The 121,896-nt window shown below is 54.0% G+C and overlaps 6 protein-coding genes across 11 annotated transcripts; 4 read left to right on the top strand and 2 right to left on the bottom strand.

The window, feature by feature from the left end:
* The first annotated feature begins 12,036 nt into the window (after window positions 1–12,036).
* Window positions 12,037–19,401, top strand: HOMER3 (homer scaffold protein 3). Of its 4 annotated transcripts, XM_082455485.1 has the most exons (12): window positions 12,038–12,232; window positions 12,787–12,916; window positions 13,314–13,352; window positions 13,823–13,904; window positions 13,992–14,148; window positions 14,401–14,532; window positions 15,543–15,650; window positions 16,647–16,768; window positions 17,284–17,440; window positions 17,768–17,881; window positions 17,991–18,077; window positions 18,932–19,401. In XM_082455485.1, the coding sequence occupies exons 4-12, from the start codon at window positions 13,891–13,893 to the stop codon at window positions 19,121–19,123; spliced, it is 1,083 nt and encodes a 360-aa protein (XP_082311611.1). In that variant the 5' UTR covers window positions 12,038–12,232; window positions 12,787–12,916; window positions 13,314–13,352; window positions 13,823–13,890; the 3' UTR covers window positions 19,124–19,401. The 4 variants fall into 4 exon arrangements, with proteins under 4 accessions (XP_082311612.1, XP_082311611.1, XP_082311610.1 ...); XM_082455484.1 differs by lacking the exon at window positions 13,314–13,352; XM_082455483.1 differs by lacking the exons at window positions 12,787–12,916; window positions 13,314–13,352.
* Window positions 19,402–20,008: 607 nt separating this feature from the next.
* On the bottom strand, window positions 20,009–27,067 carry DDX49 (DEAD-box helicase 49). Of its 2 annotated transcripts, none has more exons than XM_082455479.1 (13): window positions 26,901–27,067; window positions 25,905–26,028; window positions 25,203–25,288; window positions 24,993–25,114; window positions 24,464–24,651; window positions 24,180–24,374; window positions 23,362–23,437; window positions 22,982–23,058; window positions 22,708–22,805; window positions 21,543–21,617; window positions 20,806–20,894; window positions 20,644–20,715; window positions 20,009–20,552 (listed from the first exon to the last, which is right to left on the bottom strand). In XM_082455479.1, exons 1-13 carry the CDS (start codon window positions 27,013–27,015, stop codon window positions 20,364–20,366), a joined length of 1,506 nt encoding a protein of 501 aa, XP_082311605.1. In that variant the 5' UTR covers window positions 27,016–27,067; the 3' UTR covers window positions 20,009–20,363. The 2 variants fall into 2 exon arrangements, with proteins under 2 accessions (XP_082311605.1, XP_082311606.1); XM_082455480.1 differs by having other exon boundaries at window positions 24,180–24,320; window positions 26,901–27,063.
* Window positions 27,068–27,273: 206 nt separating this feature from the next.
* On the top strand, window positions 27,274–44,867 carry COPE (COPI coat complex subunit epsilon). Its single transcript, XM_082455490.1, has 10 exons — window positions 27,274–27,520; window positions 33,535–33,597; window positions 35,510–35,610; window positions 38,705–38,857; window positions 40,074–40,127; window positions 40,634–40,715; window positions 41,851–42,006; window positions 43,293–43,361; window positions 44,446–44,520; window positions 44,671–44,867. The coding sequence occupies exons 1-10, from the start codon at window positions 27,395–27,397 to the stop codon at window positions 44,716–44,718; spliced, it is 927 nt and encodes a 308-aa protein (XP_082311616.1). The 5' UTR covers window positions 27,274–27,394; the 3' UTR covers window positions 44,719–44,867.
* Window positions 44,868–48,452: 3,585 nt separating this feature from the next.
* On the top strand, window positions 48,453–66,799 carry CERS1 (ceramide synthase 1). Its single transcript, XM_082455487.1, has 7 exons — window positions 48,453–48,812; window positions 51,167–51,326; window positions 55,506–55,686; window positions 58,297–58,458; window positions 58,932–59,079; window positions 59,314–59,423; window positions 66,659–66,799. Exons 1-7 carry the CDS (start codon window positions 48,564–48,566, stop codon window positions 66,699–66,701), a joined length of 1,053 nt encoding a protein of 350 aa, XP_082311613.1. The 5' UTR covers window positions 48,453–48,563; the 3' UTR covers window positions 66,702–66,799.
* Window positions 66,800–67,042: 243 nt separating this feature from the next.
* GDF1 (growth differentiation factor 1) lies at window positions 67,043–68,864 on the top strand (the record flags this gene model as incomplete). The annotated part of the gene is made up of 2 exons (XM_082455481.1): window positions 67,043–67,367; window positions 68,029–68,864. 2 exons carry the CDS (start codon window positions 67,043–67,045, stop codon window positions 68,814–68,816), a joined length of 1,113 nt encoding a protein of 370 aa, XP_082311607.1. The 3' UTR covers window positions 68,817–68,864.
* Window positions 68,865–69,207: 343 nt separating this feature from the next.
* Window positions 69,208–104,401, bottom strand: UPF1 (UPF1 RNA helicase and ATPase). 2 transcript variants are annotated; one of them, XM_082455447.1, is made up of 24 exons: window positions 103,870–104,401; window positions 91,097–91,239; window positions 89,407–89,496; window positions 86,918–87,085; window positions 86,314–86,494; window positions 85,020–85,181; window positions 84,275–84,392; window positions 84,024–84,122; window positions 83,423–83,531; window positions 83,089–83,248; window positions 82,867–82,985; window positions 82,241–82,405; window positions 82,031–82,145; window positions 81,275–81,418; window positions 80,666–80,879; window positions 77,140–77,257; window positions 76,581–76,737; window positions 76,223–76,365; window positions 74,909–75,083; window positions 74,267–74,348; window positions 72,566–72,727; window positions 72,214–72,431; window positions 71,747–71,869; window positions 69,208–71,049 (listed from the first exon to the last, which is right to left on the bottom strand). In XM_082455447.1, the coding sequence occupies exons 1-23, from the start codon at window positions 104,089–104,091 to the stop codon at window positions 71,750–71,752; spliced, it is 3,384 nt and encodes a 1,127-aa protein (XP_082311573.1). In that variant the 5' UTR covers window positions 104,092–104,401; the 3' UTR covers window positions 69,208–71,049; window positions 71,747–71,749. The 2 variants fall into 2 exon arrangements, with proteins under 2 accessions (XP_082311573.1, XP_082311574.1); XM_082455448.1 differs by having other exon boundaries at window positions 84,308–84,392; window positions 103,870–104,399.
* Window positions 104,402–121,896: the final 17,495 nt, after the last annotated feature.

Raw genomic sequence — 121,896 nt, 5'->3', positions numbered from 1 at the left:
AGGACGAGGCCAGAGAAGAGGCTGCGGGTTCCTGTTCCACTTGCCCACCTCATCCTAGGGCTGCTTGGCCACAGAGGGACAGCTCCATGGCCTGGAACCCTGGCCTGGCCCCCCTCTCTTAGTTCTGGTTGGCCCACTGAGGCAGGAACAAAGGGCTTTCCTCTCTCTCATTTCACAGGCAAGGGAATGGAGGCGTCACAGCACACTAGGATTTGAACCCTAAATTCAGGGTCCTCAGCTGTCTTAACCACTCTGTAAGCCCATCGCGATAATTCACAAGTGTTGAGTGGCCTCAAAGCAAGGGACATCCTGCCTGTTTCAGGAGCAAGCGCTGAGTGTCCTCAAAGGCTGAGCACGGTTTTGCAAGGGGGGAAGGAGGAAAGGCATTCCAAGTGGAGGGCACTGCATGGGCAAAGGTGTGGTGATGGGAAGTAGCCGGAGGGGTTCTGAGGCCAGTAATTGGCCTGATTTCACTGCACTGTAGGGAATGGCAGGAGAGAGAGCTGAGGTGGATTACGGAGGACTTCTGATACCTACAGGAACCATAACCGCTACCAGAATCCATTGAGCACCTGCTGCACGCAGGCCGCCTGGCACTCAGTGTCGTGCGTATGTGATGATTCCTCATGCTGCCCTTGGAAGCCTGCGCTCATCCCCACTTTTCACACAGGCAAACTGAGGCTGGGAACACACCGTCCTGCAGCTGGCAAGGGCGGGATGGAGATGGGGCCCCACCCCTCAGCCTGCTTCCTTCCTGGTTTTTTTTTTGCTGGTGGGGGTGGGGATGTTAATTCAGAGCATCCAGCCGGGAAGCATGTCTGGCTGTCCCCTGGCTGGTAGGGAGACACACAATGGAGAGACACCTCTGCTACCTCCATGCAAGTCCCACCAGGGGCTTATGTTGGGTTTTTTTTAAAAAAACTCTGTCCAGAGAATGTAAATGCTGACCAGGGACCAGGAAAAATAACCAAGGGGCCCCAGGGCTTGGGTTTTGTGTTTGGGGACCACGTGGGTATCATCTCAAGCCATGGGAGAGGGTGACCCTTTTCTCTCTGGCCACTGTCCCCTGCTGAGCCCTGCTGCCCAGCCACTCAAGACCCAGAGGTCCCTCCCTTGGGCTGGGGCCCCCAACTTGTCACCAAGGACACCTTCTTTCCCTCCCCTTTAACCTTGGGGAGCGACTCCTGGAAAAATTTCTGCCCATCTCCCATACTCTGTGTGATTAAATGCCCACAATTCATTTGGCCTTTGGCTTTTCATAAAGATAGAAATGAGGAAAATACAGACAATCAGGAAGGGCTGAGAATTGTGTGCTCCATCCCCACTCCCTTGGAGTCCTTACCCCCACCCCTTAGCCGGAATGACTCTTTCTGGGTGGATTTTTCTTTTTCTTGCCTGGCTGGGATTTCTCTGTTGTATATTGTGCCTGACCTTTATGCTGGACAGTATAGCAATAATTGGGTTGTGACTTGTTTCATAAACACTGATTAACAAATCAGTGTTTTTTTGCTGAGGACCTACTGTGTGACCAGCACAGCTAGTGAGTGAATGAATGAATGAATGAATGCCAGGGAGTGATGAGAGCTGTGAAGACAAATAACAGGACTGATGGAAAGTGCTGGAAGGGGCACAGGGGCTTGGGTGTGGTAGTGAGGAGAGGCTTACTGGAGGACATTTGAGCAGAGTTTTGGGGACTTCCTGGAAGCCAGAAACCCCAGGTTGGGGCCTTTATTTTGTTGGTTGGTTGGTTGGTTTTGATGTAAAATTCACGTAACGTCAAATTAACCATTGTAAAATGTACAATCCTGTGGCATTTAGTACAGTCACAATGTTGTGCAACCATCACCTCTATCTAGTTCCAGAACATTGATGAAAGCATCCCCCAAAAGGAAACCCCATACCTATTAAGCAGTCACTCCCCATGCCCCCTTGGGCCCCATTGGGGGCCTCTGATTTTAATCCACATTTTGCGAAGTAAATGTCTCTAATATTTATTTGCAAATATCAGATGTTCAAAGAAATGGACACACTCACCCACTGCTGCTGGGAGCAGAGTGAGATATGGGTATCCCATATGGAAATATAGAAGCTGGTGTGGCCCTAAGTGTACATAAGAAACCCTGAAAACGTGTGATTCCACTTGTAAGGCTATCTCCAAAAAGCATCCCTCAGGGAAGCAACCTAGGTGCCCAACCATAGGGGATCAGTTGAATAAATCACGGAAGAGCCCCCAGCTGGACAATGATGAAGTCTTTCAACACAAGAGGATAGAATGGTACTGATCAGTGTGGAAAGTGGGCCTTGAGTGACAAATCATGTGTACCGTGTGATTCCATTGTGGCTGAGATAAATAAAGGAAAAAAAAAACTAGAGTGAAATAGACGATCACGTTAGTAACAGTGGTTTCTGGGCATTGATTTTATTTTTAAAATTTCAGGGACTTCCCTGGTGGCGCAGTGGTTAAGAATCCGCCTGCCAGTGCAGGGGACACGGGTTTGAGCCCTGGTCCGGGAAGGTCCCACATGCCACGGAGCAACTAAGCCCATGTGCCACAACTACTGAGCCAGCTCTCTAGAGCCCACAAGCCACAACTACTGAGCCCATGTGCCACAAATCCTGCACACCTAGAACCCATGCTCTACAACAAGAGAAGCCCGCGCACTGCAACGAAGGGTAGGCCCCCTTCGCCACAACTGGAGAAAGCCTGCACGCAGCAACGAAGACCCAACGCAGCCAAAAATAAATAAATAATTTAATTAATTAAAATTTTTTTTTCATTCACTCTAGATATTTACTGAGCACTTGGTGTGTGCCAGCCCTCCTTTGCCAGTGTTTTTTAACTTGAACAGTGAGCACCTGGCACATCATAGGTGCATCATAAAAATTCAACCAGGAAATTAAATGCTATAACAAAGGACCTATTTAAATTATTTATGTCGTGCTTGTTTGTGTTTTCTGAAACTGTTTTTACACTGAGCATATTACTTTGGCAATCAGAAGAGAAAACACATAAAGCTAAGTCCATTAGAAAACACATACTTGTATGTTTCACACCCTCCCCCGCCCGTCATCATGGCTGTTTAAATTCCCAGGTGCCTCTCCTTTCCTCCAGTGTGGCTCCTCCTGACCTTTCATTGAGAGTGGAGTTGATACATCCCAGTTCCTAGGGTCTGGGGCTGGGCTGGGCTCCTAGAAAATGTGCAATTAAGATGAGATGGAGAGGGAATTCCCTGGTGGTCCAGTGGTTAGGACTTGGCACTTTCGCTGCCGTGGCCTGGGTTCAATCCCTGGTTGGGGAACTAAGATCCTGCAAGCCGCAGGATGAGATGGAGAGATTTCCAGATGGGGGAACTGAGACTCAGAGAGGTAAGTTGACCTGCTCAATGTCACATAACACGTAAGTGTCAATGGAAGCTGTCTGCCTCCAGAGCTCTTTCTGCTACCTGGAATGGACTCAGGCCAAGCCCGGATTCCTTCCTACCCTGCAGCCATTTTATTAGGCTTATATGATGGTGGCTTTATTATTGATGGGGAGAGTTGCACCCCACATGGAGTTTGATTTCTCAATGGGCCACTGGCAGAAATAGCTGGTCTTTTCCTTCGTATACACCTCACACTGGTGCTCCTGGTTCCCCAAGAAGCCTCAGCCCCAGGCCTAGGGACACCAAATCAGATACATTTGCTCTCTGCTCCCTGGCATCAGGCCTGAGCCAGGTGCTCTTCCTGGAAAATCTGGAGGGCTGCATGGAGGAGGGGGCACAGAGTTGGGGCTTGGATGAGTAGAAGTGTGCTAGGCTGACAAGTGGAGGAGGGACTTCCCTGGTGGCGCAGTGGGTAAGAATCCACCTGCCAATGCAGGCAACAGGGGTTCGATCCCTATTCTGGGAAGATCCCACATGCTACGGAGCAACTAAGCCCGTGTACCACAACTACTGAGCCTGTGCTCTAGAGCCCGCGAGCCACAACTACTGAGCCTGTGCTCTAGAGCCCGCGAGCCACAACTACTGAAGCCCGCGCACCTAGAGCCCGTGCTCCACAACAAGAGAAGCCACCGCAATGAGAAGCCCGAGCACCACAATGAAGAGTAGCCCCCACTCCCCACAACTAGAGAAAGCCCGCGCGCAGCAACGAAGACCCAACGCAGCCAAAAATAGATAAATAAAATTATTTTTAAAAAAAACAAAAGAAGTGGAAGACTAGCTGGGTGGATGTATGGATGGAGGAGCTGGGGGTGGATCATGGATGATGCCTGCATCTCTAGGAGGGTAGGTAGATGGATGGGTAAGTGGGTGAATGGTGGGTGGGTGGATTGATGGATGGGTGGCTGGGTGGGAGGATGAATGGATGGGTGGATGGATGGACAATGGGTGGGTGGGTGGATGAGTGGATGGGTGAATAAGACAGGGCAGGCCACTCGGAACCACTGACCACCTGGCCGACCCTGTGGGGGCCCCTCAGCCTCCCTCCCTCTTGCCTCTGCTCTTCTTCTCCCTAGAAGGTGCCCCCAGAACAGCAGAGACACCTCAGCCCAGCCCCTAGACACATCCTGCCTGGGCCCCAAGGTGTGACGAGACACCCCAAGATGTGATGAGACTGACAGCCCTTCCCCAGACTCTGAGTTCCCCCGGTCTGTGCTCACTTTGGGATTTGTTATAACAAAGAATTAAAGGATTTTGAGAAGTGGGGACCCAGAGTTCCACAATCCCCCTGCTGGGGTCCCCAAGATGTGACGAGGAGGCTGAGTCCTAGTTGTCCCCACGACACTTATCACACTTGCCAACATTTTGGGAGGTGGGAGGGTCCCCGTGTGTCCCTCTGCTCTTGGGCATGCCCCTTCCCTCTCTCAGACTCAGTTTCTCCAGCTGTAAAAGGTGTCCACGAAAGCTCCCAACTGGGACCAGCTTCTAAGTTTACTGCTCTGATGTCACAGTCTTAAAGATCTGAATAATTTTTTGACAAGGGGCCCTGCATTTTCCTTTCACGCTGGGTCCTGTAAATCACGCAGACTACGCTGCTCCCACTGCGTCAATCAAGAAGCATTTATGCTGCGCCAGGTGAATGCAAGCCAAGCCAAGCCATGATTCCCCTCTCTGGAAGTGTGTGGCCGCTACTCTCAGGCCTCCTGGCTAGAATAACACAGAGCAGGATCCGAACCCAGGCCTCTGATTGCAGCCTGGAGGTAGTCTCCCCTGTGTATGCGGTTGGTGTCCAATGTGTGACCCTTTCTCTGTCCCTTAGTGGGCCCTCCTCCAATCCAGCCCAGGGCAAAGCAGGCTCCTCTGTGACCTCCCTTGGGGCTACAGGATCCACATGTTCCGGAAACCAGATGTTTCCGTCCTGTTGGAGGCCTGGGATTTCAGTGATAAGACCAGGGGCCAGCATCAAGAGTTTTTGAGAGAGAGAAAGAGGAAGGCCAGACAAAGCAGAAAGAGGGTTACTGAGATAAGCTTTCTCCCGGAAGCCCTGGGAGGGATACGCGCTTAGAGCCTGTGACCGTCCCCAAAGATATAATGATAGCGCTAATAGCAATGTCATTTGTATATCAAGCACAGAGTAGGATACCCTCTGTTTCATGATAAACGAAGAGGAAAGTATTAGAATCACCCTCCTCAGTCCATTTGCCATGTGCTGTGCTGGTGAATCTTATCTCAACGTGTAAAAGCAAATCCTGTCCCTCTCCTGCTCAAAAGCCTCCCATGGCTCCCCAGTTCACATTCTTCACTGGGGCCCAGAAGGCCCCTTCTGACCCAGTCTATGAAGCTCTCTGCCCACACGGCCCCCAACTGTGCCCCCCACTCACCCTGCTCCAGCCACACCTGCCTCCTCGATGCTGCTCCAAGGGGCTGAGTGTGTTCCCACCTCAGGGCCTTTGCACATGCTGTTCCCCTGAATCACCACCTCCTCAGAGCAGCCTTTGCCAACCACCTGTCTTTGCCTGTTGCTCTGCTTGGTTTTCTTTCCTTCGTATAATGCTGTCAGAAGCCAGCCTACTCTGTCCTCTGTCATCCATTCTGTCCACCAGATAGCTGTGAGCGCCCTGAGGGCAGAGCCTCCCACAATGCTGGCATGTAGTAGGTACTCAATAAACATGAGTTAACAAATGAAGAGCCCCATCTTAAAGAGGAGGAAACAGGGGATTCCCTGGCAGTCCAGTGGTTAGGACTCCGTGCTCTCACTGTTGAGGGCCTGGGTTCAATCCCTGGTTGCAGAACGAAGATCCCACAAGCCGCGCGGTGTGACAAAAAAAAAAAAAAGAGGAGGAAACAGAGGCCCCCCCCGTGCATCCATGGAGATGGGTCGTTGGAACATTTGAGTCTGAGCCCAGATTGTATCAAATCTACCTGCAGGGAAGTGAATGCCCCCCCACCCCCTCCAATGGGTAAATAAGGCTCCAAAGGCTGCACGGAGCAGGGCCTGGCCTGTCAGATCCAGGTTCGAGGCCAAGCTTTTCCACTCGGCCATTTTTTAATTTGGGGAAGTGGCCTAATTCCCCTGAGCCTCAGTTTCCTCTTCTATAAAAATGAAGTCAGAGGTCAGATCAAGGAGGCAGCCTGTGGGGTCCTGCCATGGGCTGCCATAGCAGGCATCTCCCTCCTTCTTTGTGCCCTCCCACGCTGCACGACGTTGGCGCCCCTGAGAGGCCTTTGCCCAAGTCAGGACTCTGAGGGACTCCCAGTCTGGGGTGGTGGCAGAGCCAGACAGAGATACCCCCTCATCATGTAGGGTCAGAGTTGGGGTAGTAGGGGGAGTCTGGGAAGGCTTCCTGGAAGAGGAAGTGTTGGAGCTGGCATTCCAGGCCATAGGTGGGGTTAAGTGCAAAGGCTCAGAAATGAGGCCGAATGCATAGGTTCAGAAATGGGGTTCAGCAGCTTGGCTGATGGAAATGAGGCTCTTGATTCTCCCTCTGAAACCTAACAAGAGAGCCATAGAAGGTGCTGGAGTAGGAAAGTGAGCAATGCCACCAGTTAAGGGGTCCCGGGGGTGGGGATGCTGGTTTAGGGGCTGGCCAGAGGAGTGAATCCGGACTCTAGCCTGTGCCTGGGGACCAGCAACAACCTCCCCTGGCAGACTGAGGGAGGAGGGTGCAGCATCTGAGTCACCCGGTTCCTGCAAGAACATTCGGCACCCAGCGGCCCCACGTGGGCTGTCACAAAGCAGGAACACTGCCCCCGGAGCCCCTCCATGCAGACTTCCCCGAGGCCTCCTGCTCTCTGTTCCCACAGCTGTTCCTTCAAGGCCACAGAAGGAGAGTAGGAGGAGAGGGCAGGGGAAGGGGAGGCCATGTAGGCTGCTTGGCCAGAATTTGGGAGTTTGGGGGAAGGGGAGATTCCCTGGCTGAGGGTCCTGAGTGTCCTGGGGCTGCCAAAGCCTCTGGACTCTGTCTGGGATTGGGAAACTGAGGCTCAGAGAAAGTCAGGGTCTGCCCCTATTCTGCGCAGTGTATAGATACCTCGTTCTCTCCTAAGAGCTGAAACCCTGGAGAATTCCATGGCGGTCCAGTGGTTAGGACGCCCCGCTCTCAATGTTGAGGGCCTGGGTTCAATCCCTGCTTAGGAAACTAAGATCCCGCAAACCGCACAGCACCGCTGCCTCCCCGCCAAAAAAAAAGAGTTGAAACCTTGTCTGAAGCCTGCAGTGTAAATCTGATCACATCCCTCCCTCTCTGGCTCCAAACTCTCCCATGGCTCCCCAGTACCCTCAATACCTCACTGCCATCCACGAGCTCCCACCTGGCTCCCTTAGCCCTCAGCATCCCCTTAGTCTCCTCCCACTCACTCTGTTCTGACCACCCTGGCCTCCCTGCTGTTCCTCCAACACACCTAGCCCATCCCCACCTTGGGGCCTTTGCACATGCTGTGCCTCTGCCCAGAGCACTCTTTGTGACTTATTATCCCCATCTGATCCCTCAGCAAAGGTGCAGAGAGAGGGGATCATGTGTCCAGGGACACACATCAAGTTGGTGTGAGTCAGGACTTACACCCAGGCCTGACTTACTACCCCCCAATCCACGCCCTCTCCCACAGATGGTGTCACGTTCAAAACAGGCCTCCAGACCAGTCCACCATGGAGATGAATGATTCTCAGCCTCTCCAGGTTTTGCCACCCGAGGTGAGTGCCAGAGACTCTCAGTCCTTAGGCCCAAACCCACTGCTCAGGGAGCTCCTGGGCCAACTTGACTCTCAAGTCTCCCACTGTCCCTCCTGATGTGGCCGTGATTTTTCTGCCCCACTTTCTGCCCTTCACATGAGTAGATGGTGGAGCCTTCAAGGACAACACAGCCAAAAATAATCAGGCCCTGACCTACCTCCCAAAAGTGGGGCAGCCCCGCCCAGCCACCTGGTACCGCGCAGAGGTAATTAGTACATGTGGCAAATGAGTGTAATTAGGTCTGTGGGAACTGAACCACGGATCCAGGTTTGGAGTTTGGAGGGGGCTCAAGGGCCGCTTCCCTCAACCCCCAACCTGCCCTGGTCCTGAGAGGTTGAGTCCATAGCCCAGTGCCAGACCCCCTGCACCAGCCCCTTCATGTCTGGGCCTGAAGGGGTCTGGTTCCATTACTTCCTGAGGGCTGTTTGTTTACTTAATTAACCTTGGCCTTGGGCAGAAATTGAATTGGATCTGAATTTTAGGTGGAGTCACTTTCTAGTGAAGAAAAATCACCAGTATTGAATCATCAAACTCTCCTCTGCCATGACCCCTATGCGTCCACCCCATGCTGGGAGATGCCAAGCCCAAGAGAGGCCTCAGCCCAGCCCTTGAGATACCCTCAGGCTGGGGGAATCAGCGCTGGACACAGACACCCCCTGGGGACAGGGTTGGGCTACAAGGAGGGAGGATGTTGGGAAAGGTTCAGCAGAAGAGGAAAGAGGGCTTCTTAGAGAAGAGGGCATGGGCGGTGGGGGTTTGAGGAATGAATAGGAGTTTGCCAGGAGGATAAGGTCTAGTGGCTGGCCCAACTAGCCAGCCTGGGGCAATAGGGAGTAGGAGAAGGAGAATGGTTAGAGAGGCACATACAGGGCCCAGAGCTAAAGATTTAGAGGATATCATGCCAGGTTGGACCCATTTCTGTTCTCAAGAGCTCACGCCTGGTTGGGACCCTTCAAACCCTAAGAGAGAAAATCTTAAGAACTTGGCTCAGGGTCGAAACCACATGCCAAGAATAACTATAATGTTTATAACAGCAAGCATTTATTAAATTCCTAGGGTCATGCCCTCTTCGCGCCAGGACATGTTGGAACCTTACAGGAAACCTCAGAAGTGAGCACCATTCTTATGCACATTTTATAGATGGGGAAACTAAAGTGCAGGGAAGGAAAGTGACTTCTTTAAGGTCACCCTGCTGGTAGGAGGCGGGGCCGGGATTCACTCCCTGGCTCATGTGACTCTGGAGGCCACCAAGGACCAAGGCGGGGCCTTGGGACCCCTTCCTTCTGGAAACATTTACAGAGTTCCTGCTGCAAGTCAGGCCTTGCTCTAGAGACAGAGCCATGGAAGAAGTAGACAGTAACCAAATCATGACATAAACAGATCTAAGTGGCCACTGTGACTCATGCCATGAGGTTGGGCATGTGGCTTTGGGGAAGTGTGACAGACCTCCCCTGCTCTGGTGGGACAGGAACCCTCCAGGGAGGAGAAACGATATAACTTCAGCCCAAAGGTTGGGTCAGATTTAACTAGGCAGAGGCCAGATCCTGACCTCTAAGAGCCACTCTGTAAATGCGGCTGCCCTAGAGCCGAACAAGCTGTTCTATTTCCTGCTTGGTTCCTCCTGTGACAGGAAGCTCATTCCCTCATGTCCTTCCTCAGCCCCAAGAGAAAGCTGTTGTTACTAGTCAGCCACCTTGGGTTGGTGGCCTCTGTTCGCCCCTCAAGGACATTCCCAGTAAGAGAGGCCCAAGAACCAGGCAGAAGAGGGCTCAGGCTGGGATGGTAGTGGCAGCTCAGGGCAGCCCCCTACCCATCTATATCCAGGGGACAGTGAGAAGCTGCTGGTGTTGCCTGGATCCTTCCTGCCTCCTCCCCCCACCCACAGCCCTGTAAGCATCAGCCCATTCTCCAGGCAAGAAAACTGAGGTCTACACTGACAAAATCACTCCCTCAGTTTGAACTTGATTAAGACAACGTCAGGTCAGGGCTGCTCAAGGCCAGCCGCATCCTTGTCCTTCCTGGAGACCTGAGAGGGGACCCCATTCTCCCTCATGCTGTTGCCTCCTGCCCTCATAAGGGGTAAAGTCTGCCCAGGCTCCTCGCCCAGCCGCCCCCACAGAACAACCACAAGGCCCCAGCTCTACAGCCAGCCAGCACTCAGCACACACCGAGCAGCTTCCAGAAGCCTTGGCTCTGCCGGCACCTTTCCAGTTACTTTTTTTTTTTTTTTAATTTTTAAATTTTCTTTTTTTTTTTTCGGTAATAAGGAAAAGTCATTCTTTGCACAGAACAGACGGTATTTTCTTTGTTCCCTACAGTGTTCAAGCGTTTTGTGGCTTCAGGCCTGAGAGTGAAGCCAAATCCTTTGCTTATGCAGATGCCGTGTGAAGTTAAAGGCAACTGGGGAAACTGAGTCTGCAGCTCTGTTTTCCTAGCTGGAGTGATAGTACCTCTCATGCTGAGTGAGGCTGGGGCTCCAGGATGGGCCAGCTCTGGCCACAATCGAACAAATAAATAGATCAGGGATCCCACAGAAAGGGATGGGGTGGTGGAACAGGGGCAGGTGATATCCCTTCCAAACCCAGGATAGTTAGGGAAACTTCCAGGAGGCAAGGAGGCAGTGGAGCTGAGCCTGGAAGGACGAAACAGAATATATGCCTTTGGGAAGGGCATTCTAGGTAGAAGAAACAGCTTGGGCAAAGGCCTGGAGGGAGGAAAACTCAGATCTTGGCCTGGGAGTAAGTCTCCGGAAATGACATGATCTGGGATTCACCTAAAGGTAATTTGAAGGAAGCTACCAGCTCAGATGTGCGATTCTTGTTGGCGGAAACAGACAGACAAGAACAGGGAAAGGACGTAGAGGAGAGGAAAAGCAAAAACCTGGCATGTGAGTCAGAGCTTCAGGGAAGTGCAGGGCTTGGTTCTGAGGAGCCCCGGTGCCTCTGTCCATGAACCCGATGGCACTCTGAGACTGTGTGTCTCCAGAGAAAGGGCAGATACAGGACTGAAAAGTGGGCTCCACAGGCAGGCTCAGACCAGGAGATCCTGGCTCGGCTCTAAAAGGACCCTCTCCCAGCAAGTGTAGGAAGGGGTGGACTCCCTCTGACCAGAGGTGGCAAACCTGGGCCTGTGGACCTCCAGGCAATTCACCCATTTGGTGGCAAGTGGACACTGACATTCCCTCCACCTGGATTTGGGGACCCTATAACACAGCAACGATAATCCTAATCCAGCCTCATCGGCATTGTTACAGTTGTTTTAGGGGACACAGAAGCCCCGAGGTTGACAGAAGACCCAACCTGGGGATCAGGGTGAGGTGGGAGAGCAGGCAGGAAGGATTCTGAGCAGGGGACCTGGGATCAAGCCCCATAAAGTGCCTACTGTTTGCCTCTCTCTCATCTTCCAGCCCCCTCTCTGCTGAGGTCTCTTTCATTTTCTGGATACAGCCACTGAGAGCTACTGTGTGCAGGCGCCTGGGCCCACCAAGGCAGCAGATGTGCCCTGCCCCTGGACTCCCATCGGGTGAAGAGGAACCTGATTCCCCATCACGGGCAAAAGCAGCAGAGGCCCCGAGGGTCAGGGCCCCCGTTGAAGAGAGGATGAGGCCACATTCTCCTCTGTCCACCTAGGTCTGTCTGTCTGTCTGTCTGTCTCCTGTGTCTCTGCCTCTCTCCTCCATCTCTCTGTCTCTAGGTCTGGGTCTCTGTCTCCACCCCATTCCCTGTCCCCTTCCGCACCCTTCTTAACCTCTCGTCCCCAATCCTCCCCCCTTCCTCCCTGCTCGCGCCCCTCCTTCTCCCTCTCCCTCCACCTTCGGCCGGCAGAAGGCGCTGCGGGGCGGCCTCGGCGGCCCGGGGAGGCGGGGCGGGCGGCGGCCGCGTCGGGACTCGCCGCGATGGGACCGGAGACGGCGCGGGCGGCGGCGGCGGCGGCGCAGACAAAGGCGCGGGCGGTGCGGAGGGCGGCGCGGAGGGCGCGGGCCCCGGAGCCAGCGAGCGAGCGGGGCGCCCGTCTGCGGGGAGTCGGCGCCGCGGGGCCGCACCCGCTTAGCGCCCGGACACTTGCGGGGCGCCGAGCCGGCAGGGTGAGCCCGGCCAGCTGAGCCAGCGCTGGGGGCGCGGGGGGCCCCGAAGTTCCAGGGCCGGGGAGAGGGCGCTGGGGGTCCCGAAGTTCCGGATACGGAGGCTGGGGGCAGCTGGGGGAGCCCCGAAGTTCCAGGGCTTGAGAGGGCGCGGGGACCCCGAAGTTCCGGAGTCGGGGTCGGGGAGGGGACAGTGCGAGCGGTTCCCGAAGTTCCGGACCCGTCATTGGAGGAGGCTGTGAAGATGTCTCCGACGTTTCGGACCTGGGGTGGAGGGGCGACGCGAGGGAACCCCGAAACTCAGGACCCGGGGATGGAAGGGTGGCAGGGGGTTCCCCGAAGTTCAGGAGTCAGGGACAGCGCGCAGGATACCCTAAGCTCTGGACCTGCGGTTGCAGGAGGTAGATAACGTGTCCCCGAAGTTCTGGACCCGGAGTGGGGGGGGCGTCGCAGGGATCCTGGAAGTTCCAGGGTCGGGGGCGGCACTTCCCGAAGTTGGGGCGCGCATAGGGCACCCTGGTCCTGACCCTGGGAACTCGATCCTGACTGAATATCAGATCCCCTGGACTGGGGCTCCTGGGGTGGGGCTTCGCCCCCGCACGCGATTGTGGATCCCGGACACCGGGCGGAGTCGGGCTCCCCTTTGGAGCCCCGCGGTCGGCAGCGTCCGAGGCGCATGACTAGTTGGTGAGTAACTTTTCCCAATGCCGCAAGTCGTTGCAGGAACGTCCGCTGCAGGAACGTCCGGCCAGGAGGGGCCTGAGTTTCTAGGACCCCTGCGCCCCGGAACCCTGGCTCGACCCAGGACCCACCCCCAACCCCGGTCAAAGTCTCTGCCCCTCCCCCACCCAGGGGCTCCGGTTTCAGACCGGGACAGCAGCTGCCCAGGACAGAGTGGGGCGCCATTCCCCCCTCTGACCACGGAGGCTACCGAGTCCGGGCCTCCCTTCCCTTAGTTTGCCTCCCCCCTCCCCCAGGTCCCTCGTGGACCTGGATCCCGCCCAGTCCCATGGTACTGGGATTGAGTGGTGATGGGTGGGCACCACGGTAGACCTGTTCAGCCACATCTTGTCTTTTTAACTAGGCTGGAGGCTCCCTGGGGGATTTGGACTTTGACTCCAAGGTGTGCCTCTGCCCTACAGTGGAAGCTGAGGGGTCTCTTTGTGGGTCCAGTGGGGGACTGGTCTCCCAGTAGGCACCTGTCAATGCCCCACTTTTTGATGGAGGCCCTGCTTTGAGGAGTGATGGACGAAAGTGTCAGGAAGTACTGAACAGGAGTTGGCCACCTTGGCCTCCTCCACCCAGCCCAGAGATTGAGAAGACTTCACTGGGGGTCCAGTAACCAGGAAGATGTGAGGTTTATGCTGGGCTGTTAGATGCCACCTGGCTCCTATCAGAGGCCGTCTCCTGCCCAGGGTGTTGCAAGAGCTTCCTCCCAATGGAGAGAGTTGGGGTCTTTTTGCTGAGTGGTTCCCTCACTTTTGGATTGAAGTTCTATGAATGGTGTACTTGGAAGTGGGTCCTGGGGCTGGACATGCTTGGCCTCCCTCAACCTTGTCTGCGGAGACACTCACAAACCTCCTGTCCCCCCAGAGGCCAAGCCAGCAGTTCCTACCATCCCCCTGGCTGTCCCTTGGAGCCCACCCAGACAAGCCTGACCAATGTCCACAGCCAGGTGAGCCCCTGCTTCTACCAAAGCTTGGCCTTGAGTCCCCTGGGGGGCCGGTGCCTGGCCCCTGCTGAACACCCTCTCCCCATGCAGGGAGCAGCCCATCTTCAGCACACGGGCGCATGTGTTCCAGATCGACCCGGCCACCAAGCGGAACTGGATCCCCGCGGGCAAACACGCACTCACTGTCTCCTACTTTTACGATGCCACCCGCAATGTCTACCGAATCATCAGCCTTGGGGGTGCCAAGGTCCTGGTGGGGCTTGGGTGGGGTGGCAGGTGCCAAGGATCCCAGGGACAAGCCTGGTTCAGTCACTTCCTTGCTGTGTGCCTTGGGGGCCGGGGGAGTACCCTGAGTCTTTCTGGGTCTCAATCTTCCTCCTGAAATGGCTCAGACCAAGGACCTCTGAGGTGTTGATACAAAGCTATACCCCTGGGGGTTTCACATTCATTATTACCAGTCCCATCACCCGGGAACTTTTCTCCCCACCACCTTCCCCAGGCCATCATCAACAGCACTGTCACCCCCAACATGACATTTACCAAAACCTCCCAGAAGTTCGGGCAGTGGGCAGACAGTCGCGCCAACACCGTCTATGGCCTTGGCTTTGCTTCTGAGCAGCATCTGACTCAGGTGGGCCTGCAGGGATACATGGTGGGAGGAATGAGGCTGGGGCTGGGTCTTCTCTTGGGGGTGCACTGTGGGACCCTGCACAGATGCTGGGCCTCCATCTTCCCAGCTGCAGAATGGGCCTACAGAATTGGACAAGCCAGTAGCTCCTTCCCACTTCCCTGGTTCACATCCCAGCTCTGTTGGCCACCTGCTCTGATTTCGGACACACCCTGCCCCTCTCTGGGTGCCTAGGATGGGCTGGGTGCTTCCCCGCACCCGTGGCATTACCTTCTTTATTGCCTCCCTCCACCCTCTGCTGTTTCTAGAGTTCAGTATTGTCTTATCCATTGTTTCCCTGTATGGTTCGTGCTCTCTGAATCCTGTTGAGTTCATGATGCTTTTCTTCGCTTTTCTTCTAGAAGCATTAGTTTTCCTTTCAAATTTAGATCTTTGAATTAATTTCTACCGGAGGTTTAAAGGAGGAGTATTTTTTTCCCACATGAGTATTCAGTTGCTCTTGGGCCATTTTTTGAAAAAACCATCTACCCCCCCACCAACTCCCAATGAATTGCACTGTCTCCTTTGCACAAATCAAGTGGCTGTATGTCTGTAAATATGTTTCTTTAAAAAATTACTTTCAAGCTAAGGAAATTTATTTTAAAATGAAAAAAAAAAAAAGTGTATGCTACCCTAGCTGGAAATGAAAGACAGATTAGCACCCACCTGAGGCTCTCCTTGCTGAAATAAGCCTGATTGAGAGGGAAAGGGGGTCCCTTTCTCAAGGTGGCTCAATGTGATACACCTCCATGAACATCCCACCACCCCCCATCCTGATACCCACTCTGCTCACTGGGCATCGTTTTCCAAGCCTTCTTCCCACTCTTCCAGTTCATGAGAGGAGGGGATGCACTCAGTTCTAAAGTTCCTTCCAAAGCGACAGAGCTGACACTGGGTGGAGCTAATGTGGTGGGAACCCAGGGGGAGGGGGCTGGGAGTTTGTTGACTGTCTGTTCCTGCCCCCCATTCCTCAGTTTGCTGAGAAGTTCCAGGAAGTGAAGGAAGCAGCGAGGCTGGCACGGGAGAAATCTCAGGATGGGGGAGAGCTCACCAGTCCAGCCCTGGGGCTCACTGCCCACCAGGTCAGCACTCCCTGTCGCATGCATGCCAGGAGATCAACTGATATTGGGGAGTCTAGGTGCTGTGCCGGTTCCCAGGACCAAACGCTCACAGATGATGTAAAACTAGATCCATGGCAAGGACCATGGAAGAGGGCTGTGGGTGCCATGGGAGCGTGTCATAGGCTGTCCAAATGTTAGATCAAGGAAGGCCAGAAAACCAGCTCACAGGGCAGAGTTGAAATGTGGAAGTTGAAATGGCTAAGTAGAGGGGCAGAGTAAAAAACTGTCCCTGGGTGTTTTCCCCCACTAACTTATTCAGTATCATTTTTTAAAAAATATTATTTATTTTATTTATTTATTTTGGCTGCACCGAGTCTTAGCTGCGGCTCGTGGGATCTTCGTTGCGGCATGTGGGCTTCTTAGTTGCGGCACGCAGACTCTTAGTTGTGGCATGCATGCAGGATCTATTCCCTGACCAGGGATCAAACCCGGGCCCGCTGCATTGGGAGCATGGAGTCCCACCCGCTGGACCACCAGGGAAGTCCCTCAGCATCATTTATTGACCACATACTGTGTGCCAGGCCCAGGGCTGGGCACAGGGATTAAGGAGATGTAAAAGTAGGTTGATGCAGGCAGCAGGTGGATTCATAATGAATTTAGCCTGATGGAGTGGGTTTCCTGTAGGAATTTTAAATGGATGTTGAAATTTGGCCCCAGGGAAGGTCATTGCTATGAGGGAACAGCATGGAAGTTTTGGATTGCTCCCCACTTTGCAGATTATGAGTATCTCCCGGGGTTTAGGCTAGCCTGCATCAGGTTTGCTCCTGGGGGTTGTTGAGAGCCCAGCAGGCAAGATGGGGGGCAGGGCCCAGAAAGGGGCCATCGGGAGCCATGGGTGGTGGGTGAGGAGGGGAAAGGAGCAATCAGATCCCAGAGCTGGGAAGGACCTCCTGCCCTCAGTCACGACCCAAGTAGCATCAGCCCTTACTGTGCCCTCACTTCTGCCCATGCTCTTAGGTGCCCCCGAGCCCCCTCGTCAGCTCCAACGGCCCCGGCGACGAGAAGCTATTCCGCAGCCAGAGCGCGGACGCTCCCGGCCCCGCTGAGCGCGAGCGGCTCAGAAAGATGCTGTCCGAGGGGTGAGGGGGGTAGGGCGGGGCACAGGGGCGTGGCAGGACGAAGGGCGGGGGAAGAGGGGAGAGGAAGTTCTCAGAAACTGTAGGGACTTGTTCAAGCGGCGGGATCTGACACTGGACGCAAGGCCTGTGGTAGGAGAGGAGACACCCAGATTATGACCCTTCCAGAGCCGACCCCGCTCCTGCCTCATCCATTCCTCGGGGCTAACCCCGGCCTGTCCACATCTCCCGCGGCTAATTCTAAACCCACGGGTGCCTCCCCACCCACTTTGTTCTGTCCACATCCCCTGGGCTGATCCTGCTTGGCCTTCCGACTGTGTCTCACTGAACTGACACCAAAGTGCCTACTTTGACCCCACCCCCGGCAAGACTCCGCCTCCCCGGGAAGTCCCCACCCTCTAGTCCCGGGGTATCTTGACCCCGCCCATAACCCCGCCCCCAGCCCAGCACCTCCCTCACCCTGCCTCAGGCCCAGTGAGGCCCCGCCCTGCCCTTTGCCGACTCCAGCGTCCCCGCAGCTCGGTGGGCGAGGTGCAGTGGGAGGCCGAGTTCTTCGCGCTGCAGGACAGTAACAACAAGTTGGCGAGCGCCCTGCGAGAGGCCAACGCGGCCGCCGCCCAGTGGAGGCAGCAGCTGGAGGCCCAGCGCGCGGAGGCCGAGAGGCTGCGACAGCGGGTGAGGAAGCCCCTCCCTCCCAGAGACCCCAAGTGGCCCGGACCACTGTGAAGCCCCTGCCTCCTATCTGTCCTGGGTTCCCCGGCTGGCTGTGTGATCTCGGCAAATCACTTCCCTGAGCCTTAGTTTCTTGTTCTGTAGTATGGGTCTGAAATAATAGCCTCAGAGGGTTGTCAGACCCAAAAGACCTACCTGCCGGAGGCGGGGTGGCAGCCCCAACCAGAAGGGGTTAGTGCCCAGTCATGGGCTTGGCTGGTCAGGCATATTCCCCAGGGACCAGGAGAGTACAGGCTGGGGTATCAGGGGCTGACCTTCCTGTCTGCACAGGTGGCTGAGCTGGAGGCCCAGGCTGCCACCGCCGAGCCACCCGCAGTCAGTGAGAAGGAGGGACCGGGCCAGTCGCTGGAGCAGCTGGAGGCACTAGTGCAAACTAAGGACCAGGTGTGTGAGCGTGTCTGTATGCATTTGTGTTTTCTCGGGCCCTGCCTTCCCTGATCTCCCATGGGGGAGCCAGGACTCTCAGAACAGATTCTGGGAACTTCTCCATTAGGAGATCCAGACGCTGAAGAGCCAGACTGGTGGTCCCCGTGAGGCCCCAGAGACCGCCGAGCGTGAGGAGACGCAGCAGAAGGTGCAGGTGTGTGTGGTTGCTGTGAGGCGGGGTGGGGTGACCAGCCATGGCAGCCAGCCTCTGACACAGGACAGACCTGGCATCTTCCCTACCTAGTGGGTTCTGGGCAGCTATGTGCCTCCCTGGCCTTCAGTTTCTTCACCTATAAATGGAGTCAGGAAGACATCTAAGGTTGTGAAGGATTTGGATGACCAGGTGCATGGAAGGACTGAATCACAGTGGGTGGTTTATAAAAGATGGTTATTAGTACAATATTTCATCTCCTTCCATTCATTCAACAAGCAGTTTTTGAGTCTCTGTTGAATCTTCATTCTTGACCCCATCAAATCCTCACACATTCCCAGCCTGAGGTCAGGAGCTTGCATTTGTACCCAGGTGTGGGCTGGCCTGGCCCTCACTGAAGACTTTATCTGAGAAAGCTTCAAGCATGTCCTGTGAGTCCAGCAGAAGGGAGAAGTTAAAGGAGCTGGTGCCCCCAAAGAGAGAGAAGTTGGGGGAATGCTCCCTGTTGTTTCCTGGGCAGAGTGCACAGCACATGTAAAGGCCCTGAGGTGGGGAGAAAGTATGTTCAAGGAACCACAAGGAAGCCAGCAAGCCTGGGTTGGAATGAGCGAGGAGGGGTATGGATTTCATTCCCAGCATGATGGGTGACGAGGGTCTTGAGCAGAAGAGGAATGTGGTCATTTCAATGATGTTCCAATCAGCCAGGGGACCAGGGAGTGTCTTGGGTAGAGGTGGCAGGGAGGAGGCCAGGAGACAGAGAGGGCTTGGCCCAGAGTGGAGGCTGTGGGGATAGCATTCAGATGCTGGACCCTTGAGACTTACTGGGGCCCCCAACCCTGCTTGCCCTCTCCCTGCAGGAACTGGAGACCCGAAACGCGGAGTTGGAGCACCAGCTGCGGGCAACGGAGCGCAGCCTGGAGGAGGCACGGGTGGAGCGGGAGCGGGCACGGGCCGAGGTGGGCCGGGCCGCGCAGCTGCTGGACGTCAGGCTGTTTGAGCTGAGCGAGCTGCGGGAGGGCCTGGCTCGCCTGGCCGAGGGCACGCCCTGAGTCCGGCCTCTGGGTCTACGTGGGAGCAGGGGCCTGCGGGAGCTAGTTTTACATGAACGATTCCCGCCTGGGGCACGGGCCAGGCCGCAGGCGGCACAGTGGGCCATTCCCCCTGGCAGGGAGTGGGGCCCCAACTCAGCCTGGGGAGGGCCTGTCCACAGTACTCCAGCCGGCCCTGGCTGTTCACAGCTCATGGGCTGTTTTTGAGCTCTTCATCATGTAGAATTTCTAGACTCCCCAGGGCACGTGCTGGTGCCCAAATTACATTTCTAAGCGTGGCTGTGTGTGTGGTGTGTGAGCACCTAGGTACCTAGTCGCCGTCACTGGACCCTCTGCCCTCAGTCTGTGTAGGGTTTGGTAAGCCACTCAGAGATGAGGGAGGCTCAGAAAGCCTCAGGGTCAGGCAGGCCTAACCAGGCCACCTACTTGGGGCCCAGGCCACATGGCTCTGCTGCCCCATCTTCCTGGGCTCTGCCCATGTTGTCTGGACCAGTTTGGACTAAGGTGAACCCTGGTTAAGGACTCCCCCCACCACTTTGCTCTGGCCACAAACCCCAAATGCAAGCAGGTGGGCAGGAGGGGAAGGTCCTAGCACATGGCTGTGTTCACTGGGCATGGGAGGGATCTCACCAAAACGGCTGCATTTGCAGAGTAGAGCAGTTGCTATGCCCATTTTCCAGATGAAGAAACCAAGGCCCATATAAGGGGCTTCACCAACCCAAGGTCACTCGGCTGGAATGGTCAGCACTGCACTTCAAAGCTTTGGGCCTGGCCTGACAGGAAAGGAGACCTGGGGGGTGGGGGGTGGTAAGTGGTGTTCTGGGAGACTTGAGAAGTACAGGCAGTCATACCCTCCTCCCTCTGCCCCTGCTCCCCGAGTCAGACTGAGGAAGTCAAAAGACTCATTTATTGAGCATCTCCTGCAAGCGACACACCTTCGCTCTGGGGCCCCACAGCACCCCCAGGGTGACCCTGGGCTGGGGTCACTGTACGTGGACTTGGGCCCAACCTCATAGCGTTCTTTCCTCCTCTGCAGCCTACCTCTTGGCCAAGGTTCTGAGGAGGGGCCACCAGGGGCTGCAGGGTGGGGTGGAGGGCTGTGCACTGCACGTGGGTGTCCGTGGGCTCCGCTGAGGGGGACTGGGCAGACTGGGAGGAGGGATTATCCTGAGGGGAGGACCCTCCAACCTTCAGCTGGATGGAGGCATCCCAGGCTGGGCAGACGGGGGCCGTGTGGAACTCAGGCTGGGCCCTGAGCGGGTGCTGGGGACAAGCAGGCCTCAGGCTGGGCCCTGGATGGACACCCCCTGCGGCCAGCCCCGCTGGCCTTCTGCCGCTGCAGTGCCTGCTCCACTTTCTCCTTGAAGCGCCGGTTCTTCTGCTTGATTTTGGCCAGCTCGGCCTTGCGCTTGGCCTCCAGGTCGGGATCCTGGCATGGGGAGGACCGGAAGGTGGCTAAGCTGATCATCCACAGGGAAGCTTGTGCCCCACGCCCACTCCACCACCGGCTCAGCCCTCACCTTCCCCTCCAGGATCATCTGCTTCCGCTTATTAATCTCTTTCTTTTCATCAAAGTTGGTTGCCTCCAGTTTCTGGGGGGGGAGGGAGAGGCCGTTTTGGGGGTCACCATCTTGCAAGAAGCACCCTGGGCCCCGAGGACCAGCCCCTTCCCCAACACTCACAATCTCACACTCCCTCCGCACCACGTTGACCTGTGTGAGGATCTGTAGCACCTCAGATTCCTCCACCGAGAACTCCTCCAGCTTCTTCTCTGTGGGGACAGCAGGGTCACAGGGGGGCAGGCACGACACGGAGAGGGATTTCAACCATGTAGCGAGTTCCCTTTGTAGTAGGGCATGCAAGGCCATCCAGGGCCATAGCAGATAAGGATCAGGTGGGCAAGATCTAAGATTTCAGACCCAAGGAAGGTATAGACTGCTCTTTTTTTTGTTGTTAGCAATACTATGAATTTGACTAGGGATTTTTTTTTTTCCCCCTGGAAACAGTGTTCTTTAAAGTCAAGACATTTCTGAATCTTAGGACAGTCTTTGCAGTGACTGGAGGTGCCCCAGAGGTTCTCGGTCTTGGCTACACATTAAACTACCCAAGGGGGTTTTTCAAACATGCCCAGGCCCCAGCCCTGGGGCTTCTGACTCATCCGCAGGGACCACCCACACACTCTGGTCTGAGAAACCAAAGTCCCTTCCCACTAGATGTGGCTTTCAGCTGCCGAAGGCCATTGCAGAGCTTCTGTTTCAACAACTGGGCAAAGAAACTTCTTTGAGGGTTGCATAAGAAGGAAAGCGCAGTTTAAGCCTGCCCATGTGAGCAGGCTAGCGGGTGTCTGATAGGGCTGAGCGGCATCTCACCCAGAAGCACCTGCCTCCCCTCCCCTCCCCTCCTCTGCCCCTCCACTCACTGATCTGCTCCTCGATGGCGTGTACCAGGTGAATGTCATACTGCGTCACCAGCGTGATGGCCTGTCCCTGCCGCCCTGTGGGGACACACCCAGGCTGTGAGCTGGAGGCCAGGACAAAGGGCCAGTAGAAGCAGGTCCTGACCAGCAGGCGGCTCAGGGCTCCTCTCAATCAAGGGGAACAGTACAGGAGCTCGGTGGGTGAGTGAGTGAGTGGAAATGAACGAAGCTCAGGGCGTCACGGCTCAACCCCCTGCCTGACCTCTGCGTAGTAGGCAGGTCTGTCCCAGGGGAGCTGCAGGACTCCAGGGAGAGGCGGCTGTCCTGCCAGCTTGGCCTTATACAGGTGATGTGGCTGATTTCCCATTTCAGTGTGGCCGCCAGGGAGCCCAGGCCAAGTTCTGTCAGCAATAAGCCCAGACAGGCTTCAGCTCAGATCTCTGCACACCACTTTCTCCATTCGCCGTTTCTGTGACAGTGACTAGTGCTGGAACAGCACTGGCAGCTGACCAGGCCCATGACCCTCGGAGCAGCCCCAAACAGGTGTCACCTTCTTACTACCCATTGTTGCATGAGGCAGTGGGGGCCCAGAGAGCTGATGTGACCTTCCTGAGGCCACAGGGCAGGAGAGAAGGGCCAGGCCCAGTCTGGCCCCAGAAACCATATCTCTGCCCACTCCAGGTGTGAGAAAATCTCCTGGACTCCGTGCCCCTCCGGGGTGGGGCCGGGGAGCAGACACAAGGATGCCTCCTTGGCTCCTAGCCAGAGTCACAGCGAGGGGTTGAACTTGGACGCCAAATCCCACAGGGCAGCGTCATACCCACCAGGACTCGTACACCTATTTGCTGCTGGGCATGGATTGGCAGCCCTGACGGGTAAAGGGGCCTGGGGTGAGGCAACAGGGAGTGGCGGGGATGGGGCCAGTGTGTGCCGTGTCCCCAGGGAACAGCACGTGTCGCTGTTAGTGCTGCCGGGGGTGAGAAGACAGAGCATCCCCACCTATGGTTTTGAAAGGGCGAGTCCCCCAACTTGCGAGTGCTGCCTCTAGTATCTTTCACCTGTGGCCTGTAGCCCTCCCGTGTCCCACCAGCTTGTGACTCTGACTCCTCATGGTGTGGGCAGGCAGGAGGGGCGGGTGCCCAAAGGCTGCCCTGCCCTGTCTGCTCACCTGCACGGGCTGTCCGGCCGACTCGGTGGATGTAGATCTTCGGGAGCCCGGGGGTGTTGTGGTTGATGACCACCTGCACCGTGGGAATGTCCAGGCCCCTGGAGAGAGAGGTCAGTCAGCACCTCTGTCCATGTGGGGAAACTGAGGTTGGGACTCACCCACGGTCGCTCAGCAGTGAAGCTGAGGCTGCCTGACCCATGCCTGAAGCCAGTCTCTCCCTCTGGCCCTTTTGTGGGGGGCGTCATGGGGAAGGGAGTACCCTGGAGCTGCTCACCGGGAGGCCACATCTGTCGCGATCAGGATCCGGTAGATGCTGGACTTGAACTTGGCCAGGGCGGCAAAGCGTTCTTTCTGTGCCGGATTGGGGAGAGAATTGGGGGTGGGGGGGGGGTGTGAGGTAGCATCTCAACAAACGTTTGCGCGCTTACTGTGTGAGGCCTGGGGACAGGGCAGAGGCCAGGACAGTCTCCGCCCTCAAGTGGCTCACAGTCCAGTGAGGGAGATGAGCTTGAGGAGGCCAGACTGGGGCAGACAGGTGGCAGGAAGAGTGTTCCAGGCAGAGGAAAGGGCCTGGGCAAAAGCCCTGAGGCTGGGAGAAGTCCCCAGAGCAAGGCTGGCGGGTGAGGGGATCTGTGGGGCCACTCAGCGCCTCACCTGTTTCATCATGGAATGCAGAGCCACGGTGGGGAAGTTGAATTTGCGCAGCATCATGCACAGAATCTGGCAGGTCCTGGCAGGAAGGATGTGCTCTCAGCCCGTCTAGCGCTAGGGTCCTGGAAAGGCGCTCCTGGCCCTCCCACCCGCCGAGACCCCAAGTAGGTGGCCCTGCACAGCTGGGGAAGGAGAAGCCGGGGTGCAGTGTCCTGCCCACTGACCCCTCCCCTGGCCTAAGCCAACAAGAGTGGGCCCTACATCCAGACTTTTCTCTTCTGGTGGCCAAGAAATTCTTGGCGGGCAGCAGTCAGGAGGTCTCCTCCACATGCTGTGGACTGCCCTTCTATGCTGGCTCAGGCTAGGCTACCCTACAGCTCCTTGATGCTCTCCCTAAACGCCTCAAAGGATTTTGAAATCCCTGGGTCTGCAGAGAGGACAGCCCCAGGTGTTGGTGCTGATGTGCTGGGCCTCATTGACATCCAGAGACCACAGCGAATAGGCTGCTCCAGGGCCTTCTCAGCTGCTGCAGGGGTCTCCTGGGGAGAGCCTGAGGCCCTCAGCCCTTCCGGTTAAAGGCAGGTCTGAGGAACCCCAAATCCTGGCTCTGCCTTCAGGAGGGGTGACGTTGGCAAACTGCTTGACCTCTCTGAGCCCCCTTGAGTGCATCCTCCGAAACTGCCAGCCTGAGCAGAGGCCCCAGAGTGCCGGGACCGGCTGTGTGCCCCATACCTCCAAACTTGGGCCACCTCTCGGGCCTCCGTGAAGGGTTGTGGGAGGGGCACCTGGGGGATGGGAGAGGCAGGCCTGCCCACGCTCACTTGCATGTGTTGGTGAAGATGATGATGGACCAGTCCTCGTGCTCGTCCTGGAAGTTCTGGATCAGGTGGACCAGGTAGGCATCCTTGACCTTCTCAGGCACTAGCAGGTAGCGCTGGTCCAGCTGTTCTACTGTGCGCACACTGGGGACAGGCGGGCCTGTTTCCCCTTCTGTTGAATGAGGCCAATAGCCCACCCTGCCCATGGGCAATAACCTCTGTTGGGTGTGACCCCCACTTGGCCCCCCGCCTGCCCTGCTCCCCCAGGAACGTGGCTATGGACTCACGGGGCCTGAGCCTCCCAGAAGAAGGGTTGGTTGGTGGCCAGGCCCTGCAGCTCCCTCAGCGTGTCGGTCAGCGTGGCACTGAAGAGCAGCGTCTGCCTGCGGGCCGGCACAGCCGCCAGGATGGTCTCCAGGTCTACAGTGAAGTCAGTGCAGCCCTGCTCCAACAGCCGGTCCGCCTCATCCATCACCTGTAGTGCCAGCAGCAGGGGGTAGGGATCCGGGGTGAGGGCTCTGTCCGAGTCCTGACTACATGCCTGGGCTCGACCCACCTTCCCCATGTGCCTCCTTCCTGGTCTTAGACCTGGGCCCTATAGCACTCTCCCTCTAGGTCTTGGAGGCCTGCTCCCTCACCCATCTCAGCTCCAATGTCACCTCCTCAGAGAGGCCCAGCCCCCAACTATCTTTACTAATACAGGCCCCCTTTTGTTGGTTCCCGAGCTGTTCTTGTCACCATTCCCAACGTGGTACTGGATGGCCTGTGGGACACAAATTTCCCACATGGATGTATCAGGGCCCCAGGCTGAGTTACCAGGAAGCGAATCTTCTTTATGCTGAAGGTATTGGAGCTGCGGAGGTGGTCAGCCAGGCGCCCTGGTGTGGCGATGACCACATGTGGTTTCCGGGAGAGCTCCAAGGCCTGGGCCACCATGTCTGTGGGTGGAGGGTGAGAGGTGGGGCTGGGTGGATGGTCTGAGGCTGCAGAGGGTCCATGCCCAGAGCCTCCCTGGGCCCCCCATACCCATGCCGCCGACAATGATGCAGTCTTTCAAGCCCAGAGGCTTCCCCAGGACCCGGAACTGCTCTGCGATCTGGTAGGCCAGCTCCCTGTGGGCATGAAGGGGACAGCCTGGGTCAGATAGCGGTTTTGTGCTTGCCTCTCATTCCCATCTCCACCCTACGGCCTCCTGCCTGGACCTCTCCTGTTCACACACCCTCCGAGGCTCCCAGTCCCCTTTGGACAAAGGTTCTGATACTGAGTGTTGGAGGCCCCTTGTGGCCCCTGCCCTCTCACTAGGCTGGGTCCCTAAACATCCCATGGCTTGTCCCCTGCCAGTCCCACCCACACTGGCCTTTCTTCTTCCCACGTCCTCAGCAATGGCCTCAACACCACAGTCATCAAAGCCTGAGACCCAAGTGTCAGTCCCCCCTCCCCCAGGGCTGGTCAGTGTCCAAGTCCTCTCCTCTCTGCCCCCAGCCCCAGCTCCGCCCAGGCCTTTTCTCTGCCTGTGTCCCTACTTCCTGGCCTTCCTGCTTGCCCTGAGTCAAGCCCTGTGTTCAGAACTTTTCACTCACTGTCTTGTTAATTCTTCAGCACTTCTAAGAGGTGGGCATAATTTCTGTCCCCATCTTGCACACATGGAAAGTGCGCTCAGAGAGGTAAAGGTGCTTGCCCAAGAGAACACAGCTGGTTAACTCACCACGAGGCCTTTGGGGGGCTCACCTGGTGGGTGTCAGGACGAGGCAGAAGATGCCATAGGGATCCTCAGACAGCTTCTGCAAGATGGGCAGGACAAATGCTGCCGTCTTGCCACTGCCTGTCTTGGCACAGCCCAGGCAGTCCCGACCTGGGCAGAGGGCAAAGCAGTGTCACAGGTGTAGACAGGTGTTGTATCGGGCACAGTTTACAGCAGCTAACATTTAATGAGCAATTACTGTGTGCTCAGTACTGGCCTGTGCCCTTTCCGTTCCAGGAATTCTGACAACTTTCCATTTAGAGCAACTGACACATTTTAGAAGGGCGAGGCCATTATCATCCCCATTTAACAGAAGGGGAAACAGAGTCTCAAAGATTTGCCCAGGATACACAGACAGTATCAGGCTGGAATGGAACCCACATCCATCTGACCTGAGATGCCTGCCACTAACCACGACCTCGTTTTGACTCCTTCCGGGGTATCAGGGCTTGGGAAACCCAGAATGCCCTCCCCACAATCTGCATCCTATGCTCCCTACTGACTCCTTCATCCTTGTTTATTTAATGCCTCAATTTGTCACATCCTAGGCTTCCTGAAGGCGTCTCTTTAATGGCAAAACTGGGTTGGACCAGAGGAGTGGGGAGAAGAGCAGTCTAGGGACCAGAGCCGTGGATTTACCAGTAATCTTGACAACCTCAGTTTCCATTTCTAAAATAGAGATAGTAATCCAAGCTCTACCGAATTCTCCCAGTACTATCTATTAGTTATTCATCAAACCCTCCCAGTGCTCTGAGGCTATAAAAGTTTCAGAGATTACATCACTTGGGTGCGGACACACGGCGAGTCAGCCGTACACCCTAAACGCCAACACTGCCTAGTCTGCCTCCGGAACCCAGGATCGCCCGTAAGGCCCAAGACTGCCCTTCGCCTCACGGGGCCGGCGTGGGCAAAAGCTGTGAGAAGGCAAAGTGAGGCGACAGGAGCGGGGACGCCTCCTGGAGAAGAGGCCTAGCCACACTCACCTTCCAGGATGGCGGGAATGCAGCCGAGCTGCACGGGCGTGGGCTGCTTCAAACCCAGCTGTCGACATTGTTCCACGAGCCAGGATGACAGCCCAAGCTCCGCGAAACCAGCCATCCTCGCAGCCAGCCCCGTGTAAGCACCCGTGTGAGCTGTGCTTCCGGCGCGTGTTGATGACGTCAGGAAAGCCTTCCAGTTTATTGGATCTGCCTCCTGCCTGGTCCCACCCTCTGCAAGCTCATTGCCATTCCTAGCCTCTACCACATCCTTACCACTCTTCCCCGAATCCTGTTGGCTCTCAGGATCGAATCGAATTACAGATGCCCTGAGAGACGCACTTGCGTCTTCCGCCCCTTAGACTCCCGTTTAAGAGTCTCCCATTGGCTCATCTCTAGGGAGGAACGAGTAAACTACATTTCCCGGCGTGCCCCGCGGTGGCTCTCTCTTTCCGGCCGACGTGTCTCTTAGTGGGAGTAGCGGGTGAGAGGGCAGCGACATGGCGCCTCCGGCTCCTTGCTCAGCCTCTGGAGGCTCCGGGGAGGTGGACGAGCTGTTCGACGTGAAGAATGCCTTCTACATTGGCAGCTACCAGCAGTGCATCAACGAGGCGCAGCGGGTGAAGGTGCGGCGGCTGCGGGGCTGGGGGACCCTGGGGGCGGAGGCGGAAGACGCTTCCTGGTGGCTGCGGGTCGCGCTCTGATTTTAAAAACCCTCCCTTTTCACCTCGCGCCGTTTCATCCCCCCCTCACCCCCCACCCCCGCCACATCTCTTCAGAGCGCGGTGAAGAATTATCCTTGTTCTGTGACCAAACTCAAAGCAGTAACACTTTAGCGATACTTCTTACTCTGAGCGCTCACTCAGACTGAGCCTTGGGAGGCATTTGAGTAAGAGAGGGGTTCATACCGCTATAGTAATAATAACAATGGTAATGATATTACGCTACAGTAGTAATACTAAAGACAGCAACAACAATAATAGTTTCCATCTGTTGAGCACCCACACTGTGCCGCCATGCCCTCAATACCCGTGAAGTAGGGACTGTTGTTTATCCTCCTTTTACAGGTGAGAAAAGGGAGGCTCAAGAGAGAAATGGCTTCTCGCTCGTTACCCTGCCCCACTAACCAGGTTATTTCTCCCCAGACTTGCTCATTCATTCATTCACCCATTCCTCATTGAACATCTGTATGGGCCAGGCAGGATATTCGTGCTGGGCTCAAAGCAGTGACAAAATAGACAAAACTCCCAGCTCTCTTGGAAGCCTCAGCTCCCAAGGGAGACAGACAGTAAACAAGTAAATAAACAAGATGTCAGGAGGTGGTGCGACGGAGAGTGTTGGGAGTGAGCCTGGCTGTTTGAGAGCTAGAAAATATAGCCCTTCAAGGCAGGGCCCAGGCAGCCAGGCAGTGAGTGGGTGACAGGAGAGGGGGCAGCAGGGGCCACTAGCAGCACCATTTGGGGAGGCACATGGATGGTGCTGTCACTTTGAGAGTGAGCCATTGGAGAATTTTTAAGAGCAGTGAACATGACAGGGTCTTTGCCTGCCCTCACAGTCTAGTGTCCTGAAGAGAGTAAACAAGTAACGAATCAAGTGAATAAGTTTCAGCTTGAGTCGGCTAGGGGAGAAGGGAGATAAAAAAGTGCTGATCAGAAATGGGGGCGGGGGCTGCTTCACGTGGGAGTGGTCAGATCAGGCCTTTCTGACTGCCATTTTAACCTGTGACCAAGCCTTGAGAAGGCTCTAACCCCATAAGTTGCTGCAAAGGTGCTGAGGCAGCGGTGAGCTCCATGTAGTCAAGGCATACGAGGGTGGTGTGGCAGGAGTGGGGCGAGCACAGTGGGGGAGATGAAGAATGAGGTGGGCAGAGTGAGGGGCAGGGCCTGAAAGGCCTCAGCAGGGGTTTGGATTTTATTCCGAAGGTGTGGGAGGCCATCAGAGCACCACACAACACAAGGGAGTGGCAGACATCTTCCCAGAGGCAGCCAGAAGGTTGGGAGGAATTTGGATTCTGAAGTAGAGAAGGCTTGCTTTCCCTTCTGGCCTTTGGCAGTGAACCCCACGTCCCTGAACGTCATCTGCGTAATGGGGGGTAAAACCTCAAACAGACTTCAGTAAGAGGTTAGGAATCGTTGAAATAACATTTGCATGACTGTATTCGTTTTCCATCGCCACTGTGACAAATTACCAAACAACAGCTTAAAGCAGCACACGTTTATTATCTCGCAGCTTCTGTAGGTAGAAGTCCAACACCGCTCTCACCAGGCTAAAATCAAGGTGTTGGCCCAGCTATGTCCTTTTTTGGAGGTTCTGGGGAAGAAACACCTTCCTAACTTGTTCAAGTTGCTGCTTCTTGGCCAGGGGCCACCCTTAGCTCCTGGAGGCTTCTGGATGCTTCTCTCCAGTCCTCAACCTCGCATATCACCCTTCCATCTCAGAACCAGCCACAGGGTTCTCACTTGGAGTCTCTTGAATTTCCCCTTCTCCTTCATTTCTTTTGTCTAAAAGTCCTCTGCTTTTAAGGGTTTCCGTGATTAGACTGGATCCTCCTAGATAGCCCAGCATAGTGTCTCCATTTTTAGGGTCCATAATCTTAATCACACCTGTGAAGTCCCTTTTGTGATGTAACGTAAGCTGTTCACAGGTCCCAGGGACTGGTATGGACATCTCTGGGGGACCTTATCCGTTCAGCGCCATGGTTGTTACATGCCTCCTTGCTGGGGTAGTGTAGACCACGAGAAGATTGAGGCAGACCTGGGCTCAGATTCTGTCTCTTCTGTGTTCTCTCTGCAGCCAGGGCTGAGTCACTGCACCTCTCTGAGCCTCACTTTCCCCTCCTGTCAAATGGGAACGATGACATTCATCTCAGTAGGGTCGCTGTGAGGTTCAGCGTTATACTCATGATCCGCCGTCTCTCTTCTGTTGTGTGTCTGTTCTGCTTACATTACAGCAATGTGTTCTTTCAGTCTTATTGTGTCATAATATGCAAATTTTACCTCCCTCCTGAAAGAATCAGCGTGACCTGCTGTATGTAGAGAATGATGGAAAACAAAGGAAACCAGATCAGCAGTCACTCTTTTTTTTTTTTTTATTAATTAATTAATTTATTTTTTGGCTGTGTTGGGTCTTCGTTGCGGTGCGCAGGCTTCTCATTGCGGTGGCTTCTCTTGTTGCCGAGCACGGGCTCTAGGCACGCAGGCTTCAGTAGTTGTGGCACACGGACTTAGCTGCTCCATGGCATGTGGGATCTTCCCGGACCAGGGAGCGAACCCCGTGTCCTCTGCATTGGCAGGCGGATTTTTAACCACCAGGGAAGTCCCAACAGTCACTCCTTTTTTCTTTTTTTTAAATTTATTTATTTTTATTTATATTTATCTTTGGCTGCGTGGGGTCTTCGTTGCTGCACGTAGGCTTTCTCTACTTGCGGTGAGAGGGGGCTACTCTTCGTTGTGGTGCGCGGGCTTCTCATTGTGGTGGCTTCTCTTGTTGAGGAGCATGGGCTCTAGGCACGCGGGCTTCAGTAGTTGTAGCTTGTGGGCTCAGTAGTTGTGACTCGCGGGGTCTAGAGCGCAGGCTCAGTAGTTGTGATGCACGGGCTTAGTTGCTCCACGGCATGTGGTGTCTTCCCGGACCAGGGCTCGAACCCGTGTCCCCTGCATTGGCAGGCAGATTCTTGACCACTGCGCCACCAGGGAAACCCGCAGCAGTCACTCTCGCTGGAGGCACACTGCGGCCCAACCTCTAAGCTGGGGGATATACACCCTCTTTAGCAACGTGGTAAAGATGCACCGGCACCAAACCAAGAGATTCTACCTGACGCATCCAGAAGAGTGGGAGTCCTATCCCTGCTGAACCATTTGACGTGGTTTAATTCTGGTCCACAGGCCACCTAAACCTTCTTAGGCAGCCTGTACTGGGTTGAATGGTGTCCCTGAAAAGATATGTCCACCCGGGACCTGTGAATGTGACTTATTTGGAAAAGAGTCTTTGCAGCTGTAATTCAGTGAAGGATCTCTAGAAAAGATCAGCTGGGATAAGCCCTAAATCCAATGACTGGTGTCTTTCTAAGAGAGAGGCTTGAGGCAGACAGAAAAGATGGAGGCAGAGATGGGGGTGAGGCAGCCACAAGCCAAGGACTACCTGGAGGCACCAGAAGCCGGGTGAGGCAAAGAAGGATCCTCCCAGAGAGCCTATGGAAGGCGCACGGCTCTGCCAACACCCTGATCTTGGACTTCTGGCCTCCAGAACCATGAGAGAATAAGTTTCTGTTTCTTTAAGCACATCCCCCAGCCCAGCTGGTGGTTAGTTATAGCAGCCCCAGCAACCTCAGGCACCACCAGAGGTGGCCCCAGGTAGAACACCTGGTGTGTCTCAGTGCTGGCACCGTGATGATGTTTGTTTCCCCACTTGTCAGACATTTCGCAAGTGCCCACAAGATGGCAGGCACCGCACAGGTGTTAGGGATGAAGCAGCCAAGAAAGCCTCCAGGAGCTCACCGTCTAGTGTGGTCAGGGGACACTGATGGCCAGTAAGGGGAGGGGACGTGATCCTCCTTCCCAAACCCCATCACCGACTTCCCTGGTCAGTGCCCCTTGCTCTCAGGTCTGGCTGCACCTCTGAGCTGTTTGAAGGCAGTTTGAGGCCACCCCGGGGTTGGACATCGTTGGTGGACGTAAGCCTCCTGGCTTTTCTGGTTTCTGAGCTCCCAGGTGATTCTGATGAGCCGTCAGGACTGGGGACCAGACCGCTCACCTGGTGGCATGCATCACAGTCCCCGGCGTTCCCGGGTCTGTACACCTGTCCTTGTTCTTACACCTCCCAGAAGCTCTTCTCTCTTTGGCTGATTGAGAGGGTCCTGAGCGTCTGTGTGTGGGGTCTCGGTGACCCCCCTTGGCAGTCCTGCAGGGTCAGTGGTGGTGCCTGTTTTACAAAGGGGGCAGCTGAGGCTCCAGTCCTGCAGGGTCAGTGGTGGTGCCTGTTTTACAAAGGGGGCAGCTGAGGCTCAGAGTTGCCTCTGGGACCCTGGTCCCCCACAAGGCATCCCACTGTGTCCCTGCTTCAAAGATACCAACAGCCAACGTTTGTCTCTTTTTTTACTGAGGGTGGTGTGGGAACCCCAGGTGGGTTGTCCTCACCAATGTCCACCTCTGAGGGTCATTTCAGAGTCACTTATCTGGAGGACACCGTGTTCCAAATTATGGCCAGATCCCCAGCCTGGCCACCAAGGCCAGAGCAAGCTGCTGGGACCCCGAGGCAAAGTTGGCCTGAGTCTGGCTGGGGCCAGGAGCCAGGCTTCTTGTTCGCAGTCTCCCTTGGCCTGGGAGGAGGACACGTTCAGCGCCCTCACCCCCTCAGGCTGGGAAGAAGGCCTGGGGACTAGGAGTCTGGTTCTCAGCCTCGGGGGAGAGCAGTCCTGGCGTGCTCCCACTGGCGGGGCTCCAGAACATTTGTCCCTGTGCTCTGGCAGCTGGACAGGCTGTTCATTCTCTCTGTGCTTTTCCCCAGGCCCTGTGGTTGAGAGGTTGTTGGAGTAGTGACTCCAAGGTGGCCGGGCCCCCTTCCCCCATGTCACTTTCCTCTCCCAGCCCCCAGGTGGCCTGTCCCAGCACCTGCATGCCCTCTGGGCTGAGTTGCTCTGTGCCACCCCAGGTGCCACAGGGCCTACAGGAAGTCAGCCAGCACCCTGGGGCGTGGTCCAAAGCTGTTCTCCCGAGGAAGGGTCCCTCGCCTGCCCGTAGCCTCGTGGGGGCCTCCCTCGCAGTCCCACAGTGAACCCTGTATGAGGTCACCTCGCGCCTGCTTCTGGGTTCTGTGTGGTGGCTGGGCTGAGGGAGTGTGGCCCGTGGGCCTCGTCCCCGAGTACAGGGCGGTGCCCAAGGTCTCACCCAGCCTGGCTAGACCCAGACATCGCTATGCTGGGACAGCCAAGCTGAGCTCTCCCAGAAAGGTCCTCCGAGTGAGGCAGACCTTCATCTCTCCTGTTGTCACGTTTAAAGAATGTTTTGAAACAAAAGCAAGACAGGAACAAGAGGCATGGAAGTATTCATTACAGAAAGTAAGTCCCTTTCGCACATCTCCCGCTGGGTCCCATCCCTTCTCCAGTATCCACCATTCATGTCCGGATAGGAATCCTCCCAGGCCTGTTTGCTCGGCTTGTACAAACTTGGGCGGCTCCGCCCGAACTCCCATACCCACCCCCACCCCCACCCCCACCCCTTGCTGTCCTCGGACCACCCATACTGTTGAGCAGCTTCTGTTTTGATCCACTGCACCCTGGGGTCCTTCCGCATTGACACAAGCAGCCACGTGTCCAGTGGTCAGAAGCGTGGGCTCTGCCCTGGCCCCTGCTGTGTGGCTGGAGCAGTTTCAGCACTTTTGGTGCCCCCATCCCTCACCTGGATGGGTGGGGGTGACAGTCGAGCCTCCTTTCCCAGGCAGATGTCAGGGTGGCACAGAATGAGGTGCCCGGCACACTGCGTGCCCTCAGCGGAGGCTGCTCTCCTGCTGCCTAAGGTCATAGGCAGCTGAGAGCCGGGGCCGGGACTAGGACCCAGACTCCACTGGGAAAGCTGCCCACTTCTGGCCTCGGAGGGCCTGTTGGGCACGGAGCCTCCAAGAGTTCTGACCCGCTTTTCCACAGCCGTCAAGCCTGGAGAGAGATGTGGAAAGGGATGTCTTCCTGTACAGAGCGTACCTGGCACAGGTGAGTGTGGGCCCTTGACCATGACTGCCAACACCCTGGGGAAGGAGAGTAAGGAACAGAGTGTCGGTAGGGGCGGGGACCACGAGCAGCTGGTGTGGCCCCCACAAGGTGGCCACATCACTGAGGCCCTGGAGCACCAGGCCAGAGGGCCAATGTTGGGGTTTCTTGCTTTTCTTTTTATACTTAATCGATAGATTTCACTTGTTCAGTACAGTTCTGGGTTTACAGAATAACTGAGCAGATGGCAAAGAGAGTTCCACATGCCCACCCCCCACACAGGCATTTTCTCTTATTAACATTTTGGGTTGGCAGGGTGCTTTTGTTACAATTGATGCAGTGATATTGATACTGTTATTAACCGAAGCCCACAGTTTAGACACTAGTTTTTTTTTGTTTTTTTTATTTGGGGTATAATTGATTTACAATGTTGTGTTAGTTTCAGGTATACAGCAAAATGAATATGTTATACAAATACATATATCCACTTTTTTTTTGGATTCTTTTCCCATATAGGCCATTAAAGAGTAATGAGTAGAGTTCCCTGTGCTGTACAGTAGGTCCTTATTAGTTATCTATTTTGTATATAGTAACGTGTATGCGTCAATCCCAATCTTCCAATTTATCCCTCCCCCCGGACCCCTTACCCCACCCTGGTAACCATAAGTTTATTTTCTACATTTGTAATTCTACTTCAGTTTTGTAGGTAAGTTCATTTGTAGTCTTTTTTTAGATTCCACATATAAGTGCTGTCTTACGATATTTGTCTTTTTCTTTCTGACTTACTTCACTCAGTTTGAGAATCTCTAGGTCTATTCATGTTGCTGCAGATGGCATTATTTTGTTCTTTTTTATGGCTGAGTAATATTCCGTTGTATATATGTACCACGTCTTCTTTATCCATTCCTTTGTTGATGGACATTTAGGTTGCTTCCACAGACACTAGGGTTTTTAAAAAGCAACATTACCCTGATAATACAGTAAGACTGCATTCTTCTGTTCTAAAAACAATCTGGACTCTGCAGACAGGATTGAATTGTGCCCCGCCCTGTTCCCACCCCATGCCCACCAGCCTCCCACCAACCTCGTCCCACAGCCACAGCCGTAGACTGCTCTGTTGTGGGTACATGGCTCCACAGATGCCCCCACCTCACATCAGGCCTCGGGTGGCTTCCCAGGTCTGTTTTCATCTTTCCCTCTATGGAGCGTTCTGGAGCCTGATGGAACTTCCCCCTTGTGGACCAAGCCCCCCTCACCACCCTCCCCCCACCAACCTCCAGGGTGAAGCTGGGGCCCAGACAGTGTGTGTGGTCCCCAGCAGAGTAGGGTGCCCCGGCGCGCCCCAGAATCTCCTTGGATGTGTTCATATATTCGTGTGTGTATATATATCTTTAAAAGATGAATACATGTCGATGGCACCGAAAATACTGAAACTACCTAGAAAGAAAGACAGTGAAAAATGGGTCCCTGATTCCAGTTCCCCTCCCTGCAGTGACCTCCCTGCTGGGTGTCTGTCGGTGGGGTGCATGTTCTGCTCAATAGGAGCCAATGCCCAGACCCCCTGCCCCTGGTGACACCACCGCACCCCACCCCCAGAGCTGGCGGGGCCCTCACCCCGTCACTTCACCACCGGGGGCTGGACGGTGACTTGCCAGGGTCTCCAGCTAGAGCAGTGGGCAGCGTGGCACCACAGCTAACGGGTGATGCTGTGCTGGCTTCCACAGCACACTCCAGTGGGGATGGCACCCGTGGGCTGAGGGGGTCCCTGGGAGCGGTGGGCACCAGCCCCTGGTATTGGGGCTCCACCAGGGCAGTGCTGGAGCCAAGAAGCCCTTGTATGTTCCTGGGGTCTGAGAACATATAAACCCCACGGGGAGTTGGGGCAGGGCTGACAGCCTGCTTGTCTTGCCCACAGAGGAAGTACGGCGTGGTCCTGGATGAGATCAAGCCCTCCTCGGCCCCAGAGCTCCAGGCCGTGCGCATGTTTGCTGAGTACCTGGCTAGCGACAGCCGGCGGTGAGGTTGGGTGGGGAGTGGGCCTGGGGCACAGTGGATGGGCCCGGGTGGGCAGAGGATGTCTAGTTGGCATCCCTCCTCTGCCCTCTCACCTCTCTGAGCTTCAGTTTCCCTCACTTGCACAGTGGGAGGCAGTGATGGACCCTGCTTCAAAGGGGGCGGGGGGCTGGGGATCAGAGATGAGGCCTTGTGTACAGATACCTAGGGACTGTGAGGGCCTCATTCTTGCCAGGAGGGCCTCCCCTGGTACATAAGGGTGGGGACCCTGCAGCCAGTCTTCCAGCCATTGCTGCTCACCCACTGTGCGGGGGAGGGAATGGCAGCCACACCACTCGTGGTTCATCTCTGCCCAGATGGAGGGTGGGAGGGGACAGCAAGTCTTCGCCCTGAGCTGGGTGTGTCCACCTGTGCCACAGACCAGCAGTCATCAGACTCCCTCAGGCGATGGCCAGGAGAGGCGGGGTGGTCCGGGCTGTGGGGACCTGGAAGTGCTGAGCATCCCAGGACCAGGCCCGCCTGTTACCTGCTGCTCCGTCGGGGTCTGAGACAGCTCATGGTCCAGCCCTGCCGGCCTCAGGTGGTTCCTGCACAGGCAGGCACGTGGGCTGTTCCTTGCTGGCTGGGATGCTCGCCCAGGTGCACGTGAATTCGGCCTCTGCAGGTGGGGGCCGTGTGGCCCTGCCTCACCTGTGCGTGGAGCACCAGCCTGACACAGCAGGCCCCGTGGCCCCTCTGCACCTCGGTTTCCCCCGGCCCTCGGAATGGGCTGGTCGTGAGGCCCCCTGGGATTTTGGAGGTAAAACGCTCCCCAGAGGGCGGCTGGGATGGAAGGCTGGGGCAGCACAGCCCACGACAGGGAGCCACTCTGTTCTGTGAGCCGATTCCCGCCTACCTGTCCCAGCCCCAGGGCCCTTCCACCACCCAGGCCGCCCCTCACAGCACTGTGACGCCTCACAGAGGGGCCCTCCCCCGGTCTCTGCCCTGTGGAACTTCTTAGACCAGGATGTGGTCGTGACCTTGTTGACACTACGCTTTCCTCGGAGGCTGCTGCAGCCATCTGTGAGTCCCAAGTGTGGTTACGACTATCTGCTGTGACCCCCGCCTCTGCTCCTTCCTCATGGAGGGCAGCGCCCTGTGCTCCACCTTCTGTGATCAGGCTCCTTCGTCCACAGACACTTGAAGGATTTACTCAAAGAGGCTAAAGCAGTGGCAGCTGAGTGGGGACTCCCAAAAGACATGTCCGTGTCCTGACCCCCAGAACCTGTGAACCTGGCCTCATTGGAAATGGGGGTCTTTGCAGATGTAAGTGGTTAAGGATCTTGAGATCATCTTGGATATAAGGTGGGCCCTAAATCCGGTGACTGGTATCTTCATAAGAGATGGAAGAGGAGACACAGACGCGGAGGCCACATGAAGATGGAGGCAGAGATTGGGGTGAAAGAGACACAAGCCAAGGACTGCCGCAGCTCCAGGAGAAAGGACCAGGACAGGTCTTCCCTTGGAGGAAGAAACCAATCCTGCCAGCACTTTGATTTCAGACTACTGGCCTCCAGAACTGGGAGAGAATAAACCCCTGTTGTTTTGATCCTCTCCCTGGTTCGTGGGCTTTTCTGACAGCAACCCCGGGACACTAAAACAGGCAGCCTCCTGAGGCCATCACTTCACCCTCTCTGTGCACTTCTCTAGCTGGGGTGACAAACCCCATTCTCCTTTCGGAAGGGGAAGGAGCTCCAGGGCTGCTGTGAGCACTACAGAAAAGAACCCGCAGGAAGCCCACGGCGTGGAGCAGGTGCTCGGGAAAGCAGAGCGGCTCTCGGTGCATCCATCCTGGCAGTACAAACCACCGCCCCATGCAAACTGCCCAGCGAGCAGGTGGTGGAGAAAGTGCTGGAGCCCGTAAGGATAACCACAACGTGTTCCAGTAACAACGTACAACACTAACGTTACAAGGACAAGAGCAGGCGCCGTGTTCACAGCCTGTGTGCCAGGAACCAGGCAGGAAGCTTTGTGAGGTGGCCTTGGGGCTCCTCACGCCAACCCTGTGTGACACCTGTACACAGTCCTTCTGTGCAGAGCGGGGAAGAGACTCAGATTTGAAATCAGTTGTCCGTCAGGCACCTCTTTGGTGGGCGCAGAGAGAGTAATAGGCACATCCCTGCCCTCCAGGGGCCCTCAGGTACACAGGCACTTGGCCACCAGCCCCCAGCAACCCGCATGAAACGTATGCGCTTGTTGAGACTGTGTGTCCCAAGCCACAGCATTTGTCCAGCGGTGACACAGGGCCGGGCCCTTGCCTCCCTTCTGTCATTAACCGCTCAGCAGCCCTTTGAAACAAGGAGTTGCAGCTCCTCGTTTCGGTTAAGCAGACCAAGGCTCTGGTGTCCTGTGGCGGGTGAGGGCGTCCGGCTGGTCCTCGGGCAAGCCTGACCTCCAGCCTGCTGCCGGCTCCCAGCCCCCAGTCCCGCACGACATCCACCTGCCGGGAGCAGCCTGCACACCAAGCTCGGGAACCGGGGGCAGCCACCCCGTCAGTGGGGTGTCGTCCTGCACAGCCGCCCTCGGGACCCAGGCCCGACGCTGACCGAGGTAGATCAGGACCCTCTGCTGAGACCACTGGCCTCCTTGGGAAGTTGGTGACGTCGCCAGTGTGAGGTTCACCTGTGTGGCCTCGTGTCCCTATGGAGGGGTCCCCGTTGAGCTAGCCTGTCCCTGTGCATGCGGGGCGGCGTGGACACCTCAGCCCCCGAGCACTGAGGGCCAGGGGAGCTCGAGACCTGGATGGTCATTTGTGCTGCTTCGTGGGCAGAGCCAGGCGTGGCCCTTCCTGCCCCACACTCCCCACACGGCCTGGAGCACCCAACCCTGCTTCTCCTGGCCTTGGTTTCCCTGTTAATGTGAGGGGTGAGGAGTAGCTGGTGGGGAGGTGGCGAGACTGGCACCTAGTGGGGCTCGGCAGAGACAGCTGGGCCTATTCTGCCCGCCACTGCTTTGTGCCCTGGGGGGCCTGACTCGCCCTCTCTGGGCCTGTCTGTTCCCACGGGGGAGAGGCCGCCTCCCGCCCCTGCCTCGGGCTCTGAGCAGCTGCGTCTCACAGGGATGGGATTGTGGCCGAGCTGGACCGGGAGATGAGCCGGAGTGTGGACGTGACCAATACCACCTTCCTGCTCATGGCTGCCTCCATCTACTTCCACAACCAGAATCCGGACGCAGCCCTGCGCACCCTGCACCAAGGGGACAGCCTGGAGTGGTGAGTGGCTGTCCTGCACTGGGGGAACGGCCAGCGTGAGTGGCTCCTCTGGTGTCCGGGCAGCTCAGGGCCTCGTCAGCCATCGTCATAGGAACAGCAAGGGGGGCTTCTCTGAAAGAGAGGGACTGGGGTGGGGCATGGGCCTCCCATTTAGGCTGCAGCTCTTGTTCTCCGTCCAGGAGACACAGTTTTCCGCATGGCTGGGCCGTTGCTCTGAGGACACAGCACCCGGGGCTGAAAACCCTCTGTTCCCAGCAGCAGAGCAGAAAGCACCTTTGTCTCTGCCTGAGAATTTCTGTACCCTCCCTTCTCCCATGAAGCCTTGTGTTTTTCTGCCCTGGGCCCTGGACTTTCCATGTCCTCCCTGGGCCCCACGGACCCTCCCCTGAGGCTGGCCTTCAGGGCACTCCAGGCCTGGGCACTGGAGCCCCGTGCAGCCTGCTGTCGGCTCCACCCCCACCCCAGGAGGTGGCTCTGGGCTGTGCTGTGTCCAGCTCCCTTCGGCCAGGGCTCCAGCCCTGCAGGGTGCAGCCATTCTCCCCCATGAGCGCTCTGGTTTCTGCCTTCCCTTGGTTAGTTGGTCACCACGTATTCCTTCATATCCATTTATGTCCCATTGTGATCCAGAGGGGGCTTTGCAATAGGCATATTACACGGCTGGTGAGGCAGTGCACCCCACGAATGTTTCTCATGCTTCTCCTTGGGCTGGTCTGGGTGCTAGGTCACGTTCTGGTGGGAAAACTCGGGAACAAGTGGCCACATCAGTGATCGGTGGTCACAGCTGTCTGGGCCCGAGGCAGGGGTGCAGTGGGTGTGGGCCCTGAAGGCAGGGAGCAGGTGCTCCCCTGCAGCACTTCATCTGGGACTCTGGAAAGGAGAGGGGGGTACAGATGGGATGGCCAGCCACGGGGCGGGCAGGGAGCGGGCCACAGGCCTGGGGACCCCATGGGAGCTCCCGGCCCAAGCACACTCAGCAGAGACAGGCGGGAGTGCAGGGCCTGGGAAGCGATGGGGTGCTCAGCCCCGCGAGCAGCACCCAGGTCTGAGTTCGGCCCTGCTGGGCTGACGTTCAGCCTCAGCGTTCCCCTCTGTAAGGCGGGGCTGGTGGCCTGAGCACTCAAGGGGAGGTTTCTGGAAGGTGGTGCTTACACAGAGTGAGTTCCTGGTGGAAGATAAAGTGGGGTGGGAGTTCACTGACTGCCCGCCCTTCCCACAGCATGGCCATGACGGTGCAGATCCTGCTGAAGCTAGACCGCCTGGACCTCGCCCGGTAAGCCCCTCCCCCCCCAGGTCTGCCGGGCTGTGGCCTGTGCATCAGGGGGTATCTTAGCAACAGCCAGGCCATGTTGGGACCCTGTGTTCTCCAGCATCCAGACCTCTGTCTTCAAGGGCGCATGCGGCATGGGGACCACCCAGAGCCCTCCCCCTGGCTCTGATTATCAGTGACACGAGTGTTTCTCCATTTATTTCATTCTAGTCTATTGGGGTGACTGCACCATTGTTTACCTGCCCTTCTCTGCAGGGTGTTGCCTGGGACAAGGGACGTCACTGTCTGTGCCTCAGTTTCCTTCTGTGAGGCAGGCAGCGGGGCCCATCTTGCAGGGTTGGGGTGGGCTTTGCAAGCACGCAGAGGCATGTGCAGCCGTGGATGGGGGGTGGCCGGGCCGGGGCCTGAGGTCCTGGGGCCTCGTGAGCAAGGAACTCGGGGTGGGGTGGGGCACAGTGACTGGCCACTCAGCCACCGGGCACCTTCCCGCCTCTCTCCTCTGCCCCCAGGAAGGAGCTGAAGAAAATGCAGGACCAGGACGAGGACGCCACCCTCACCCAGCTGGCCACCGCCTGGGTCAGCCTGGCTGTGGTGAGCACCCGGCTTGTGTGCGGGCATGAGAGCCAGGAGGTGGCGGCGACCCCCCGTGCGCAGCGCTGGCTGCTCCTGTGGGGAGGGTGCAGGTGGGGTTCCACAGACGCACTGGACCTCCTGCTTTCTTGGGGGCTAGTCCCCTGGAGGAGCCCCAGCACGTTTTCCCCCTCTCTCGGGCTTGACCCCTTCTGGCTCCTTGCAGCCGAGTGGCTTGGCCAGAGCCAGAGTGAACAAACTGGGGGTTTATGGAACCAGACTCGGCGTACCTCTGCCTGCACACACCCACCCCCCCGCCCCCCAGCCCGGGTGCACGGAGCCAGCCAGCTGGCAGCGCACCCTCCTCTGGGGTCTGGCCCTGGTCTTGGCTGCTGCTCAGCTTGCTCTCCGGGCTCCCGGCACAGGGTTGGTGCCTGTATCCCCCTTGCACTTTCCCCCCTTGGGCCCAGCCCCCCGTCCCCACGTGCCTGGGTGCCCCTCTCCTGGCAGCAGCCCCATTTCTGGATTTGGACATTTGGCTTCCTTTCTCTGAGTCACTCTTTCGTACGGGCCTTTTAAATTGTGCTCCTCGTCTGTGTGCATCTGCACATCCTTTTGCAGGGCTGAGGCCTCACCCCACAGTATCCATTCAGTTTAGTGGGACAAACCCGAACAGCTCTCTCCCATAGCCTAGCAGTCTTTCACAAACACATCTTGGTCTCAGGTTCCCCTGCAAGTGTGGCACTGTGTCTTTACCAGGCGGACAGAACCTTCTATTCAGAATTCGGGTGGTCGGGGTCACGGCTGCTGGAGCAGAGGCCGCCCCGATGGGCCATGTGTCCCAGTGCTCCCAGCTCAGACCTTGACCCAGCTGCCCCTGCACTGATTCTCCCTCTCAAAGCCGAGGCTTTCGAGTCTATAAACATAGGGCTTGGGGAGCCGGGTTTGAGGGGGTCTGCATGCCGCTTCTGCCCCTTCACAGCACTAGCTGCACAGGGGTCTCTTAGGGGAAGGGGGCGGTGTCCAAAGAGTGCCTGCCATGGGCCGGCTGCACTGGGATTGTCTCCACAAAGTGCTGGGATCCCTCCAGGAGGGAGCAGGCAGGGTAGGGCTGGGCAGCAGGGTGACAAAGCGGTGACGTCAACTGTCCCCACAGGGTGGTGAGAAGCTGCAGGACGCCTACTACATCTTCCAGGAGATGGCCGACAAGTGTTCGTCCACCCTGCTGCTGCTCAACGGGCAGGCAGCCTGCCACATGGCCCAGGGCCGGTGGGAGGCCGCGGAGGGCGTGCTGCAGGAGGCTCTGGACAAGGTATGGGCAGGCGCAGCCCCACCCCAGAAACAGGTGTGCGAGACCCCGTGGCCTGCCTGTGGCCATGTGGGGATTTTAATGCCATATCAGTTAAAACTCGGGATTGCAAGCGACAATCCTGATTCTAGCTTCTCTTGGAAAGGCGAGGATCCCGTCAGCCTGGGCACCCCCGTCGGCCTGAGCTGAGCAGACCCACGCCCTGTCTCTTCACTGACGCCTTGGCTTCCTGGCCCGGGGCCTTTCGCGGTGATCCCTCACCTGGGTGTGTGCTTGGGAGAGACAGCTCCCTTTTGCTGCCAAGGGGAGAGCAGGCTGCCGAGAGCGACACGGGAGGTGTCGCCTCTGCCCATCCTTGTTGAGCAGAGGGCCTGGAGCGCTGCCCTCAGGGCTGCCGCAGTTGTCTTCTCACGGCTGCCATCTGAAACGTTGTTTGATATAATGAGAAACTGACACCAATGGGAAGCTTTCTCCGTGCTCGTCTCTGCGAGGGGCCAAGCTGTCGTCAGAAGGTTGTTGGCCGAGTGGGGACAGGCTGAGGGGGGGCAGTTGGGTGCTCCTGCTGGCTGACGTCGTCAGGCTGCCCGTGTGGAGCTGCCTCGCCTACCAGAGCGCCCCGTGCTTGTGGGGAGAATGCGGGTCTCTGCAGAGAAGGGCAGCACGGGGTGGAGCCAGATCTGTGTAGGAGGCCCGGGTTCCTGCAGCCCCTCGAGCCTGTGGCGCCCTGCATCCTGAGCGGCATGTCCCTGCCTCGCCCCAACCACGGGCTCTGGCTGGGATTCCTGGCCAAGGCAGCAGCCGAGCGGATTCCCAGAGCTCCCTGTGCCTCAGAGCCCAATATGGGCGGGTGGGGTGAGGTCACCCACCCCCTTGGAGTTTCTGGTAATTTCCCGCAGCTTTCTGCCAATGCCCCTGGGGAGCAGGCAGGGCGGGAGGGGTCTGTCCCACGGTCTCAGGCCTCATCGTTGCAGCAGGAGGAGCAGCTAGCTGGGCTGTGATAGGTTGAGGCCGCCTTGGTCTGGACTCCATTACTTTGAGATTTGTGATAAAAACGCCCCTCCCAAATTGCGACAGGCAAGGGGGCTCTGTGTCCGCCTGGTCTGCACATGAAGCAACGCGCTCACTGGGAAAGCAGCCGGTGTGGGGAGGCAGAAGGGAGGGCCCTGAGATCACTGCCTTGCGGAGCGGCCAGTGGTGGGGGCATGCTGGGTCTTGCAATCCCAGCCCTGCTTGAGATGGGGGCCTGGAGGAGCTGACCCTGCCTGTCTGGTGTCCCCTTGTGTTGCCAGGACAGCGGCCACCCTGAGACGCTGATCAACCTCATCGTCCTGTCCCAGCACCTGGGCAAGCCTCCTGAGGTAGGACCCTCCCCACCCTCAGCCAGGTGCAGGAGGGTTTTCCAGCCCTCACGGTGCCAGCCTGGGGTGGGCAGGGGTCTCTGGTGTGGCCCCGGCTCTAGAGGGAGCTTGGGGCTTCAGGGTCTGAACTTCAAGGTTGGCCTGGCCTTGGGGCAAAAACCTGTTCCCCACGAGTGGGTGCATCTGAGATCGGCCCTGGGAAGCTGGCATTGCAGGTACTCCCCCAGGGTCCCCACCCTGGTCAGGGCTGCAGGTCAGCTGCTATGTGGGTCCTACGGACAAGTAGGCTGAGGCTCAGGGCTCCCAGGCTGGGACTCGGCCTGTGCCACCTCAGGATTGGGGGCGGACACCAGGACAGAGAAACAGGGCTCAGGGGAGCAATCCTGCTGAGCCTACCTTGTCTGAGGGCGGGGAGGAGGACACTGGGGCACCGCCCCATTTAGGTGCCTTGCCCAGCTGGCCAGGGACCCACCTGAGGGCTTCATGACGGTCTGTCACCAGTTCCTCGAAGAAGAGCCCCCCAGACAGCCTCAGGGCTGGGGTGGTGCAGGACAGATAGGACGACTCTCCCACTCACCGCAGAGACATCCCCAGACTATCAGTTTTGGAGAAACAGAGCCAGACAGATGCCCCTAGCCCCACATGGTCAGGGCTGAGCCTGGCGGGTAGGGCAAGGCTGGGAGCGAGGGCTCCAATCCCCAAGCCTCTGAGGTGTCTCCATACGACGTGCCCAGAACAAATCCATCTCCTTTCCCAACCCCGTCCCCCCCTGACCTGCCTTCCACTCCTGGCCCCCTGCCTCTCCCAGGGCCTGGGTCCCTGCCCAGCCCACATCCCTGAACCTGGTGCATACTTCACCCATGTGCCAAGTGCAGGCTCTGTGCCAGGTGGTGCTCCCCACCCGCCAGGGTCCTCTCTAATTCAGCATGGTTCTGGGGCAGCAGGGTGTGATGGAGAAAATGTGGGGAAACCAGGGCTCTTGCCTGGGTCTGGCCAGGTGGCCCTTGTTTCACCCCACTCCCTACCCTACAGGTCAGAGCCACCATGGGGTCCCCATATTTAGCTAACCTTGCCTCCCCCACAGGTGACAAACCGCTACCTATCCCAGCTGAAGGACGCCCACAGGTCCCACCCCTTCATCAAGGAGTACCAGGCCAAGGTGAGCCCATGCAGGCGGCCCGTCTCTGAGGCCTAGACCCCCCAGGCTCTGCCAGGCAAAGCGCGGAGCTCGGGGCCTGGCTCACAAGTTCTCCCCTTTCTCTCTCTGCCCACCCCCATCCCCCTTCCCCGCCCCCAATTCACGTTGAAGGAAAACGACTTTGACCGGCTGGTGCTGCACTACGCCCCCAGCGCCTGAGACCGGCCCCAGACGCGTTTCCGGAGCTGTGGGGATACAAGGCCAGGGCTGTGCTGCCCTCTCGACCGGGCACTTGCTGTTTGGCCAGAAGCAGAGGCTGGAAGCCCAGCCCAGCCCCCTTTTGTCAATAAATGTCTCTACTCCAGGTATCCCCACTGGATCCATGTTTGCTCTAGCCATTTTGAGGGGAGCACGTGGGAACCAAGGCTCAGACGGGAGGGGCCTGGGCACCATCACCCAGGGCTGTTGCTGGGAGGGGGCCCTGGTGACCAGGGTCCATGAGCAGCAGCTGTACAGACTCCCCTGCCCTCAAACAGCCACCTCATGTTACTGAGCTGCAGGTGGCACAGCCATGTTCCCCAAGTCCAGTTGGCATCCAGGGAAACTGCGGCACAGAGAAGTCACAGCCATCACAAGGGGCACCAGGATTTAAACGCAGGACCCCTGGGTAGTCTGCAGGTGGTGAGGGTGCCAGAAGCACTCAGGCTCAGCCAAGTGGGGAGGGTGTGTACCGGGTCCTCACAGGAGTAAACATCAGCCCCCCAGACCCCTGCTCCTTGCTGCCCTGTAGTGAGTCATGAGCCAAGACAGACCCACTGTGGTCGGGGCTGTGGGTGCTGGAACGCTGCTGTGGCCAAAGCACCGAGCTCCCTGCCCAGAGAGAGAAATGCATAGTGAGCGCCTCTCAATAAGAAGCTAAGGGCTTCCCTGGTGGCGCAGTGATTAAGAATCCACCTGCCAATGCAGGGGACATGGGTTCGAGCCCTGGTCTGGGAAGATCCCATACGCAGCGGAGCAACTAAGCCCATGCGCCACGACTGAGCCTGAGCTCTAGAGCCCGCGAGCCACAACTATTGAGCCCATGTGCTGCAACTCCTTGAACCCTGCGTGCCTAGAGCCCGTGCTCTGCAACAACAGAAGACACCGCAATGAGAGGCCAGTGCACCGCAAAGAAGAGTAGCCCCCGCTCACCACAACTAGAGAAAGCCCGCGTGCAGCAACGAAGACCCATGCAGCCAATCAATCAATTTATTTATTAAAAAAAAAAAAGCTAAACAACGGAGGGAGGGGAGTGGCTGGGGCCTCTTGGATGAGGTCACCATTGAGCTGTGTCCACCAAAACAAGAAGAAGGATCTGCCAGGACAGGTTCTGGGGCGACGAGCATCCTGGGCAGTAGGAACAGCCTGTGCAAAGACCTTGAGGCCACACTGGACTCAGTGAGCTGGACAGGGCTCTGTCTCTGGGCCAGTGTCTGGGTAGGGAAAGAAAGATACTTGGGCTCCGAGAGCCTGGCCTCATTTGCCTCAGAGGTGGCCTTGGGAAGCCCTGTCCTTGATTGCCAAGACAAGACATAGAGCAAGGGACCCCCAGCATCAGGACCTGCCCCCAGCCCCTCCCTGCCTGGTGCGGATGCCCCAGGGCAGGGGCATCAGTCAGGGGCGGTGGTGTGTAGGGGGAGTGAGGGCTGAGCTGAGCTCCCTGGGGAAGAGGAGGGCTGCCCTTTCAGATGGGGCAGGGTATGGGTGCCATCCTTGGGACCTCGGCAGCCCCTCACTGAGCCCCTGGTGCCTGGGAGCTCTGTTTCCCAGCTGCCAGCACCGGGAGCCACTTTCTGTTTCCGCTCTGCACCCACACATTGGCAGCCTCCTATCTGGGCCCTGCCAAAATGAAACTCGAGGCTGGGCTGGGGCTGGTGGGTGGGGGCACCTCTCCCATTACTGATGGGTGCCATAGTGACCAGATAGTGCCTGGGTGGGAGGGCAGAGGTGGGTGTTTGGGACGGTACAGGGCTGCCCCACAGGCCCGACTGGACCTATGAGGGCATGTCCAGCAGCCCGGGACCCCTTAGCCCCCATCTGCTTGCCACGCTGGCTGTGGCATTACTTATCTTAACGGGACAGATGAACCCCTGCCCACATGGAGTGCACATTCAAAAATAATGAGTAGGGCTTCCCTGGTGGCGCAGTGGTTGAGAATCTGCCTGCCAATGCAGGGGACACGGGTTTGAGCCCTGGTCTGGGAAGATCCCACATGCCGCGGAGTAACTAGGCCCATGAGCCACAATTGCTGAGCCTGAGCGTCTGGAGCCTGTGCTCCGCAACAAGAGAGGCTGCGATAGTGAGAGGCCCGCGCACCGCAATGAAGAGGGGCCCCCACTTGCCGCAACTAGAGAAAGCCCTCGCACAGAAACGAAGACCCAACACAGCCATAAATAAATAAATTAATTAAATAAATAAGGCCAAAAGTTTAAAATAATAATAATAATAATGAGTAGGAGGTACAGCAGGACAGATGGTGACAAGTGCCAAGGAGAAGACTGATGGGGGATCAGGGAGGTGCAACAAGCAGGTGACATTTGTAGGTAAAGCCTGAAGTTGGTGAAGGAGGAGCCCTGCCAATACCTGGGGGAACAGCATTCTAGGCAGAGGGAACAGCCAGTGAAAGACCCTGAGGCAGGACTGCTTGGGGTGTTGGAGAACCACCTCCAGCTATGAGGCCAATGTGGCTGGAACGGAAGGAGAAAGATGGAGAGAGAAGGGCGTGAGGATAGGTTGTGAGTCACAGTGAGGAGATGGGCTTTCACTCTGCGTGATGGGAGCCATGGAGGGCTGTGAGCGGAGGAGGGACAGGTAGGTTTCCTCTGGCCTCTGAGCGGGGTAGGGAGGAGGCCGAGACACTAGGAAGGAGGCACAAGGGTGGCCGAGGGTCGCATAAGTCTGTACAGGTGCAGAGAAGTGGCTGGATTCTGGGAACATTTGAAGGTGGGGAGAACTGGATTGCTGCAGGACAGGGGATGAGGGCCCCTTTGACCCCCCCCCCTCCCTGTTTTCACCTGTGCACCTGAAGGTCAGGTCAGGCTGGTGGCCATATGGGACGCAGCCTGGCCCCTGCAGGGCCCACACTGATTCCTGCATGCTGCGCCTCGGAAGGCTGTGGGAGGACTCCTAGATGGGGAGAAGGGAGGAGCACAGGCGTGCGGGAGTCCCAGGGGCTGGGATGAGGGCTACCAGTGGCAGGCGAGACGATGTCCCCAAGAGATGACCGGTGCCTTCAGTGATGGCCATTGGGGGCTTTGGACACGGCCTGGTCGGTGTATAGTGGAAGATCATGGGGGGTGGTCCCAATGAAGTGGTGGTCTTGATCCAGCCTGAGCTCCCCCACGTGGGCACCCACTCCCTTGGCCTCCCTGAAGGCCTGTGTTAACCCGCTTCAGGGAAGCCTGCCAGGTCCTCAGGGTCACAGAGAGCAGCAGGTGGCCCTCAGGCGGGGGCGATGGTGGGGCCTGAGTGTGGGACAGGGCAAGAGAAGCATGCTGGAGGACCTGGGAAAGAGAGAATCGCTGGTCCTGGGCACGGCCTGCTGGTGCTCACCTTGCCCCATGTTGCGGACACAGCCTGGTGGGGTGAAGGAGCCCAGGATGGGCAAGGGCATCCAAGCGGGGACGAGGGATGGGGACACGGGGCCGTTCCGGCCCTACTCGGGTTCAGGTCAGGCGGGCTCCAGGCAGATACCCCTCCACCCCCCGGTCGCCCCCTTCCCCCTCCCCCGCGCCTGGGTTTCCTCCACTGGAAAATGAGCCAGATCGCTGGCCCGCCTCCAGGACGCGGCGCGACAACACCAGGACTTGTACGCCCGAGGTCGCCGCTGCTGCCTCCGGGGTACCCAGCTGCGCGCCCCGGCCCCGCGTCCCTGCGGGGCGGAGCTAGCGCTGGCCCCGCCCCTCCGTTCCACGGGCTACGGCCAGCGCGCCCCCGGCCCAACTGCGGCGCGTGACGCGGGGCGCGCGGCTCCGGCGGCCACCGTGGGCGGGCGCAGACTGCCGGGACGGCCGGGAGCGGGCGGCATGGCGGCGGCGGGGACCGCGGCGGGGCCGGCGGGGCCTGAGCCCATGCCTAGCTACGCGCAGCTGGTGCAGCGCGGCTGGGGCAGTGCGCTGGCGGCGGCGCGGGGCTGCGCGGACTGCGGCTGGGGGTTGGCGCGCCGCGGCCTGGCCGAGCACGCGCACCTGGCGCCTCCCGAGCTGCTGCTGCTGGCGCTCTGCGCACTCGGCTGGACCGCGCTGCGCTCGGCGGCCACTTCGCGCCTCTTTCGGGTCAGTGCTGCTGGGGGTTGGGACGTGGGGGTCCCGGGCTGGGGGGCCGGGATGTTAGGGAGTCCGGGGCGGGGACCCAGGACCGCCGCGCGCCCCTTTCTGTCTCCGCGGACCAGGGTGACTGGAACGTGGCGGGCCTCAGGCTGGAGGAGCTCGGCACGCGGAATCTTGGGCCGCCTCGTGCCCCTCTGGGTCAGGGCGGGGTGGGGTTGCGAGTGGATGTGGGGGTGTGGCCGGGCTGGGGGAAGCCTGGGACATGGGGACCCTGACAAGGGTAGGATGCTCAAGATGTGGGGGAACCGGTCCGGTCAGTGCGGGACAAGGGGGCCCCGGGCGGTGTGAGGGCCTTGGCTGCTGCGCACTCTTTCGGACCTAGCGGAGCTGGGGACAGAGGAGCGGAGGTCACGGGCAGGGAAGGCTCGGCGTACAGGGGCTGCGTGTGCCTTGCGCCTCCGGGTCATGCGGGGCGCGCTCGGAACCGGATCGGTGTCCGGGGTCGGTGCGGCGGCGGGACTGGCTCGTCCGCTGCGACCGGGAAGAGGTAGGAGCTGCCCAGTCGCTGCCGCTCGTCTGTCTGGAGTCAGCGCCACCCTCCGATCAAGGGATGCAAAGGCCTGGGCTCCCTGGCCACGCCGTGTTCGTAGCCTTTGGGGGAGGTGGCACGGCCTGGGTCTGCGAAGCTGGACTGTGCGGACTCCAAGGGGTCGCCACCGAATTGCTCAGTTTCCGGCGAGCCTGGGAAGGCCACCTCCCCAGCTGGAAAGTGACTGTGGGGGTGACATTGGCGCCTGGCCTCCCTCCCATCCTTGGGGAGGGGTCGCTGCTATGGGAGCTTGTTGGAAGGCGTTTGGGCTCCAAGCTTGGCTGTGACTTCCCTGAGGACCAGCTGGGGTCACTCCGCCCGTCTGACTGGAGGTGGCAGGGGGTGCAGGGACAGAGTGCCTGGAGCCAACAAAGGGGCCTTTCTCTGCTGGCTGGGCAGAGGCTGGCCCTTGTTAAGTCAGGGATGGGGTGTTGTCTGGCTGCCATTGTCCCCACTCCCACCCCCATATGACCCACATGGGGGTTAGAGACCCCAGCCACGACGCTGCTCCAGGGAGGGGGAGGCAGGCATGACTAGGGCCCCTCCGTAGGTGAGCCCTGGTCCCAATCTGGCTTTGTTGCTTCCCCCACCTTTCCAGTTTCCAGCTGGGCAGTGGGAGGTCCAGGAGGACGAGGGCCAGAGCCCAGGAGGGGGATATGGTTGCTCTGGGACTACCAGGGTGGAGCAGGCTTCCTCCCCACGTTCCTGAGGGAGCTGGGTGGGGGACAGCAAGGTCACGGGCCCCTCACTTTTAGAATCCCCGGACGTCGGGCACTCACTCCAGTTCGTGGCTCGCCCTTCCCAAGAAACGGGCGGGCGGAGGGGCTGCCTCGTCCTCCAAAGCTCATCTTCTTGGCAGTCGTGTGGTTGCCAGGGGTTACCGGAGCTGGCTCTGGCTGTCTCCATGGCGACTGTTGGTGCTCCGGCCCCCTCAGCCTCGCCTAGGGGAGGGGGGCGTGGCTTGGCCGGCAGCTCTGGAGCCCCGCCCCCAGGGAGATTGAAGCTCTGCCCCCAGGACTCCAGGGGCGCTGGGCCCCTGAAATTCCTCCATGCCTCACCGTTGCATGCTCCCACTTCTCTTCTCCCCTCCCTGCTGTCCCCTCAGGTCCCCCCATCTGCGATGTCCTTTCCTTGACCCTCTTTCTTCCTCTGCCCCATCCTCTCTTCCTTTTCTCCCCTGAGTTCCCATGTCCTCCCCCACCTACCCACCCCATCTTCCCCAGCCCCCGTTCCTCTCTGATCTCCCCAATTCCTCCTCTGAGGCACCCCCTTCCCTCAAGTTCCTCCCCCATGGGGATTGCTAGGGTTCCAGCCCCCCATGTTCCCCCGGATGCCCCCATATTCCCCTCCATGTTCTTTTTACGGGTTCACCCTCACAGCCCCTTCCAAGTCTTCTCTTTAATCCTTCTTCCTCTCTGTCATACCTCTAGCTCCCCCTGAGACCCCCCAAGCACCTCAGTCCCCTGGACTGACCCCACTGGTCTCCCTTGCTTTACACCCACGTGTCCCCCTCCTCCCCTCACAGCCTCCCCTCACGTTTCCTCCCAGGTCTCCCCCCATCACTCCCCTCCCCTTGCGGCTGCGGCTGGACAGCTGGGCACTAAGTTTAGCCCTTGGCAGGTACACGTGGGCTCTGGTTACGTTCCAGGAGGCTGTGGGTACCGGGCCCGGCACTGCCTGGCCTGGGGAGTCCCTGGGCCTTGGTTTCCCTACCCTGGAGGAGCGGCCCTTGGCTCCCAGTGCTGATGGCCTCCCGCCTTCTCACCCGTAGCCCCTAGCCAAGCGGTGCCGCCTCCAGCCTAGAGATGCCGCCAAGATGCCTGAGAGCGCCTGGAAGTTTCTCTTCTACCTGGGCGCCTGGAGCTACAGCACCTACCTGCTCTTCGGCACTGACTACCCCTTCTTTCACGACCCACCCTCCGTCTTCTATGGTAGGGGACCTGCCGGGATGGGGCAGGTTGGGGGAGGGCCCTGTTCTGAACTCAGAGAAGGGTACACGGGGGAGCTGGAAACTCATCAGACATCCCATGCTGGATGTCTGCTCTGAGACAAGGGCGATGAAGGGGCCCTGGGGCCAGAAAAGGGGGCACCTGTCCCTGTCAGGACTCAGGGAAACATCCTAGAGGAGGGGACCCCTTGTGTGGGCCCAGGCAAGCAGTCCAACACATGCAAAGGCCCTGGGGCTTGCATGAGCTTGATATGTGGGGACGAGAGGAGGATGGCAGGAGCTTGAGTTTCATCCTAAATGGGATGGGTTTGTGGATTATAAAAAACCTTCTTCTGGCTGCCATGTGGAGACAGATGAATCTTGGGTAAGGAGGGGAGCTCGGCCCAGGGGTTAGGCAAGGGACCAATGTGGCTTGGACCAGCTTGGCAAGAAGATAAAGGTGGTGAGAAGTGGCTGCATCCATTGATTGGATTCGATGTGGGTGTCATCAAGGCCTGAGCTCTGGGTGGGATGAGCAGGAATTTGACTGCAGTGTCCTCTGTTACCAACTGGCAGGCCGATGTAGAAAACTCAGTCTGCGATGAGGGGTCAGGCTTCTCTACTCTTGTGCTGACCACCCAGACCGTGTATCAGGGACACACATGGACGTGTTTCCTGCCGTGTGATATAAACATCCTGAGAGGGCTCCTGGTGGCACCAGGGAGCTGGGCATGGAACGCCTGCGCTGCACCTGTCTGTCTTGTGACCATGCTGCCCACATGGCCACTTTTCCCGTGTAACACACGCACATTTCCCATGTCATAAATCCCTAGAGGGGAGGTTTGAGCTGTCATTCAATTTTCCTTTATGAGAATGAACTGTAATTGAACTCTGTCTCTGTAATTGAAGTTTCAAGCATGGAGTTGCCTCTGGTTCCTGCTTATAAATTACACTGTGATAGCACACTTGCAAGTTAGCTGCTTCTTTGCAGGCACGCTTATTGAGTACCTACTGGGTACTGGGTGCTGTGCTGATACAACTGTGAGTAGGTCAGAGAAAGCCCCCACCCCTGTGTTTTGGGGTGACAGATCTGTTAACGTGAAATAGGAAATCTGTTAACAGTGATAAGTGCAGATGAGAAAACTTGAGTGAGGAGAGGAGAAGGGCATGTGGGGTGTCTAGGAGGTGGGGAGGAGGGCATTTTCTACAGGGGTGGGGATTGTCCCCACCAAAGGTGACTTTTGAGTGGGGACTGGGAGGAGCCTGGGGCAGATGGGAAATGCAAAGGCCACTGTCGGACAGACATGCTACTGGCTGATCAGAAGCAGCAAGGAGCCCAGTCAGGTGGGGTGGGAGCAGAGGGGGTCTTTACCGTAGGGCCACGAGCAGAGGGGGGACGTTGACAGGACGACCTAAGGGTGGGGCTGAGGGCAGGAGCCGGTGTGCTCTGCCCAGGACAGGGCTGCGGCGGGGAGAGAAGTGGCTGATTTAAGAAATGTTTTGAAAGCAGAATTGATAGGATTCACTGCCAAACCAGAGGTGGGTGTGAGAGAGAAGGAGGATGGGGCTGACACCAGGGTCTAGGGGGCTGAGGGTGGGGCAGGTTTGGGGGAGACCAGGAGCTGGGTGTGGGATGCCCAGGTGGCTGATCCTGGAGGTCGCGGAGGGGGATGAGGCAGGAGTGACATGGAGAGGCCAGAGCAGCAGGCGGGGTGTGCGTGGAGAGGAGGTTGGAGGTCCACAGACAGAGCCCGGCCCACAACGTGCAGGGAGGTGCAGACGCAGGCCAGATGGGGAACTGTCTGCTCCCCTCTTCCCTCTGCCCCAGATCTGGGGCCCAAAGCTGGAGAGAGGGTTCTCCCCACTGTAGCAGTCTCGCCAGTGTGATAGGTGGAAAAGAGGGTGTCCCGTTTCCACAGCGGGTGCCTCCGCGCCCCTTCCTTCTCAAGAGGGACAGAGACACTTGGCAGGTGTGGGGAGGCCCCCCTCTGCTGACTGCAGCACTGCCACGAGGCTGTGCACGGAACGTGGGGGGAGCCCCAGCCAGGAGTGTGAGGTTTGCTGCTGAGCCTTGGGGAGCCCTGGACGTGTTCAGGTGGGGGATGAGTGATCTGTCAGGTGTCTTTCATTTTTTTAAATTAGGTAAAATTTATATAACATAGAATTAACCATTCTATTTTATTTATTTATTTTTGGCCGCACCACACGGCTCGCTGGATCTTGGCTCCCCGACCAGGGACCGAACCCAGGCCCCCTGCAATGGAAGCGTGGAGTCCTAGCCACTGGACCGCCAAGGAATTCCCAGAATTAACCATTTTAGCCAGTCACAGAAAGACAAATCTTGTGTGATTCTACTTATGTGAGGCACCTAGGGTCGTCAAATCCATAGAGACAGAAAGTAGGTTGGTGGGTGTCAGGGGCTGGGGAAGGGGGAACAGAGAGGGAGTGTCTAATGGGAACAGAGTTTCAGTTTTATAACATGGAAGAAGTTTTAGAGATTGGTTGCACAGCCGTGTGAATATACCTAGCGCTACTAAACTTAAAAATGTTTAAGATGGTAAATTTTATGTTATATATATTTTTACCACAACTTTTAAAAATTCACCATTTTAAAGTGAGCAATTCAGTGGCATTCGGCACGTTCACAGTGTTACGCAAACACCGTGTCTATCTAGTTCTGGAACATTTCCATCATCCCCAAAAGGAGACCCGTCCCCGTTAGCAGCTTGCCATCCCCCATCTCCCAGCCCCGGGCAACCATTAATCCGCTTTCTGTCTCTATGGATTTGCCTGTTCTGGACATTTCATATACATGGAATCATTGGTATGTGATTGTATGTGCCCGTTTGTGTCTGGCTTCTTTCACTCAGCATAATGTTTTTGAGGCTTATCCACATTGTAGTGTGTGTCAATGCTTCTTTCCTTTTTAAGGCTGCATAATATTCCACATTATGTGGACACACGAAACGTGGATTTACCACATTTTGTGTACCCAGTCACCTGCTGATGGACATTTGGGCTGTTCCCCTTTTGATGATTGTGACTAGTGCTGCTGTGGACATGAGTATACAGGGGTCTCTTGAGTCCCTGTTTTCAGTTTCCTTGGGCACAGGCCAAGAGTGGACTTGCCAGATCATGGGGTCTGTGTATTCACAGCCATCGAGGCTGCTGTGGGGAGAATGGACAGTCGGGAATAGGCTCTGGAGGCCGGGAGAAGCTGGAGCAGCGCTGGGAGGAGATGGCGGTGCCTGGACCAGGGTGGGGGCACTGGGGGCAGGGCAAGTGAGTGGAGGCGGGGACCGAAGAGGGACCCCCAGATAGAGGTCCAAGTGGATCTCCGTTGCAGGCAGGGCCAGGGTACAGATGAAGGGCTGTCACTGAGGTGGTAGCATAGGAGGCATTTAGGGGATAGCTGGCCTCCAGGGGGACTTGAGGGTCTAGCTCCAGATCACTGAGGCTTGGAGGGGGAGGGACAGGAGACCAGAGATGGAGCCCAGGGAGGCCATTACGGGGGGTGGACAAAGAAGGAGCCGCAGACAGCAGGGCACAGTCTGGAGTTCTAGGTCGATTCAGGCAGAGTCCTTGGTGATGGACTGAGGAGGGGAGGCGGAGGTGGTGGGGGGAGCAATGTCCCCTGGGAAGGCACGAGGCCTGAGTGCGGGTGGGTGCATGTGCAGGGGCGGGCGGGGGGGCAGGAGGTGGCCGCAGGAGGAGGGGAGGCGGAGCTGGGCCCGCTCTGCGGGAGAGCCCGCACTCATGGGCATTGGAAAGTGTGTGATTTCTGCCTCAGCTGCTTGGCTGGCACAGCAAGGCAGGTGGCAGCCTCCATCGGTTTGGGGATTTGCTGGGAGGGGGGCACCCAGGACCGGGTGTCTTGAGCGAGCCTGGTAAGAGAAGACAGGAAGGGGGCCTGGGGCACAGTTGGAAATTCTGCAAAGGACCAATTTCAGGGTAGGAGCACCTTTTCCTGTAGATCTAGAACTGTTCTAAAAAGTAGTGCCTATTCATAAACAATGATGGGTGGAGAATGGGTAACAGAAAACCAGCGACCAGAGCAGCTGCAGAGATGCGTGGCACGCCCAGCAAGCAGAGGGCCTACGCCCGGCTTGAGGGAGTGCTCGGGGTCGCCTGCGGGTCCCGGAGGCCCTGCAGGGCCCTGACGGCACGGTCTGGCCCTCCCCAGACTGGAAGACAGGCATGGCGGTACCACGGGACATCGCAGTTGCCTACCTACTACAGGGGAGCTTCTACGGCCATTCCATCTACGCCACGCTGTACCTGGATGCCTGGCGCAAGGACTCAGTGGTCATGCTAATCCACCATGTGGTCACCTTGGTCCTCATTATCTCGTCCTACGCCTTCCGGTAAGTCCAGGAGGGGACAGGAGAGTGGAGGGCACTGGCGTGAGCAGTGGCAAGAGGCTAGCACAGGGCAGAGGCTAATGCCTGGGTGGGGGGTATGGGGGTGTCCGTGGGAGAGGTTTCTGAAGAGAGATTCTGAAGTGATGGGGCAAAACAGGTGCAGAGAGGCACCACCCTGCCCCCACCCCATCTGTCCCCCTCCAGCTCCTCCTGGATGGCAACCTTGGCCGGGTCACAAAGCAAGTGTTTACAGAACACCTGCCATGTGGCAGGTGCTGCTGGGGGCACAGCCGTGAACACAGTAGACAAACGTGATGTTCCAGAGCCCACTGTGGCCACCACACGTGGTCATAGTGCTTCAAGGCAGAGCCTGTCCAAGCCACAGCGTGCTGTATGTGTAAAAGCCACCCTGATTCCAAGGGCAAAGGAGAGTGAAAATATCTTGCAGTCCCTTTGTTATATCATTTACATGTTGAATGACGACATTTCGGATATACTGAGTCAATTGGAATATATTATTAAAATTAATTTTACCTCTTTCTATTTACTTTTTTTTTTATAATGGTATTGTGGTATGTAGGAGAATGACTTTTTTTTTTAAATTATTTATTCATTTATTTATTTTTGGTGTGTTGGGTCTTCGTTTCTGTGCGAGGGCTTTCTCTAGTTGCGGCAAGCGGGGGCCACTCTTCATCGCGGTGCGCGGGCCTCTCACTATCGCGGCTTCTCTTGTTGTGGAGCACAGGCTCCAGACGCGCAGGCTCAGTAGTTGTGGCTCACGGGCCTAGTTGCTCCGCGGCATGTGGGATCTTCCCAGACCAGGGCTCGAACCCATGTCCCCTGCATTGGCAGGCAGATTCTCAACCGCTGCGCCACCAGGGAAGCCCCTTTACTTTTTTTTTTAAACGTTGCTGATAGAAAATTTAAAACGAAATTGGGATTAGCAGATGCAAACTATTATATATAGGATGGATAAACAACAAGGTCCTACTGTATGGCACAGGGAACTATGTTCAATGTCCTGCGATAAATCATAATGGAAAAGAATATGAAAAAGAATATGTATATATGTGTAACTGAATCACTTTGCTGTACAGCAGAAACTAACACAACATTGTAAAGCAATTATACTCCAATAAAGATATTTAAAAAAATAAAAATTGAACATGGAAACTCAAAAAAAAATTTTTTTTAAAAAGAAAATTTAAAACGACATATACAGCTCATATTCTATTCTTTTATTTTTTAAATTTATTTTTATTTATTTATTTATTTTGGCTGTGTTGGGTCTTCGTTGCTGCGTGCGGGCTTTCTCTAATTGTGGCAAGTGGGGGCTACTCTTCATTGCAGTGCGTGGGCTTCTCATTGCGGTGGCTTCTCTTGCTGCAGAGCACGGGCTCTAGGCACGTGGGCTTCAGTAGTTGCAGCATGTGGGCTCAGTAGTTGTGGCTCACGGGCTCTAGAGCACAGGCTCGGTAGTTGTGGTGCACGGGCTTAGTTGCTCTGCGGCACGTGGGATCTTCCCGGACCAGGGATCGAACCCGTGTTCCCTGCACTGGCAGGCGGATTCTCAACCACTGCGCCACCAGGGAAGCCCCTCAAATTCTATTCTTGTTGGACTAGCTGTGCCCTCCAGCACAGTAGCTGCTGGCCACAGGTGGTCATGTCAACTTTAATTAAACTTAAAATCACACATTCTGTACCTCAGCCCAGTATGTGGCTGGTGACTCCTGTATTGGACAATGCAGATTTAGAACATTCCTATCATTCTTGAAAATTCTATTAGACAGCCCTGCTCTAGAGGGTAGAATCAGATAACAACTCCCCCCCCCAAAAAAAAACCATGAAAGAAAAGAACTAACAGTTTGTTTGAAGGTGATCACTATGGAAAATTCAAGTCGGAAGATAAGGACTGCAGAGGTGGTGAGGTTAGGTGGGGTGGTCAGGGGTGACAGGTGAGCCGAGACTGAAAGTCGGTGAAGGAAGGCTCCGGGAACACCAGGGATGTTAGGGGATGAGAACAGCCTGTGGCTGTCAGGAGCCTGAGCTGTCCGGAGGGCAGAGTGGGGACGAAGACGGTGACAGAGGTGCACAGCCACATCCAGGCTGAACTCAGGCACCAAGCAGCTGTGAGGCGGAAGGGTGGATAGGGGCGGGGCTCCAGCCTTCAGATCCTGGTGGGGGTGCGGCCTTTCCCAGGCAAGTCTGCAGTTTGCAGCAGTGTTCAGGTTAAATGTACAAACCTGGGAGCATCAGTGAGGCAGTCATGTTTAAAGTGCGGGGTATCTGGACACAGAATGACCCAGGCGTGTGAGGGTCAGGGGTCATGGAGGGTCAGAGGTCACAGAGATGAGGAAGGATCAGAGAGGGCACTTCCAGGGAAGTTTCTGAGCCTGGGTGTGGCTGCCACAGGACGGGTGCAGCCTGGGTGTTACTGCTGACCTAGCCCTGTGAGGGGGGGATGGGCAGGGCAGATGGGCCAGGGAGGACAGCCCTGAACAGAACCACGGGAAGCCTGGAGGGGTGGCCAAGGGGGCCTGTGCTTGGGAGCCTCGGTGCGGGTAGGGGTCCCGGGGTAAGCAGCCCTCTCTCCTCTCCCGATTTCCTCCTCAGGTACCACAAGGTGGGCATCCTTGTGCTCTTCCTGCATGACATCAGTGACGTACAGCTGGAGTTCACCAAGCTCAATGTCTACTTCAAGTCCCGCGGAGGATCCCACCACCGGCTTCACGCCCTGGCTGCAGACCTGGGCTGCCTCAGCTTCAGCCTCAGCTGGTGAGCTGGCAGGGGAGGAGGCGGGCCTAGTGGGTGGTGGGGGGGACCTGGTGGAGGTAGGCGGGGCCAGGCCGGGAAGGAAGTGGGGCTTGTGAGAATGGGTAGAGCCAAGCAGGAAGGAAGTGGGTCCTAGAGAGGCAGGTGGGCAGGGAAGGGGTGGGTCCTGGTGAGGTGGGTGGGGGCTTGGTGAGGTGGGAGGGGCCAGACAGGGCCAGGGTGACGTGGGCGGGGCCTGGTGGGACAGCGGAGGGCGCGAGTTGGGAATAAGCAAGCTGGGCAGGAAAGGACAGAACAGGAATGGAGACAGCTGGGCAGGAATGAACAAGGGTGGGGTAAGGAGACATGGATGGGTGGGGATGTGCAGGGGCAGATGGATGAGTCCAGACGGGGCAGGACAGGGACTGGGGGGAAGGGAGGGGGCTCCCCTCCCCCTCTCCCCCACAGCCTCCTCGACCCGCCCCTCCCTCCTGCAGGTTCTGGTTCCGCCTCTACTGGTTCCCGCTCAAGGTCCTGTATGCCACGAGCCACTGCAGCCTGCGGTCGGTGCCTGACATCCCCTTCTACTTCTTCTTCAACGCACTCCTGCTCTTGCTCACCCTCATGAACCTCTACTGGTTCCTGGTGAGTTGGCGCTCACAACTCCTCGCCACCCCCTTCTTCTCAGATGCCAGTCCTGTCCTGGTCCCCGTCCCCAAGGAGCGCTCCAGGTGCACGCCCTTCTCACGCACTTCCAGGAAGGAGGGGCATGTTAGGTGACATGCAAAGGGCCGGTGGCAGGAGCACCCAGCCATCAGGAGGGCAGCGAGGTCGGGGACGGCGGGGCTCTCTTCTCACCTGTGCCTTCCCCTCCCACAGTACATCGTGGCTTTTGCTGCCAAGGTGCTGACGGGCCAGGTGCGCGAGCTGAAGGACGTGCGGGAATATGACACAGCAGAGGCCCTGAGCCCCAAGCCCAGCAAAGCTGAGTGAGTGTGGAGGGGCCCCCAGCCCTAGTTCATTCCTTAACCACGTCTGTCTGATCGAGCGCGCTCTGTGGGTAGGCCCTGGAGACACGGCAGCGGATGAGGCTGATGCCGACGCTGCCCCCCTGGAGCCTGCATCCAAGAGAGAGACTGAAATAAAGGCATGGATGATGTAGTGACAGAGTTAGATGCTGTCAGGACAGACAGCGAGGAAGGTGGAGGTAGAGAGCTGAGGGGTCGGGGCAGAGTGGTGAGGGGTGAGAATCGGTCTCAGTGGTGGGAGCCGTGAGGGCCAAGCCCAGTGCTGAGGAGCAGCTGTTTTCCAGGCCTGACGGCAACCTCTAAGCAGGTGGCAGTGGAAGGGGGCGGTGAGGGGGTGCCATGGGCGGCCCAGGGAGCCTGTGCTCTGTTCGGGCTAATACTCCCTGGTCCAGCGGAGCAACCACTGGTCAGCCAAGCAGGAGATGGGGCCGGGGGTTCGGGCCCAGGTGGGAGTTGTAGGGATGACGAGCAAAAGGGACCTCTTCGACCGTCCTGGAGGTAGGGGCCTCGGGACTGCCAGCCCTGGGATGTGAGCCAGATGGCGCCCAAAGCGCCTGGCCTGGAGGGGCCCCAGGAGTGAATGGAGGCAGGTTGGGATGACCAGCAGGGTCCAAGGTGTGCAGCGCCCCACAGTCAATGTGAGGAGTGGTTGAGCAGCAGTGAGATGGGGGCTGCTGAAGGCTTGCAGGGCGCTCCCCAGCAGACCCTCTGATTTGGCCCCTGGGAGATCATCAATGACCAACCTGGGAAAGATGGTTTCGGGGAAGCAGTGGGCTCAGAGTGCAATGAGGTGTGGGTCAGAATGGGCAGGGAGGAGGATGAGAGGAGCAGAGATTTTTAAAAAATCTCCTTGAAAGACATGAGAAGGGGAGCAGAGAATTGGGGGAATTGCCAGAGCGGCCAAAAAGCCAGCGCCCAGGTTAGAGAGGAGTCAGGCAGGTGAGCAGAGATTGTGGACACATGAGGTCTGGGCAGCAGGTGAGGTCACCCCAGTGGTCAGATCCCAACTCTGTTGTAGAACTAACCAGACTTGCTTTGGATGTAGGTGAAACAGAAATAAAAAAATCAAAGATGACCTAAGACCTCTGGCTCGAGCTGCCATTTACCAAGACGGGACTCAGGGCAGGGCCATGTGCACCGGTGGGGGTAGGGGGTTGGGAGTCTAGTTTTGAGGGCGTCGGATTGTCGACGTCCAGCGAACGTGAGTTGGGAATTGCGTGTAGAGATCGGTGAGGTCTCACCAAGGAGTCTGACCAACGCTCAGAGGCTTCCAGAAGAAGCAGTGATTAAAGAGAACTCCAGGGGTGAGGTTGGGGAGGCATCTGCTTGGCTGAATCTAAAACTGAAAGACCTTTCTGCTGTAAAACAGTGAATTCCTAGAGATGTCCTTGTAAATGCCGAGCCCAAGGCAAAGAGCAAGCCAGACCCCCTAGCTCCACCCTGCTCCCTGCTCTGTCTCCCCCAAGAATGTCCAGCCAGAATGTGAGTTGGGAGGCTGGCGCCTCCAGCCCCAAATGACAGCATTCCCACTAGGATGGCAAAGAACAAACTCCATACAGAAATGACAGGGGACTGGGGACACGCTGCCATGGTTGGCCCCATGGGCACCACCCGCAGAACCTGATCCCTAAGGATGGCTAGAGTTAGCACAGTTGGGTATAAAACAAGATGGGATAAAAAGCAATGAAAATGTGGAATGTGCCACAAAAGAGCTGGTCAGGACACCTCAAAATCGTCAGGTCATGGAAAACAAGAGACTGAGGAACCGTCTCAGCTCAGATTGACTGAATGCAGTGCGGGATCCTGGACCAGAAAAGGGACATCTGTGGAAAAACTGGTGAAATTCAAATAAAGTCTATGGTCTAGCTCATAGCAATGTTCTAGCGTTGGTTTCTTAGTTGTGATAAATGCACTGTGGAGATATAAAATGTTAACGTTCAGGGAGACTTGGGCGAGGGCTACCCTGGAGCTCTTTATGCTATCTCTGCAAATCTAAAATTATTCTAAAATGAAAAGTTTATTAAAAATGTAAAAGGCATGAGAGACCATCAAAAACAGCATTGGATGTTAAATATATTTCTTTCCTAGGGCTGCCGTAACAAAGTACCACAAACTAGGGGGCTTAAAACAACAGAGGTTTATTCTCTCACAGTTCTAGAGACCAGAAGTCTGAACTGAAGGTGTCAGCAGAGCCACGCTTGCTCTGAAGGTCTAGGGGAGGATCCTTCCTTGCCTCTTCCAGTTTCTGGGGGTTCCAGATGTTTTTTGGCTTGTGGCTGCATCACTCCAATCTCCGTTTCCTGTCTTCACATGGTCTCTTCTCTCCGGCTCTTTTCTCTTATAAGGACATTTGTCATTGGATTTAGACCACTATGATCTCATCCCAAATTCCTTCACTTAATTACATCTACAAAGACTCTTTTTCCAAATAGAGTCACATTCACAGTTCTAGAGATTAGGATGTGGACATATCCTTTTAGGGACCACCATTCAACCTATTATAGATGTTAAGTCTCCAACGATTAGATACAGCTGAAAAGAGAATCAGTGAATTGAAAGCTGCGGAGAAATTACCTAGGATGCAGCCTAAACAAATGGAAAATATGACAGCTAGAATGGTAAGAATTATGTGGCTGAGTCCTAATAGGAGACAGATAGACAGGGAGAGACAACATGAGAAGACATAATGCTGAGAATTTTTCCAGAAAGTGACAAGACATAAATCATAAGCAGGATGAATACAAAGGCATCCGGGCCCCAAACACATCATAGTGAAATGTGAAACATCCACAGAAAAGAAGAGATGACCTGCGAAACAGTGACAGACTAACAGCAACAAGGGAAGCTGGAAGACTGGAGTCAGATATCACCTCAAATGCTGAAAGGAAGTAACAAGAAACCGGGTCTCTCATACGCAACTTTAAAAACAGTTACTCAAGAGAAAGGATACCCGTTGGCTTGCATGGGATCCTGGGCTTGGTCCCCGGCATCCCCACCAAAAAAAAAAAAAAAAAAGATATCCACAGGAACAAAAACTAAGAAGGCTTACCATTCACAGATCTTCTCTAGGAGAATATTTCAGAAAACTACCCCAAGAGATAGATCAGCAGAGAAATTGATACATATCTGGGTAAAAATTTTTGTAAATGCCTAATTTGAGAGATTTTTAAAAATTAGAGCTGAAATATTTAATATTATTGAAACAGGATTGGTGGCTTTGCATTTTGCAGGAGGGTAGGGCATTACCTTTGGGCTATATTGAGTATTTATGTTAACACCATTAGGGTGTAGAGGGGAGAATGGAACCAAAAACAGGTACAACAAAGTAAATGCAGGAAAGGAAAGCTAGAACAAGCAGGGTAAGTAATGCAGAATGAGGGTAGAATCTCAGATATTGGGCATGCAAATAAACACACATGGAATAATCATGACAATTACGAGACTGGGCTTTTAAATAAATCCACCTCTGACCTGGTTAAAAGACTTCAACTCCAGGATAAATAAAAGTTGTAAGTAAAAAAGACAGGAGGAGAAAGTCAGGTGTAATTTTTGATGTGAAAGGATCCGCATGATGCAGCCCTAAGCCGTGGCGAGATGGGACCACAGGAGGTAAAGTCCGTGCTCCTCATCAGGCAGCTCCGAAGCAAGAACAGATGTTCTTCTTAAGCACAGGAACACTTCTCAAAATTGAAAAAAACCAGGGGCAACTTCAGTTGCTCAGAACCAGCATCGTGCAGACCATGTATGATGAAAATGCAGTTAGATTTGAAAACAGTAAGAAAACAATGACTGAGAACCACTTTGAAGGACCCCGGAGTGGAGAACAAATCACGTGGCAGAGCAGCACCGAGGCCTTCTTTGCTCCTGCTGGTTCTCTCTTCTGAACCCCCCTCCATGGGGCCCCTCCTGGACCTCTGTCTTTGGCCCCCTACAGTGGCCCCTGCACCCCGGTCACGACCTCGGTCTGAAGCCCCCATCGTTCTCTTGGGCTGCTGGGACCGCCGTCCATCGGGGGCCATCACCCCGCTCTGGGTCTGCTGACCTGCCCGAGGCTACCCCACCCCTCCGTACACCGGCTTTCTCCTCCGTGACACTTTCAGCTGCCCCCGCTCTATCTGAAGAGCCACGACCCGCACATCTGGTCCTCGTTGCAGCACTAACGGGGGCCAGGAGTCCTCAGCGATGCCTGGGCAGTGCCTGATCTCCTGAGACTCTTCCTTCTCCTCGGCCACCAACTGTCCTCACCACTGTCCCCTCACCCGATGACTTGGCCTCCGTGTCCCCAGGAAAGCAGGGGTAGCCGGATGAGGACGTCCACCCTCTAGTGCTGGCTGGCTGCTTTGGTAGATGGTCCGTCTCCCTCTGAGGCCACCGTCCCAGGCCACCGACGTCCACCCCCTTGCCTGCTCAGGGACATTCTGATCAAGAAGAGAAACCTCTCTCCGCCTCACTTACAGCACAGCACCCCCTTCCCCTCCCTTCTCGAACCCAGCTCCCTCTGGGGTCTTCCCCGCACCACCCCGAGACCACTCCTGTCCGCTCCACTGATGCTAAACAAATCTGGTGGTCACTCCCCACCGCCTTTTTTTGAACAGTTTTATTGAGATGGAATTCACACACCATGCAGTTTGCCCATTTGCCGTGTAGAAGTCAATGTTTTTAGTCCATTCACAGAGTTGTGTAACCATCACTGCGGTTTTAGAACATTTTTGTCACCCCCGCAAAAGAAACCCCATACCCAACCCAACCCCTCCTTTTGCAATCACCAGTCTGCCTCTGCTCCCTGCTTCACTTTCTTTCTTCTTTTTTTTAAAAAATATTTATTTATTTACTTGGTTGCACTGGGTCTTAGTTGCGGCTCTCAGTCTCCTTAGTTGCGGCACGTGGGCTCCTGCTTCACTTTTTAGTGCCTTCCTGCTCCGCGTCTGGCCTCCCCCTCTCCCAGGGCCCTTTCACTTAATCCACCCCGACTTCCAGGTTTCTCTCCCAGCTCACAGTGCTCCTCTGAGTGCCATTCTCTGTGTCACTGTCTGCTTGACATTCCAAGCACCTTCTAAAATATCCAGAATCAACCCCCATTCCCACCGCAAACTACCTCTCGTGAACATTTGTCCATCGCAGTTGATGGCAACTCAGGGTGAAAACCTTGCAAAACCCTAAGGAGCCCCCCTTCTCTCCCTCTCCTCCTTATCCTCAAGGAAACATCCAGAATCCACCTGAGTCTCTGCCTGCCCACATCTCCCTCCAGCTTCCACCGTCGTCCTGATTTTCTCTTTCCCGCTGTGGTGCACTGAGACGAAAAAGTGTAAATCTGATTCTGCAGAGAGGCCATCTCGCCCTAGTTGGGTACTCCCCTCCCCCGCAAATACACTGTTTTTGAGGAGGGAGGGGGCACTTGGAAGCTTGTGCAGAAAAACAAACCAGAATCACCACAGGAAAGCTCTGATAAAGAGGCACAGGGTGGGGGTACGGATCCTTGGAGGTATTAAACCTTCTATAGAAGTATAGGAATTAAAACGGGGAACAGAGCTAAGCCCATCAAACTTTAACAAAGAAGGATCCCGGGAGGGAAGGAAGAACTTCCTTCAATGGGACGCTTGCTTGGTAACCATCTTTATCTCGCATGAGCCCCCAGTGCAAACTCCCAAAGCATCAAAGATGTTGATGCAGAAATGGAAGCTGTGAAATCAAACAAGAGTCGAAATGAGAGACTGTGCCGTCCAGCAATTGAACTACGAGAAGACTCAAGAAGCTGGGAACCCCACCTCTGCTCTGTCTAAAAGACCAACAGGCAAAGCTGAAGATATAGGACAGATGGGAGGTCCACGGGGGCTTATCTCTGATCTCCCAGATAAAGGGCTCCCGCGGTGGCAGCGAGAGAAAGCAGCAGCCCACGGAGAAGTGGGCCGAGGGGGGGAGGTGTGCTCCCAGGAAGGGGCATCCAGTGGCTCCAGCCCCAGGGAAGAGCGAACTAAAGTGACTGAGACCATCTTCTCCAGGAAAGTCTTTATGTTCTCATATGGAACGATCTCTGAGCTAGAGTGCTCCACAAACCAAAGGGTTGCAGGGTGCAGTAATGCACATATGCTAGTATCTGAGGATACACAGAAGTCAAACGGTGGTAGATCCGTAGGAGCCGCTCGGTTGAACTGTGAGTTTTCTATGCTTTCTGAGGTCTAGATCGTGAGAATATATTACTGGCTCAGAAAACTTAATACAGTTGTACATAAACTAGACTGTAGAATTCACTTCAGCAGAGACTGATGGACCATGTGCAAAGGCACAAAGAGTTCTCATACGTGGGAATAGGAATGGTCAATGGCTGTGACCATAAGACTGCGGGGAGATGCTGTCTTGGCATCAGCAGGCTGGCCAGTTAAACAGGACACAACACCGAGCAAGTGATGGCACTAGCGGTGAGGAGCAGGGTTAGACCTGTTGAGTCCAGTAAGGTGGGCCTGGGCAGATCCCCAGGGCGCAGGTCCCCTCCCAGTCGGAACCCCAGAGACCTGCCACTAACACAGGCAGGGAAGATGGAATTAAGGAGAGCAGCAGTGTACATGGGAGCGATCTCGGTGGCACATTTTTGGAAAATTGAGGTGCAGGAGAAGACATCTTTATAGACAGTTTGAAATATGCAAACCATGAACGTTGTTTAGACGTTAGGGGTCTTTCTCTGGGATCTTACGGTACTGATTCGTTTTAAAACACTACGTAACTTGTTTTAAGGACATGGAAGCAAAGTAGGGGCTGCGGCAGGTGTAGACAGAGGGCAGTGGATGGAGAATCATGGGCTGGGAAGCCTTTCCTGGTAGGGCCATTGTAGTTGGGGAGGAGCCTGCCCGGTGGGATCGTCGGGGGCTCTGGCCAGTTCTGCCTCCCTGGGAGAGGAGGAGGATAAAGTGCTGGTCCAGGTCCAGGCGATGGGCTTAAATCAGGCAGAGGTTGGTAGGTGACTTTTGCCCTCCAGCAGTCGCGGGTGGCCCAGGGGGGAGGGGAGAGGAGGGTTTAATTGTGGGAAGGAGCAGGGACCACTTACCCAGCAGGCAGATGGCAGGGTCTTTTGGCCTTGTGGGCTGGGAGGAAGAATGGGGCGGGGCTGGGAAAAGGAGGGCAAGGAGGGCGGGACGGTGGTGGGAGGCGCTACGTGGTGGCGTGGGGTCCCTAGGCTAACCTGGGCCGGTTCTGGCTCGCAGGAAGCCGCTGAGGAATGGACTGGTTAAGGACAAGCGCTTCTGAACCCCTCGACCCCGGCCCCGCCGCCCAGGACCCAGCCCCACCCAACCTCGCCCTCGGGGACCAGCCACGCGGCTCCCCCATTCGTCCCCTGTACCCTGGCCCTATCAGGCTCCGCCCCCGCCGCAACCCACCCCGCCCTGGCCACTCCCGGGACCTCTGCCCCACCCCCTCTGGACCCCGCCCCCGTGATTGGTCCCTATTCGACTTCAGGATCGCGGCCACGCCCCCCGAGACCCTGACCTGGCCCAGGTCTCTCCAGGGACCCCGGTCCCGCCCCCAGCCCGCAGGTCCCGGAGCCCAGCAGCCCCTGAGCACTCGCCCGGCCGCCGCCTGTGACGAAGATGCCACCGCTGTGCCGGCGTCCGGGCCGCCGCGTCCTTCTTCTCCTACTGGCCATGCTGCTGCCCTCGTCACCCCCGGCCCGCGCCCCCGCGCCCCCGGGCCCCGCCGCCGCCCTACTCCAGGCTCTTGGGTTTCCCGACGTGCCCCGGGGCGCCCCCAAGTCCCGGCCCGTACCCCCTGTCATGTGGCGCCTGTTCCGCCGCCGGGACCACCAGGAGGCCAGGGCGGGCCCTCGGAGGACGCCCCTGGGGGCTACCCTGCGGCCGTGCCACGTGGAGGAGCTGGGGGTCGCCGGAAACATCGTGCGCCACGTCCCGGACCGCGGTGAGTGGGGTCTGCGCTGGGGGCGTGGGTCTGGGAGGCCGATACCCCGCTGGGCGCCCCGAGCCCGCCACGAGCCTCCAGCGGCGCGTGAGGAAGGCCGGAGAGCCCTGAGGGTCCCCACCCGCCCCGTCCAGCCCGCAAGCAACCTGGGCCTCTGAACTCCCTCAGCTCCTCCGCGTGGACACCTGCCGGGACAGGGGATGGGGTGGGGGAGTGGTCCGAAGGCCAGGCTCCCTTGCACCGAGCAGGGCCCCTTGCTTGCAGCTGAAGCCCTGCCCCCACTCCATCCCACCCCCTCTGCCGCTTCACACCACTTGATGCCTTCCTGAAGATGCCACCCGCCCTAGCATCGCTTCCCCACTGGCCCCATGCGTTCGCTCATTCCACCCCCCCCCCACCTCCCCACCCCCGCCTATGTCCCCAACGGCGGGCTGGCCGCCCTACACTGGTCGGGGCCTCTTCCTTGCAAGTGATGCCCTGCCCCCACTCCATCTCCCTCACCCACCGCGCTTCACACCATTTGACGCCTTCTAACAGATGGTGCGCCCCCCAGCTCCGGTCGCTCACCTTCCCCCGCTGTCCCCAACCGAGACCCCTTCGCGGGCCGGTCGGCACCGAGTGTGGACCCAGCGCCAGCCGAGCCCTCTCCCTTCCTCCCCAGGCGCAGCCGCCCGGCCCCCGGAGCTCCCCTCAGCTGCGGGACAGTGCCCTGAGTGGACCGTCGTCTTCGACCTGTCGGCCGTGGAGCCAGCTGAGCGCCCGAGCCAGGCCCGCCTGGAGCTGCGCTTCGCGGCTGCAGAGGCTACGGCGGGGACGGCGGGCGGCTGGGAGCTGAGCGTGGCGCCGGCGGGCGCGGGCCCCGGGCAGGTGGTACTCCGCCAGGCGGTGCCCGCCCTGGGAATGCCGGTGCGCGCTGAGCTGCTGGGCGCCGCCTGGGCCCGCAACGCCTCGGCGCCGCGCAGCCTCCGCCTGACGCTGGCGCTGCGTTCCCGGGCCCCCGCCGCCTGCGCGAGCCTGGCCGAGGCCTCGCTGCTGCTGGTGACCCTCGACCCGCGCCTGTGCCACCCCCTGGCCCGGCCGCGGCGCGAGGCCGAGGCCGCAGTGGGCGGTGGCCCCGAGGGCGCGTGTCGCGCGCGGCGGCTCTACGTGAGCTTCCGCGAGGTGGGCTGGCACCGCTGGGTCATCGCGCCACGCGGCTTCCTGGCCAACTACTGCCAGGGCAAGTGCGGGCTGCCCGCCGCGCTGTCCGAACCCGGAGGGACGCCCGCGCTCAACCACGCGGTGCTGCGCGCGCTCATGCACGCGGCCGCCCCTAGCGCCGCCGCCGGCCTGCCCTGCTGCGTGCCCGCGCGCCTGTCGCCCATCTCCGTGCTCTTCTTCGACAACAGCGACAACGTGGTACTGCGGCACTACGAAGACATGGTGGTGGATGAGTGCGGCTGCCGCTGACCGGGGGCTGGCGGGAGGGGGCAACAATAAACACTGCGTGGTCCGCTCTGCTGTCTTCTCGGGTCTTGTCACCTGGGAGTGGGGAGGGAAGCAGCTATGTCCATCACCATCAACCACCAGGATGGTGGGTGGGGGGTCCTACAGTGACGGCGCCAGCCCAGCCTTCCCAGAACCCATCTCTAGGGTGCCCAACATCTAATGTACACGGGCCCCAGGAACTGACCCTGCATAGGCCCATCTTCCCCCATTCCGGTCCCTGCTGCACAGGTTTGGCTCGTCTCAGCTTTGCTGTTGAGGTGGCTCCGAATCCCCCACCCCCAACCAGGCAGAACCCCAAACCAAGTGCTCTGCCACCCCCTGTAGTTATCCAGCCCCAGTGTGAATGCAGAGCTGTTTATTAAGATTTTATTGGTGACAAAAGAAGTTAAAACAAATTGACCGAAAATCAAAAAGTTACATTGCCTTGGTACAGATGCTTCTTGATTTGGGGGACTCATAGCAACTGTTGCTAAGGTGGAGAAAAAAGCAAACAGCACAAAGCAGAGGCAAAGCATTCCAAGGAACAGAACAGGGCGGGTGGGTGTCACCCATGGGGACAGTGCACAAGGGGTCATAGCAAAAACCTATCCAAACTCTATGCAGCTACCAAAAGAAGTGGGAACCGAAAGCACTACAGCAATGATAATAAATAAGAGGCCTTGCCAGAAGGAAGGTGGCCTGTGTGTCCCCCATCTCTCCCATGTACCAGCTGGAATCTGGAGGCTTTGGGATAAGGCACATGGGGAGGGGGATGCTGGGGGTCAGGGTCATCAGGGCCTGGATAGGCAGGGTTAGGGTTAGACAGTCCCCAACTAGGTCCCGCCAGGGAGGCTAATCCGCATCACAGTGTGCGAAGAGCTGGGGGTGACTCCACCAGCAACAATAACTGCAAGTTGCAACCCAGACCCAGGCAGAGGCCCCCTTGTACCACGTGATGTGACAACTCCTTCAAGCCCTTCGGCACAGAACCAACTTATTTCAGAAACGTATTCCCTTTCCCCGCCAAAGTTAAAACGACCCCACCTCATCAAAACTGTGCCCGCAGGTAGAAGGGCTCCAAACTAGTCAGGTAGGGTGGGAAACAAGAGGGGATGGGGCATTCAGTGAGCCTAACTGGCCACAGGGACGGTGGGAGTCTCCCTGGGGACGGGGACAGATCCTCCTGGCTGGTGCTTTCCACCAAATCCTCAGGAAGGACCCTGGGGAAGGAGCCACTGGCCAGGGAACAGCCACCTTCCTGCCCTCTGGCCTCACGGCCAGTCCTGCCGAGGCCCCTCCTGCGGGGCCGAGTCCACGGCACACGGGAAGCGCTTTGCTTCTCGGAGTCCAGCAGAGACCACGGAGTTGCCTGCCCGGCCCGGGACCGTGCTCCCTCACCGCCCTGACGTACAGGGAGAAGCTGCTGGAAGCTAAAACTGAAAAAAAAAAAAATCCTCCTCCCGTCACAGGTGTTGATCCTAATCTTGAGTTGTTTTGGCATGTTTAAACTTCGTTTCTGGAAGCTTCTCGCATCTCCCAGGTCCACCACTAAGATTTGAGAGACAAATTCAGGAAAGTATATTTTTCAGTACTCCTTTGAAAGAATCTTTAAAAAACAAACAGAAAAACACAAACCACCGTATTTTCTTTAAATGAAAACCCTCCTAGAACACAGGCAGCGTGAGCGCGGCGATATCAGAGCCGGCGTGGACAGAACCCACACTCTGAGGGGCTCTCCCGGCACGGCCGCCACCGCAAGGAGCCTGCTCGGCACAGAAACGCGTAGTTTTTCCGGCTAAAACGTAGTCCCCTTTCAATAAAAGAGAAAAAGAAAGAAAAGAACAGAGGAAAGGGCTACTCTGAGATGAGGGTCTTCCTCCCTCCGCCCTGGTCGCAGACCCAGGTGTGGACGCAGCGGGCGAGCGCTGGGCTCCTCGGCGAGCGGGGCTGGCGGGGCTCGCTGGCGGGCGGTCCTCGGTGGCCGCCCCACCTCCCGCTCTCCCTTCTCCGTCTCCTCGCCGCCACGTGCCAGCAGTGGGCGCTCGCTCTGTCTCGGGCTCCTCTCTCCCTCGGGTACTCCTCTCCCTCTCCTGTTGCTCACAGTGGTGCTTCAGTTTTAGCAGTGGAAAACAGGTATCCATTTATTTTTATTTTTTATTACCCAGAATAAGATGCTGATGGACTAAGCCACGTAGCTTAGCTCTTCCGCTGCCACCTGTTGGGGAGGGAGGGAGGGCAAGAGGCTTCAGAGAAAGTGGGAGCCGGGGCAGCTCCCGGGCCAGGCCCAGAAGGCACGGATGGGGCTTTCTCCCCGACTCCACTTGGCACCCGCGTCCTCATGTGTTAAACGTGACCTCAGAGGCCGGCCGGGTACCCAGACCAATGACTTCCCACCCGGAGAGAAGGCAGCCGAGAGTTAAGGCTGCTGAGCCTGTGTTGTTCAACAGCGGTGCACCCCTTCTCCCAGCATTACTGCATCCCACTTTCCCTGCACACAGTCAGGAAGGGGCAGAGGGGCAAGCCCCAGGCCTATGCTTGCCCTGCTCGGCCTCGTTACAGATGGAGAACCATGAGGCAGGGCCCTCACGGGCACCTAGAAGCACCCCCAGAGGCACCCGTGCACCTAGGAGCTGGGGCCCTCGCCAAACTCGTGACCTGCCTCGTCAGGGTGAGGGGTGCGTCCACTTCCTGGCTGCCCACCAGGAGCAGCTCTAAGACTCTCTCTGGAGAGGACCGTGGCACAGACGGTGTGCATGAAGTTCACATCCCCCAGACACTAAGCAGAGGTGCAGGGACCCAGAGTGACAGGTGACAGGACGCGCTGGCCACTCGAGGACTTGAGACTCCCACATTTCCCACATTTTCCTACAAGTCCAGATCCCAGCGAAGACCTCCTCCAGAGGCCAGCTTGCCTTCTAATACTGGGACAGCCCCGTCACTCCGCCGTGCTGGTACGCCCGCTCCCCCTGGTACGTGGAGTCTTGCGACAGCGCCACATCAATCTGTGACTTAAACTCATCTCCAAGGTAACTGTCCTGGAAGACAAGGTTGGAGAGATGAGCACCCAGTCGAAGGATGCGCACTCACCGTCCCAGCCTTGAGAACCTGCTCTGTGTCCAGCCCATCACCAGCCGCAGGGAATAATCTGGAAACTTATCCTCAAGCCTAAGTGGCAGGAAACCCACACTGGTTACCTCACCATTGGAGATACGCTACCCAGGACAGTATTGTGGATGGAATGTTCTAGCCCTACAGTCCCCCTGCTAAGGTCTTTAGGGGTGAGTGTCATGGGGTCTGCATGTGTGAAGAGGGCTCCCTGGGCTGGTCTGACTTTTCTGTGGGTGGGAGATGTCTCAAGTTAAAGTGGCAGAGGGCTCACCTGGGACAGCTCAGGCTGGGAGAGGCCGGGCTGGCTCATCTGGGAGGGCTGGCTCATGGAGATGTAGCCCTGGGTCAGCGCGCCCTGTGAGAAGGGCTGTGACGCCACATCCTGGCTGGCCTGGCTATTGGGGAGATTCGTCTGGCTGGGCCCAGGAAGCCCAAAGCGGTTCTTCTGGCGTCCCCCACGACCAGTCTTGCCTTTTGGGGTGCCCCGGCCTGAAAGACAGCCATCCAGGGTTCCTTGAAGGAGGTTCTGAGCCTCACAGACAAGCACTCCTGCTCAAAGCCTGGATGTGAACAAACTCCAAGGCCAAACTGCTTTTCCCCATGGGATGCCACTCGGTGCTCACCTGCGGCTGGCCCGTTAGCTTGTCCAAAATACCCCGGTGGCGGCATGGGCGGCATGACCAGGTTGAAGGGGATGGGAATGTTCATGGCAGCCACGTGGCTGGGGCCAGCACTGATCATGCCAATCTGGTCGTGGGTCTGGAAGTACATGTTCGAGGGCCGGCCTACAAGACACAAGGTGAACGGCAGGTATCACACTGCATCCAGATGAGTCTGGTGCCTGACCACAGCTGAAGTGCGTTTGGTCCTGTCACTGCTTTGTCTGCGCCAGCGTTTCTTGGTGCGTCCCTAACAGCAAAGTCACCTGATGCAGAATCTCACAACTCAACCCCCTCCCCCTCCCTGCGCCCAACAGCCTCCTTGAGGCTGGCGCCTGGGAAGGCACCTTTTCTCCCAGGGGATTCTGAGAATCACTGGCCCATGGGGATCTGAAAAACTGAAACCGCTCTGCATTTCTAATTTCTTAAAAAAGCCCCTTTTATGGCAAATGCTATATTCATATTACATGCTACCACTGCCACCTTGCCACCCCCCAGTCAAAAGAAAAAGCCCAAGCTTGATAGACCAGCAGATCTCACTGAAAGCAAAAGCCCCTAGGGCAACCTTGGGTGTAGCCAGACCCACGGTGGCATCAGGGATGAAGTTTGGACCCAGGAAACCCCCAGCCACACGGGGACTCGTCAGATATGGCGATAAGAGATCTGTTGTTCTTCAAGAACACAATCCCTGGGACTTCCCTGGTGGTACAGTGGTTAAGACTCTGCGCTCCCAGCGCAGGGGGCCTGGGTTTGATCCCAGGTCAGGGAATTAGATCCCACATGCATGCTGCAACTAAGAGCTCGCATGCTGCAACTAAGGAGCCCACGTGCTGCAACTAAGGAGCCCGCTTGCCGCAACCAAGACCCAGAGCAACCAAATAAAAGTAAATAAATAAATATTTAAACAGACAAAAACAAACAAAAAAACACAATCCCCTGTCTGAGCCCAGGGACAGGGAGAACACTGGGGCAGGGAAAGGGGCCTTGCCAATTTAATGTGGAAAAGGAGCAGCTGGGGTGCGCCTGCCCTCAGGGTGAATGGCAAGCACATGAGAGGTTTAAGGTCAATGTGAAACTCGGGCAGGTGGCACAGAGTCATGGGTGAGGCAGTCACCCTCCATGGGGGCTGGTGCAGGGAAGGGTCCCAGGAGGCAGGGATCTGGGGGATGAATGAATGGGAACCGTCTATAGACTGGCTCAGGCAAGAGGAGTCGTCCCAGGCAGCAGGATAAGGCTCAGCCTCAGTACATACAGAAGCCTCACACAGGAAAAGAGGGCACACGCAACCCTGAGGTCTGACAGATGGAGCTGAAGCTTGGGGAAGCTGCGAAACCTGAAATGAGGCGGTGGGTGTGACACCCCCACTGAGAAGGCGAGCGAAGGGCAGGCAGGGTGGGGTGCGAGCACAGGGGCAAACTGGCTGAGCTGCGGTATTTGTTGAGAAACCGCTGTCCATTGAGCTATATTACTTTAAAAACATGTTTTTTAGAAATGGCCAAAGACCAGTTATTTGACTTCTGACAAGGGAAGCTGAGAAAACTCTGTCAGGCAGGCTTCTGTGGACCAAGGCTTGGGAGGCCACCCCAGGAGTAACAGGGCTGGAAGCTGTGGGCGTGGGAACGGTCAACAACTGTGGGGCCGGGCCGGTCCCCTGCAGAGACTCACCCTGGCTGCTCCGGTCATAGACCGATCCTGGGATGATGGCCTCCCGGGCATCATACATGGCAGTTGTCATGAAGCGGGCTCCCTGCAAAGGGTTTAGATAAGTGAGGAATTTATCATGTTGACACAAGGAAGAACTTCCAAAGATCTGGTGGCCTGGGAGGTGGCCAGGCTGCACCGAGGACTACCCCGAGGCTTGCCGGCTTTGGGCCTTGTGTGCTTTGGGCCTTGCCTGCCCCTCCTCGTCTGACCTGGCCTTTGTTGCCAAACATTTCCGTCTCTGGGCTTCAGCTCAAGCAGCATCCACTCCTTAGGCCCCCAGAGCACCTTGGGTTTGCCAAGTTCCCTAACTGCTTGGGTCTGACCCCTAGGTGCCACCCGTGACGTAGCATCCCATGAGGTCCAAGGCCAGAAAGGCCTCAGAACAGTGGGGAGACCTGGCGTGGGGGGCTCCGTGGGGACAGACCTGCACGCATGGCTCCTGTTCACACACTGACACTCTCGGCGCACCCTCAGCTCGCACTCGTCACGAGTCACACCTGCCATTGCTCACTGCCACGTGCCCAGAACACCAGCTTGGGGAGGACAGGGTTCCCAGCAGTCTCTTCCACCCACCCCCGCCCCCTGCCCGCGGCCGGCACTCACCGGGTTGATGGTGTTGACCAGCTTCCTGGGCTTGCTGAACTGCATGAGGCTCTCCCGCAGGTTGTTCAGCGGCCCCTCCACCAGCACCTTCTGCTCCTTGTAGTAGTTCAGCAGGTGGTTCCAGAGCGGCTGCTTGGACAGGGCCTTCGGGTTGCCCACGATAATGACCCCATATCTGCAAGACGTGTGCACAGAGCGCCGTGCTCAGGGCTGCAGTGAGCAGAGCACTACGCAGATCGGTCCAAGGCAAGAGCAAACAAACTCGAAACCCAAGTCCAGAGTAAAAGGTGCCCAGGCAGCTCTCCTGGCACCCCGCCCACCACGCACCCCTCCTCTTGCCACACAGGAGCCTTGGGGGCCACCCTCGACCTCCCTGCCCAGACGCCTGCCCTGCCTGTGCCAGTGCCCGCCGTGAATGCTGGGGACAGGTGGGTAACTGCGAGCTGAGGTGACTTTCACTGGAGCCCACCCTGTAAGCTGCCGAGCCTACACTCGGGTTTATTTGAGGGCACATTTCTGTGGAGCCCAGATGTCAAAACACCTCTGCGGGCCGATGAGCTCAGAGATGAGTCTCCTTGTTTGCAACCATGAGTTAGCCTCCTGGGCACTATGTCATAAGTGGCCCAGGCAGGCTCCACAGCGGCTTCGGGACCCCTGATGGGCCGGGCATGTAACTCGAGGCCCAAGCTGAGCTGCTCATGGATGCTCACACTCATCAAGCTGTGTTGGGACCACCCCCACCCCCGCCAACGCTGGCCACCAAACAAATGGGGTAACAAACGAAAACCAAGGTGCCCTCAGTGGGGAAGGAACCAACATGCGAACGTGAGCCCAGCTTGGGGCTGGCACGATGGTGGCTGTTGTCTGGTGCCACGTGGGGTTAACACAGGGTCCACCTTGCCCTCTGGGTCCCTCACCATTTCAGAAAAGTTATATTCCAGAACTGAACAAGGCAAATAGGACTAAAACATTAGACTCATAGATTAAACAACTTAACAGGGACACTCCGCTGTTGGGATGGAATTTTCCTCGAGACTGAGGCCGTAGAAAGCCACCAGAACACAGAAACAAAGACAACTCATGAGTGAGACGTTCTTTCCGAATTGCTGCTGGGAGCCCTCTGACCACTAGCACTGGCGAAGCCCCTCTACCATGCCCTGTGCCGCAGCCCAGGGCACAGCTGGGGTAGGAGAATTAATAGGAAGAGAACCAGGCATTGAGCAGCCTCTTGGGCCAACACCTCCCAGCGCCTCAGAAGGACTCCTATGCAAGAGGAGCCACCAGCAAGGCCCAACAGGACTCAGTCCTCCGTACCGTGCTCTGGTCAAGGCCACATTAAGCCTTCTGGGGTCGTTTAAAAATCCGATGCCTTGGTGCTCATTCGCCCGCACACAGGAGAGGATGATGAAGTCCTTCTCGCGGCCCTGGAACGCATCCACGCTGGCGATCTCCACCTCCTGCAGGGGCAATGGTCACGGTCAGCCAATAGGCTTCCTTCAAGGACCCCTCAGCCTCGTGTTAAGATGCACCATCAAATCCCAGCGATGAGCCTGGGACCTGAAGCCTGCAGAGCCCCTAGGTGCTGGCCACCGGCTCACTGCGCCTCTGCTACAAGGTGGTCAAAGGTCAGTGCCTGGGGTAGGAGCCAGCAGACCGGACTGGGCGCGCGCACCTGGTAGAGCTTGGTGTGCAGGGAGCCACTGAACTGCATGTACTGCACCAGGTAGGAGCGCTGGCCCTCGTAGGGCGTGATGATGCCGATCTGATCTGGCTTGGCGCCCGCCTTCAGCAGCTTCGTGGTGATCTTCTCCACATTTGCAGCCTCCGTCCTAAGAAAATCAGGTTTTCACTTCCCAGGCTCCATCTCTGGGCTCCTGAGACCCCCCACCAAGGCTGGAGGCTGTGGGAGGCTCAGGGGCAGTTCCGCCTCCAGCATAACGCTGTGAAGGCCCTGCCCAGTGCGGCCACGGCTGGGCTGCCCATCTTTTACCAAGGGAGTCATGAGGGATAGAAAGGCTCACACGTGGACTTATGAAGGATCTGCTCAACATAAAAACATATGCTGAAAAGATGAGCTTGGAAATAGGCTGTTGGTTTAAGTGTCTGAACAGAATAAGGATGAGGGGGACAAGGAAAAGTTTCACCACCGCATTAAACAAAACCACAGGTTAGCAGTCACTGGACAAGCCATCACTGAAGCCAGGAGACGCAACAGATGAGTCTCTGCTTACCTGTTTAGGTAGGAGGTGCCTGAGCTGGCAATCTCCTCTTGGCCCTGGGTCACATAGAAGAACATCGGTTTATCCGGTTGGGGCCACTGGAAGTCAAACCCCTTCTTCACACGATCCGCTGTCATCGTAGAGGAGAAAAAAAGAGAATATCTTATCAGAGAAGAAAGTGTAGGCAGTCTGGACTGAGCTAAGGTGGAGAGCTGAGTGGAGGCCATGCCATCCTGGGCAGGCACACGGCAGGGCAGGAAACCGCAGGCTCCAGGCAAAAGACCCAGGTCTGCGGGCCCGGGGCAGGCCACCGAGTACGTCCTCTGACCGAAACTCCCAGGAACACCTGGCACCGTGTCTGGGACGAAGCCGGCTCACTGGCTGAACAGATCTCACTGGTTAGTGCTTTCTGCAGTCTGTTTAAGAAACCTGTGTCTGCCCCAGGGTAACGAAGATATTCAATTTCCTTCCAGAAGCTTTATGATGTACCTTAAGGGACTCATATGCCCCTACAACTGGCTTTTAAGAATGACACTGTTGGGACTTCCCTGGTGGTCCAGTGGTTAAGACTCCGCACTTCCACAATGCAGGGGGTGCAGGTTTGATCCCTGGTTGGGGAACTAAGATCCCACATGCCGCGTGGTGCGGTAAAAAAAAAAAAAAAGAATTACACTGTTGAGCTGACCCTATCTTGTCACACACCAGGGCTTGTCGACAGATAGGTCTGCCTCTGGACTCTATCCTGGGCACTGTGCCCAGTGTCTCTGCGACTACAGCTTTACAGTAACTCCTGACATCTTCTAGTACGAGCTGCCACCTTTGTCAGGCTCTTCACGTTCGTCTTGGGTGCTTGGTCCTTACAATTTTAAAAAATCAGCTTGTCAAATCACACATCCCACCCACACCTTTGGGAATTCTTTTTTTTTAATTTTTTTATTTATTATTTATTTATTATTTTTATTTTTGGCTGTGTTGGGTCTTCGTTTCTGTGTGAGGGCTTTCTCCAGTTGCGGCGAGTGGGGGCCACTCTTCATCGCGGTGCGTGGGCCTCTCACTATCGCGGCCTCTCTTGTTGCGGAGCAGAGGCTCCAGACGCTCAGGCTCAGCAGTTGTGGCTCACGGGCCCAGTTGCTCCGCGGCATGTGGGATCTTCCCAGACCAGGGCTCGAACCTGTGTCCCCCGCATTGGCAGGCAGACTCTCAACCACTGCGCCACCAGGGAAGCCCACCTTTGGGAATTCTGACTGGAGTTGTACCTAATCAGATTAGTGTTAAGAAAACTGGTATTTCTGCATGAAAATAGCCTAACACTGATGAAGGAAGCTTGACCCATGAGAACACATTGTATGATCCCTTTTATGTCAAGCTGAAAATGAGGCAAAGCCTCAACCTTTCAAGCAAGGGCAGTGGCTGGCAAGCTTGGTGACCCACTCGCTGCTGGCAAATGTTTAACCACCTGCTGGGGGTAAGGCGAGGGCTAATCTACAATGCTGGGCAATATCTGTGGTGTAAACACTCCCGCCACCACTGATGTCAGGCTACCCTGAGTCCGTGGGTCTGGGCGGGCACCCGCACTGCCCTGGACAGGGGTCACTTCAAGGCTGCAAGGAGCTGGTCAGGTTGTGCTTTTAGATGCAGGTGCTAGTTACACAGGTGTGTTCACTTAGAGAAAACGCATTAAGCTGAACACTTAGGATCTGGGCACTTTTTTACACTTCAGTAGAGAGTTTAAAAAAATATACTCATGGGGTGCTATGTCCTGGGCACTGATGGTTCAGCAGTGAACCACCACCACCAACCCCTGCCCTATGGAGCTGACGCCATGGAGGAAGGTGGAGCAAGGTGGGCGAGGGTGTGAATCAGGGTTACGCGGTGGCTTTCCCAACAAGTGTCAACCGCGTCAGAGAATCACAAACAAGCTTCTCATGTCCTGGCCTTTTCTAGCCCCACCACCCAACAGACCAGCAGCATTCTAAGTGTCAAGACTGCACTGCACAGCAGCCGTGTGGCCCTGCCCAGGCACGCACACTTTCAGCCTCAGTTTCCTCACCTATAACATGGGCTAAACAAGGCCGATGTGGTAGGCTGTTGGCATTAACGAGATACTAAGTGGTTCCTGAATGAATGCTGCTCTCAGAACCCCTTTACACTCTGAAAAGTTGAGGAGTTCAAACAGCTATTGTTTTTGTGGATTACACCTATTGATATTTATTGTATTTTAAAACCCAGAAATCTAAAATATTTTAAAATTCATTTAAAGATAAACATATTAACTTACAAATTTTTTTAATGAAAAATAACTATTTTCCACTAAAATATATATTTAGTGAATTTTCGCAACTCACTTCACTATCCAGCTTACTCTACTCCTGTTCCCAGTCTCCCATGAGCCCTTGCAGCATGTGAGGATGGTCACAGATGCACGTGGTTGGAAAAGGGAAGCGTGTTTTATGACCTTTCCTACTACTGTGGAATTCTGTCCCTGATTCTACAGGAAAGCTGGACGGGAGGTCACCCTGCAGGGTCAGTGACGATGGCCTTTCTACTCTGCCCTGCACCTGCATGGCTTTTGACCCCCCAGTGACTTGGGAGCACCCTTGCTGGCCATTGGAATGGCAAGTGCCTGCTCACCCCGTCAGGCAGAGCTTCCAAAGGCTGACGCACCTGACATCTGTCACCACCAAAGATCTCATCAGAAAATCCACTCAGCACTGGGAAGACTTGATCAGCTCATGACAGGGGACATGGGTTTTCCAAAATTCTAATTTTGGTGTGAATTCTCAGATTTTATCACTGATGATGAATATTCTCAGTTATTTTCCTTGAAGCCACAGGCTCGCTTTGGTCACTTTTGGGAAAACGCCTGCTAAATACCCCAGTCTATATAACCAGTGTGTGAGTCCTTCCTTCAAGCACCTCACACCCCTGCCAAGTTTCTCAGGAGAACGTCCTCTCCCATCACACACAGAATCACAAGAACGTGCACTCAGGGATTAGTAAACTGAGTACTCTTCGCTTGTGCACCCAGGATGGTGCCTGCCACAGGTGTGCAGTGGTGACGACACACAGCAGCCTGGTCGCACCGCTGACTCATGCTACGGCTTCTGTGCCATTAGCGTGAGTGTCAGCACAGCCAAAAGGCGCACGGTGTCCCAGTGTTACTACAGAAGTAGTCTGGCCTTGGTCGTGCAGAGGTCTTTGAGACCGCCAGGGCCCCGACTTTGAGAACCAGCGATAAGAGGAGGGAGCGGGACGGGCAGTCAGCTCTGCCACCCCATCTTCTGTGTGTTGTGTGTGACGTGCCAATGGTGGGGATTCTCACATAGTGACTCTGAATTTTACGAGGACGCGGGCTCCCCCTTGCCCACACCCCGAGAATGTCCCAGAGTGCACTCCAGAGCGCACGTTCTGTCCCACTGACCACTGCATCTCTCTGAGGCGTCCCCTACCCACAAGCAGTCACCACGTAAGGCCACTTAAGAAGGAAGTGACAGGAGGTATTGTCTCCCCAGGCCCCCCACTCTGGGCCGAGTATTACCTGCAGTGACACCATTCTGAAGAGAGCCCTCATAGAAGATGTTGGATGGGAAGGCACTGAGCGCAGGATGCATCCGATACTGGACCTGGAGGCGGATGGGACGGATGCCCAGCACCACCAGGCGCTCAAAGAGCGACTGGGACAGCCCGGCCTTGGCCGCCTTCTTGCACATCACCACGGGGCCCAGCTGGCAGTGGTCGCCCACGAGGATCAGCTGTGGTGAAAGGCCCACACAGGTAAGAAGCTCAAGCATGGAATAGCCTAGACGCCCACTCAGGGGACTAAGAGGGCCAGGGTCCATACAACCACCCGGTTATGTGAATTCAAGTGGCAAGATATGGACTGGGGGTGGGAAAACTGCCCACCACATACATGAAACACGCAAACTTGCACTCAGAACCCACACAAAGGCACTCTGTGCCAAGTCCACCCTTCGAAGACCCCCTCAAAGGGCCTGCTGTGCATCCCTCTGCGCTCTGCCAGGGCATCAAACAGCACCATAGGACACTTAAAAACAAACCCCCAGCACTAAGAATTACACAGAACTGGAACAGGAGAGAATGCACACCAATTTTCAAACAAGACTATAATGGATGGGCTGTGGCCCACCTGCTTGGCTCCAAGGACCACAGGGACCATGCACTCTGGCTCGGTGGCCTGGGTGCTCTCGTCGATTAAAATGGATCGGAACTGCATCTTGGCGAGCCTCGGATCCCCGGCGCCCACACACGTGCAGCAGATGACATCTGCATTCTGGGGAAGAGAGTGCACCAGGCATCAGGGCACCTGCACAGTCAATGTTCCCAGATCCCAAAAGCAGGCAGGACGGGGCACACACACCGTTCCGGTCCACGCCCTTCTCCGCAACTATGGAAATAAATGGTCCCTCCCTGACAACATCTGTCCAGGGTGCAATGACCCTAACTTTTGAGATCCTAAGTGGTTGGGCTTCATGCCTAAGAAAGAGCTTGGTGCCTTGAGACAGCCTCTGAGGGGCAGCGCTAAGCCAGGGACACCATGCTCAGGCTGAGATCCACTTTCGGTTGGTTCATCAGCAAAGAGCAGGAGACGGCGCTCCAGACCTGCCCCCTGCCCCACCCCGGGTACGGACCAGGTTCCCAAGATCCCAGCAGCAGGGAGGCTGGCGGGGAGTGGAATCTACCTCAACAAGATGTCTCTGTGTGATCTCAGAGAAAGCATATGGAGGAGGGTATCAGAGTTCTCTCCTCAAATGCAAAACAACAAACTAACTAAAGGTGCCATCGTGGACTTAACGTATCCAAACAGGTCCTTTGGCCCAAGTGAACAAGACAAACGCCCAAAGGCCCAGGCCAGTTCCCCCGGCAGCAGGGCGGGTGAGTTCACCATGAGCAGCTCTCTCTCGGCAGTGCGCTTCAGGGCCCGGTACCGCTTTTCGTCCGCAGACGACAGCTCGCCGGTCTCATCCTTCAGCTGCTGCAGCTTCTGGAGCTCCGGCATGCTGCAGACACAGGGGCGCGTGAGAGGGAGGCGTGTGCCGCCAGGGCCTGCCCAGGGGAGACACGCCTCGCTTACGGCCGGCTACCCGACACCCACCTGTCCATGTTCCTGATCTGGTTGTGCAGGGCCAAGAACGACACCGGGGAGTCGATGGCCTCTCGGCTCTTGGCACAGAGCCGCACGACTTTCAGCCCAGTCTGGTGGATCTTCTCAGTCAGCTGATCCACGGCTATGTTGCTTGGAGCACAGACAAGCACGGGCCTTCAACACAGTGTGAGCAAACGTCAGTGCTCGCCCAGAGAAAGTCTAATTAGCCAAGACTGTTGTTTTGAATCATAGGCAGTGGAGCTAGCTCAAGCTCTAAGACTAAAGCCAGGAGTGACACGATGCTGAAGGAGCTAAGAGCCAGATGGTCTGGAGCTTCCTGATCTTCACGCCACTCATGCAACCCACTGCTAACACCCGAGTCCAACATCCTCACCTCCTGTTTGCACTGTAAAGACTTTCAAAGCTCCAAGGTGCACGCAGGCACAACACAACCCAGGATGAACTTACCCACTATGGCCTTTACAAGAATGGCAGGTTTGCTTGTTAAAAGCAACCACAAAGGCCAGATCTAATATAAACGGCATAGAATGCAGCATGCCAGACACCCCGGGCCCCAAAGCCTCCTGGAAGACAGGCCTCCCTCTCTCCCCGACTTGGGCTGTGCAGAGCCCTACCCGTTGCCTTGCCGAGCCAGGTGGTAGACAATGGTGGCTGAGGTCACCGTCTTTCCTGTGCCCGGCGGGCCCTGGATCAGACTCAGTGGTCTCTGCAGCACAGTCTTCACGGCGTAAACCTTCAGATACAAGTGGCCGTTAGGGGTGTAGACACAGCGGAGGGCCGCTCACCAGGCAGGCTCTGCAGTCCAGGACCCTCCTGCCCCCGGGGCGGGTGAGAACCTGAGAGTGGTTGAGGTCAGGGAGCCCCTGCGCCGTGAAGCGCTTGGGCAGCTGGCACTTGATGATCACATCCTCCACCTCGTGGCCGAGCAGTTTGTGGTAGATGTAGCCCGACACGGAGGTCTCGTCCACAGCAAAGGTTTTCAACGCACTCTGCATCCTGAAAGGAAAGCTCCAGGTCAGTGGCACGCACCACCGTGGAGCTGCTGTGCAGACCTGCCCCTCTGTGACGAGGAGGAGAAGCACGGAGACGCCGGAGGCAGCAGCCATGCCAAGGGCAGGTGACCACAAAGTAGATGCAGGGAAGTAGAGGCTGGGAAGGAGGCAGACATACCTGTCGAATGAGGTTGACTTCCACACGAAATCCACCTGGAAGTTATGAGTCACCTCCACGGGTGCACCCACACTGCTCCGAAGCTCAATAGCGATCTCGTCGCCATAATCTATGCCGCCGAGTTAAGTCTCATCCTTGTCAAAAGCCTTTCTGAGGAGCCCTCACTCTGTTACTGAAGAGACAGACCCTCCTCTGCACCAAAGACAGAAAACGCAGCCAGAGCCCCATGTTCTCAGTGACAGATCCTGCCCACCGTGTCCGGGGCCAGTGCAGCCAGCACCCAGCATGGAGCAGCCAGGCTCAGGGCCCAGGTTCCAGGTCCTGATTGTGGATTTCCACAGAGCCCTGAGGCACATAGCTCGGAGCACCCTGGCTTCTGCCTAAGCAGCTCTCTTCATCAGTTTTATATAAACGGTGCCCCCTCAGAGGACACCTGAAGAAAGGGCGTTCCAGCCGCGGCTGTACACACCCTTCCCTCCACCTGAGGCCTCGAGGCTGCTCTCAGCAGTGACCCCCACGCAGGTCTCCTGTGCTCAGGACAAGCTCGCCAGAGACTTGGGCAGACAGTGCCTGTGCCAGCCCTTCTTTACACAAAGGATACTATCAGGGACCTTGATGACATGGCCGATCCCTTTCCATAGGGGCGCCAGGTCCCCTTTGTACCGCAGGCATATCTCATCCCCTTGCATGAGCCTCATGTCTTACAGGGAAAAGACAGCAAGAAAGGTTAAGAGTTTTCACACGCGCCACAGATGCTACCATGAAGAGTTCAAATTAAGGGACACTTTACAGGGGTGAAACTAGGAATTTTATGCTACTTATGGTCACAAATATTTTAAAACTTAAAATCACCTCTTAACCAAATTATGACTAAATCCTCATTACCAGAGTCAGTCTTGGGCAAAGTGAAGTAGGCGATTCTCTTCTTGTTAAGGCCCAGGTCCCACCTGACCGTGATGTTATCTTGAGTCTGAGCACATAAAAAATAAGAGCCCTGTTAGCCTGCAACACAGACACAGGCCTGGACTCCTTGTGTCTGGGTTTCCACAGGTGCGTGCCCTATGGCGAGCAGCACCAGACAGCCTGAAACACCAACAAGGGCACATCCAAGAGAGAAGTCATTAGGACCCCGAAACCTGCACAGGACGACCAGGAGACCCCCACATGATGTCTGTTCTTGGAGGCGGCTTCTCCGTGGGCTGCGGAGGGAGAGAAGGAAGCCGATGGCTGAGGACACATCCCGTGAGCCTCAGGGCTCCTGCTTCCTATGCACAGTCTCCGAGGGACGGGCACAAGGAGTGTCCTCAGTGTGCTGTGGGCTCCTGAGGTCTGACTCTCATGGCTGTGGCAAAGGCTACAAACCCAACTGTAAGGAATTTTTGTTGCATTTAAAATCAGAAAACACCCAGGCAGGTGTCTGGCTTTGAGTGATGGGGCGTCTGCCCACAGGCCTGTCCTCAATCCACGGTTCCGTCTCTCAGGGGCTGGGCCTCGGCCCACGTCAGCATTTGCAGTCTGCAGAGAAAACCACCCTCCCCAGACCTTAGGAGAGATGCTTTGTTAAAATGACCAAACCCTCCTGCACACACCACATCACCTGCGACTCTTTCAGTTTCTTATCATAGTCAGCCTCCAGCTTGACTAGAGGACCGAATATGTTCTGGTACTGGTAGGCATCCTCATACCGCAGGAGGACATGCTGCGGCTCCTCATCCACTCCCGGCTTCTCGAGGTCCTCCAAGGTGGCAGAAGGATTTTCCTAGAGGACAAGAACGGCACCACGTTCTTCCCTGTTCTCACCTCTAAAATGAACTATATGCGAGCTCCCCAGTCAACAGAGGCACAGTCACACCCACCATTTCTTAGAACGAGCTGATGTTGGGCTGATGCAGAGAAGGGCACCCGGTGGTCGGTGGTGTCCACCCCGTAAGGAGAGCCCTCATATCAGGAAGTCCACGTGGCACACAAGGGTGGACACCCCAGGTACACAGCCCTGACACACCTATACCATCAGATGGCTGCATTCTCCAACAAAGGCCTAGCCCCTGACCTGGGAGAGATTACACTTCTTCCTGGCTGCCAGAAAGATTACTGGCTTCCCTGGCTGTGTAAACAGAAAGGAAGGCCCACCTCCCCATTTCCTCCTGATCCTATGCTGCACCAACAGGCGCAACACACACTCTCTTGGCAGGGACAGAACAGTATGTGGGCTGTTTGGATACAAACAGGAACAGTGAAACAATTGTGGCAACTTGAAAATCAAGGTGGAAAGGTTCCTTGCTGGACTGTCCTTCAAAAATATTTTGACTTGCACTTGAAGTGAAGATAAATTCACATCTTTGATTATATGGGTGCCTAATTAAAATTTCTAGCCTAGTTACTAAAACTTTATCAAAAAATATAAACAGCCAGAACCAGAGATGGGCTTCCCTGGAGAAAGAGTCTGTGGGCAGAGCAGGAATCCCGCGCGCCCCCAGCTGGGTGTCGCCTTGGCTCCGATGCGTCACAGGCCCAACCAGGTTTTATAGAGTGCACCCACAGTCCTGTCTGTCTACTCAGGCCCGGCTCCTCCTGACATGTCCACACACAGTCACCAATGGCCAGTTCCCATCCACTTCCTTCCCACCACCTACCTTTGCCCTCAGCAAGAAGAGAAAAATTCCAACAGCCGGAGCTTTCCTTTCCCAGAGGCCTGGCGGGAGGTACCCGTGGCGCCCTCGGTCCCGCTTCCAGAAGGAGCTCAAGGGGCCACTCCAGGTAGAGGCTGTAGAGTCTCCCTCGAGCTCCTTCCGGAATCTCCTGTTTCTGAGACACCACCCCCAGCTCCCCTCTCCACCCACCCCCCCAACACTCGGTGCTGAGATGGATGGGCACTCCCAGCAAGCCCTCACCTTCCAGAGCTCCTCCAGCTTGTTGATCTGCTGGGCGGTGATCTGCCGCGCCCGCAGCTGCTCCTGCTCAGAAGGGATCTTGACCAGCCAGGACAGGAAGCAACGGTCCTGGATCAGGGGCTGCCACTGCGAGCTGTCCCAGTTAATGTCCTTGAGGCTGCTCTGACTGGCACAGGGCTGCCTGCAGAAGCCCCGAGGGCGGGGAGAGCCCAGGTGAGGATGACCTCTAGCCCCCCAAAGGCTTACTGCCTTTAACCTCAAAGGGGCGTTCCCTACATTTTACTGTATGATCACATTACCTTTAAATTGTTAGCAATAAATTGCATCTCCCCACACACTTGAGCTCTGAACTCTTAAAACTCAGAACAGACTTTGCTTTTACAGAATTGTTTTCATGATTTAACCAGAACACACCCCAAAAGGGTTACTTGACATTCCTAGCTCTCTAACAAGCCCCAACCCCCCGAACCTCCTTACACCTCGTCAGTCGGCAGAAACTATTTTAAAGCTCCATGGAGTCAGAGCCATGGAGTGGCTGAGTCTTTGCGGAAGATGACTGGGGCTGAAAGGCAGTCCCCCAGGGAAATCGCGGCCCCACCCTCACCTGCATAGCAGCACCACAACCGAGTCAGCCTTGGCGGGGATGAAGCCGAGGAGGAAGACGTTGCGGCAGCCGCAGTTATAACACTCCAGAACCGTCTCCCCCAGGGGCCCATCCTTGTGCAGAGTCACCTCTTTGCATTTTGCCCTCACGAGGTGATTTACAATGTGGCTGAAACCAGGAAATGATAAATAGTTAACACCCAAAGTTTGGCTTTTCACCACTTCCAATTTTCGAGCTCCGTTAAAAGTTCCGGTACCATTCACGGTCCATTAGCAGGAGTGGTCACACCTCATCCATCTGGCATCCCGGGGGACCAGCCCGCCCCTGAACTGGCTCCCCATTGAGCACAAAAATCAATCCGACTTGAACCATTTTTAAGGAAAACTTTCCTAACATGTTTCACACAGTTCCTGCTTTTTTCTCTCCGCCCCCCTCAGTTCCTGCTTTCTTAAATCCAACTTATTGGACCTAAGTGAATCTAAGGCTGGGGCCAAGGCTGCTGTCCTGGAGAGGCAGGAGGCTCGCCCCTTTCACTGCTCCTCTGCTCGTTGTAGTTTCTCTCCTGCTCCTTTCAAAGTCACTTCTCATGGCCCCTGTGCCTGCTTCCAGGAGCAACACCCCTCCTCATTTGCTGCAGGCCAGGAAACCTGATAACCAAATGTATTAGAAACCTGAGGACAGTAAAAAATACTGAGTAGTGGGGCTCAGGGCTACTCTCCGGAAGCACAGGGCCAGCCCTGAACGGTCTGAAAGCCCCGCCGCCTCAGCTCTTTCCTTGCTGCGCGTGGCCAGGGCTCTGACGCCTTTCTCATTTCCGGGACACGGCTCACCTAAACCAGGACCTGATTGCCCCAGCCACCGAACTCTACCCTCCGCCACGCCAGCCTCACTCAGGGCCCACGGGTGGTGCACGGCTCTGCCTCAAGCCCTCCCAGCCCCCCCAACGATCTGCAGCCTGGCTGCAGGTTTGTCACACGCTGAGCATGCCTGCCAAGCCTCCAGCCTTCCCTGCTGCCGCCCTCACATCACCTTGGGAAACCCCTCCTGTTGCAAGCTTCGGCTCAGATGCCAACATCCGAATCCTCTCTGGCCCCACGAAGACTGTCAGATTACCTAACTAATCATCACTGCTCTCCGTACCTCCAAAGCCACCCCTCCCCCCACCCCGCCACCCTTGGGCCTTCTACCAGGATCAGTGATTTCCTCTTGTCTTTTCTAGGCCCACCTCACCCCATTACACTGGCAGCTTCCTGAAGGCGAGTGGCTGTCCCATCACCTTCACAGTCTGACCCTGCACAGAACACACAATCTGGCTGGCCGAGTCTGTTTTCTCTTAGAGGCCCTCCACTCACTTCCCTGATCTTGGCTCTGCTGACCAGAAGCTGGGGTTGCCAGCCAAGGCAAGTTTTATTTAACTGCTTTTCCTGCAGGAGAGGAACTAATGCGAACACGGTAACACTTATAATTACCCAGAACGTTTGGAAAATGGTATACCAGTCTCTTCTGGGTACCCTGAAGATGCTTTTCCCTTCAAATCTCTAAAAAACACCAGCTCCCTTTCTTGCCTCACTCAGAACCCCACAATTCGCATTACTAACTCCAAGGTGACACGAGATCTGACCATTCTGTGTCCTCAGCCACGGCTGCCAAAGGCACAGGAAGGGTATGGGCTCTGTAGAAATAAAGCTGCCTACAGAATTTTGTCACTTTATTTCTATAAAACATGAACCTCAGAGGAAGATGCCGCTTTCTTGCAGGCGACCTGGATCCCTGTCCCACGGAGACTCTGCTCTGCTTCCCTGTGGTAATGGAGTGAGTCGCTGCACATCACGGCGGCCTTGGAGGAGCCACCAGGACCAGACCCATGCCAGTGGTGGAGGCTGAGGAGTCTCACCACTCGAGCTTAGCCAAACGGACTCTCCCCTGGAATCCAAGCACCCTCACAATGCGGGTCTCACCCCAAACACAGAAAAAGGGACCTAGTCACAGCTGCTGCTGATCAACAGCAGGAAGGGAAGCCCAGAGCTGACGGTCAAGTGAACTTAATTTCATCTGATGATTCAGGATCTGGCCCATATTAGCCTCAGGACTGCTCTGATGAGCTAAGGCCAGAGGGAGCCTTCTCAGGAAAGGGCTCCCATGGATGCCCATTACTGTCTTGGGAACATCCTCCCCAGGCACCCAGTAATGAAGATGAACGGGCGTGCCAGGAGCTCATCTTGCAGAAAAATATAAATAAAAACTGGGAAAGAGAATTAAGCCAACCCTACTTGCATAATAAAAAGAACCACAGAGAATAAATCAAGGGTAAATACATTAAGGCATTCACACACCACCATCTGTTTCAAGTTAAACCAGTCACAGAGGAGGGAAAAAACCAGGTTTGTTAGCGTGATTTTATATTGTGCTTCGCTTCAACATTTCCATAATTTACACACAAATCTGAGCACAGCACTGATTAAAGACACATGCGCGGTTTGATTATCTACCTGCCAGAAGTATTTCCACGTCCATTACAGAACCACTTCTTGCTGGTATTACAGTAAACCACGCAAGCAGGATCGTGTATTCCGCAGTAACTAAAAAAGTCAAAACATCAACAGTTAAAGCTAGAAGACCACTCTCTGGTTTTAATTTGGCAGGATGTAAAATTCTTTCCTCTTACAACATTTTTAAGTTTTTCATTAAACACATACTCAAACCCAACGATCCCACTAACAAAATCGAATCAGTTAACTGCAGAGGCATCCTGACCCTGTGAACGCAGGGAAGGGTTTAGGGGTGCTGTGGAGACTCCTCAGACAGCAGCAAAGCCCCTTCCAGGGTGAGGTGGGGGGGTGAGAGCAGTGCAAGGTGCCAGGTGAGCCCAACAACGGAGTCCTAAAACACCCCAGGTGACCTAGTCACTCCCCTTGGCCTGAAGTTTCAGGAACTGTGACTTATAAGCAGGGAAATCAGCATCCCTAGCTCTGGGCACACAGAAGGTAAGCTGAGACCACGCTGTGTTCACAGTGCCTCCCATGCTCCAGCAGAGGGCGCCGTGCTCCTGGGAACACTCAGCTCAACCCAGCAGCGGAGGGTCCTGGGGTACAGACTGAGCTCAGCTCGCAAGGAGCACCTAGGGAGAGCCCCCTGGCCTCCCTTTTCTGAAAATCAACACACCAAAAACAAAAATATTGGCTCTCCACAGAGTTCTCTATGTGGATGAAGCCAAGACTCAAGTCTCAAACGAGAATGTCCTCTGGCCAAGAACCTTCCCTGTAACACCTCACGCCAGGGGGGCTCTCCCTACTCCACTCCCCGGGGACGGCAGGTGTGCGAGGGGGTGTGCAGACTTTAACGACCTGCAGCTTCACCAGGACCACTTCACAGGCATATCTGGTACATAACAGGAACGCGAATACATACGTAAAAATGTACTGTAAATGAGAGTGAACAAAGAGCCAACAAAGTAAAAAAGTGTGCCCACCAAGCAGGGAAAAGAGCGGCCCTCTGTCCCGTGATGGGTGCAGACCTCAGAGGGGCAGCGTGCCCAAGGGGCAGGCAGAGCTGAGTAGAGGCCCAGGCCCACTGCCCTGCCTGGCGGGGTGCCCTGAGCAAGATCATTTCACCTCTTTTGGTCTCAATTTCCTCACGTGCGTGTAACAAAAAAGCAAGAGTAAGTCCAAACACAAGGGGTGGGTCCTCCTCTAGATGAGAATTCCAAATTTGGTCAACACGCAGGTCTATCCACTGACTACTCACTTCCAATTTTTCAGGAATCTTCAACGCAACAAGGAGGCAGATTTTTAAAGAAGCCTACAGTAATCTCTTTGTAAGAGAAATCTTAGCTGCTCTATTCACCCTCCAAATGCTCACCCGATGTGATGAGTTATTTCTGATAAGTGAGTGGGGCAGGTACCGGGTAACAACCCAAGGGCCTGAGGAAGGCAGAGAAGGGGAACCTTTCCCCCTCCAGCTGGGAGAATCAGGGATGACAGAGGGTGCTGATCCCATTCGCCTGCCCAGTAATAGGGACTTATATGTGTACAAAGGCTTGAGCAACCTCCTTATTCCCAAGGACAGTGTTTCCAAGTGTCACAGTCCATGGTCTTAGAGGGGCCTCTGTAAAGTCAGCAAATGCATATAGAATGTGGATGCTCTGGGAGGCGAGTCCTCTCCTCCGCTGAAGGTGCTCACCTGCAGGCATGTACGGGGAGATCCTTCGTGTAATAGGTATCTTCCTCATCTTCTTCGAAGTTCAACTCGGCCAACAACTGGCTAGTCTTGGCCACGCTGTCATCCACAGCCCCGTTCTGCAGGATGCCCTCAGGTCCACCGACCTATGGCAGAAGGCAGCGTCACCATGAAAGACTGCAGCTTCCGGGCCTCAGCCCAGGCACGTGGCTTCTCCCCATATGAGCAGTCATGGCAACCTTCCCGTGAAGCACTGGCCTGCTCTCTACTGTGCAACAGTTCAGCATCTTCTGATTTGACTTTTCATACTCTCCTCTTCCCTATCAAACCTACCTGGCCAAAAACAGGGCACAGGTGGCTGAGGTCATCCGCCCTGCCACCTGCACACCCAGGCCCAACCCCATCTAGCCACAGCGCCATGACTACAAGCAGGAAGCTGAGGGCCACAAGAAGCAAGATGACTTTTTACAAACCAGGTATGGTTCCCCCCTGCGGACAGCTGCACAAGGGTCCTCCTCCTTTAAAGCCTAAGCACCAGAAATAAAGGTTGTGACCCCTGCAGATGTGGGAATGCAGTTCTCTCATTAGTCCACATACTTCCTTCACTGACAGTTCCCCTCTCCAGAAGGCAGCCCTTCTTAATTATGAATTAGAAATTTAATGTTAGGATAATCTTCCAGTTTCAGGACACAATCTTACCAAATGTACCCTTTATATGTTATAACAGCAAAAACATACCAATAGGCAACTTTAAATAACTAAGCGATGAATTTCACAGGCACCTCTGCTGAGCTCACACATCCATTCATGGGTGCACAGACTCAGCTTGTCCGAGGGAAACAGGCGCTCCTAATGCTGCCCCCCCAGGAACTGCCTCCTCAGACAGCAGCCAGCAGTCCCCATCATGGTCCCCACGGGTCACAGCCCACACAAGGCTGGGTCAAGCAGTGGAAGCATCATGCGATGAAAGACGGGAAGGAGTGACGAGCCCCAGGGCAGGCACCAGGTTTCTCTGAGCTGTGAGACGAGATCAGACACTGGCCTGCCACGCAGAGCTGGGAAACCAAAACCCACACCCACGCCATGCGGGGTTGGCTCAGGCCACTCCCTGTCCACTGCTCCAGTCACCTATACGGGCCTAAGGACAACGGGTCTCCTGAGTGGGGGAGCATCCCAGAAACTCCAAAGGTGCATTCGGGTTGTCAAGGAAGCCAAGAACCCATTACAGGAACACGTGTCTCTGTAATGGTCTCAGCCAGATCAGAACCCCATTTCACTGTGTCTGCCACCACTTTAATATACTATCTTTTTTTCTTAAGATTTTTTTGATGTGGACCATTTTTAAAGTCTTTATTGAATTTTTTACAATATTGCTTCGTTTTAGGTTTTGGCTTTTTGGCCACCAGGCATGTGGGATCTTAGCTCCCCAACAAGGGATCGAGCCCACACCCTCTGCAATGAAGGCGAAGTCTTAACCACTGGACCACCAGGGAAGTCCCAACATTTTTTCAGAAGGCAACAATCAGGTTAAATGCAAGAAGACTGTATGCTTTGTTTGGGGGAAATTTTTTTTTTTTTTCAAAAATGAAAAATCAGTATCAACTTTTGGATTTTAATGTAATGAAGATAGTGTTATTAACATCATCACAAGCACCTCTTTGTAAATCCCTGATCCTCTTTTTAAAAAAATTGTAAGTGGTTCCGTGGCGTTAAGTACATTCACATGGTTGTGCAACCACTACCACCATCCATCTCCAGAACTTTCTCATCTTCTCAAACTGAAACTATCCATTCCCCCTCCCTCAGCCCCTGGTAACCTCCATTCTACTTTCTGTTTCTATGAATTTGACTACGTAGGGACCTCACATAAGTGGAATCATACGGTATTTGCCCTTTTGTGACTGACTTATTTCACTTAGCATAATGTGCTCAAGGTTCATCTATGTCCTGTGTCAGAATTTCCTCCCTTTTTAAGGCTGAATAATATTCCATTGTATGGACACACAACATTTTGTTTATCCATTCATCAGTCAGTGGATACTTGGGTTGCTTCCACCTTCTGGCTGCTGTGAATGATGTTGCTATGAACATGGAGAACGAGTATCTCTTCAAGTCCCTGTTTTCAATTCTTTGGGGTATATACCCAGAAGTGAAGTTGCTGAATCATATAATTATTCTATGTATAACTTTTTGAGGAATTGCCATACTGTTTTCCACAGCAGCTACACTATTTTATATTCCCACCCACCAGTAGTGCACAAGGGTCCTAATTTCTCCACATCCTTGCCAACACTTGTGATTTTTCTGTTGGTTGTTGACAGTAGCCATCCTAATGGGTGTGAGGTGGTATCTCATTGTGGTTTTGATTGGCATAACCTGGATTATAATGATGCTAAATATCTTTTCCTATGCCTGTTGGCCATTTGTATATCTTCTTTGGAGAAAGGTCCAAAAAAAAGGAACTCTCCTTTGCTGTTGGTGGGAATGTAAATTGGTGCAGCCACTATGGAGAAAAGTATGGGGGTTCCTCAAGAAACTAAAAATAGAACTACCATATGACCCAGCAATCCCACTCCTGGGCATATATCCGGAGAAAACTCTAATTCGAAATGTACATGCACCCCAATGTTCACAGCAGCACTATTTACAACAGCCAGGACGTGCAAGGAGCCTAAATGTCCATCGACAGAGGAATGGATAAGAAGATGTGGTACATATACATAAAATGGAATATGACTCAGCCATAAAAAAGAATGAAATACTGTCATTTGCAGCAACATGGATGGACATATCATATTATCATATTAAGTGAAGTCACTTATCATATTAAGTGAAGTCAGACAGAGAAAGACAAATATCATATGATATCACTTGCATGTGAAATCTAAAGAAATGAAACAAATGAACTTATTTACAAAACAGAAATGGACTCACAACCATAGAAAACAAACTTATGGTTACCAAAGGGGCTGATGGGGGGGGGGTGTTAATTAGGAGTTTGAAATTGACATATACACCCTGCTACTATAAAATAGATAAACAACAGGGACCTACAGTATAGGGTACTACATTCAATATCTTGTAATAACCTATAATGGAAAAGAATCTGAAAAAGAATATATATATATAACTGAATCATTTTGCTGTATACCTGAAACTAACACAATATTGTAAATTAACTATACTTCAATTTAAAAAGTGGTTGGGGGACTTCCCTCGTGGTCCAGTGGTTAAGACTCCACGATCCCAATGCAGGGGGCCCAGGTTCGATCCCTGGTCAGGGAACTAAGATCCCATATACCACAACTAAGACGGCACGCCTTAGAGAAGCCCGTGCGTCGCAACGAAGACCCAGCGCAGCCAAAATAAATAAATAAATAGGTAAATAAATAAATTTTAAAAATAAAATTAAAAATGGTTAATTAAAAAAAAAAAGAAAAAAGAGAATGCTTGCCAACTCCTAGTCTAGAAGAACTCCTAAAATGTCTCACCAGGTTGTATAAACTTTTATGTGTAAAGAAATATCCTTAGTGATATGTGAATCTTTACTTTCCTGAAACATCAAAATTAGTATGTGGAGTAATACAGACACCTGCGTGACACCAGGTGCCTTCATTCCACCCACTCCTGCTTCATCCAGGCCTCAGATCCCACACTTCATCTCCCCTCACAGAGGGAAGAGTGAACCAGCAGAGGGCACATCAGGAATGTGTGAGGCTCTTAACAGAGCCTGACCAACCATGTGACGACCCTTTCTCTGCATCACTCATACCCCTTCAGGCTTAATAAGGAGCAGGAAATCTAAGTCCGCTCTAGGATCTGCTCTAGGAACTCTCAAGAGACAATACAATACCGACACGACACAAGGTCAGATGGATTCTCCCTCACCCCCACTGAAGGCAGGGAGACTAGAGAGAGGAGTCCAGATTCCCCAGTAGGCCTTGTAGCTGTGTGGCTGGGAGGCGTGGGTGTGTCCCTCCTCACAAGTATTTATGCACACCTACACACCACATGCACTTGTCCAACCCCTGCCCAGCCCCACTCCTGCCCAGCTGTGACCTGACCACAACACAGACTTCTATAACTGGCTTGTTAGTTTCTCCCTCTACTTTCTGGAAAGTTTTAAGATAAACATTAACTTCAAAAATACATTTGACCTTAACAACTATAATTAAATGAGTTAAAGCACTGAAGAGTGCCTGGCACAGAGAAGGCCCACAGTCCAAGCCAGGCGACATAATGGAAGAAGGGAGGGGAGTGTCCTTGTCTGGCACAGGACTGAGGTTATCAACCCATCACCTCCAGCCAGGACCCCTGGGTCCTGCTGGGCTCAAGAAGGGTAAGTCCTCCCTGCACCCCAAGCCCATCCCCAGGCACCATGTCACTGGGTCTAGAAAGCGAAGGAAACAGTTCCCTCTCCACCCCTGCTCTGGACACTCATTATCGAAGTCCATCTATGAGCTGCTGAGCTGATCAAGGCCTTGCAGAGGTTTTCTGCCCAGAGAGTTTCTTACGACCCACTGCAGAACTCAGTGCACCTCAGAGCAGCAGGAAGAGAGGTCACTTCATTCCCAGAAAGGAAAAGCACATCAATTCAAAAATTACCACTAACTGTGCTGGTAAGAACTTTTAGACCATAAATTTTTACCCCAAACCTCATAAGCGTCATACCACTCAGCATGAAATGGACATTTCTGTCCATCAATCCCCGACTATGCCAATGTCCCAGGGCCTTTACACTCACTATCTCCCTGGCTTCTACACAGATGGCTCCTGGTCCTTCAGTCTCGGTCCACAGGGCACCTCCTAGGGAGGCCTCCCCGACCCCATCTGAGGGGCGCCAGTGGGGCCAGCTCTGCCGGTCCTGCTCCCTGCTGTGACCCCCGCACCTAGAACTGAGCCCACACCCCAGGAGGCTCTCACAGTGTTAGCTAAACGAATGTATCTTCTCATCCAAAATATAAGGGTTGAGATGTAAAATGACTCATCATTTATTCTTTTCTTCCACAACTTAAATAAAAAAGAGCGAGTGGGAAATCGCCTTTCCCTCAGGTGACCTGAGGCAGAGAGGAACTACCAGGTCTCTGAGCCTTGCCTCAGGAAAAGGCTAACAGAAGATCCACTCTCCCTCAGCTTTTGAAAAAGTTTCAAAACTACAGAGAATGAATGACCCACACACCCACCATCTGGATCCACCAGCCACTCACATTTTGCCACACTTGCTCTCTCCCTCTCTTGCTCTGCACACGTATGCACACATGCGTTCACACACACACATACTTTTCTGTTCCTGATCCATTTCAGAATCATAGGTCCCAGGACAAGGGCTTTCTCCACACAACCACAATATAAACATCACACTCAGGAATAATACTGATATAATACTGATACCTAATACACATAGACACATTTTCCCAATGTCCCAATAATGTCCTTTACAGTTTTTTAAATCCAAGATCCAGTTAACAATTACACATTATTTGTGATGTAATCTCTTAGCCTTCTTTAATCCATTAGTTTTAACCACAAGAAATTGTTGAGATTTGACCATTTTTGACCTACAATGAAGGGAACTTCACATGGTCCCAACCCAACACAGCAGTCCCTGAGCTTTGGGTTAAAGGAGTTCTACCTGCCTCCCTCTTTTCAGTAGACCCTTGTTTTGATCAAATGCCAAGTCCACCCCTGCAGTTCATTTCAAAGCTCAAGAATATCCTTGACCTGTCTGGGGTGTCTGCAGCTCACCTTGTGCTGCCCCTGCCTGCCCAGCTCTGGGGTCAGGCACTCTCAGAGGAGCTCACAGACTGAGATGGAATCCACCCACACCTGCGGGGAGAAGCCAGGCTGTGAGGAGAGGTTCAGTCCAGAAGGCAGGACACCTCACAGGACAATGACCTGGACCGGATCCTGGCTCAGTGGCATGAAAAGAAGAAAAGGGAGGGGCTGCCCAGAAGAGCAGGGCTGGAGACATGACGATCAATCACATTAATACTAGACCTCACAGGGATCCGAACCAGGTAAATAATCTGACTGTGGATCCGCCATGTATTCAATATTAGATGATCCTGAAAAACTATTGTTGGTGCTGTTTGTCTGACCACAGCAGTATGGCTATGAAGGAAAGATGTCCTTTTCGTGTTTTTAGAAACGCATTCTAAATAGCATAGGTCTAAATGGTTGAGTATCACTAACTCATATGGCTCAACCTCAGAAGAGTGAAATGACAAGTTGGATTTGCTTTAAAACACTTCAGCAAAAAAAAAAGAAAAAAGAGAGAAAAGAAAATCTTCCCAATCATCAAATCAAGAAGACAGATGGGCAGGATTTGCTTTATCTACTTATACATGAGAGAATTCCTAATAAACATTTTTACACAATACAGGTGGACAAGGTGGCTGCCTGGAATCTGCGTTAGCTCTGCAGAGCCATGCACCTGAAAGGAGTGACAGAAGACGAGCACAGCTTGTACCAAATGGCTTCTGCCCCGGGATGAGGCAAGCAACCCCTCCAGGTTCACTGGCAGCCCTGGCAGCTGAGCTACACGAGGAGCTAGAGCAGATAGGAAGGTGCTATCCTCAGTCATGACAAAGGGCTACTCACAGCTCAGCAGGCAGCCTAAATCAACTGTACTGTCTAGAAGCCATCTTGGCAACAGTCCGCAGGGATCCTGAGAAGCCTGGCTCAGCTGTCCAACTCGCAAGCTGCTAGTGGACCAACACACATAAAAAGGCACAAGGACCCTATTCCAGCCATGGGATCCCAGGACCCAGCATTCCTGTTGTTTATCAGAGGAAGTAGGATTTTACCCTCAAGGAAAGCTCTTCCGGCAAGAAGAGTTCAAAGCCCCCCAAGACTGGGGCCCCGTAAGACTTGGAAAAGGGAGCACCGGAGACCCGGTCCGACTCACTGTCCCCTCTGCACCTCCCAGGCCACACTGTGCTCTGGGTCCCACTGAACACAATGGTCATCTTGGCCCTTCTCTGTGAGCTGGACTGTCCTATACCACCGAAAGACCACCCCTACCACGCTAACCACCACAACTGCCCCTCAGTTGAGAGCCACTGCCCACAATCTGCCCCTCCAGCCCCTGCACACAGTGCTCTGGTGGGGCCTCTCCCTCCTGCAAGGCCTCTCACCCAGGTCTCAGGGCAGCACCTCCAAAGGTCTGTTGACCCCTACTCACACCTTCCATCCAAGGGGAGCCCTGCCTCAGCCCAGGGGGATCCCGGGCCCTGATGAAAACCATCAGACAAGAACTCACACCTGCTCTAGAGGAGTTATGAGGACTCGGGGACAACAGGTGCTCAGCACAGTGACAAGCATGTGCCCGAGGAGGAGTGGCCACTGTGGCCACCTGGTACTGTGGTAGTTCACACATGCGCTCACCTGAAGGCACACATCTGACCCCAGCACTCTCTGCCTGAGCTCCCCTTCTAGCCTCAGCCAAACTCTGCCAGGTCTCCCCGCCACCTAAGGGCCCTTCCTCTCAAGGGAGGTCATGGCACCCCTCAGCAGCAACACAAGGCTCCAGGATCCAGCCCGAGCCCCTCGTCGTGGACAACAGCCCTTTCCCTCCATGCCAAGCCCTGTGCCCAAGTTGTTCAGGGTGCACTTCCTGAACAACTCAAGGACCACCACTCACAAAGGCTTTTTTCCCTTTCCCTCCTCTGGGCCCTCACTGTCCCCAGGGTCAACTGCAGACTGGGCAGCACCTGCCATTTCTAACAAAGAAGCTACAGTTGGCAAAGAGCTCACTTTGACTCCCAGTGGGAGTCAGCCCTCCCCAAGCACAGCAAGACAGGGAAACAGAAGTACTGAGAGGACGGGAGTTGAGAACCAGGCTGAGGAGGTCAGCCTGAGACTCTGTGCAGAGGGAACAAAACAAAACATGAACAGACACGAGGGCTCCCAGGCTCACATGAGCAGTGTGGCCAGGCCTCAGCTCCTACCTCTGAACTCCAGCACAGAACCTACCTAGCACATGAGGCACCACATCTCCCCAGTGTGTGACCTGGCGTAGGAAGCGCGGGGTCACCCGATCTCCCTACCTTAGAGCTTTAACAAGAAACTACCAAGATTAGAAGGAGCAAAAATAGAAGAGGAAAGGAAAGGTGGCATGAAAGAGAACTCAGAACAGTGAGTGACTGTTGTAATGGCTACACAGCCCAGTAAATTTACTAAAAAAAAAAAACAAAAAAAACACATAACACTGAATTGAACACTTAAAAACAAGAGGACTCGGGAACTGCCTGGAGGTCTAGTGGTTAGGACTCCACGCTTCCAATGCCAGGGGCCCGGGTTCAATCCCTGGTCAGGGAACTAAGATCCTGCAAGCCACTTGGCAAAGCCAAAAAAAAAAAAAGTATGTCTTACCTGCTTATATCCATGACCCAGATCAAGGTGTGTGAAATTGTAAAAATTATAAAAAAACAAACAAACAAGAGGACTCTGGTATATGACCATACCTCAGTAAAGCTATTATTTATTTATTTTATTATTATTATTTTTTTTTTTTGGCTGCGTTGGGTCTTCATTGCTCCGCGCGGGCTTTCTCTAGTTGCGGTGACCGGGGGCTACTCTTCATTGCGGTGCACGGGCTTCTCACTGCGGTGGCTTCTCTCGTTGCGGAGCACGGGCTCTAGGCACGCGGGCTCAGTAGTTGTGGCGCACGGGCTTAGTTGCTTCGTGGCATGTGGGATCATCCCGGACCAGGGCTCGAACCCGTGTCCACTGCATTGGCAGGTGGATTCTTAACCACTGCACCACCAGGGAAGCCCAGTAAAGCTATTAGAAAGATGCCTCTCTTTTTTGGTTGTGGGAGCTAGATTGATAGAGAACTTTTGTTCTGCTGTTACTATTGGAATTGTATTAGTGTTAACTTTTCCCCCAATCATGCTGAATCTGGGTAATGAAATTAATTGGGTAAATAGAGTTAGAAGTTATTTCGCTTATTAAGCAGTAACTGACACGTAAGCCCTCCCTTTTGGGGGTTTGGAACCAAATGCCAGAAATCCACTAAGAGAAAAGTACAGGTAGAACACATGCCAGAGCTCCTGCGAGGCTAGCAGCATCTCATCTCCAATTTTCTCAAGGCGTACTTATGTCACAGCTGTACTGAGTGTTCACGGAACAAAAAAAGGCCAACTCAAATTTTAAACTCACCACTTTTAGGAACCCCGGAACTATATGGAATTCACTCCTCATCATAAGCTGAGGGCCAGGAAGCAGAAGATGATCTGTTTACCTGGACAATCAAGGATCTGCTGGAACAGCCTTCCTTGACTTCTGAAGGCAGCAGGTTTTGAAGAGTAGGTAGCAGCTCTTTATAATTTTATAAACTGACACACATCAATGTACGTAAACACCGGTTAATCCATCAATAAAGGTAACAAACACATCCATCACCCTCAGTCTCCTCGTACCTTTGCCATCCCTCTGTCCTTTCCTCCCCTCCCCACAACCACTGATCTGCCTTCTGTCACTGTAGGTTACCTAGCACTTTCTAGAGTTTTATATGAACAGAATCAAAGAGTATATACTCTTTTTTAAGTGCATCTTTCACTCACTGTAATTATTTTAAGATGCATCCATGTTGCTGGCTGTATCAATGGTTCATTTCCTTTTTTTTGTTTGGCAGTGTTCCCAACTCTTAAGATTTTCACCATAATTCCAATGTTTGGAGGAAACACGATAGTAGCAACAGTCAAGGGGAAATATTCCAACTAGGCAGACCAGAAGGTCTGTAATACCAGCTATTATGCAAAGGACTTCCAAAATTACCTTTCCCTGCCTTTTGAGGGGTAGGGGAAGGGGCCAGGAAAGGGTCAAATACTCAAAAGAAAACTGTCCCTTTATCTTAAGGACACTTGGCAGGGCTTTGATAAATATCAGTTTCAAATCATAAACAAGAAAACAAGTGTTATTGGAACCAACTCAAAGCTCAGCAGGAGTCACCTCTGCCTGCCATTCTCCCACCCTGGCCAAGATACACATGTGTTACCTCAACAAACTTTCAGATAAAACCAACTGTGCAAAACTGGCAGTCAAGACTGGTATCAAAAGTGGCTACACACCGGAAAACAGTCTGGCAGCACCCGAAAAAGCAACGGGCAGTTGTTACCATACCACCCACCAATTTCACTGAAGGCTTACGTCCACACAGAAACCTGTACACAGACGTTCACAGCAGCATTTTCCATAACAGCTAAAAACAAAAGCAACCCAAATGTCCACCGACAGGTAAGGGGATAAATAAAATGTGGTCTGTCTGTGTTGTGGAATATCATTCAGTCATAAAAAGGAATGAAGCAGATACATGCTACAACATGGATGAACCTTGAAAACATGCTCAGTAAAAGAACAAAAGACCACATACTATATGTCTATTTATATGAAATGTCCAGAGTACCTAAATCCAAAGATAGAAAGATTAGTGGCTGCCTGGGGTTAGAGAAGGGAGGACTGACAGGCTAAGGGGTGCAGGGCTTCTTTTTATGGAGATGAAAATGTCCTAAAATCGACTGTGGTGGTGGCTGCACAACTCTGAATGTACTGAAGTCACTGAATTGCACACTTTGAATGGGTGAAGTGTATGGTATGTGAACTCTACCCCGGTAAAGCTGTGAAACAAAAGTGGTTGCCCAGCACTTGACAATCCACAGCCACTCATCCTATAAGATAAAATCAAAAGGCACTCAGAATGGAAGCCCAGGGACTTCTCTGGCGGTGCAGTGGTTAAGAATCCTCCTGCCAGTGCAGGCGACACGGGTTCGAACCCTGGTCCGGGAAGATCCCACGTGCCGCGGAGCAGCTAAGCCTGTGCACCACAACTACTGAGCCTGCGCTCTAGAGCCCGTGAGCCACAACTACTGAGCCCATACGCCTAGGGCCCGTGCTCTGATACAAGAGAAGCCACCGCAATGAGTAGCCCCCACTCACCACAACTAGAGAAAGCCCGCACACAGCAACGAAGACCCAACGCAGCCAAAAATAAATAAGTAAATAAATTTATTTATTAAAAAAAAAAAAAAGAACCCAACTAGAACTCAGAGCTGCCCCAGGCTCGCTGTTTTACAGGCTACAGTTTAAACAGGATTTGCAATAAAATGATTACCTCTCACAACCCTGAGCTGCCACGGGTCATGGCACACTGCTCAACCAAGAGATCTTTATCCTCAGCCTTCCGGACACGCTGGACACAAATTACAGACAGCACTATCCGGTCTATCCATTCATACATGAGTCCAGATTTCACGTATGTTTGAAAGTAACAAAAATATAGCTGTTATCCCCATTTTACAGCTGTGGAAACAGGTCTACAGAGTATGAAACTACAGGCGTTATCATGAGCCTCCAGCGGCTCATTCATTTCTCCATGCAAACTCTCCCCTCCCTCCTACCTTCCCCCACCATATGTAAACAAAACCGAAAAAACATACATATGGTGCACACCTGTTCTCCCTGATGCCCCACCCATCAAGCTTCTATTTTTAAGGAATCTGGGGTTAGCATGAGTCAAATGTTTTCTGCTTCTATTAGGGGCTAAAAGAAAGTCCAAGTGGGTGGTCTACCCACGGGAATGACTCATCCAACTAGAATGTAAGCCCCCTCCTCCAGGACAGGGTTTGAGCTCACTCTGGCTGAGGATGGGTTAGCTCCCCGCACCCTGGCAGTGGATCCTCTTGCTAAGGGACACCTATGACAAGGTGAACCCTATAGCTCCTCCCTGGCTGAGAATTCAGGAAAATAAACCTGAGGGAGGTGCCAGGCACAGGAATGGAATCTGAGATCCACAGGAAGATGGCTACATTCCTAGGGGAGCCCAGCCCAAGGCCACTGCGAGCCCCTTCTCTCACCCCGGGGGCAGGGACCCAGGTCCAGGAAGTGTATGCCCAACACACTCTCGTAACACAAACCCAAATTTATAATAACTGAGCAGCCTTCCCTAAATGTTCACATCATTAAGAACAAAACTTTCTGACGTGGCAGAACCATTTATATGAAACCCACTACCACTGCCCCATTGGAGGAACAAACTCAAAACCAACTTTTCCAAGGCAGGGCTGTGGAGTTACGTAACAGGTCGATTTCAGCAACAGGCAATGCAAGAAGGAAAAACAAAACGCAAACTGCTTCATGAATAATCTTAAAAGCCAGCGAGTGTGGGGTTCTCGATTGGATGCAAAAATTCCGTTTCTGCTGGGGAAGCCTCGACCCTCCTCTCGCCAGCATCCCAGGGCCCGGTGAAATTTGAACCCGCCGCACAGTAGGCATGAATGGGGGCGGGGGTGCCCTGATGGCTGCGACCACAGGTAAGGGAGTGGGGCAGGGCGGTCGCATCAGCCAGAGGGGGAACCGGAGCAGATCACCCCGGAGCTGGTTTGAGCAGGGCACTGACCCAGCAGGAGGAGAACTCGGGGACAAGTCGCCCCCGACCTGGCCAGAGACGGACCTAGGGCCGCTCACCTCGGACAGGCCCGGAAGAGGACTTGGGACAGATCACCTAAGACCCGGCCTGAGCTAAGTCCTGAGATCACTCGTACGCAACCAGAGCGGAACTTGAAGGAGATCTACCCGGGTCCGGCTGGAGAGCGGAAACTGGGGCAGGTTACTCCGGGCACGTCCTGAGCGGGAGATCCCCAGCCATGTTACTCCGGACCCGGCCGGACTGTGGGACCCGAGCAGATCAGCCCGGGCCCGGCTGGAGGGGAAACCGGGGCAGGTCCCCGACCGCCGAGGCCCGGCCCCGGCTTCCGGCGTCGCCATGTGCCGCTCACCTGCGCGTCGAGCTGTCCGGCCGCCGCGCCCGGGCCCGCGCAGACCGGGGCCCCAGCGCCGCCACCTCCGGGGCCGCCGGGGGGCGTCTGCGTCTGGCTGGGGAGAGTGAAGTCGGTAAACTCGAACTCGGAGCCCTGGGTGTCGGCGCCGAGCAGCTCGGCCTCCTCGGTGTCCAGGAAGGTGAGCGTCTGCGAGCTGGGCCCGTACGCCTCCACGCTCATGGTGCCGCCGCGTAGAGCTCTCAGGCCGGCTCCGCACCGCACTCGAGCCCGCCGCCGCGCTGAGGCCTAGGCCGCAGGCCTCGGGCTGCCGCCGCCGCCGCTGCGCCCCTGCCCGTGGACCGGATCAAAACGCCCGCCGCAGAGCGAGCAGGGTCGAGAGTCACGCGCGCCAAACCGCCGCCGCTGCCGCCGAGCCTCTCAGCTTCGCCGCTTCCTTCGGAGCCGCCCGCCCTCGCAGCCCTCGGCAGGAACAGCCGCCACCGCTGCCGTCGCCGTCGTGCGCGTGCGCGAGCCCGACGCCGGCGCAGGTGCGCGTGCGCGAGCCCGACGCCGGCGCAGGCGCGCGCACTCCTTGAGGACGCCTCCAACCGCGCCCGGACTCCCGGAGCCTAGCGGGCCGACGGGACGCGCAGCGTGTACGCGTGGGGGGCGGGGCTTCCAACCGCCGTCTCGGCAGACGCTCCAGTACGTGGTCCCGCCCCAACCGCTGCTCTGTGGCGCTGGGGCAGCGGTTGGTTGCGGACGTGGTCGTCTGTGTCGTTAGAGGCGGTGACAGTGTCTTGGGTTAACTGATCGCCAACTGAATGCCTTACATAGGTGGAACACCCAGCTGGGGAGGCTTGGCGAGGACGGTGCGGTGCGTCCCCATCTCTCGAAGAAGCTCCCTGGGCCTGTTAACCCATCTTTAAAATGGGGGCGCCTGGCACAAAGTAGCTGCTTAGTGTGCATTGGTTGAATAAATGAATGGGGACAGTCCTTACCACAGAGCCTAGCACGCGGAAATAGTGATTGCTGCTGCTCTGGACAATAATATTATTCAGAGGCAGTATATAACAAAGCGATTGGGAGTACTTGCTCTCAGTTGACATCCAGACCTGACCACCTACTGGCTGTGTGGCTTTGTACAAGTGATTTCACCTCTCTGAGCCTAGGGTTTCCTCATCTGGGAAAGGGAAATAATAGCCATTAAGATGGAATGAGGAATAAATGAGCTACTATTTACTCCCTTAAGAAGTATTTATAAAGGAAAGTTCCATGTGGACGGGCTGACCATGTGATCATGGTCTTCCCCATGGGGAGAATAATGCCAACACACAGGAGGTGCTCAGTAAAAGTTCAGTTACTAGTTTATGAGCATTAATCTCCTAACTCCTAGTCTCAGTTTCCTTTTTTGTAAAGTGTCTTCAAGAACCTGCCACTTCCCAGGATTCTGGGACTAAATACTTGAAGTCAGCTCACAGGACTCCTGGTTTGCATGGCTACACTAAAAGTTCCTGATGCTGCATGGTTCCTCATTTTCCAATATTCCTGTCACGACATGATAAGAGTTTCCTTTTTCCTTCTTCACATCTTTTTTGGCTTTCTGTGCACTAAAATGTGGGAATATAAAAAATGAATAATTAGGTCCCCCTCTCCAGGGAGACAGTTTAAGGGAGAATCCCAACAAGCCAACAGATGCTTTCAATAAAATGCAAAGTCCTCTATGGAAAATATCCAGTTGAATTGGTAGAAGCATTTAAGACCAATGTGGTAAAACTTATCAGTTTTATTTATTTATTTATTTTTATTAATTAATTTTATTTATTTATTTTTGGCTGTGTTGGGTCTTCGTTGCTGTGCACGGGCTTTCTCTTGCTGCAGTGAGCAGGGGCTACTCTTGGTTGCAGTGCACGGGCTTCTCATTGCAGTGGCTTCTCTTGTTGCGGAGCACAGGCTCTAGGCGCACGGGCTTCAGTAGTTGTGGCACTCTGGCTCAGTAGTTGTGGCTCTCGGGGTCTAGAGCTCAGGCTCAGTAGCTGTGGTGCACGGGCTTAGTTGCTCCGTGTCATGTGAGATCTTCCCAGAGCAGGGCTCGAACCCATGTCCCCTGCATTGGCAGGCAGATTCTTAACCACTGCACCACCAGGGAAGTCCCCCTTATCAGAGTTTTAAATGCATGCCCTGCCCTGCATTCGACCTAGCAATTCCACTTCTAAGGATCTCCTCTTATGTCCTACATACACTCACATTTGCAAAACGTTTTAGTGTATTTGATGATATGCTAAAACATATCTATTTAACACAAAAGAAGTCGGTAATGGAGGAATTGAAAAGAAAAAAGACATGACGTATAGAAAGCAAATAGCAAATGGCAGAAATAAGTCTTTATGTGTAATTACACTAAAGGTAAATGGATTAAACTCTCCACTTAAAAGACAGAGATTGTCAGAACTGATTTTTTTTTTTTTTTTTTAAATCATGGTTCAACTATGCTGTCTACAAAAGACTCACTTTAGATTCAAAGACAAAATTGAAAGTAAATGGAGAGAAAAAGACACTCCATGCAAATAGTAACCAAAAGAGAGCTGGACTGGCTATACTAACCTCAGATGTTAAGACAAAAATTGTTACTTGAGACAAAGAACATTATATAGTGATAAAAGTTTCAGTCTATCAGGAAGAAATAACAATTATACACATGAAAGCACCTAACAGTAGAGACCCAAAATACATGAAGCAAAATGTGATAAATTGAAAGGAGAAATAAACAATTCAACAGTAACTATGGTTTACTCTTGAGGAAAGGAGTCTAAGGCCTAGGGAGATGAAAATGTAGAGTGGATTTGTCATTTAAGACCTACTCACCCATCCTGGGAGGTCCCAAGGATACAACTTTCACCATGATTGTGAGAAATAAATTTGTGAGGGGAACCCTAGCATCCTGGAGGAGCTCTATGATCTCTCTTCTCTGTAGCTCAGAACTTATAGCAGTAACTGCTGCCACTGAATTGAGAAACCTAAATGCAATGAGAGTAATTGAATCCCGGGTTGGCACAAGCCAAGTGGTGGCACTCAAACACCAAAGGCAAGGTGGGTGTCATTACCATAATGGACATCAGAGTCAAAGCAGCAATCAGGAAAAAAAAAAAAGCAGCAATCAGAATAGTCTGACTCACAGAGACCTATGGCATTGGCTAGCTGATCATGGTGTTCCTAGAAGTGACATAGATGGGAAGCCTACTAAGTTCTTATTTGATCTGTTTAAGCAGAAAAGTTCTAGGTCAAGTGAACAAAAGTCTAACTTGAATCATAAAAATAGAGAGTCGCGGCCCCTCAGTCAATCCTCAGACTTGATCCAGTTCACAAACCCAGAACATCTTTAATGAAGATGAGGCTGAGTGCCCTTGAGGAAGGACCCTGGTACACTACTAAAAATTTGTATGTTAACATTTCTCCCAGTCTTCTCCAATGAAACCTATGGCCCTTTACCAGGGTAACTGTGCACTGGGGAAAAGGAAATAATTAGGCCTTTCAGGAATTACTGGACACTGGCTCTGAACCAACACTAATTCTGGGAGACCCAAAACATCACTGTGGTCCATCAATCAGAATAGGGGCTTATGGGGACTTCCCTGGTGGTCCAGTGGTTAAGAATCCACCTTCCAATGCAGGGGACGTGGGTTCCATCCCTGGTCAGGGAACTAAGATCCCACATGCCGCAGGGCAACTAAGCCCACGCACCACAACTATTGAGCACGCATGCAAGCCACAACTAGAGAGAAGCCCAGAGCGCCTCAACGAAAGATCCTGCATGCCACAACTTAGACCTGACGCAGCCAAAAAATAAATAAATAACTAAATATAAAAAAAATAATAACTTAAAACTTAAAAAAAAAGAATAGAGGCTTATGGAAGTCAAGTTATCAATGGAGTTTTAGCTGGTCCATTTCACAATGGGTCCAGTGGATCCCTGAACCCATCCTGTGGTATTTCCCCAGTTCTGGAATACATAATTGGAATAGATACACTTAACAGCTGGCAGAGTCCTCACATTCATTCCCTGACCTATGGAGTGAGGGCTATTACGGTGGGAAAGGTCAAGTGAAAGCCACTAGAACTGTCTCTATCTAAGAAAGTGGTAAACCAAAAATAATACTGCGTTCCTGGAGGGATGGCAGAGATTAGTGCCAACATCAAGGACTTGAAAGATGCGATTGAATGCACATCCCCATTCAACTCTGCTATTTGGCCTGTACTGAGGACAGATGGAGCTTGGAGAATGACACTGGGTTATCACAAGCTTAAGCAGGTGGTTGACTCCAGTTGCAGCTGCCCTGCCAGATGTGGTTTCATTCCTTGAGCAAATAAACACATTCTCGGTACCTGGTATGCAGCTATATAGGTGGAAAATGCCTTTTTCTCCATCCTTGTCCAAGACCAGAAGTAGTTTGCTTTCAGCTGAAGAGGCCAGCAATACACCTTCACTGGCCTACCTCAGGGGTACATCAACTCTCCAGCCCTATGTCATAATTTAGTTCGCAGGAATCTTGATCACCTTTCCCTTTCACAAGATGTCACACTGGTCCATTATAATGATGACATTATGCTGATTGGACCCAGTGAACAAGAAGTAGCAACCATTCTGGACTTACTGGTAAGATATTTGCATGTCAGAGGGTAGGAAATAAATCCAACAAAAATTCAGAGGCCTTCTAGCTCAGTGTAATTTTTAGGGGTCCAGAGGTGTGGGGAGTGTCGAGGTATCCCTTCTGAGGTGGCTAAGTTGTTGCATCTGGCCCCATCTGTCACCAAGAAAGGGACACAAAGCCTAGTGGGCCTCTTTGGATTGTGGAGGCAACATGTTCCTCATTTGGGTGTGTTACTCTGGCCCACTTACCAAGTGACCTGAAAAACTGCTGGTGTTGAGTGAGACCCAGAACAAGAGAAGGCTCTGCAACAGGTCCAGGCTGCTGTGCAAACTGTTCTGCCACTTGGACTGTAAGACCCAGCAGATCCAATGGTGCCAGTGGCAGATAGCGATGCTCTTTGGAGCTTTTGGCAGCCCATGTAGGTGAAATGCACCACAAGCCCTTAGGATTTTGGAGCAAAGCCCTGCCATCCTCTGCAGGTAAATACTTTCCTTTTGGGAAACAGCTTTACGCCTGCTACCGGGCCTTAGTAGAGACTGAACCCTTCACCATGAGCCACCAAGTTACTATGGGATCTGAGCTGCCATCATGAACTGAGCACTGTCTGATCCATCATCCCATAAAACGGGATGTGCACAGCAGCCCATCATCAAATGGAAGGGGTATGTATATAAGATCAAGCCTGGGCTTCCCTGGTGGCGCAGTGGTTAAGAATTCGGCTGACAATGCAGGGGACACGGGTTCGAGCCCTGGTCCGGGAAGATCCCACATGCACGGAGCAACTAAGCCCGTGCGCCACAACTACTGAGCCTGCAAGCCACAACTACGGAAGCCCACGCACCTAGAGCTCTGCAACAAGAGAAGCCACCACAATGAGAAACCCGCACACCGGAACGAAGAGTAGCCCCCACTCACTGCAACTAGAGAAAGCCCATGCGCAGCAACGAAGACCCAATGCAGCCAAAAATTAATCAATTAATTAATTTAAAAAATATATATATATCAGGCCCAAACAGACCCTGAAGGCAGAAGTAAGTTACCTGAAAAAATGGGCCAAATGCCCATGGTCCCCACTTCGGTTACACTGCCTTCTCTCTCCCAGCCTGCACCTATGGCCTTATGCAGAGTTTCCTATGATCAGTTGACAGAGGAAGAGAAATCTTGGGCCTGGATTACAGATGGTGCTGTGCAATATGCAGGCACCACCAAAAGTGGACAGCTGTAAAACTACAGCCCCTCTGTGACAGCCCTGAAGGACAGCCATGAAGGGAAGTCCTCCCAGTGGGCAGAATTTCAACCAGTGCACTTAGCTGTTCATTTTGCTTGGAGGGAGAAATGGCCAAATGTATGATTATGCACCGATTCATAGGCTGCAGCCAGTGGTTTGTTTGGATGGTCAGGGACTTGGAAAGAACATGATTGGAAAATTGGGAACAAGAAAGTCTGGGGAAGACTATGTAGATAGACGTCCTTGAATGGCAGGGGGAGGAATGTGAAGATATTTGTGTCCCATGTGAATGCTCACCAAAGGGTGAACTCAACAGAGGAGTATTTTAATAATCGAATGGACAAGATGACCCATTCTGTGAACACCAGTCAGCTTCTTTCCCCGGCCACTCCTGTCACCACCCAATGGACCATGCATGAACAAGTGGCCATGGTGGCAGGAATGGAAGTTATGCATGGGCTCAGCCACCTGGACTTCCATTCACTAAGGCCAGTCCAGCTATGGCCACTGCCGAGTGCCCAATCTGCCGACAACAGAGACCAATACTGAGCCCCCAGTACGGCACCATTCCCTGGCCAGCTACCCAACGGCAGGTTGATCACTTTGGACGACTTCCATCATGGAAGAAGCAGCATTTTGTTTACTGGAATAGACACTTACTCTGGATGTGCCTTCTCTGCATGTAATGCTTCTACCAAAACTACCATCTGTGGACTTACAGAATGCCTTGTCCGCCATCATGGTGCTCCACACAGCATTCTTTTGATCAAGAAACTCACTGCACAGCAAATGAAGTGCGGTGATGAATTCACTGGTCTTACCATGTTCCCCATCATCCTGAAGCAGCTAGTTTGATAGAGCAATAGAATGGCCATTTGAAGATTCAGTTACAGTGCCAGCAAGATGGCAGTACCTTGCAGGGCTGAGGCAGCCTCTCCAGGAGGCTGCATGTGGTCTGAATCTGATAGCCAGGATTCACGGATCCAGGAATCAAGGTGTGGATGTGGGAGTGGCACCTTTCACTATTACCACTAGTGACCCCTTAGCAAAACTTTTGCTTCCTGTCCCCGTGACCTTATGCTCTACTGGCCTAGAGGTCTTCATTTCAAGGGGAGGAATGATTAGACCAGGAGAAACAACAATGATTTCATTGAACTGCAAGTTAAGACAGCCACCTGGCCACTTTGGATTCCTCATGCCTCTGAATCAACAGGCAAGGAAGGGGGTTACCGTGCTGGCTGAGGTGATGGATCGTGACGTCCAAGGGGGAAATTAGCCTTCTACTCCACAATGGAGGTAAGGAAGAGCATGTCTGGACCACAGGAGATCCCTGAAGGCATATCTTAGTATTACCATGGTCCTGTGATGAAGGTCAATGGAAAACTACAACAACTCAGTTCAGTTCGGACTGCTAATGGCCCAGACCCTTCAGGAATGAAGTTTTGGGTCACCCTATGAGGTAAAGGACGATGACCACTCAGGTGCTTGCTGAAGGCAAAGGGAATATGGAACAGGTAGTAGAAGAAAGTAGTTAATACCAGCTATGACCACATGACCAGTTACAGAAGTGAGGACTGAAATTGTCATGAGTATTTCTTCTTTTTTTTGTTATGTATGTGTGTGTAATATCTATATATTCTTCCTTCTCTTATCCTCTTATCATGGAACATGAGACATATTGACTTTATAGTACAGTATTTAAGTATTGTTAGCTTTACATTGTAGTATTTAACTTAAAGGTTATCAAGAACAAAAGTAAACATCGCCCAAGGACTTTGCATTCTCCTCTAGAGAAAGGGTTAGTGCATTTTCATTGTATACAGGAAAGTTGTATTGTGTTAGGCAAAATTATGACCTGGTTATAATTTTGCCTAACACAATAAGTAACTGCATGACACTTTATTTGAAAATTAAGTATGGTTTAAGGAGATGCGTATGATTGCCAAGTTGACAAGGGGTGGACTTATGATGGTTAATTTTGGGTGTCAACTTCACTAGGCCATGGTATCCAGATATTTGGTTAAATATTATTCTAGATCTCTAGGTATTTTTTAGATGAAATTAACGTTGAAATGAGCCAGGCCAAAAAGGACAAATACTGTATGATTCCATTCCTACGAGGTACTGAGAGTAGGCAAATTCATAAAGATAGGAAGTGGAATGGTGCTTGACAGGATATGGGGGAGGGGGAATTGCAACAGGTATGGGGTTTCTTTGGGGGATGATGGAAATGTTCTGGAATGAGATAATGGTGATAACATTGTGAATATACTAAAAAATCAATGAATTGTCTACTTTTTTTTTCTTTGGCGGTACCACTCGGCTTGTGGGATCTTAGTTCCCTGACCAGGAATTGAACCTGCACCTTTGGCAGTGAAACCATGGAGTCCTAACCACTGGACCGTGAGGGAATTCCCTGAATTGTCTACTTTAAAATTATGAATTTTATGTTATGGGATTTTATCTCAATTTAAAAGTCACTCCCTCATCAACATTTTGGAAGTTTAAAATATGTCCTCAAATCCTTTGACACTTTTTTCGATTGCCCTCCCTTTGAGTGTAACTGGACTTAGTGACTTGCAGCTAATGAATAGAAGGCAAAACAGAAGGTGACAGAAGAAACTGCATGATATTGGAGGAATTGAGGTTTCTGCCTTGCCCTCTCCTGGTCACTCACTCAAGGGGACACAAGCTACCACATCATGAGGACACTCAAGCATCGCTGTGGAGAAGCCTCCAGGGAGAAGAACTAAGACCTCTCACCATCAGCCAGCACCTGCTGACACCCATCTGTGGCAATGGATCCTACAGCCCCAGGAGAGTTTCCTCTGGCTCCAGCTCTAGCCAATATCTTGACCACAAGCTCCTAAGAGACTCTGAGCCAGATCCACCAGGGCAAGCCACTCCCAAATTCCTGACCTACGGAAACTATGAGAAAACAAGGTTTATCTTTTTAAACTACTAACTTTGGGTATAACTTGTTACACAGCAATGGATAACTGATACAGACATACAAGATATTTAATTGCAGGTTAGTTGGTAAAAGCAAAAGATTCCAAACAACTTAGGTGTCCATCACTAGTAACAAATGACTTGTCCCACCTCAGATTGGGTTGTCACACCCCTAAGGGCAGGACAGCCTCAGCTGTCATGGACTGGGTGATATCCTGGCTGAGGTGCCTCAGGAGGGAAGCCAGCCCTAGAATGTGGTCTGGAGCAACTGAGCCCCAAGCCCTTCCATTGCACTTTAGTTCTCCAGCAATGCTGGAGACATGGTAGCCAGAATTCCAGACCCATGCCTTATCCCTCCTTTCCCTGTCACCCCAAGACTTTCCTTTCCCTTCCTCTGATGGAGCCCTTTTCACAGCCAGCATTTGTAACTGAACAGGACACTTTGGGGCCATCCCAGGACAGACCCCACCTCCCATGTCTTCTGCCTGCCTCTTGTCTGAAGAAAAAACTTCAGCCTCCTAGGCCTTTCCCAATTTCCAAAGAATAAATTTAATCAGAGAAGTGGGAAAATTCAGCTAGAAAGGAAAACAGTCAAGCAAGACAAAATAATTTCAGTTTAGTCATTAAACAAAGTCAAGGACTTTTAGTTCCTTCTCAAGGGCTATAGATAATATTCTGAGCCATGTCCTTTGAGTTATTTTGCAGATACTGAAACTCTTACCAGGTAGAAGTTGACTGCATGCTGCCCACAAGCACATAGACCCCCAGATCAGCTGGAACCAGAAGGTTGATGATGTTGACTCCCAATTACCTCACCACCAGCCGATCAGAAGAATGTCCATGTATTTCACACACCCCACAACCTCCCTCCCTCACTGTCTTTAAAAACCTTTCCCTGAAAACCATCAGGGAGAGCCTTTTGAGGGAGAGCCTTTTGAAGGAGAGCCTTTTGAGGGAGAGCTTCTAGCTGCCTGTACTCCTTGCTTGGTGCCCTGCAATAAACGCTGCACTTTCCTTCACCACAACCTGGTGTCAGTAGATTAGCTTTACTACGAGTGGGCAAGTGGACCCAAGTTTGGTTTGGTAACACATTGATCATAATTTTGATTAAATTATTGTCGGTGTGATTCTTTGTCGAATGTACATTATTTTTTTGGAGAGGATGGTGCAAGTGTCCCACCCAGATCTCCTTTACTGGCTGGCGCACCCCTACCCCAGCTGCTGTAAATATTGTCTGCTAACAGCTCACAGCCACCCATTGTGAATTGCCCTCACCCGAACTGCCTCACCAGGGAGGTTATGCCCCCCAAAACACACATCCCCTAGGGAAGCCCACATCAAGGACCAACTGGCATGAGGAACCAGAGGCCAGACCCCTTGCATCAAAGTAAGACCAACTTGGTGCTTGTCACGCTCCAGGGTCCCCTCTAGATCAGTGGAGGCTTGACACCAGTTGAGCCCACTTCCTTGCCTGCTCCTTCCCTAAATTGTCCTGCATCCTTCACTCCCTCACAAGTTTCCCCCAAACTCATACAACCTTGAATCTCCATCTCAGGCTCAGCTTCTAGAGAACCCAACCCAAGTTGGGGCAGAAATCAGTTCTCTGAAGGCAGGAACTGTGTCAGTCTCATTCACTACTGTATGCCCAGGGCCGAACACAAGGCTTAGCACACAGTAGGTGCTCAGTAAATGTTTCAGTGGCCAAGTCACAAGCCCATATTACTGCTTGGGGAGAACATGGAGGAGTCCTATTACCCATGTTTATAGGTTGAAGGGATGACTAAAAGGATCGTCACACTTTTTCAAGATCTTCCACTCTCAGCCATCTCTGGCATGTTTCTCCTGCAAACTCAAGATCCATCAACACCTTCATGTGCTTTGAGGATACAGAGGCCAAGGGCTCCTCAAAAAAGAAGGCACGTTGATCTACTTGTTTCTTTTGTTGCTTGTGCTTTGGGTGTCATTTTCAAGAAACCATTGCTAATCCAAGGTCATGGAGATTAACCCCTATGTTTTCTTCTAAGAGTAGTATGATTTTAGCTCTTACATTTAGGTCTTTGATCCATTTTGAGTTAATTTTGTGTATGGTGTGAGGTAGGGGTCCAACTTCATTTTTTTGTATGTGGATATCTAGTTTTTCTAGTACCTTTTGCCAAAGAGATTATTCCTTCCCCATTGAATGGTCTTGGCACCTGTTATAAACTGAATGTTTGTGTCCCCCCTAAATTCGTATACTGAAGCACTAACCTCCAATGTGATGGTATTAGGAAGTAGGGTCTTTGGGAGGTAATTAGGGCTTGATGAGGTCATGAGGGTAGGGCCTTAATAATGGGGATTAGTACCCTTATAAGAAGAGACACCAGATCTCTCCCTCCCTCCCTCTCTCTCTCTCTCTCTCTGCCAGGTGAGGACACAGCAAGCAGGTGGCCCTCTGCAAGCCAGGAAGAGAGCTCTCACCAGGAACTGAATTGGCTAGCATCTTGATTTTGGACTTATAGCCTCAGAACTGTGAGAAATAAATGTCTGTTTAAGCCATCCAGTCGGTGGTATTTTGTGATAGCAGCCCAAACAGACTAAGAAAGCATCCTTGTTAAAAATCAATTGATCATGAATGTAAGGCTTTATTTCTGGATTTCCAGTTCTATCTTATTGATATATTTGTTTATCCTTATGCTAGTACCATGCTGTCATGAGCACTATGGCTTTGGAGTAATTTTCAAAATCAGGAAGTCTGGTTTTCAAATTTTGCTCTTCTTTCTCAAGGTTGTTTTTTGGGGGGAGAAATGTCTATTCAAGTCCTTTGCCCTTTGTAAATTGTTATTTATATTTTTACTATTGAGGTGTAAGAGTTCTTTTTGGATACTGGATACAAGTCCCTTGTCAGGTATATGATTTGCACGTGTTTTCTCCCATTCTGTGGGTTGTCTTTTTCATTTTCTTGATGGTATCATTTGTGGCACAAAAGTTTTAAATTATGATGAAATCTAAATTATCTATTTTTCCTTTTGTTGCTTTTGTGCTTTTTCCATCATAGCTAAGTAACTGTTGCTTATCCTAAGGTCACAGATATTTATTCCTATATATGATAGAGGTCCAACTTTATTCTTTCACATGTAGATATACAATTGTCCCAACACCACTTGTTGAAAAGACTGTTCATTTCCCATTGAATTGTCTTGGCACCCTTGTCAAATGCCTTTTTAGTATAAGTTTGTGCCATGGGACAAACTTAGGCTAAAAGATTTTTCTGTGTTTATCTGAAATTCAAATTTACCTGGGTATCCGGCATTTGTATTTGCTGAATCTGGCAACTCTATACTGGCATCTAGTGGGTAGAGGCCAGGGGTGCTGCTAAACATCCTACAACGCTCGGGACAGCCCGCCACGAAACATGAAATCTTATCCAAAATGTCTATGGTGCTGAGGTTGAGAAACCCTGGTGTGAAACAAATACAGGGATAGCATCGCTTGACAACCAGCACCCCAGCAACTCTGAGAGTAGGTGGGATCTGCCCATTTTCTAGGAGTGGAAACTGAGGCTCAGAACAGGTGAAGCAAGCATGGGAGGTCGTGGGCAGAGGGGATTCACCTGGATTCTCTTTAAAAATCGTCCAGGAGAATCTGTCCCAGAAGAGACAAAGAGGCTCTTCAAAGGGGCCTGGGCTACCCCCTATGGATGCAGGCACCACAGATCAATCTCCAAGGATCCCCCCCACACCCCCACCACTGCCAGACACTTAGCCTGAGAAGATCTTGGGCACGCCCGGGCATTTGCATCTTAACACTACCCCAGGAACTCCACTCAATATTCTGTAATAACCTATATGGGAAAAGAATCTGAAAAATAATGGATATATGTATATGTATAAATGGATCACTTTGCTGTATACCTGAAACTAACAAAACATTGTAAATCAACTATACTCTAATATAAAATAAAATTTCAAAAAAACACATACTAACCCAGAGCGCTTCTTTAGGATGTCATATGGAGAGGATGAAAAATAAAATAATGGTTGGTCTAGCCACATTCTCATCACTGGAGAGTCCATGGCCACTTTTTGTTTACTTGGTTAGTAGTCATTTTTAAAAACCTACAAATGGGGAATTCCCTGGCAGTCCAGTGGTTAGGACTCTGTGCTTTCACTGCCAGGGCCAGGTTCAGTTTCTGGTCGGGGAACTAAGATCCCACAAGCCGCACAGTGTAGCCAAAAAAAAGCTTTTTAAAAAAAATTACAAATAAAATAAAATAAAAACCTACCAGTCATTAATATTTGCCCCCTCTAGCAGGTTGAATGGTGTCCCTCCAAAAGATATGTCCAAGTCGTAACCTCTAGAACCTATGAATGTGATCTCATTTGGAAAAAAGGGTCCTTGCAGACGTAATTAAATGAAAGATCTCAAGATGACATCACCATGGATTTAGAGTGAGCCCAAAATCCAAGGACAAGTGTCCTTATGAGAGACGGAAAAGGAGAAACATAGAGGAGAAGACCATGTGATGACAGAGGCAGAAGCTGGAGTGCTGCAGCGACAGGCTAAGAAATGCCTGGAGCTCTCAGAAGCTGGAAGAGGCAAAGAAAGATCTTCCCTTAGAGCCTCCGGAGGGAGCACGGCCCTGCCAACACCTTGATCCTGGACTTCTGGCCTCCCGAACCGTGAGAGAATAAATTCCTGTTGTTTTAAGCCACCCAGTCTGTGGTAGCTTGTTACAGCAGCCCCAGGACACTAACACCCCCACCAGATGACTCTCATCTCGAACACCCCCATCCAATCCTTGTACTATATTTTTCATACCTCTATTAATTATTAAAAATACATATACATTTTTATTTGGATTGCTTTTAACTGTATAAAAGGGCATCAAGCTGCCTGTGATCTTGGGGTCACTTACTCTTCTTCACATGGTGATTCTATTTCTGAGCTGTGGCCATATTGTTACTCATCCCTCTGGGCATACTTTTTGACGGCTGTATAATATTCCACCACCTCCATTCAGCATTTAGGCAGATTCCAGGCATGGACACCTCCAACACGTCTAGCAATTTCTCTCGAGCATGTTGCAAGGCATGTGAATATTCCACTTGAGGAGGAAGAAACAGCGTGGCCACCACAACACGCCTGCCCCCCAGCTTTCTATGAGTTCCCCAGGAGCCCCATTCCCACCATGCTGGGTATCAACTCACTGGGTAATTTTTGCCAACCAGCTGGATGCAAAGTGGTAGCTCATTGAGGTACTCAGGTTATTCTAATTTTATAATGCAATTCACACAACGTAAAATTCACCACTTTGGCTATTCTAAAGTGACATTTAGTACACTCACAATGCTGTGTGAGCATCAGCTCTAGTTCCAGAACATTTTCATCACCTCATAAAGGAAACCCTGTACCTTTAATACAACTTTTGAGCAAAACTAAGCAGCTGTTTAACTGGTATTTAATTCTTGTTTGTTTCTCCTATTCGGGGAAAAAACACAGTGTTTGTGTGTATGGGGTGGAGGATCCCTGACTGTAAAGGTAACACATTCTTGATGCTGGAAAAGAAAAAATCAGACAAAACAGAAAAGTAGAAAGAATATAAAACCACCTGGAATCTCACAACTCAGAACACAGTGTGCGCCACGATCCCCACCCCCAGATGACTAACGTGAAGAAGATTGACACCAGCAAGTGTTGACAAGGATGGGGAGGAACTGAAACTCCTGTCCAGGCCGCTGGAAATGCAAAACTGCTGCAGCCACTTGGAAAGGCAGTTTGGCGGTTTCTTCAAAAGTTAACATAAGTCAGCCTTTCCCCTCCTCAGTATTTAGCCTAGAGAAATGAAAGCAGGTGTTCATAGAAGACCTGGTACGTGAATGCTCCCAGCAGCTTTATTTATTAGTAATCGTCCCAAACTGGAAATAACCCAAATGTCCACCATCAAGGGAATGGATGAACACACAGTGGAATACTTCTCAGCAATGAAAAGGTGTGAACTGTTGACACTCCAGCAACAGGGGTGCACCTCCAGCCCATTATGCTGAGCGAAAGGATCCAGACGCAAAAGGCTACGTACTGCACGATTCCTTTTATATGCCATTCTAGAAAGTGCAAACTAATGTAAACTGACAGAAAACAGGTCAGAGGTTCCAAGGGGAGGGGTGGGAGGAAACATTTAGGGTGATGGTTATGTTCACTATCTTGATGTGGTGACAGTTTCACAGGTGTAGACATATATCAAATGCATCAAATTGTACACATTAAAAATGTGCAGGTTTTGGTGTGTCAATTATAACTGAATACTGCTGTTTTAAAAAGCAATGACAATGACAGTATTATAAGAAAAATGTGTGTGTGTGTGTTGTAAGAAAAAAAAAAACATAAGAAAAGAACTCGAAGTTGGGATTCACAGATACTTGTATGGGTATGTTCATAGCAGCCCTATTTACAATACCCAAAAGGCAGAAATAACCCAAATGTCCATTAGTGGGTGAGTGGATAAACAAAATGTGGTCCATCCAATCAAGGGAATATTACTCAGCCATATAAAGGAATGAAGCACTGATTCATGCTACAACACGGATAAAGCTTTTTTTTTTTTTTTTTTTTTTTTTGGCTGCACTGCACAGCATGTGGGATCTTAGTTCCCTGACCAGGGATCAAACACACGGTCCCTGTAGTGGAAGCATGGGGTCTTAACCAATGGACTGCCAGAGAAGTCCCAACACGGATAGACCTTGAAAACATTATGCTGAGTAAAAGAAGCCAGACCCTAAATGCCGCATGTTGCATGATTCTATTTCTATGAAAAGTCCAGAACAAGCAAATCCACAGAGACAGAAAGCAGATAGTAGAGATTAACTAGGGGTTAAGGGAGGGGGAGATGGGAGTTATTGCTTAATTGGCACTGGGATTCTATTTTGGGAGATGAAAAATTTTGCAAGTAAATAATGGTGATGGTTGCACAACACTTCGTGAATGTACTTAATGCCACTCAATTGTACAGTAAAATGGCGAATTTCATGTTAGGTATATTTTTCCACAAAAAAAGTCTAAAATGATAAAATTCAATTAAAAAGAAAAATACAACACATGGTTGTGTTGATGGATTTGGGTTAACTAAAGCAGGTCTGGATTTATATCCCTGCCCTGCTATCGGCTTGCTGTGTGACCTCTCTCAAATGTCTTGGCCTCTCTGTGCCTCACCTGTAAAATGGGATTCTAGTGGCCCCAACACCCCACAGTGTGTTGAAGGGCATAGGGCAGTATCTGGACAGCAGCCATCAAGCACCAGTTCTCAGTGTCCTTTACTTTGTCTACATTTTCACAATTCATCATTGACAATTAAAAAAAAAAATTATTTCAAACCACACCAAAGTCCCCTCGGGCCTCCACCACAGCTCAGGCTGGGTCCCAAGTAGATCTCGGCCAATCCCAGGCCTGTCCCACTCAGTGACTTAACCCAGCATGGGTCGCACTCCGGAATTCACCCGCCAGTCCTGAATTCAAAGCTCTGCCCCACGTCCTGGTCCAGCCCCTCCTCAAGTTCCATGCCAGCCTCCAAGTCCAGGGAAATGGCATTCTTCTCTTGTACCAAGAGAGGTCCCTCGAGGGTAAGCAGCGGCCATGGCTGCTGCAGGGAAATTCCATGACTTTGGAAAAAAGGACATTTAGGATCTTAGCTTTCCCCCAGACTAGCTTCTTTGAAACCCCATCTGTTGGGCTCCTGGCTCCCACAGAAGTGGCCCTCGCCAACCACACCTTGCTGAGATGTGGGCAGCCCAGGCTGACCGTGGACCCCATTTGGGGCTCTCCCCAGGAACAGTGGGCACTTGTGGGTTTCTGTGGGCCCCCCTCGCGGCCCCATTCTTGCTTCAAAGGAGGCTGTTGTGGGACACGGATATGTGGCCAAAGCCCCGGCGATGGTGGTGGGGAAAGAAAAATAGGCATGTGTGTATATTTTACAGCCTCCCTCTGCTCTGTGAACGGCCTCTTTGAAGGTGACGATGGGTCACAGCAGGCCTTGGGTGGGGAGGACAGTGGGTGGCCACCTTGATTCTAATTCAACCACAGGCTGCTTTTTTGGGGGATATGCTGGGGTGTCGGGAGAGGTGGGTTTTGGCCTGGCCTCAACGCTCCGGTTCCCAAAGAGACTCAAGGCTGCCATTGTGGGTGGCAAGGCTCCAGGAAAGAAGTCAGCCCCCAGGGACCCTCTTCTATTCCCATACGAGGCTGCACGCTGGGATATATTTGGGGTGGAATTCACCATGGATGTTTTAGAAGGCGTTGGGCTGGGAAACTAAATAACACCTCCCAGTGGGCCCGACCCAGGTCATTCTCCCCAGTTCACAGATAGCTGTGTGGCCTCACAGAGCAGGGAGATGGGTGATAAGCAGAAGTCATCAGAAATCAGTAACTGGTGTAGTGTGTGAGACGGGGACAAAAGGATGGGAAGGAAAACGGACCACGCCACACCCACTAGGAGGGCCACAATCCAAAACGGAAAATAACAAGTGTTGTCAAGGATGTGGAGGAATCGCAACACTTACACGCCGCAACTTGTAAAAACATGATATGGTGCAGTCGCTGCGGAAAAGTTTGGCAGTTCCTCAAAAAGTTAAACATTGGGCTTCCCTGGTGGCACAGTGGTTGGGAGTCTGCCTGCCAATGCAGGGGACACGGGTTCGAGCCCTGGTCTGGGAGGATCCCACATGCCGTGGAGTGGCTGGGCCCGTGAGCCACAGCTGCTGAGCCTGCGCGTCTGGAGCCTGTGCTCCACAGCGGGAGAGGCCGCGATGGTGAGAGGCCCGCGCACCGCGATGAAGAGAGGCTCCCACTTGCCACAACTGGAGAAAGCCCTCGCACAGAAAAAACGAGGACCCAACACAGCCATAAATAAATAAAATTTAAAAAAAAAAAAATGCTGCTTGAAAAAAAAAAAAAAAAAGTTAAACATTGAAATGCCGCGTGATCCAGAAATTTCACTTCTGGGTATATGTGCAAAAGCGTTGAAAGCAGGGTCTCAAAGAGGTGTTTGTACACACATGTTCACAGCAGCACTAGTCACAATCGCCAAGAGGTGGAAACAACCCAAGTGTCTGATGAATGGATAAACAGAAGGTGGTGCCTCCGTACGGTAGAATATTACTCAGCCATAAAAAGGAATGAAGTTCTGACACACGCTACAATGTGATGAACCTCGAAAACGTTATGCCAAGTGAAAGAAGCCAGACACGA

The sequence above is a fragment of the Balaenoptera physalus genome (assembly GCF_965194825.1).
Source record: "Balaenoptera physalus genome assembly, chromosome: 3".
Lineage (NCBI taxonomy): Eukaryota > Metazoa > Chordata > Mammalia > Artiodactyla > Balaenopteridae > Balaenoptera > Balaenoptera physalus.
The sequence above is the reverse complement of the archived record's forward strand: the minus strand, read 5'-3'. Positions and strand labels throughout refer to the sequence as shown.

Excerpts from the sequence above, each read along its gene's own strand:
- HOMER3 (XM_082455483.1), top strand. Across the intron at positions 17,882-17,990 it reads TAGTGCAAACTAAGGACCAG|GAGATCCAGACGCTGAAGAG; the intron begins GTGTGTGAGCGT and ends CTTCTCCATTAG. Across the intron at positions 18,078-18,931 it reads AGACGCAGCAGAAGGTGCAG|GAACTGGAGACCCGAAACGC; the intron begins GTGTGTGTGGTT and ends CTCTCCCTGCAG.
- DDX49 (XM_082455479.1), bottom strand. The coding sequence starts at position 27,015 with ATGGCTGGTTTCGCGGAGCTTGGGCTGTCATCCTGGCTCGTGGAACAA. Across the intron at positions 23,059-23,361 it reads TGCATTCCATGATGAAACAG|AAAGAACGCTTTGCCGCCCT; the intron begins GTGAGGCGCTGA and ends AATCCGGCACAG. Across the intron at positions 22,806-22,981 it reads GCGACAGATGTGGCCTCCCG|GGGCCTGGACATTCCCACGG; the intron begins GTGAGCAGCTCC and ends CTCTCTCTCCAG.
- COPE (XM_082455490.1), top strand. The coding sequence starts at position 27,395 with ATGGCGCCTCCGGCTCCTTGCTCAGCCTCTGGAGGCTCCGGGGAGGTG. Across the intron at positions 35,611-38,704 it reads CTGGCTAGCGACAGCCGGCG|GGATGGGATTGTGGCCGAGC; the intron begins GTGAGGTTGGGT and ends TGCGTCTCACAG. Across the intron at positions 38,858-40,073 it reads CAAGGGGACAGCCTGGAGTG|CATGGCCATGACGGTGCAGA; the intron begins GTGAGTGGCTGT and ends CCCTTCCCACAG.
- CERS1 (XM_082455487.1), top strand. The coding sequence starts at position 48,564 with ATGGCGGCGGCGGGGACCGCGGCGGGGCCGGCGGGGCCTGAGCCCATG. Across the intron at positions 51,327-55,505 it reads CCCACCCTCCGTCTTCTATG|ACTGGAAGACAGGCATGGCG; the intron begins GTAGGGGACCTG and ends GGCCCTCCCCAG. Across the intron at positions 59,080-59,313 it reads TGAACCTCTACTGGTTCCTG|TACATCGTGGCTTTTGCTGC; the intron begins GTGAGTTGGCGC and ends CCCCTCCCACAG.
- UPF1 (XM_082455447.1), bottom strand. The coding sequence starts at position 104,091 with ATGAGCGTGGAGGCGTACGGGCCCAGCTCGCAGACGCTCACCTTCCTG. Across the intron at positions 82,406-82,866 it reads CTGGCTCGGCAAGGCAACGG|GCCCGTGCTTGTCTGTGCTC; the intron begins GTAGGGCTCTGC and ends ACTGTGTTGAAG. Across the intron at positions 82,146-82,240 it reads CAGATCAGGAACATGGACAG|CATGCCGGAGCTCCAGAAGC; the intron begins GTGGGTGTCGGG and ends CTGTGTCTGCAG.